We start from the raw sequence: 135153 nt of genomic DNA, 5'->3' as shown, positions 1-135153 counted from the left end.
TATAAAATTAAACATAACAAAATCCTTTAAAATTACGAAAATAAATAGTTAAAATGTGATCTACTAAATAAAGCAATATATACTGTGTATATATATCAAATTTATAAAACTATACTGTAAGCTAAAAGATATCAAGTTTAAACGGATTTCTTAAGGATGAGTTATGTGTGCAGAGATAAGATTTGACTTGGTTATTTTTTACTATTTAGAACATGTGCGAATTAGGCTAAGTTGCGTTCTAAATGAGAGAAATACTCATATATAGTTGTGCCCATAATGTATTGATATGTCGATACGTGTTGATAAATGGCTAAATGTGTGCAGTGCAAAAAATCTCAAAAAATCTCCCACTTGGTTTAGCATCAACTTAGCCTAACTCGCACACGTCCTTAATGCGAACTCATCAATCGCATGATTTGATATTCAGTTTGTATTTACCTTCTTAGGCCGTAAATGGAGGTAAAGTAAATTGAAATTTCCTAGAGATTTTTTGGCACTGCATTTATGTAAATATTTATTTAATTATTTATTGCACTTATTCATTATTTTCAGTTAAAAGTTTTTAAATTCAGTTATTTATTTATTAAACATTTTATAAAATTTTCAGAATGGTAAAACTTAATTTATCTAATTTTTATTTAATTTACCCTACTCGAAATTCTGGTAAATATCAACACATATGCTGCCATACTGACATAATTTACTATTTTCCCTAATTTACTATCAATTTACCATCAATTCACTTGAACTGGTACACGGTCTTAAGATAATTTTTTTTTTCAAAAAGCTATTAGATAACATTTTTATAAAATATTTTCTCTAAAAATTTTAATCCTTCGCCATTAAATACTATTAATATCTTTTTTATTAAGATATTTTTAGCTTTACTTTTACCTATAATTATTTACAGTATAAACAATTTATTCAAAAAGTCTTAAACATTGGAAATAATTGAAATGTATTTGCATAATCACTATTACTTTAATATTAAAATCACAATACAAATCGTATGTGTTTCACAATTATTATAGTAACAAACCATTAAACTGGTTGAGAATTATATATTTGTGAATTATTTTCCCTAGATATGTTAATATTTCAATATGTATTTCCACATTTGTAAAAAAATTTATTTCTTATCTGATGTGTTATTATATTCTTGTAGATCTTGGGTTTATAATTTCTACTTATTTGGCCATGACAATCCATCCTGGGTTTCGATCTGACGGTTTAGCTATATATGTGCATCCTTTTTTATTTCTTATCTGATGTGTTATTATATTCTTGTAGATCTTGGGTTTATAATTTTTACTTATTTGGCCATGACAATCCATCACTGGGTTTCGATCTGACGGTTCAGCTATATATGTGCATCCTTATAACTATCACTTTGTTCCCAAAAATATTCAGAGTTCGATCATCCCTCTAATGTTTTCAAAGAACAAGTGTCAACTACGGTGTAGAAGAGCATATAAACTAAGACATTATTGAAAAATCCAACAGAAAAACTATCTCTTCAATCTGTTGAAGAGCGTAAGCGATTACGAACATTTTGTTTCCAGTAAATATGTTCCAATCGTTCTTAAGGAAAAAGATGTACAAACAATTAAAATCTTGAAAATGTCGTCATCAAGATTGCCTTTTTATTTAACAAAGAACGACATTTAACTACTATTTTAGTTTTTCGAAAACATTAAAAATCTATCAAAAGTCTTTTCCAAGAAATTTTAGGAATTCAAAATTCATTACAGTACTTGCACTTTTATTTTCACTGACATCTGTAAGTTTTCACAAAAAGTTTCCTTCAGCGTTATTACTATAGACTTAATTTTAAAAACAGGAATACTTCCGCTTCATACTTTTTTTTTACTGCAGAGTCAAAAGTATTTATCGAAGATCTAAATCTACTCAAATACAAACACGGGGAATAAATCATTTATATAGATTTTCTCTTAGTCCCTGAGTAGTGCGATCTTCCACACACCAAAAGTAGTTAGGAAAATAATTTCACGCTGATAATGGGTAATGAATTTACAGATTCAACTAAAAAAAGTTGAAATTTTATTTCCGTTCCTATATACAATATATCAAATTCTTATCCCAACGATATTTTGAAGTATATCTTAATAAATTGAACTGATATAACACTAGGTCACAGATATAATGTACATTATATACATATAATATTTTTATATTTTATTATATATAAAAGAATATTATCCTATTTTTATAAACTTTAAAAATCCAATTGAATATTCTTATTATGGAAAGGTTCTCTAGATTTGAGGACTTTTTATTATTTTTTGTTATTTCCTGAAATAGCTTCACATGTTGCACTATATCTCGAGTTACAAATATTCAATTGAGAGATGCTCTTATATATATTCTGCCTATTTTCGTACGTGGATAATAACTTCCTTTTCTCTTATGTTGTCTAAGATGCAGTTACTGTTGTTGTTTTTGATGATTAAACGTTAGGTTAATCGGTTTTTGGGTGATATAGGTTATGGCAGCTGTCTTGAGATTGTTTTCGTAATAATTCTATATTATTTAGGGTAATAATAAGCAGTTACTCCATGCTTGTCCATCATATGATCCTGTCGCCCTACTAAGTTATATATAACAATCAAAATAAGCCTAATGTGATTCTTAAAGTACTGAGATATTGGTCCGATAAGTAATTCTTTATACTCTCAACTAAAAAATTTTTTTAGATTAATATACATTTTTCGAATTTTCCTTTGTCTAATTTATAGATGTTTATTGTTTTCTCTGCACATGTAATACCGATCCATTTACTGATCAAAGTCTTATAATTTTGTTGATTATTCTATCTTTCTTTATTTATATAAATGTAGCAATTACAGATATCTTCTATGTTATGTGATGTTTAGTTTCTTTTTAATTTCTATCAGTTTTCGTTGAATTTATCTACTTAAACATCACCTGCCATTATTTTTACATCTTATAAATAAGATGACCAGAAGAATCTACGACCAGAAGAGTAGACTCATAAGAGATCCATACTTTGTATCGATATACAAACTGTTTAGAAAACGCAATGGTTTTACTTTTAAAGTAATGAATCACTTACGGATTAATCTTGAAAACTATATATATAACTCTATGGTGGAGATTAGATAGAAAATGAATGAAGCATTATTTGGGCTTCAATAAACTGGCAGCTCCTGTCAAGTTTTATTTTTTCGATGCGTCTCAGCTGGAGTTTTCAGATATTCGGATTGCATATTAGTTCCCATGACGGAAAAAGCAGATGGTAATTATCAAATAGTTATTATGTGTTAGTTCAAGACTATAGATGAAATGACTACTGATAGCAAGGAAGAGTTTTTTTAATTGGAAATAATGGTCAATGTAGCTCATCTCCCCTTGGCAACTTTGGATGCATCAATATAGGCAATAAATGTCTCTGAAAAATGTTGGAATTAAAATTAAGAAACATTTTTTCAAATTAACCTGACATTAAAATTAATCTTTCAACTATACTGTCTTCTGTTTTGGATGCATAAATCCTTCGTAAATTTGGGTTGACTTTCAACAATAATGGTTTATTTATTTAATAAAATAAAAAATTGAGAGATAATATATAGTAGTAAAGTAACAAAAGGCTTCAAATTGATAATAAAACGAAAGTTATTAATTTTTTTTATTTGTATTTTTTTATAATATAAAAATTTTGAATTTTGATTTGATTTTCAATAAATTTTTTTTATATGTGTTTATATTTTGTTTCTAAATAATAATTTTCAATGTACATTATAGTTCACATAAATTTATAATAGTTTTTAAGATAGATACGTTGACTTAAATAAATAGTTTTTGTAATGTTTTTGGTAATATTTTTTATAATTAATATTTTATATAGTAGTTGTTTTATGAGTTGACTTCTATACGTGTGCATTATTTCCAACTAATTATAACTATCCAACTATTATAATTATAAAATAAATTAGTTTTTAACTGTCCTCTAAAATTTTCTGTGTAAACTTGGTATTTTCTGTGAATTCAACTAAATTAATTAATAAAATAAATACATTTTTAATTATCTTCTAAAATTTTCTGTATAAATTTGGTATTTTCTGTGAATTTTTTTGTTCCGTTTTTGGTAAAAATTATTTTTTGAATTTTGAAGTATGCAAAAAAGGGTTACGAAGAGTTTTTCCAGAAAAATTACTTCAAACCATTCAAGCAAAAACTCACTACTTCATTTAACACAAAGTGATGGATCGGAATATTCTTGAAATATGTGCAACATTCAACGAATACATTTTTAATTAAATTTGCATAGCTATTCTTTTTTTCATCTTGCAATCTAAAAAAATTTTATTAAAATTAGAAATAGTTCTGACTTGGTTAGCTTTAAATCAGGGGCTTACTCTTGGACCAATGAACAAATTGATATTTCTTGAATCTCGACCTCTGCATCTATGGATATATCTTCTTGCAAATCTTCTCTGTTCTTAAGTGATATTTCTTGCATCTCGACCTCTGCATCTATGGATGTATCTTCTTGAAAATCTTCTCTGTTCTTAAGTTCTTCTTGGATCTTAGATTAAAAGAACAAAGGAAAAAATAGTTCATAGTTGATGTAAAAATTTTTTTTTTTGAAATAAAAGAATAATATAAAAGCAGTAGACAAAATAGAACTCTTTTTATGCATTACCTCTTTTATATCTTCAATATATTTTTCGACTTCATTTTTAATTGACTTAACAGAGGTAGCCAATTTTTCTTGATTAGACACATTTATTTTTAATTTTGTTTCAAGCTGCTGGAGAGATGCATTCACATTTTGATTTATTTTTTCTCTTTCTCTTTCATGCACACACTGATTTTCATTAGTGTTGATTATATACAAAAGATGATCTAATCTAGCTTTCAAAATTTTATTTTTTTCTTTCTCCTCAGCTAAATTAGACTCAGCTACATATATGCGAGATTCATATATAGCTCTCTATGAAAAGAAATTAAAGATATACTATATTATATATACATTATGAATGAATAATATATAGATTTTTCTTTTTTTCTATAATATTTAAATAAAAGTGGTTACAGATATTGTATAATGTACGATATGTCAAATTGTATTGAAAATTTTATATTTACATAAAACTAAATCGGATATTTGTACTGTGACTATAGGGTACTACAAGTGTCAAGATAGATATTTCACTAATGTATTAGAAAAATTTTATGACATTTGAACGAATACAAATAGAGTTATTACGTTTGAAGTGACAGTATATTTGTGTAAACAAAATAGTTTAAAAATAAGCATTAAACTAATATTAAATTTTCCTTTAGAGATAAGCAACAATTAATTTAGACCGGAGTGGCAACCTTGTGCACTAAAGCCCTTATCTTACATTTATTTCGTCCAATATTTCTACAACTATCTAATAGCAACAAGTAGTTCAACTTACAATGTACATGGATGCACTGTATTTAATACAAGTGTACTAATTGAGATTACATGAATATGTTAGTTAGTTTACTTAAGCACACGGACGAGAGACCGTCCATACACTAGACATAAAGAACTAACTTACAGGTAGAAATCCTAAACATTTTGTGTTTGAACAGCGTTTCTTTGAGAAGGTGCGATTTCGTCATTAAAGTAAAAGAGAACCAACACATTTTAATTGGTCTTGATCTTGATCATCACCATCATCCATCTAAACTTTGTGTGAATCCCACAAAGATCAGCGAAAAATTTTTTTAAAGTGTACAAGATTGGAATAGAAGATCTCAAAAAAATAATTAACATATCCCATTTGAACGGAAAATTGAGGCTACAGAAAGTTGTGTATATACAGAAAGTCTCTTCATTTCCTTGTTTTGCTTCTAATTTTTGTACTTTTCGCTATCAAAAAAATCAAGTGCTGCCAAAGTTCAATAAAAAAATTTGAATTTTTGTTGTTCCCACATTTTAAGAAAACAGGTGTCTCCTAAGCAATTTAGAGTAGATGAATTCAATTCTAGGGAGAAGTGCATTTTGGAAGAAACTTATCCCCTAGGAATATTTAGAATAGGAGTGACAGACTATATCTCGCATCACTAAAGGAACTATTAGCATTGGGAATTAATTCATAGTATCGAATATATACTTTTAACATCAAATTGAGTTTATCTTACTAACATATAAAAAAACTTAGCTCGATAGTCATTACTATCTAACATCCAGTTTTTGACAAAAAATACTAGACCATTTAAATAGGTGGAAAAGGTTAATTAATAAATTTAATAATTAATATTCTAGTGATTATAAAACTCAAATACTTGGAGATCCAATATGTTAGTAAAAAACAATCGGCGTCATCACTCTGTCGGTAAGGTGCACCGGGCATAAAACATTGTTATTGCGAAAACATGCAATCTTTAATATAACACATTGCGTCGGTACTCACGAGAATACTCGTGTATACTCACGAGTAACTCATTTCAGCAAATTCTGCTCATAGCACATGGGACAAAAAAATTTTGAACGAATATTCAAGCACATGAGTGCTCACAGCTCTTCAAGCACACAATCGTAAAGAAATTGATTGCAAACAAATTAATTTCATCAGTGTTCAAAACGAGCTTAGTTACTATTTTTAAAATGATTATATTTACTCACTAATTTGTTCATATCCATCGCTATAGGTCTGTTGAATTACCCCTTAATTTGAAAAATTCTTGAAAATGCTTAATTGAATCTTAAAAGTGATTTTAACAAATCACAAAAATTACTTCCGATAATCGCAACAAAATATATTATACAACGTTGGTTAAATGTGAACAATAATAAATAAAAAAAAAATTGATGTGAATTAAATTTTTTGTACAAATTTCAAAAATATTTCAATGTCTATATGATTTCTTATATCAAATTATAAGCTGTATTGCAAACATGCTCCAAATACTAAAATCAGGGTTCGTATTTGCTCACTCATAAGCAGAATCAATTTTTATGTGAGCCCAAAATTAGCTCATAAGCGTGAGCCCAAAATTGGGTCATATTGAAGAGCTGCTCAACAGCGTAAGCCTTCAATTTGCTCATATTGAAGAGCTGCTCATGAGGTCTCACGAGCCAATTTATAACTTAACTCACGTGAGCCAATTTATAACTTAATGGCGGCTCTTGCTCACGAGCGTAAGCTCTGCAATTGGGTCGCTCGTGAGCGTGAGCCATCGCATTAAAAGAGCTTCTTGCCGGCTTATGAGCCATGATCAAAATGAGTCAAAAAGAGCTGCTCATGATTGCACAAATACGAACTCTGACTAAAACACATCACTAAAAGGAACGTGTTAAATATAATGTAACTCAATCTCAACCACTTTCTCTTGTCAGAAGATATTTTCAAACAGACGATTTTTATGAAGAAAGTGGATTTATCTACTTTATAAAAAGAACATCATAATGAAGGAACTAATGTATGAACTATAAACGCGAAAAACAAAGCTACAATGTGGACAATGATAAAACAAATTTCCTTAGCAACGAGACAAATTTATATGAATATAAATCGTGCTATGTATGTATGGACTCAAACCTTGTATGTAGAAACGGAGGCAAGAAGGAGTGTTTGACTATTATGGTTAGAGATGATTTCAATGCCTGGTCTATAACATAGGGAAGTATCAATATAAATAATAGATCTTAACTTTTATAAGGAAACCTACAAGATATACTATTCTAAGAAAAATCCATGCTACAAAGGACTATAATAATTGTAGATAAAGACAATAAAGAATATAGAAAGGTACAACGAAAAACGCCATGATGTAACGAATAGTGACAGTGTTGTTCCCCCTTCCAAATACATACCACCTGCGATAACTCTCATAGTCTTTACAATGGTATACAATGCTTGCTTGAGCGAAGGCGTTTTATAAAATCGACAACTAGTGCTTCTATTACAACCCGGATCCGAATATCCGTGAAAGATTCTTAAAAGAAATATTGTAAGCCAGCTTTATGAAACCTTCGACAAACCAAACAGCTTATTTAAGAGACAGTTTGGCTTAAAACAGAAAAAATATACAATTGACGCAAATAAAATGGTGATGGAGTTGACATGTGCAGCTACCAGCTAACGAGAATAGATATGGACTTTAAAAGGATTTATGTGGTAATCACTTAATCACTTACGGCTTGGGAAATTCCCTTAACTCAAGGAGTTTGCCAAAAATAATGGAAGTATTGAATATTACTTGAGCTGTGAAGTACCCGAAATCAATTATATGGTAGCTTATTACTTTATATATAACTAGTATGAAATTTTCCCTTAACTCAGGAAGTTTGTCAAAAATAATATAAGTGTTGGATATTACTAGAGCTGTGAAGTGCCTGAAGCCAATTATAGCTTATTACTTCAACTGCTATGAAATGTATGCAAAGGACTCTTCTTCCTTTCAAAGATTTAACAGAAATTTCCCCGTAAAAGTAACGCCCATATATTAACGCCCAAATTAAAATCCAAGTTTAGCTCAGAATAACAGACTTTCTTTTAACAATCAAGAAAAGTCCTTTTAACTGTATATTTTTTTTAAATTGTCAATTTAGTCGGTTAACTGAATTCTTCGCTTACTTGGAACTAATTAAGCGGAAACTACTAAAACTGCTAAGTCTAATATGAAAAGGTTCACTCACCATTTTATTCCATCCCTTTGGTTCCGTCGCTATTGGCTCTGATAATTTTCCCTCCATAATTTTCAAAGTGATAGGAAGAAATGTACTACGCTAAATAAAACCTTAATTTCAGTAAATAAAATTAAGTCAAAATAAAACTTCTTCCGCTTATCGTCACAAAATATATATTGTTTGTAAAGATCGGAGAACAGTAAATAAAAAAAAAATGACATGAATATTCAAACTTTTCTGTAAAATTTTAAAAATATTTCAATGCCTATATGATTCTATATGACACTGATTTTATTTTATACTAAAAAATTTTAATTGAAGTTCTTAACAATAATTCATTAAACATAATTAGATACATTTTCTTTTCGTTTCTTATTAATTTTATGCTTGAACATTCCATTTATAAATTACTTTTTAGACATTTTCAGTAACTAATCAATTTATAACTAATTATCTATTTATATATGTATTGTACTTTTGTTAAAAATCCAATGATATAAAGAAATTTGTACTTAACAGAATATTTTTCATCCTTGCTGCTAAAGTCATATAACGGGTTTAGTCTTCCAGATAATTCTCCTTCAATTACTCGCAGCACTTCCTGGTTTGCCCTTTTATACTTCTATTTGCCGTGTATTAGTATTAACAATATCGATCCATTGTATCCTAATTCTTCCATCTTCCACCCTAATGTCTAGCAACTGATATATAAAAATCGATCCTTGACGTTGATGCATCTTTATTCCTGTGATAGGTCAATATTGTGAGCTATCTTTTTATGTGTACAATTAGTGTGAAGTTATATTTTATGTAAGGCAATAAATTGGCAGACAAACTTGCAAGAGGCGCAGCCTCAAGAATGATAGACCCAGTGCCTTTATGTGGTCTAAGCAAAGGAACTCTATCTATTGTTATGAATGGTGTAGAGAAAAATGAAAGATAAGGTTACCAGGACTCTTACAATCTAAAATGCTGTTAGGGACTTACAACCAAAAACGCGTCAAAGATTGCATAGCACAATCATAAAACAACCTGAGAATTATTACGGGATTATTGACCGGCTACTGTAGATTGAATAATCGCCTATCGAAGTTAGGAATTCAATCTAACTCAGACTGCAGGTACTGTAAAGAAGAGAGAAAATCTGCATACCATGTGCTTGAGGAGTGCGCGGCACTGATCTACAAGCGGAAGAAACACCTAGGAGGGTATTTCATGGATGATAAAGATTTACACCTACGAAAGCTAGGCTCTATACTGTCTATACTGTATCGGACTTGGAGAAAAACTCTAATCCGAGTAAGGGGCACAATATTTTTTAGGTCGCAATGCACAATCCCTTCTTTTAATAATATTAATAATAATATATTTTATTTACAATATGTGCTTAGTGATTTCTACTTTATATAAACTATATTTATTCTTTTTTTAATTTTCCACTCAACATCTGTATTAAACTTTCTCGGGTGCCCATGTTATGACTGAATCATATAGGTTATATTCGATAAATTAATTATTGGATGAAAGAAACAAACATTAAAATAAGTAGTAACAGTTATTTATTTAAATAACTCGGGAGATGGAGTTAAAATTAGTTGAATTGATCACAATTTCTTAAGATACTTTTATTTTCTTTGTCTTCTCTTTTGTAATCATTACGGATTATTGTTGGATTAATTACTTAATTTTATTTAAAGTAGTTTCAATAGATTATTATTAATTTTATTAGTTAGGTCCATTAATTTTTCTGATAAATAAAGTTAGCGAGACCAAGCTTTAGTTCCCCAAAATAATCGACAAATTCCTGTAAAGAGTGCATATCCTATTGGAACCTTGCTTAGATTCTTTAAAGCAGTTTTTATTTTACTCTCGCTACTTTGCTTCTTTAATTCATCATATTCATATTTTAGATCATCTATTGCGGCTTCCAAAAGCTCTATAGAAGCACTCAATTCATCATTTTCAGTGTTTATTCTGGAATAATAAAAAAAAAAAAAGTTAATAATGAATTTCTTTTTACTAACGTAGGAATTTACTCGTCCACTGATGCCATCTGCAAGAAATGATGACTTCTGTTGCTTGCGTACTGTTCCTCTACAGAAAATATTTGTAGTTTTAAGTTTTCATTTTTCAATTTTAATTGATCAAGCTGTTTTTGTGTCTGGTAATATAAATATGAATTCAGATTTCATAGTAATAGACAAAAATTGAGTTATTTATATTGAGTTACCTTTTGTGTATGATCCTCTTTTTCCCATCTCATCATTTGATTTGATCGTTGTTGTGTAGTAAGTAACTTATCTAACTCTCGTCGCTTTTTCATGGTATTGAATATCTTCGACATAGTCTCAGTCAGCTTATCATTTAATTGTTCACATTGCTGGTCTTTTAACCACAATTGTATTTTGATGTTTTCATATTTACTTCTTGTTATTTTGGTATTTTTAATAATTTCATCAGTTGTATATTTTATCTCCCGTAAATGTAATGATACATACCCTTGTAGGGTATCGCTACGCTCCTTTTTGAAAGCGCACCATTCCGTCATAGCTTGCAAACGATCTTCGGTTTCAATTTGCTGAAATCGAGTTTTTAAAACCAGGTTATATGTTCGATATATTATACAAAGGATATTAAATTGTATTACAGTTACAATTGTATAAGTTAAAGATCTAAGATAAACATTGGAATACTGATTAAGTTGGCTTGTTGCTTCACTAATATTAGGCAATCTTCCAACATACACAGCGAATTCTAAACTGAAGCTCAAAAAGGGACGCTCTGTTTACTTTCTGTTTATAATCTATTCTTGAAAAATCTTTATAAGGAGAGTCCAGTAACTTTAATAAAATTGTAATAGCTGATGAAATTTGGCCTGTCACTAAGTACGAAACTTAAAAAACAAAAAATGATAATATCGAGCCCAGAAGATGCTCGAGTGAATTACTAGTTAAATTTAGGCAACAATATTTACAGTAAAAATTATGATGTTAATTCACTTCACCAGTGGAAAAGTTGTAGCTTTTATTTTCCTAAAGCCTGAACAAACGGAAACTTCGAAAAGGTTTAATGAAATCCGCTTAATTTTCTGTGGAAATACAGGAAAAATGGAACTGAGTTGACACTGTTTCCAAGACGAGAACAACTTCATTAAGTCCTCAGGAATTGAAGAAATTCGTTTAGAGTCATATTTCTCGAACGTAGATTTCAAAAATGAAAATAAAATTAATAGGAAGTGTCATGAGGAGATGATAAGTGCATTCAATCTCGTAGTTGCAAACCTAAAGGTATAAGACTTTGAGGACTGTTTTAGAAAGCGAATCTAGTGATTTAAAAAAAAAATAAATTTAAGAGAAAGGGTCATGAAGATATGATTAGTGCATTTAATTTCGTAGTTACAAACCTAAAGCTATAAGATTTTGATGACTATTCAGTGAATCTACTGATTCAAAAGTGTATAAAAATTAATGGAAATTTTATTTCCATGGAAGGAAGAATGAAGAGTATGAACTGAGTAATGAAGTGTAAATTGTTTTAATAAATTTATTTTATAGTGATCTTTCGTTAGTTCCCTCATACATATGGACATATTCAAAGTAAGTAGTTAACTCACTATTAATTATTACGGAGGGATTTGAAAAAAGAATTATTTATTATTAACGATTTAAACTAATTGCGTAGAATACGTAAGACTAATTGCAATAAGAATTGATGTTTGATTTAAACTAAAACTATAACTAATATTTGCATAGATCTAACTAAATCTAATTTAAATATCTACATATATAATACAACTACTCACCGTTACTTCACTACTGTTGAGTTTTTGCTTAATACTTTTGATTTCATGAATTCGTTTACGCCAAGCTTTTAACACAAGTGCGTTAAAAATTTTTGAACCAGCTATTAGGAAATCTGCTTCGGGATTTCTTCCAAATGTATCGCTCATAGATGAGTTCGAAAATCTCATCGGAGAAAAAGACATATATTTCACATTTGCTCGAGATATTGGTGTTGAAATCTGCATTTCTATTGAAAAAGAGTTAGCCACAGTATTTTTTGCAGATCTAGATGAAACTTCGGCACCACTAATATAAAAAATTTGTATATATATTATCCAAAATAACTGTAAGATTAACATTTTGTAAAGATAACAAAAATAATGTAGAAAGCCAAGTTACTTCAAGATCAGAAGAAAGTTATTTTATTTTGAATAGTACGAGTACTCTATGGTATATGCTGTTTAATTTTATAATGTTTACTTACGCATTACAGTTTTTTGCAACTTGAAGTATTCCAGAACTTTTAGACAAACACTTTAATTGATCAGCTTGAGTTTTATTATCGTTTCTAGCATGCTGCATCTTAGCCATAGAATTGTTTTTTTCGCGAATTTTCAACTCCTCTTGTTTACCAAATCGAAATTTAACTTTTGTGTCACGAATTTTTTCAATGTTTTCTTTAATAAAATTACGCCCAACAGACATATTTTCTTTACTCGATCCACTATTTGAAGATATCGCACTATTGTCTAATGTAATCAATTTATTATTAAGTTCTCTGTTAAAAAACGAATTATTTGGGAATGTATTGCCTTTAGGATCTTTTATTATATCTCTTGGCAAATCTTTTTCATCCACCGAATCATTAGGGTGAGTACATTTTAATAGTTTATCCATGACGTTATTGTCACACAAAAATTCTTGTACCAGAGATTTCTCAAAATCAAAAAGTTCTCTTATCGATTTAGCACTTTGATTTTTCATAGAAAATGAGCTATCAAGAAACTCATCAGGATTTTTACTCCGAGAGTGTACAGTCTCTTCTCTTTTATCTGAACATTCAGACACTTTATTTTCATTGTCTTTGCAGTGAACCTTAGCCTTGTTAGCTGTAATTTAGGATATCGATTAGTTGTTGCTTATATAAGAATAATATAAATATTATTTCAGAATCAGATTTTAGTTATTATACTGAATTTGTAATTATTTTAATACAATAAATACAATAGGAATTTTTAGGTGTTGTCGAAGCTGGAGTTCGGGTTTCTTCTGGTGTATTAAAAGAGCATTGTGCTATTGCATCGATGCTTCAACGGCGACATATTTCAACAAAGTGACTGAGTGCAAGTTACTATGATATAAAGTAAGTGGAATATATTAAGTATCTTCTATGTCATTGCCCAGGGATCCAGACGGATCGAAACCAATGTTTAGGAAAACGTTTCTACACCGGCGTGGTAGAATAAGTAAAAGTAGACTAATCGGATATCTATAACTGTATCTGAAAAACTGTATGCAACTACACAGTGCTGCAAACAAAGAGGCTCCGATGTATAGAAGATCATTTGTGTATAGAAGATCTGAGCTTCTATCAACAAAGGGTTAGAAAAAAAATTACAGTCTTAAGGAATTTAAGGGTTATTCCTATTAAGAGATATGAAATTCGTGTTTTGGGTAACCTGTACAGATAAAACCGTTTTTTAAGACTACCTGAAAAATGTCTTCTTTTTGATCGAAAAGAGGGGAAATTTTGGAAAGAACGTTTAAGATAAAAATATTTATCTGTGTATTCCAATCAAATTTACTGACAACACAAAATCTATTTAAATAATCATTTTTTATTAATTCTTTTAAGCCCTGGTCTTTGAAATTTAATCTTCTTACAGACCCCACTGTACAAAAGAAACAAGCGTTACAAGGGACAGCTAGAAGTGGTTCTAGTTAATGTGAATAATAACGCACCTTAATATAATAGTATTGCAATCGGATCCAACAAGTAGTGTAGCCTTTTATAGGTCACCATTCTTAATTCAATCATTGTTAATGGATGGAAACTTGATAGGTTTGTTCAATATTACCATACCTGAAAAATTTTGTGACTCAAAAGTAAATTTGAGTAAATTTTATCTAATCGCTTTTTTCTTCTCTGATAATGGTAGAATAAAAATCATCTGTTTATGGCGAAAACAGTGATGAAGATAACAGTGATTTTCTTTCAATGGCATTTTCTAGTAATTTCATTGACTTGGAATTTTTTTCTTATAATCACTTGACAAAGAACAATGAAAGACGAAGAAACTGATTTCCTTCAATTTCATGACTTACCAACACCGCGTTATCGAATCTTAGAACGGTCACACGCTCCTCGGGGAGATATGTAGATCTGAGGTCAATTATTGTTTAGTCTGATGAAGTGATAATAATCAATCAAACAATAATCCAGTCAAGGCGTAAATAGGGGTTTTGAAGATACCTTGAGTTAATAGAGAGTAAAAGTGTTCAAGTGCACTGGCTCAAATACCTTCAACATAATAATAATAAATCAAAAACTTGTTGATAAAGTATTGTTAAATACCGACCAATATTTAATGAATCGAATGCCAGTTATAGAAAAACAATTTTTAACTGATTTCAGATTTATAATTGAAGTATGATTTACCTAATATACATAAATTTATATAAAAACAACAAACAAAAAAATCTCCATACGTATATCGGTTAATAAAATCTTAATAATCTCCCAATAACTGGGGACTTCTATTAATAATCACTTTATAGAGGAACTTGAAAATAATTATGTGATGAGTATGTATAAAAAATATTTTGTTGTAATCAGTGACAAAAATTAGTTTTAATATATCAATAATTTAACACTATTTAATATTATTCAAATTTATAGATATTTCTTATCGTTTTATTTACCTTTTGCGCTGCCGTCTTTTGTTTGCTTTGGTGGTAATATGCCGTCGGCCATATTGCAATGCCGAATAACCTACGAGTGCGCTAGACACTTTTTTCAGAAATTTTTTTTTAAATAAATATTTGTTAATTATTTTATATTTTTGTTACAAAAAAAACATTTAAATATGTAAAAAAGAACACTGAAAAAGAATTAAGAACACTAAATATAATAATTAAAAATGCAAACTTTTTGCACAGCAATACAGAGCCTCAATCCGACTCTAATCACGTAAAGTTATAAACATTTTATTTTAAAAATTGTCAAATAGATTATTATTTTCACTATATCTAATTTTCAAACACAATTATTTAATTATTTTATCGTATTTAATTGTAAATTACCGAAAAAAATGTGTCTATTGCGCTCCCGAAAACTCCGCCTTCGTTATATGACACGACCAAACTCTTTGCCGAAAAGCAAGTTTATAAATTTTTATATAGAACGTAAAGCAATTGGCACAGTGTTGCCAGGTATATGTTTAAATGTATATAAAATCGAACTGCATTTTATTACCAGGTTAATATTTAAAGTATATATAATAGGTTTGTTCAATGAGCTACTCGTAGTAACTTTAAGTAACACTGTGTATACACAAGTGCATTCCACAAGCAAATTTTCGTGTATTTTCGTGTAAATTTTACTTGTATTTTACTTGAGTTTTACTACGAGTAGCTTGTGGAACAGACCTAATGTGAACTTGAAATATATTTGATTATTAACTAAAAAGCAAATTTTTTGTTTTTGAAATATACTTTTTAGTATCAACGTGTATTTCCTAGACCGTGAGGTCCGGGTAAACCGCTGAACCACTTTTATGCTTGGGATTATTTACTGAAACTTTTTAGTATGGTTCTACATATACCCTATTCTTATTATTAAGTTCTCAAAGTTAATAATTTTTATTATTTGTTTTATTTTATATTTGTTATTAAGTGGGGTCTTCATTTACTTAAAGAAATACTTAAGAGGCAATAGCATTACTTTTTTTTTTTAATCCACATCCTTAGAAATACGTTTTTAATTTTCAATTTCGTGTTCAAATCTTTCATTAGTAGACTGGAGCTCTGTCACTTTCATGAACCCATATCCACTTCAGTGGCTTAAACCCTCAGTACATTACACATCTACTTGGGGATATCAGTCTTCAAATTAGTAGGAATCCCATCCCTTCGTGCTCATGCAAACGGATCGACCGCTGTTCCACACATGAAGATAGTATTTACCATCACAACGCTAAGGTACTCTAGTGAGTTTAGGAGGTGTGTCTTTTTTTCATTTAACTTTAATTTTATAAATGAAAATATTGTTTAAAACATATGTTCTTTATATTGAATATATATAATGTAACGGATTTTTCGCTAAAAATATATCATTTTCAATATCCATTTTGTTTTTAAAACAAGCAATGTAATAATGCATTTACACTGACTCATTTAAGCACTTGCTCATTTATATTAATGAATGAACGTTCACATTAAGCGCGTATTACACATCATATTTGGTTGTACAACTTATCTGAAGGGTTAAGATTAACTGTTAATATATATGATATTTAATTTTTTAATTAAAAATAATGTTTTTATATTTAATTTATAATTTTAATTTATATATTTACATTTTTATATTATATTTAAATTTGGTAATTTACTTATTTTTGTTTGCACAAGGTTATTAATATTTCAAATCTTTTTAATGATTTTTAAACCTATTCTTTTAACAAATAAAATTAAGTTACAATTTATTCATAGTTGCAAAGGAATGAACCCTTTGGTGTTCTTTAATTACATCGATATTACTTGCGCAATTAAACGATACCCGCTTTATAATGAGCTCATTTATGCAGCTGATAGAACTTTTAAAAAATCTTGTAAATTTCACTTAAAAATATAACACATAAAAAAAATTAAATATATAATCGATAAATTAAATCATTTATAAAAATGTACATTATTAATTTAATATTATATCAATTAAGTTTTAAGTGCTTCTGTAAAAGTACTGTTGATTTCATGTTGTCCTTTTCTAACACATTTACAAATGATTAGGTCTACTATTTAATTGTTTTACTAATTTTTTATAATGAGATACTTTGCAAATCGGATAAATTATTGTTCTATAAAAATAACTACATTTTTCGTTAGAGCTGTATTTTATAAAATAAAGATACTTATAAAGTTTATATGATTTATGGAGAATATAATATTTAGGCCGTGTACGAATTCGAGTAAATTGTTGGTATATTGAGGGAAATAGTAAATTATGTCGGATGGCAGCAAATGTTGGTATTTACCAGAATTTCGAATAGGATAAATTAGATAAAAGTTAGGTAAATTAGGTGTTATCATTGTATAAATTTTATAAGATGTTTATAAATAAATAAACAAATTTGAAAACTTTTAACGAAAATTAATAAATAAGTGCAATAAATAATTAAATAAATACTTACATAAATACTTACATAAGTGCAGTGCAAAAAATCCGTAGGAAATTTCAATTTACTTTACCTCAATTTACTCGAAGTCGCACACGGCTTTAGTAATTATTTATTGACTTGATTGAACACTACAACCGCATGTCTATCTTGATCGCATAAAACAATATTCAGCGGCCTCTGCATTTTGGTCGTTGGCGGCAGTTAGAAACATCGGGCATTGATGGGTTATTTAGTATTTAATCGTTTTACTTTGAAGGTGACATCCTTTCTTCACAATTTTCTCTTAATTGTGCGGTTTCGAAAGTCCCTTAGAGGACAAAACCAAATTGAAAATGACTGTAATTATGTATTCATAACTACAAAACTATAAAACTGGTATACACAATCCAGACAAAGTTTCTCTTTGCCGAGAGCACAAGTTCTCAGCGCACACAGCCGTAGAAGAATAATTATAGTCAAAAAAACGATTACGGGATATTCCGACTACGAATAGACTATTGTCATGATGGTTCAATTGCTATTGCATGTTAAAGGAAAGATATTCGCCCAATGGAGACAAAAACGCAGAGTAAGATATCTGACAGAATTGACAATCACAATTAATGCTTTATTATAAAAAGATATATTTTGTTTTGCAATTTAAGTAGAATTATAAGTTTATATATAGTGTGCCGTTTTCCATTTTAAATTTGAAATAAAATATATAACATTTATCAACATACATATGATTTAAATATAAGTATTCAAAATATTGTAAGAAATTATTATCTTTCCAATAGATTCAAAATTTTTATTAGTTGCATATCTGTATTTTCTGCCCATTACTGAAAATACCACAAAATGTTTGCCTTGCAAGCTGTGAAGCAACCATGGGAGAAACTTGCATGGAGCCCCGAGCACGAGCAGAAAATCTATCGTGATTGGGGTCTCTTTTATATGCACAAGCAACAATTAAACATAGCTCAGTATTACTGTGACAAATCTTTGCAAATTAAGGAAGATGACGATAAGGCACTGTACTATCGCAGTATTTGCAAACGAAATGTTGCACAAACCGAACAGGCATTGAAAGACGCCAGAGTCGCTGGAGGTAAGTAAAATCCTTTAGCATTATGACTTTAACCTCATTCCCAATAAATTACTGTTCTTAGACATCAATGACTTAAGCGCGCCCATTAAAATTGAGGTTTGCAATGCTCTTTATGAGATGAACCAGTTTGAGAAATGTAAAGTCGAGGCCTATGATTATTCCTGCAAATACAAGGGCAAAAATGTTAATGCATTTAAGAATCGATTACATGTGGTAAGTTATGTGACTTAAATTATTTGTTCGGATAAGGTAAGGTACTGAGTTTGCTTTTGATAATTAATCTATTACAATATGTTTTTATATTAAAAGATCGATCAAAATTTCAAAGATTGTTTGGGTGATACGCTGGGTCCTTTTTTACTGAAAAATGAACGAAATTTTCCAAAAGTCTTAGCACAAATTGCAAAAGATAATTTTGTGGATACACGTCCGTTGTGGAAAACTTTAAGAGACGAAGGAAAATGTGATGTACTCAGCATTCTTGAACTTGAGGTAATATTATCCATTGAATTATCACAACATTAATTGATTAATGATATGTATTCTATTCCAAAATAGGAAATACTTTTACATCCCCGTGAAGTTGCCCGTCGTGCACGTGCCTTTAAAGTTTTTAATCAAATATATTTAAACAAAAGCTGGCAAGATGTTTTGTTCTTAAAGGAGTTGCGTGAGGATCAGAATTTATTGATGCCACAATTTCGGGAATCCACACCTTACTTAAGACGACTAGTACATAACACATATGATATATCAAAAAAATATTTGGTAAGTTTTTAGTTAAAAAAAATTTTTTTCTTTTTTTTTTGTTTTGTATTATGCTTCATTATAATTATTTTATTATAATAATTGTCAAATATATCTTATTGGTTGGTCTTAAGATACCAGATAGAGCCTTCATACGTGTTACTAGTTATAAATGGAACTATTGTATTGAATGGTTTTTTAGATTATAATTATAATTGCTTTATTATAATAACTGTATTGATTGTTAAGTTGTCAGACAGAGCCTTTATAAGTGGGGTACCATAAATAGTGTTAATAGGGTTAGGTATCCAATAGGTAGTGGAATTTGTTATTTGTCAATAAGAATTCAATTAATAAAAACGACACACTCTGAGAGACAACCAACATGATTGCAAAGTTCATATATAAGATAAACTCTCAAATTGTGGTATATGGTAAAGGTTGCTAGATAAGATAAAAGACAAAAAATTTTTAGACGAGTAAAATCCATATAGTGCTTTAAATAATCTAATAATGTTCTGTTTTAGGCACAATGTTCGATATGATCCCTGAAAGATAAAACAAAGACACTAGGTTTTATGAACTTCACTTATGTACGTCTATAGTTTTATGTCAGACGAACAATATAAAAAAATAAAAATATTTAAATCGAAAAAGTTTCTTAGATATATCTGACAATTGTGAATATATAATGTTATCTTCTATCATTATTGATGTGCAAACTCTCTTTCTCATCAAACTGTTTGAACGATGATGTATGATAGTTGCTTCTTGTGAACGTTCGAGTATCCAAATTCTTGTATGAGATATTTGTCTTCACAGCGAAGACAATATTCAGCAATTCGCAACGTAATAATCTAACTAATCTTATTAACATGAGAAGTTTTAGATCAAAGATATTTGATGAATTAAGTGCCAGTACTATTTTAGCTAATAATGTGTTCAACAGTGTCTATCTTCTAGATATAATCACTATTATTTAAAGTCACTACCGAAATAGGTGTAAATATAAAATATATTGATTTTGGGTGTTAGGTTTAATGGGCGGGTTATGCATATATTATAGAACAAGCTAGTTTAGACGTCTTAAAAAGAAGATAGATAATGCTAGAATATACAATTTTTATGTTATCATTCTTATTTGAGGGTGTTTTGTTCCTAACTAAGTTCTTAGTTAGGAACAAAACTAAAGAACTAGGTTTCCTAACTAAAGAACTAGGTTTCAGTATTTTTTTTCATTTATTTTATACAGTTTTTTTTTTATTAAATGTTTATATTAGTGTCGACTCTAATAATTATCTGTTTTAATTTTTGCCAGATCGTGTTTTTAAAATAATAAATAAGTAAATAATATGACAGTAGTTAACTTATGTATATAGTTATTTAACAGATATTTTCGTCTACTAACTTCAGTAGATGTAGATCGAAATATTTGTTATTTTTTATGTAAAAGTCGGAAAATTTTCGAAGTGTATATGAAGGATACTCCTCAGGATGGAGTGTTATAATAACTGATTGTGCAAGGATAGCATAATTATTATTTATACTACAGCATATGTTTGCCTATTTTAGTAAAAAATTAATAGAAGTCCTAAATCGAATTGAATCGACGCTTTTTACAAATTTTTGTTTAATATTAAAAAAATAAAAAAAAATTAAAAATAATAAATTTCATTCTTTCTATATAATAGAAAATGTTACATGCTCGCAGTCCTTTATACAATGAAAATATGCGTAGGTGTCCAAATAAAGCCGTTTGGGATAAGCATCATGAAGCTCATCTTTATAGAGTACAATATGAAACCCGTCGTCGTATGATAACTGCACAGAAGGAAATCCTTCAACTTAGAGAAAGTGGCAAAATAAGGGTAAATATAATGCTTGACAGAATGAGCTTACACATTACAGTGTTATATGTCAATACAGTATATTAGAGTTCTAATACTATATACATTTTTAACAACAAATCTTTTTCACATTATGCTTATCGCTGATATTTATTTAGCATCAAAAAACTAGTTTCACATTCACGGCTTTTAATTTTACAACTCAAAACACCCCGACGGGAAGGCTCATGGAAGAAGTTGTGTATTAGTCAAAAATACCATCGATTACTACGACGTAGAGCACATTGCGAAAAATATATGCAAGCTACTTCCGTTTGCCTATCGTCTAGAGAACAATTAAATTTTTTTTTCTATTATTTACTGCTCCCGAAGTTTAGTATTTCCTCAACTCATTTCAAAATTTTTTTTCTGTCATTGGGACCGAAGTTTCGAGCTGTTGGTGACTACAACGTTAAATACACATTCTGGGGTTCAAGACTAATCTCACTGAAATGACCACAATATTATGATGCAATCAACAATAGCTATAATATTATATCCATTCATCACATAACATATTGGCTAACTGATATATACAGAATTCCGGACCTAACAAACTTCAGAGTTTACAAAGGCCTTAACTATAACAACATTTGCGTTGTACCTTCATTTGAGCTTTCGTCAGATGACTATCCAGTCACTTTATCAATAAAACGACTATACAGTCAAGTTTGCCAAGACAGATTTAAAACATATACAAATTGGAACCGACATAGGAAACAAGTTCAAAAAAATTTATTTATTGAATCTGAAAAAGAAATTAATGAAGCTGTTTACCTGCTCAATAGCACTATTTCTGCAACAACGTCTCAGGCCATTGCAACTAAATTTATAAAAACACGAATTGTCACATTCTAATCTGATATCGATGTGCTCGTTTCAGCCAAGCGCTGTGCAAGGCGGAACTGGAAAACTCACCTATCTCCGGAGTCAAAGCAAAAATTTGCAGAAGTAACGAAAGCGCTTAAGGACGCATTATCTGTAGGCAAAAACCATTCACTGCAAAATTATACGCTGTAGAAAGCAGCTCAAAAATTCAAAATCACAGTACAAAGTAAACCCCCCTTAAGAAAACGAGACAAAACATGGGCTAGAAATGACGAATGGACGATTATCTCGTTATGGCTGAGCACCTGCAGAAAATCTTAACACAATCCGATGGAAAGTAACTTGCAGCTTTTTGTCTAGTTCTTCACAAAAGTTATTGACTCCCTCCAAGTGAGTTTCTTTGAAGTGAAGGATGCCGTCATTAACAAGACACGAGAAAAAAGGCAATAAGAGTTGACGGAATCACTGCCAAAATGCTTAAGCAACTTCTTGATGAAGTCATTTGGATCATTGCTGTCATCTTCAATGAAATTTTCTCGTTTAACGACTTTTCCAAGCAGTGGAAATTATCTCTAATCAAAATGATTCTCAAGTCCGAAAGAGGTCCCACTTAGTCTGCCTTTGCATGGCATTTGCTTAGAAATTGTTAGAATAAGACAAGAAATAGACAGGGAATCGGAGGAACACTGCGATCATAGTTGATCTTTTGTGCTGAAGAGCACAAGTTGTTGCTCTAACGCTTTTTCTCTTTCTGCCTGCCCATTCTGCGATACTGGTTAAAAAGGGATCACTTTACAAAAGCGGTTTTTAAAATTCTCTATTACTAGTACAAGTATTAATTTTCATTTATTTAATATACAGGGAGACATTCATTTTTAATGATTCTTCGCTTTTGTATATTATTTATCTTTTGTTTATGTAGTTCCTTGATATATTAATTATAATTAAACATATATGAAGTAACATTTTTTTCGAATCTTTTCAATCTTTACAATCTTTTCTTTTTATGTTTTAAATAGAAATTGGCCAGATATATTGAAGAACTTATGGGTGATTATGTTGTTCTAAAAACACATCGGGTTATGCCTTGGAAGTACGAGTTTGTTTGCGAGGTATATAACGTTTTGGCATTGGCATATGCGGATCGCTATCAAATACCAGCAAGACTGAATGGGCAACTTAAGGATCATATATTTTATCTATTGGAATTACCTGTAAATAAAGGCAAAGATCAAATACAATTTGTATTCGGTGATAAATCAACATACCAAGAACCAGATGCTATTGATCACACATTCATTGCTTACAGGTCAGTTAAAGGTCATATTATTTATAAAGAAACAGGCATTTAGAAATTATCTTCCATTTAGGAACTTTCTGTCTCGTCTTGAAAAACGAATGCGATTTGCAAAATACGCTATTGAGAAATGTTATTTGTTGCATGAAATGGCAAATGCTCACCTTCGCCAAAGACGTTTCGATATGTGCTGCTCAATGGCACGAAAAGCGATTATTGGTTAGTATATTTTTATATATAAATAAAAGTAACTTTTAATAATATATAATTAATTATGAATAACAATAGAGGCAAGAGCAAGTCATAGTCATTTGTGGTCATTCCTTAGTACAATGTTAGTGTGTAAATCGCATGCAACTTTGCATAAAACGGAGCTTGTTAGGGAAGCGCTTGATGAGGCTTTGCAACTGACTGTAATGTTAAAGAGTCCATATTTACATGCTTTTATAGAACTATGTTTGGCTGTTAATGAAGAGGAGCTTTCAGTTAAGAAACGAAGTCAATCAATTGACTTAGGTAGCAGAAGGAAGAGTAAAGCTTCGTTTAATAGCCAATCTTCGCAATTCTCTTACGGTAGTTATGAAGCATATGAAGGAATGCCTTTTGGAGAACACATTTCTGGAACAACTACTATGACAACTGCATCAGATCCAACAAAAATAGGAACAGCAACAGGAACAGGAACAGCATCAAGAACAGGAACAGGAACAGCAACGGGAACAGCAACAGGAACAGCAACAGGAACAGCAACAGGAACAGCAACAGGAACAACAACAGGAACAGCAACAGGAACTCCGCAATCATCTGCAAAATCTGTTCCATCTACGCTGACTGGAACGTCAGGAACTACTGTAACCACTGATACCTCAGCACCATCCGAAAAATCAAGTAAAAAAGGTAAAGGAAAAAAAGGAAAGGAAAAAGGAAAGAAAAAATCTGATCCATCTACGCTGACTGGAACGTCAGAAACTACTGCAACCACTGATACATCAGCGCCATCCGAAAAATCAAGTAAAAAAGGTAAAGGAAAAAAAGGAAAGAAAAAAGGAAAGAAAAAGGGAAAGAAAAAACGAAAATAATTTACTTTAATATAATAATTGTCATACATTTATACATATATAAGGATTTCGATACATATTTATGTTTATACGTACAAAATCAAGTCAAAATTATAACTCCATCAAAAATAAACTAAAAATTGTAAGTGAAATATAACAGAGATTTATTTAATTTTTAGTATCTTGTAAATTAATTTAAATTTAATTAGACCCAAAATTTGTCAGCAGTCTATATTTTTTACAAAAAATATTGAAAATTTTTCGACAAAAAATAATAGCAAAATTGATATCCATTGATCGTTATATGTTAATATCTTACATACATAAGTTTTTTTTATAAATCTCCCTAAACACTATTTGGTTCTAAGCTTCACAATCTCGTTTTGGAGACGTTTAGGTTTCAGGCTTTTATTCAGAACGCTTACAGCTAATACATTGTAATATCTATTTAAAATTCCTGATTGAAGTCGTTTGGTACATACTATGGAGCAATGATCATATTTCGAAATATTAGTGATTGTTCCTTTCTAATATTTCTACATTAAATGTACAGTGACCGAAAGTTGCATAGCGTAGGTCCAGATCGATTTAAGCATAAGATGTGCAATCGAATTTTGTTCTCCAAACTTCATTGAGAATTGAGTCCAAAACCCAGTTGTTGAGCTCAGGCTGTTATACATATAATAATAATTAGTATTTGCAGTGGAATAGTCAGTGGAATGTCGCAAGAGTTTTTATGCTCGAAATATTGTCGTATAAAAATCTATAGAAATAGGAATATCAAATTTTATATATTGGATAATTCAAATAAAATAATTTTAATTTTTTTTTTTTTTTTGATTAAAATAAAAGTCCATTTTATTATTATTTCCTTGGTGTATTTACAATTACAATATATAAAAAATATATAATACTTGAAATCAGTATTAAAGATATACGTATAAGTAAAATATTAAAATATGTTTTGAGAATTTAGGAAAAAGATTTTTTTTATTTAAAATTTTTGACGATTTTTTTTTAATTTACAAGACTAATGTTTTTTGTTAAACTATTAAAATTAATATAATGTATAATTAAATAAATACTTACATAAATACTTACATAAGTGCAGTGCAAAAAATCCGTAGGAAATTTCAATTTACTTTACCTCAATTTACTCGAAGTCGCACACGGCTTTAGTAATTATTTATTGACTTGATTGAACACTACAACCGCATGTCTATCTTGATCGCATAAAACAATATTCAGCGGCCTCTGCATTTTGGTCGTTGGCGGCAGTTAGAAACATCGGGCATTGATGGGTTATTTAGTATTTAATCGTTTTACTTTGAAGGTGACATCCTTTCTTCACAATTTTCTCTTAATTGTGCGGTTTCGAAAGTCCCTTAGAGGACAAAACCAAATTGAAAATGACTGTAATTATGTATTCATAACTACAAAACTATAAAACTGGTATACACAATCCAGGTTCTAAGCTTAACAATCTCGTTTTGGAGACGTTTAGGTTTCAGGCTTTTATTCAGAACGCTTACAGCTAATACATTGTAATATCTATTTAAAATTCCTGATTGAAGTCGTTTGGTACATACTATGGAGCAATGATCATATTTCGAAATATTAGTGATTGTTCCTTTCTAATATTTCTACATTAAATGTACAGTGACCGAAAGTTGCATAGCGTAGGTCCAGATCGATTTAAGCATAAGATGTGCAATCGAATTTTGTTCTCCAAACTTCATTGAGAATTGAGTCCAAAACCCAGTTGTTGAGCTCAGGCTGTTATACATATAATAATAATTAGTATTTGCAGTGGAATAGTCAGTGGAATGTCGCAAGAGTTTTTATGCTCGAAATATTGTCGTATAAAAATCTATAGAAATAGGAATATCAAATTTTATATATTGGATAATTCAAATAAAATAATTTTAATTTTTTTTTTTTTTTGATTAAAATAAAAGTCCATTTTATTATTATTTCCTTGGTGTATTTACAATTACAATATATAAAAAATATATAATACTTGAAATCAGTATTAAAGATATACGTATAAGTAAAATATTAAAATATGTTTTGAGAATTTAGGAAAAAGATTTTTTTTATTTAAAATTTTTGACGATTTTTTTTTAATTTACAAGACTAATGTTTTTTGTTAAACTATTAAAATTAATATAATGTTAGGTTAGGTAAGGTTAGGTTGGGAGGGCACATAATGACAGTGTATATATTTTACTCAATTGCATAATTTTCAAATTATATTCAAAATAAAATTATTTAAATGCAGACTTATTCAGAGGAGTTTGTTTATAAAAAAATCTTGAAAAGGCATATTACGTGCATTCAAATACATTTAGGACATCAAGACTTATGGACATAGCTTTATGCGCTAACTCTGCGCTATAACTTGGTGATAAACGAATAGATATTAAACTTTTATATGAGTGATATACCTTGTACTCTATATACTCTAGAAATTCTCATATATTTATATGAGCATAGAACCACACACACATCATTGACACACATCAAGCGTTGCCACTTATTCTATAATATAAGATGCGTTCTTTGTTCAGCAGTAATACGTATTTATTTAACTATTTAGAAAATTACTTTAATTTTTCATACAATTTTGATTTTTGCTTTAATTATATTATTATAAAGTTATATAAATATAATCTGTATCCAATAGAGGTACATTAAATTCTGAGTATTTATTTATGAGTCCCTTTTACACCTAAGTCATGCTAACTCATACGTGTTTTTGAGAGTACAGAACACCCAATTCTTATATTAAACTATACTAACATACTAAATATCACAGCAATGTTATATTATAAATATCATATATATAGATTATATATATATAGAAAAAAGTGTTAATTGCACCTTAAAAGTGCTTTTTAAATTTTATTTTTTATGCTATCAAATTAAAAGCACAAATAAATTATCCGTTTATCATTGGACTTATAATAGGTATATGAGGTGTAATCTTTTTATACCCCTCACACAAAACATTATATTTGTGTAAAAATGGTAAATAAGATTTGTCAAGATTTTAAAAACGTATTACAGGAAACATCTTAGACCCCATAAAGTACTTAGCTATTAAGCTTATTCGAATGAAACTTTATACATAGGTATATAGAGTATATATTTGTTGTCGATTGATAATTGTGAGCCTTGATTTATTTATTAACACAGATTTTTGAGTTCTAATCTCATGTCTTGTGTTTTAAGAGATATGTGCTAGATAACTAGTATTTTGACATTTTTGATTTAAATAACGTATTCGACTATATCGGCTGACAGTATCGACTATTGTATTTTATTATTTGTCTTTTTGTCGATTACTCATGGTTGGTTGGTTGCAGTGGCAGGCTATTAGATAACTTTATGTACCTCAATTAGTTTTTCGCCGTTTTGCTACCACATTTCTCGCAGGAACCCTAGTATAGAAGAGTAGAGACTAAATCCATCCCGCCGAATTTAGATAATTTAATAGGTCTTTCATCTTCATCGGTGAGCAGTCTGATAAACTAAATATGATAAAAGAAGTATTTTCCTAAGAACCTATATTTTCTAGACGCTAAAGCCGGGCATTCACAGAGAATATGTATTATGGTTTCTTTCTCCTGCGGATTTCCACAACTTCTGCAGTGAGAAGTTCTTAGTGGTCACACCAATGAGCAGTAAGAACAGCAGTAAATCTTGCAGTGTTCACGCGGTCCCTTATGATGAGTTTCGAGGATTTATTTTTATTATAGTTGGGTCATGTTTAACTGGAAGTTGTATATGACTTAAGTGCTTTTCATCTGTTATTGGCAAGTTGCAGAAAGTAGAGGTAGGTCTCTAGGATAATATAAACCGGTACTTACTCATACTGACAGTTGTTATTAATGGTATTTTGTCTAAAAAATCACTTGAAAGTCTTGAAGCAGAATGTTTGATTTTGATTGCTTATCAGTGAACAGTTCAGTGTACTCATGTGAATTGCTTCAGTAGTCATGTGCTTGGAACAGTAGTGTTCAAGCAAAATGAACGTAAACAAGCAATCTTACACTTCATTAGACACAACATTAGCATCGTTGAACCCAAAATGGGCGAACTAAAAATATCTAAAATAGAAAAATATCATTGTACGAATAAGTATTTCGTTTGTGGCGGATAAGTTTTACCTTTTGGCCTTTACGGCACGAAGTTGAGGTTTTACGAGTATCTACCACGGCAGAATTGTGTTGATGTGGGAAAATGCACACTTGTCGATTGTTTTAGATACATTTTCACCACGTTCTAGTACGTCTGCGCAAGCTTCCTTTGCACTTTGAATGTATCTTTTGGCGTTACATCGACAGAAGCACATTCGGTTTTCAGCTTTCAGCTTTCAACGTGCGATACTGATGTGGCGGCATTCATTGTCAGTTCGTCTATGGTGGCAAGCGGTCGGTTTGGTATCTGAATTGAAGTGGAAATTTGCTTAGAAGAATATTTACGTTGCGATTTCTGCTCATTTGGTTTTGTGCTTGGAGTGTGCCGCACACCGATTCCATTCGATTAAACGCTTCACACGGAGTTCTGAGCCTTTTCTGACAGAAAAGGCGGTAAAGGATATTTCGTTATATTTGAATTTCAATTGAAATTCAGTGCAAATCAGTGCGAATCAGTGAATTGTTAATATTAACAAACCGAGTGTTTATCTATTTTATCTAAAAATTATCCAATTGACGTGTGGTGTTAGTGGTAACATATAACATATGAAAGTATCGGAAAAGATGTCGAAACAATATTTCACTATATAAAAATATATGAATTTATTAAATCTATTAGAATATGTTAAAATAAAAACATATTTAATATATTAATATTAATAATTAATTAAATATAAATACAATTGAAACTTCTTAGTTGAATTTCAGTTTATGTGGTTAATAAATTCAATAAACTTATAACTCAAGAAATTGTTTAACAAAACACTTAATTTATTAACAATTTATTAACAATAATTGGAATATTTGTTTTCAAGAAAACAGAAATGGGTAAGTTAAAGTCATTAACAATAAATTTCAATTCTTTGTAAATAAAATAATAATTTTTTGAAAATTATAATAATATTATTAATAATATTATTAATAATATTATTAATAATATTATTAATAAAATTATTAATAAAATTATTAATAAAATTATTAATAATATTTGACAATTATGGATATTTATATGGCCAGCAAAAAATTAATTTAATTAAAAATAAAATTTTGCTCTTCATTATTATTCAAAAACTTTTCTATTAAAAAAATATTTTCTTTTGCATAATTAAACTTAAAAATCAATTTTAACATAAATGTTTTTCATTTCAAATTAAGTGATTAATTTTTTTTTAGTAAATCATCATTTTACCTATGGTTGTATTATAATTTATTGTGCAAGTCAAGTATATAAAGTGTTACGACCAAAGGATCTATTATATTTCACTGCCCTCTAGATATATAAACTATAGTAACCAAGCGGTCTATTCTACTGTACTCTAGATACATAAAGTACTGCGACTAGAAAATCGATTGTACTGTTCTAGAGGTAAATAGAGGACAGCGACAAAGAAGTCTACATAGGAAGCATGTATATAAAGCATAGCAACCATGAGAACTATTCTATTCTCTAGGGTACATGAAGTACTGCGACCAAGTGTATATTTTACTGCCTTTTAGGTATATAAAGTCTGACAACATAGATGTGTATTGTACTACCCTCTAGGGATATAAAGTATTGTGATCAAGAGATCTATTGTACTGCTCTCTAATTATATAAAGTACTGCGAAAAAGGACTTATTGTAGTACTCTTTGGATATATACAACACTATAACTAAGAGATCTATTGTACTGCTTTCAGAGCCTATAGGGTAATCTTAAACAGTTTCTTAGAACTTAGCATTACTAATTCCCTACTTAGTGTCTGTTGAGTTGTATTGTTGGATAGTTTTGGCTGCTTTTTGGTATGAACAAATCGCATTTGTTGAACATGTGCTTTGGTGACTGTTACTTAATTCTATATATTGTAATTTTAAATCTTAGTACGAGTATTCCAAAATTAATATTTTAAGCATTACTGACTTAACAATAGAGGGAACACTATTTTTAAATATCTTGTTTTTAATTTTGTTTAAATAAATTATGTATGAAAAATAAAATAAATTAAATAAATGCATTGTTAAATGTTAATAAACGTTATTATAAATAAATAAATAACAAATGTGAGCACCAATGCATTCATTAATTAATAACTAAATTTTTTATGAATTTATTCTACATTTTTATATATATTGGCAAGGGACCTAATAATAATGATTTCCAAAAAAAAAGAAAAATAGATTATTCTTAACACTAGAACAATATGTAGTAAAATATTATGTTATTACCTTATAGTAGTTACTGAAGACGGTTAGTAAATTATAATAAAAAAATTTTTACCAAATAAAAATTGTCTGCCTAGCCGAATACTCATTATCAGTGGTCTTTAGGAAAAGTATTTTGAAATAATTAATTCCTTATACAGTCTAACTCCGATAATTCGAAATCGCAAGGGAACAGCATTTTTTACGAATTAGAGGGCTTTTCGAATTATCGACGTTCCGATTTAACGAGGTTAATAAAAAAGAAAATACGAATTAACGGGCCTTTTACATTTCAGTTGATTTTTACATATTTTATATATAAATTATATTTGCTCGTTCCCAGTCCAAGAGAGCGAGTGAAGTGTTTATTACTAATATATAATTTTGATTGGCGATGTTGTTCCAACCGTTCACAAGTTTTACTTCAAATAACTTAACTACTAAACCTTAAACTTAATATCGACTTTCGAACATTTCGACAAGTTCGAAATGTTCGGGTTCCATAACTTATATATAAGTTTAATATAACTGAATTATCCAATTTACATCTTACGTACTTTTAATTTAGTAAGAAATTAATAAATCTTGATTTTTCCAAACTTAATAAACAATCAAAAACATTTTTTTGGATATCATGATTGGAAATATAATATCGAAGTTGTTGAATGGTTGATTTGGCTGTTTATTCGTTATAAGTTATTCTTCAACTGCAGTATCATCCTCTCATTATTAATAGCCGCAACTTCTTCCAAAATATTGTTATCTGTTAACAAACGAGGTATAGTCACATCATTATCAATGTTCACGTAATCATCGAAAAGGATGACATTTTGAAAGTTCTCACATACAAGGACCCATAGATAATCTATGTTGATCTATGTGTAAATCTTTATTAAGAGATTTAAACTGCAAGCCCAAAAGCAGTTTTAAATGCAAGATTGTTGACATTATTCCACGCTTTATAAGCAATTTGCCAGATTAATTAATTAGCCAGATTAATAGCTATTACCTTGTGGTGAAATAATTTAAAATTTTTTATAACAACCTGGTCAAGGTGGTGCAGTTTGGAAGTGATGTTTACTGGCAAAAAATTTATTTTTACGTGGCTAAGATTAGGGGATCCATTATGCGCTATACAATTGTCGATAAATAACAGTATCTTTCGATTTTTAGTTTTCATACCATCATTCAGCATCTGAAGCCATTCGTTAAATAGATCCATTGTCATCCACACCTTCTTATTGTGTCGGTAAAGCATTGGAAAGCTCCGTATGTTCTTGAAGTGCCTGAAATTTGCAGACAGATTTTTTTGTTGACAGTTCTTAGCGAGAAAAATATTGTAAATATTCTAAGTGATCCGTATGATAACAAATGGGTAAATATGATCGGTATACATATGTTACCGGCATTATTAAACCTCCGTTCAACAACCAAATAGCTTATAGCCATATTTGGTTTATTATTATTTTTTAAGCTGATTAACTGAAAACGAAATCTTAATTTTAATATAAAAAGTAGAATAAACTTTAGCTAATAATAATAATAATAAAAATAAAGGTCTATCAAGATGTGTGTTCAAGTGTTTTGGATAGCTTCCATGTTACCAAAATTCTTTTCCTTCATCGGAAAATGTGTCTTAGAGTTTACCGGTGAAGGATCCACTTAATCACTACAAATACTTGTTTCTGTTACAACGTTAATTCTATGGTATATTTTGTGGTAACTAGATTAAGTGTTTATTATTATTATTATGGACATTTTATGTATTCACTGCGACCTGAAAGATCTTTGGTGCAGCAATTCGCCCAACTAGTCCAATTCTAAACATTTGAAGAATTTTGTGACAACTATGGGCTGTATTTAAGTTAATATTTGTTTGAGGCTCAAAACTCCACTGCCTAGGTAGTTAAGTCTACTTCCTGCCACGGCTGAACAGGCGCTTAGAACGTGATCTGCTGTTTCCTGCTACTATTGACAGAGTCAACAGGAATTCTTGTCTGCTAGACGAATCTTTTTTAGATGGTATTGCCATCTACAGTGTTCTGCTTAAGTTTAGATCAGCTTCAGACTTTATATGTTCAGAGATAATAAGCTCTTTTTACTGCCGTATGCTTTTTTACAAAAGGTGTTTTTGCTTCCTTTTTAGTCAAAACATCTGCCCTTTCATTGTATTCGTGGCCCTTATGTTCCGGTATCTATAGCAGAGTTCCTCGTCACTAGGATGTTAAGAAGATTGAAACTGTCCCAAATCAACTTCGATTGGAATGTGAATGCTATTAGTGATTTAAGAGCAGCTTGACTGTCTGAGAGGTTGCATATGTTGGTACCGTGACTGCCCCTATGAATGCATTCTCGAACAGAAAGAGGGTGGACCTCCGCCTGAAAAATGGAAGCCACTTGGCTCATTGCTACTAGATTAAGTATTAGAATGAATCTAACCGACGTAAGTAATTGCTTCTATAAATATATTTTTATGTTGCAAATCTACATTCTTCTACATCTTTTGCATTCTGTTGTGTTTAGATTCGGGGAACTTTTTCTGAAAGACAAAACTGTGTAAAATGGTACTACATCGATATCTACGATAGCTGGCTGATTTGATTTCTATATTGAATATATCCTAATTATAACTTCTGTAGATGTTTTTAGAGCATAACATTCTTCAGTGAATTTAGTCATTGGATGTGCTCGTATACATATTGGTATTAATTCATTTTCATCTTTTCATATTTACATTAAAGATGCACTACAAACAACAAAAACACAAAGAACAAAACAAAACAAAAAAAATATATATATAATCAAACTCATCTTTTAATGAACAAAATATATAATACTTTTTAATTTTAAATCCTTCAATGTTTGCTTTGTGGGTTAATCTCGTATGTAAATCTGAAAAATTTTTGTTTATATGTGTGCTTCCGACTGAGTGAGTTTTCATTGCACAATTTTAATTAATTTTCATGTCCCCTAATCCTTTTCCTAATAAGGAAAATTCAACACAATAGGCAAGAAAGTCTTTCGGTATCTTTCAATATATTTTTCTTTTAATTTTTATTAAATTAGAAAATGCTTTGCATTAAATTAAATTGAAGTAATTATGTTTAAATATGCTTTCAAGAATTTAATTACATTAAAAATGCTTACTGGTATCCTTTAGCTAAACTCTCATCAACAGTGAGTCTCTTCTCTTCAATAAAGACAATGATGGAACCCAACTAGGAAAAGTTCATAGAGTCCTCTGAAAATTTCATAGTGTACTTAATGTGTTCCATTTATTTATACAGCTCAAGTATAATTTTTGTTTAAGGTAGAAAATTATTTCAACAGAACCTTTTAGTCGAATAATCTAACAATAGACCAGAAGCGATTTCCATAAACTACGCGTTTATTCCTTACTTGAAATGACAGCTCAATAATGCATTGTGACGGTTGCAGTTAACTTAATTATGTAATCAGTTATGCAAATTACATAAGACTCAAATATGTTTTATTGTTGCCATAACTTTTCGCAGTCAAAGGATACAAAACATATTTCATAGTATTTCACATTTCAAATTTGTCATGAAAGGAGCCACAATATTTTGTTAAACAATAGAAAGAAGTTTCCAGAAATAGCGTCAAAGTCACTCAATCCATTATTGATTTTATGTGGTGTTACGAACAAATATGCACTACATTCTATTTGTAGATATTCGTTATACTGATAATGATAATGTATGTTAATTGGTAATAAAAGAATATTAAGGCAACCAATAAATTGGGACCCGAATGAAAATGTCTAAAAAGCATTTACTTATAGTTTATTTATACTATAATTAATGGTTAAAATGTGTGACAAATATTTAGTACTTTTTATTTCTTTTATGATTTTTCGACGGATGTAGTTTAATTTGAGGCTACTGAGCTCCAATCTGCGAAGGGTTTTTTCGTGGACACATCGATTCTCTTGCATCAGTGACTTAAAGTTCAAAAATATTGTTTCCAAGTATGATTTTTCAACGGATATAGTTTAATTTGAGGTTACTGAGCTCCAATCTGCGAAGGGTTTTTTCGTGGACACATCGATTCTCTTGCATCAGTGACTTAAAGTTCAAAAATATTGTTTCCAAGTATGATTTTTCAACGGATATAGTTTAATTTGAGGTTACTGAGCTCCAATCTGCGAAGGGTTTTTTCGTAGACACATCGAGTCTCTGCATTTGTGACTTAAAGTTCAAAAATATTGTTTCCAAGTATGATTTTTCAACGGATATAGTTTAATTTGAGGTTACTGAACTCCAATCTGCAAAGGGTTTTTTCGTAGACACATCGAGTCTCTTGCATTAGTGACTTAAAGTTCAAAAATACTGTTTCCAAGTATGATTTTTCAACGAATGTAGTGTAAATTGAAATTACTGAGCTCTAATCTGCGAAGAGTTTTTCTCGTAGACACCCAAGTCATCACATCAATGGCTTAAAGTTCAAAAATACTGTTTTTAAGCACGATTTGTCAACGGATGTAGGTTAATTTAAGAGCACTGAGCTCCAATCTGCGAAGAGTTTTTCTCGTAGACACCAAATTACTATTTCTAAGTATATTTTTTTTTAACGGATGTAGTTTAATTTGAAGTTACTGAGCTCCAATCTGCAAAGGGTTTTTTTCGTAGACATCCGAGTCTTTACAACCACAAATTTAAAGATTATACGACAGTTTAAAAATTTTAGTTTATAAGGGTTAACAGAAAATTTTTATTATGAGAAATATGATTACATCTTGATTTTAGGTATTTCCCCCAAATTTCGCTCTTTCCGTCTCTACTCACCTTAATATTACACACTGCTATATTAAAACTTTTATCCTCAGATATAGAAAAATTCGTAAATTAGATTAGAATTTAAAAAATGCTTTTAGCACCAGTTCAAACCTTTTAGTTATTCTCTTTAGAATTGAAATTTGATATCACTGTTTCGATAGCATATTTTTTAACAGAACTGTCATCCAAGCAGGCCCTTAGCACGAAATTCACTTCGACTTTTACATAATTGTGAAAAATTACTACGAAAATAAGGATGAAAAATTATTATGTAAAAAGGACGATAAGCAAGGTCACTTAGAGTTTTCTTTAGTGATGAGGCTCAGTTTTTGCAAACGGAATTATAATAGTGAACGTCTATAATCACCTATCGAAAAACTATTGCATTCATAAAACGTCACAAACTGTCACATTTGGTCTAGCGCAATAGATCCCAACCTTTTTTTAGATATTTTCGTTTTTAGTAGGGACTACAAAATTTTACAATAATAAACTATGTGATTATTTAAATATGCTTAATGTATCTCTGGTATATGTATAATAAATTGCATAAGTACATCGGTAGATTATATAGACTATAAAATAGGTATATAATTTTTTTTATGCTTATTTTCTAATAAATGAGTTCTCAGTGGACAAATTACAAGATATGTATCCATAATTGTGAAACCGTGAAATTTAATTCACGGGTCATTTTTAACCATCTAGCGGACCATCGGTGAGGTATGTTTATATTTAGGCTTGTTCAAAATCATGTTAAAGTTTTTGAATATTCTTTAAAACATTCAGCGATATTTTCAATTGTCCGGTTATTGGTATTGGTATTATACAGTTATTTGCATTCTAATTCTAATTCTATAATATTACAATTTTCTTTGTTTAAGTAAATCTTATATCATGGACCTCACTTAAATCAATGGGTTAAATTTTATTGGATTGAGTGTTAGGTGGTTTATTAAGGAAGCAGTTAAACTTTATCAGATTATTAAAAAGAAAGGTGCGGTTTTTACTTTAAGCTATTGAATATTAATTAATGGCTGGACGGTCAGCTCTTTTTAGGCGAGAAGTAGTGGATAGAAGTGCGAAATTCCTTACTAAGGGGTTAGCATGTTCTGCCTGCCTTTTATTATATATTTTTTTATATTACCAAACTCAGTTTTAACTTAGCAAATTTGTAGAACTCGGTGAATACTTTCATTTCTAATATACCATGATTGTTCTCAGTATTTTTGTCTGAGCTCTTTGGATGATTTTAATATTTGAAACACTGGCCCTACCATAGAGCTGGATACCATAAGTCCATATTGGGTTTATGATGCTGTTAAACAAGTATACTTTATACTCTATGTTAGGTACAGGGAAGATCTGTTATTAATGAACCAGTGCAACTTAGAGGCTTGGAGCTTCATCTGAATTTTTTTGACTTCAATTTGTCAACGGAAAACATTCAAAGCAACAACATATTTTCTATCTCGCTCTCGGGGTAACATATTAAACACATTTTATTGAATTATAATAAGTTAATTTAAAATAAATTAATTTCGACACACTTGTCGTACACGCCTCACAGAACTCAAAGCTTCAAAGCTCAAAGCTTTTTAAAAGAAACACCCGTTTTATCCAGTTCCAGTTCAGAATATTAAATAAGACAGGCTTTGGAGTAAGATTCACAATTAGCAAAGCTTTTCGCAGGAAAAGCTTTAATTAAAAAAGAGAAGAGCGAAATTACTTCCTCGTCTATGTTTTGAGAAGTCAAGTGAAGCAATGCACCGTACAAATGCAAGTATTTGCAAGCAGCATCGAACGCTTTGCGCAAACGGTTGTTTAGTTTTATTTTAGGAGCATAAATGCGTACTTACGCTCACTGTGAGTAGTACTTTTGAGTGTGAGTTATGAGTATAAATTAATACACAAAAACTATTTTTACTCAGCTCAGCTTGAGGAGCATTGCCCATGCATATTTGCTGTTACTATTTTGAGTTGAATTCGTTCAAAATGTACGAAATGTATGTGTGTGTGTGCTGAGTATTAATACTATTTGTTATATAAACATTTATAAACAATGTTGCAGTATTCTCTGGCGCTGCTTTTATTGTTGCTTTTGTTGCTGCTTTTTTTTCATTTATACAATACTAGTTCTACCAGTTTCATTTTCAATTGTGAAATAACAAAACGATTAATAGTAACAACAAAAACTACAGCACACTTCAGGTAAACAATAATTTACCTGTATTTGTTGTTATTTGTGACAAAATAATTAATTAATTAATAATATTATATGAGATACGCATGTTCAACCATTTGAAGCGCGCGTATTTTATAGAACTTTCTAACTGAATATAAAAAATATTATTATTACTTTCATTTATTTTTATTAAAAATTATTTTACAATCAACATCACTAATTGTTATCCAATGTTATCTTATCTACAGGCTTTATAGTCTAACCGTCAAGACTTTAAACAAAAATAAAAAAGTCTTTTAGGCTTCAGCAAACCTGCAGGGCACTCTGCCATTGTATCCATGCTGCAATGGTGGCGAGCTCTAACAAGTTGATTATGCAAGAGCTGCCAAGATGAAGAGAAGGTAGGATCTATCAACCACTTCCTTTGTCTCTGTCCAGGACTGCAGACAAAACGATTTCAATGCCTTGCTGAACGCTTTTTCATTGGTTTGGAAGAGATAACGAAAGTAAACTTATCGGATCTCTTTAACTTCATCTGGAAAACCAAATGGTTTCACAAAGATAGTACACAAACATAACAAAAATTAGCAACTCGCCTCTGCCGGCAAAATTTTTAAGGGTATCACAATAACCAAACCTATTTAAAGGCTTGCAGAAAAGTTTGTTTTTTAACTATAACAATTTTTAATTTATATTTAACGATGCAATAAAGTATATCTCTATATATTTAAATAGTTCGTTACGATGTCATAACAAGAGCACTAATTTTTTCTTAGGATAGTTGTTTTAGTAATTGTGAAAGTATGTCAGGACAATATTAGAAGACTTATATTAAAGTAAGGATAATGAAATCACTCACATACATAAATTGGAATTTGTTTTACTTATAGAGGAAAAAAAATGAAATTTTTTATGAAGTGTTATAACGAAGCACATTTGAGGCTTGTCATTACGTTCTTTAAAGCAGTTTATTTGATTCAGCTCGCTAATAAAATTCGATGATACTATATTCGGACAGCGAATTTTCTTAATTTGGTATAAATGAAATTAAGTTAATTTCATAATCTCATACATTAAATCATATGTTTTTGTTTACTTAAAACTTATATACTCCAAACATCATTTGTATCTGAGATTTTTATAACTATAAAGAATGGCATTCAGTAGTTTTATTAGTTTTAGTGGATTTCAGGTATGTGACAGTTAGTAACAGTTACAGTTTTTTCTCTATATTCAAATTCAAAAATTTGCACTATTCTCAAAATATTTTCCCAGGTTAAACAAAGTCAACTGTCACAGACATTTATTTTAAAAAATGTCACTTCTTCGTTATATCAATTTAATATTTTGCTTAAAATTTATCTTAAGTTTCAGTTAGACGATAGGTAACGTAAGAAATTATTTCAAAGCGAAATGAACAACCAATCAATCCTGCGTAGGATTGGTTGGTTGTTCATTTTGCTTTGAAATAATTTCTTACATTACCTACCATCTAAGTGAGCCTTTAACCGCACTAAACATTCCCAACTCATTCGTAGAGATCTTGTCCAACTCGGGAGCTACATTAGTATTATTTTGGTGTAAGATTCCTGTTAGTCATTTAGGATTCTCTCGCATCAGCGTGTCTTGCGTCGTGGCTCTGTTAATTTTTGAAGGCGATTATCCTTTTACTTCATCTTTGTGTGATATAACTACTTGCTCCAGCTGGCTTTTGCCTAACTCTATTTTTTTCAGCCATTAGTTCTTTCCAGTAAAGATTATTATGCGATCACAGTTCACTTTGTTCTCCAGCTCTATTTGTTATATTTATTATGGCATAATAAAGATGTAATAAATGCATATAATATATTAAATGTAATATATGTATAATATAATTATAATTATAATATATTATTATTATATATAATAATGTTATAATTAAACATTATAAAGCCACGCTTTTTTATATATAATGTTATATTATATTTTATTATATTTTATTATATTATATTACTTCATATCAAAGATAGAAGGTGTATATAAATATATATACATATATATATACATATTATATATAATTTATTATATATTATTTATTACTTATTGTGCGTCACATGTTGTTATTTATATTTTATATTAAATTGTATTGTTAATAGTACAAATATTTATATAACTTCTTTTTTATGTCATAATAAAATATCTAACAAATTTTGTTATTAAACTGGAATCAGATTTCGTCTGGGTTTTGTTACGATTCAAATTTCTGCGCTTACGTCGTCAAAGTTCCAGTGATGGCCAAGCTATTATTACACCGATGATTCATGCAACGATTCGGGGAATACAGTCAAGTATTTAACTTAAGATTTGTATTCTGTCCGTCCGTCCATTCAATAACTGACTTTGTTTGTGCGTTCGTATGTGTGTGTGCGTGTGTGTGTTATTATAGATCTTATTACGTTTTGTTTTTGTTATACACACATTCCATCTGCTGTTCACATATTTTTGACATAATATTTTGTTTATTAATTAGTTTATTTTTTTGTTGTTGTGTCTATTTGAGCATTACATTTTTTTTAAGTGTTGTTTTTTTGATTTTTTTTTGAATTCTTGTTTTTGTAATATTTCGCAGTCTTGCAGTCAATTTGGTAGCAGCGCATCACTTCTGCTCATGCGTTGACAAGTGGTGGCAAGTTTGGCACATTAAACCGCTACGTCATTGATAAGGTTTTATTGCTCTTGCGCGTGTTGTTGTTTTTTTGTTAAGCGGCAGTTATCGTTTGTATATTTCTCAAAGCTTCTCTTAAGTTTTGTTTTTTGTTGTTTTCTTTTCTTTTTTAATTCGTAGTTTACATGTGTATATGTACGTAGTTTGGAGTGTGACTTTATTTGTGTTTGAATATTTTGATTGCATTTGCTCTGCATGTTTTATTAATGCTTCTGACCTTGAATAATATAGGCTTTGGCACCTTTTACTGTTTACTGCTTTACGTCAAAAGGTGTTTAGCCAAATAAATTTCATATAAAATTTTTTTAATGTTTTAAACATTTTTTAAAAGTGGAAATTACATTTTATTTTAAACACATTTTCTCATATTTTAATTTGGGAATTTTAACAATTTTATATTTATTCATTTTTTATTAATTTCAAAGGTTTTTTTGCTTTCTTTTTAATTCGTTCACATTAGAGTTTTATTCTTAATTATATTTCACTTTTGTTATGTGATGGACATGTGGGCACATAATGGTGTATGTAATATTAGACCAGCATTAGTGCTGAGTTTCTCACATGTGCCCGACTAGTGCTGGACTAATGGTTGGTTTGCTATTCCTTGGTGCACACTGACACAGAGCTGTATGTTTTTTTAAAAAATACGTGTGTACACTGGAAAAACTGTCCTGCCTTAACACTATTTTAGTCTTAAGGAAATTGCAAGAAAAATACTTTTTTTATTTCTTGAATATATATGTATAATCTTTAAGATTTGTTGTTGTGACAACAACTCTTTTAAGAATCAAAGTTAACAAAAATAATTAGTTGTTTAAATTAAATGTTAAATCTAGATTTAATCTAGATTAGCTTTCGTTCGAAATTCGATTTGTTGAATTTTGTTGCCCAATTGAATGTTTTTAGAGTAATCTAAAATTTTGGTAGTAGTGTTAGCAGAAATTTGTATTTTTTATAAATACATTTATCGAATCAAATCACAATTAATTTGTCAAGTCATATAAAATAGCTGTTAATTTCAGGGCAATCTTGCTACTCTGGCAAAATATCTAGAGTGTTATAAATCACTCTCGAGTGTTATACATTTCGTTCGAGATTTACCAATCGAAAACGAAAACTATACTAATAGTGAATCTGGATTAAAAGAGTAACCCCAGTTTAACCAATCGAAAATGGCATAAGTAAATGATTTGCAATTAACAAATATGATTAATACATCATATAAACAAAAAAAAAAAAATTAAATAAAATATAATTAGATGTTTCTTTGAATATATTATTGAAGATATATTTGTTATAAAATATACACTTATAAGTTGCTCTGTATTTTCGTAATACCTAAATATAAGTGCATAACAATTTGTTTACATTTATCTTTCACAACCTCTAGCTTAGATAAAGAGTTTATCGTTGTTAAACCTGACGCCTCTATTGAAATTCCAAGGAATTTCACATGTACCAATTGAATGTACCAATGCAACTCATTGGTAACTTTGGATTTCAAACAGAATCACCATAATACTACTATTATAAATGTCAAACTCTATTAGTCAGTACAGCCGTAGCTATGGGCTCTACCTTCCGTGAAATCAGATTTACAACTCCAGTTGGATGCCGAAAATGACACTTAAACAGTACTATTAATATTTCAAACAGCGTCGGGAGGGTATAAAATAGTAGTCGACTTATAAAATAGGCTTACCTTAGGAATCTTGTAACCTCTTTCCCTTGAAAGTGGTTACAAGATTCCGTGTTAATTTATTTTTTATGTACTAACAAATTTATAACGTAATTATAAACTATATTTAACTAAAATTTATAGAAGATATAGCTACTTGGCCTTAAGCTTTCCATGTTAGTTATTTTATAGTGTTTATAACATTTACATATAGTTTAATCATTTTAAACATTGATTTAACGAATCTATATTTAACTTCAACTTCGTTCTTTCCCATACATATGTTATTACTAATTTTTGATTTATGCATTGAGTAACATATATACATAAAGATATATATTTATAATTCTTTTAATACTATAAGCCATTAAACTGGATTCAAATTTCGTCTCGGTTTTTTTAAGATTCCAATTTCTGCTTACTTGGATGATATTTTTATCTTCGTTATTTCCCTTATACACATTCTAGTTGGAAATAATTTGATCGGTCGTAAAAGATATTTTCAAGACGTAAACACTTTTCTATAGATCGACCGTTTCAAATTTATGTCTGTTTGTGAAACAGTTTCTATGGAATATAAGAGCAAAATGTCTTTAATAATATTTTGCTTATATATCTTGAAATTTAAGCTTTTTATATGAATAGATGATAAATTAAATATCTAATATAGGTAATTCTCACTATTCCAGTGTTTTCACAGAACAGTCCGCACAGGGCCACAGTGGGTGATTATATAATTTAAAAAATTTTCTTTTTATAATAAACACTGTGATTTAAAAAAAATTTATTAAATAAATTCTAAAAACAAATTCTATGTAATTTTTAATCAAAACTCCTGTTAATACGTATGTATCTAGTGTGTATCAAGTATGTATCTTATTCGATGTCTGTCGTAAGACAGTGATTAGTGATTAAAAAAATTTGATTATGATTATATATTTTTATTATTTCTTTTATTTTTTCAATAAAAACCAAAGCCACGCTTTGGTTGTTCACATTTCGCAACATCCACATTTAATTTAAAGTTAAATAAATTATCATTGTGGAGTAGGGAATCCCCAGAACTGTAAGACAGTTAAATAGATGAGAACTTTAATAATGTTAAATATATAATTGACGTGGTCTCATGAACGCCCACAACGTGTACACGACCGATTGATGAATTTAATTAAGTTTTTTTTATTTTTTTTTTTTGTATAATTAATTTTGCTTTTAATATAGTTAATTTGCAAGTCGTGACGTATGAGTAATATTCTTAGTAAAAATTTTTATTTTATTTTGAAATATATTTCATATCGATTTATAAAATGATAAGCAATTTGGAATAAGAAACTTACAAATTTTGCAACATTTATTTGTATGAAAAAACTGGTTAGCATTATTAACCGATTTTTTATTATTAACAATAAAATTGTGGTTAATGTATTATTATAATGATTTTGATATGATGTAAATTAATAATGCTATATATACGTGGTTCAGAAATTTTTCAAAAATAGCTTTGGATAGGAGTTGAAGTGAATTTTGTTTATAAAAATGTTAATGTAAGTATTTTTAATAAGAAAATTTACATTTATAGAGACTCTATTTAACTCTCTCTTGCAGCGGGTAATCTAATCAATTACAGTTTCTGACACTTTATATAATCTTTAAATTGGTTTTATTTAGTCAACAACAAAAAGAAATTTGAAAAACAATTGAATTTAATTTGAAACTAATACTATTTAAAATTAAGAAGGGTTCGAATAGAAATGAAAGGACTACAACAAAAAATTTAATTAATTTATTAAACTTGGCTGAGCATGCAACGCTGACTAATATCCTCATCACTTCTAAATCGACAGACACAAGTTCTAAACTTGGCACTTTCAGTCCAAACAAATTATATACGGACTATAAATTAATATTAATAAAAAAATTCGAATATTACCTTAGACCACTGATGATGAGTACTTGGCAATATTCGAAATAGCGTTGTATGGTTAGCCAAACATCAATAAATTAACTAAAATTTTAGTTGTTGTCTTTTTATTTCTATTCGAATCCTTCTTGAATAATATAAATTTTTGGAATGGCAGTATTTGCCCTAAGTCAATCGGTAAACGAGTTACATCCTGCCTGTATGTGAATCTAGAGTATCATCAACTATTTATGAAGAAAGTTGATGTACTCAAATCAAAACTCTTAAATTGTATGCTGACTTCTGCTTGGAAAATGCTCAATATAGGAAAAATAAATACGTGTGCAGTTTAAACCCTTAAAGGCCGTTGAGGAGTCGATACAAATCATACAGCCAATGCTTCTAGCCATTGTTGGTTGATGTGTGTTTTGTCTGACGCTGCAAAATTTTATTGAACCATCGACTCACTCTCTTATCAAAATGTTGAAGTTCCCTTATCTTCAAAACAACTGCCAAAGTTTAATTTTTGCAGTAAATATGCACATTTACCCTGACGCCACTGTCTTCATGGTTGAAATGATGTTATTAAGAGCGACCATAGACGAATGCGGTCGATGGATATCCAAATCGTAACACCTGGTGTTCCTTGACATTTGATTTATTGTCACTATGTCTAAATTTTTGTATAAAATAGTAGTATTTTATAAATTGCTAAATAAGTAGTTAAATTAACTTACAGAAAACGGCAACAGTTGTCTTACTAGCTTTGTTTATAAAGAAAGGAGATTGCTTCATTTAGAGAACTACTGTCATTGCATTCCCAAAAACACATAGTTTAGTGTTTTTAATAGACTGGTTGTCAGGGTTGGGCCATACTTCTATATAAATTAAAAAAAAAACGAAAAATATATGTCGCCTGGAATATAGTTATGAAAAATGATTTATGTATTCATATGAATAATAAATAAAAATGCTTAGAATAGTACTCAGTTTTAAAGATACTATATTACATGTTATATTGGGAGAAGAATCAACTCCTAATAAAAGCAAGCATTTATATTCTGAAGTAGGACTATAATGCGGACTCTTAGATCATGTGATTCATCGCTGGTAGTGCAGTTTTGTGGAAGTAGTTGAAACTATGGCCTATAAGTCAACAACAAATTCAGAAGTAGAAGCAAGAAATATTGGTGTCTATAAAGATCATTTTTTTTATTGATATCATGATGTCAGAAATGGACCTATATTGTGGATTCTTACATCATGGGATTCACCGCTAGATGAGCAGTTTTATGGAAGTAGTTAAAGTTAAGTTGGTCAGACAAGTCAATAACAAATCCAGAATTTAGAGTAAAGACTGACTGTATTATTTGTAAGGAATATTGGTGTCTATTTATAAAGATAATTTTTTTTATTGATGTCATGCTACTATACATTAAATAAAAGAGTAAATGATTATTTTGTGTAAATAGTGTTTGTTTTTTTTCAATGCCTTCTAAAGAACTTTTCATATGTATCTGTAATTCTCAAAGTCTTAAGCTTATTAATATAATAATCAGTTTAGTATTAATTTATCAATAGTCCTATTAGGAGCTTTAGGATTTTAAATTTTCTGTTGCTTCTGTTAAATGTCATTGACTTTAACTCGTTAATCAATTTGTCGATATCCCTCTACAAAATATCTTAGATCGAACACATTACCAAATACCCTGACAATTTTTTGATAATGTTGTGCTTGGACTCCATTTATATGGTTTTCATCAATCCATCTATACTTATGTTTTTTTATATTTGAATTTATACTTGTCTAGTTTGTTGTTCAACACTCAAAAACTTTTTTCCAATTATTCAATAAATCGTATAGTCTTGCTTTCGCCCAATCAATCATGCAATCATCAAAAACTTCAAAACATATTTTTGAAAATTTCATTTCAGTTAAATTTTTGATTTAATGAATTAAAAAAAAAAAAAATAATGTTAATAATATTCGAAATATTTTTTGCCATTGAATTTTTTTTAAATTAACAAAATTTTACTTTCAAAATAAATTGAGTTTTCATATATAAAATTTTCGTTAATTAAAAGAAAAATTTCTATAATAAAATTTCTTCAATTAACAATAATAAAACAAAGCTATTGAATATATATTTATATATAAATTATATCAAAAAAAAATTTTTTTTTTGACTTCCTTCATAATTTCTATGGTTCGTCTTTCACAAGTATCTAAAAATAAAATCTATAGGAAATCTTTTACGTGAGTCGAATTTATTTAATTTATTTTTGGGCGCATTTCTTATCTCTACGGGGTTCCATTTTGTCTATATATTTGAGTAAAGTCGCCTATTTACAGCAACATTATGAACTACGTCATATGCCGATATACAATATCATAGTTTTCAATATATCGGGGCTTAAAGTTAAAAATTACTATTACTGTTGACTATTTATCAGTACTTATTAGTACTTAATGCCAAAATCGTTTAATATGTTATTTATTTGAAAATCTCATGTACTGATTGGTACTAGATTGGTACCTCAATATCTCGAAGACTGAACTATACTGGTAAATAGCGTGGTCGAAAAATTAGCTTAGAATAAGTAGTTTCATTTCAATACTTGGCCATTTTGGCAAGACCCTAGAAATATGAATAAAATATTACTCATATTTCCGCCTATAAAATATTACTCTAGGCATATAAGCTTATGGAGGCAATGAGATTGGTTGTATTAAAACTTTTTCTATGAGCAATTGATGCATCTACTTATTTTCATAATATGTGATTCGCTAAACATTCCGTGGCGCCTTAATGTTGTAAATAATGTCACTTTCTGAACGTCGGTCAAAAATATGACGTAAAATGAAGAGCAGTTATTATATTGTCTTTTCAATTGGGTTTAATAATAGAAAAAATGAAGGAAATATTAAAGAATATGTACTGGAACAGCGTCTATAGTTTTTATGTGCTAACGTGCCGTCAAATTTGAACTCCACTCCTTTACACACGTGTCATTATAATGCAATGATAAACGCCTCCATTGAATTTTTATAGAATTTTGCTGTCACCAATTATAGCTATACATTTGGATATAGTTTTCTCTTTAGGAGGGAGCGAGACCCATCTAACACCTCTTCTATTATTTTAGAGCACAGCACCTGATTGCAAAATACAATTACACATCGAATGAAAGAAATGAACTGGTTGGATTACATTAAGCGAGTAAAAAAAACGTTCTCCAAAGTGACCTCTATATGTCTGCGAAACTTATCGTATAGGAAACTATTATCAAAAAGAAGCATGACCTATTGAATACTAACTGAAGATTTGAGCAAATGGTAAACTTCTGAGGGCTTCAGCAACAACATTTAACGGATGAGCATAAATAATGAGGAGTAAGCTATTGCAAAGACATATTAAAAATAATTTGCTGGAATCCGATAAGACTGTTAGCTGATGGCACTATAGGTGTTATTTCTAATACTAAAATTATTTCAACAAAAGCGTATAATCGAGTATAATCGTGTTATCAATAAGTTTATACTAAAACTTGTATGCGGTGAAATAGTTCAATTCAATTTCTAATGCATAAACTATTTCACCTACCTGTGAAGCATTGTGACAAATAAGAGCGGAGCTGGTGAAGATTTTGATGTTCATATCAACAAAACGAAAACCGCCTTTGATAAACTTAACAATACATGGCAGTCCAGTGAATTCAATAGGCAGACCAAACTGCGAAGCTATAACACAAATGTGTTATCCGTCTTGCACTATGGCTGGGTACTATGGAAGAACTTCAGAGATGTAGAGAGAAAGATGCAAGTGTTTAACAATAAGTGTATATGTAGAATTCTTAAAATAAGGTGTACAGATTGCATATCAAATGAACGCCGGCTAAACCAAACGAATCAAAAAGCAGCATAAACTGATAAAAAAAACAAAAAATGGAAATGGATAAGCTATAGACTTAAATAACTGAGTAATTATATAGCGAGGCAAGCTTTGACATGGAATCCATAAGGTAGCAGAAGATCTGGTACGCCGCTGAAAACTTGAAGAAAAACGGTTGAAAGTGAGCTAATAGAAGCACAATATACATGGGGAACGACATCTATAGAGAAGCACCAAATAGAGTCAGATATAGTAGAACTATTAAGGCTCTATGCTCCATTGTGGTAGGTGGACAATAATAGTAGTGACATCTATCGTATTCATCTGATTAGGTGAATCTATATACCGAACTGAAATAGAGTATGAAAACAACTTTAAACATTTTTTGTATAGTGTTGAATCGGAAGAAGGTGAATAGGATTTTGAATAAACAAAACTGATGAACTTAAGTTTTAAAGTCAATTAAGACTTTATGACCCTCCTTTTTATGATTGGAAGAGTTTTTAAGTTGTGGAACGGTAATAAAATATAAAATTTTTATTGTTCTTATTTTTTATATAATAAACGTTTTTTATTTTTTTTTTTATTTGAGTATTGTTTCAACTGATATGGGATGGACTGATTTTGTGAAAATTTTGTAAAAATGATTTTAAATATACTTAGATTAAATTAAATAAATTTTATTTTATTTTTTAATTAAGACAATAAACTACTTAAAATCGTTTACGTGAGTGGATTTGTTCTAATTAATTGTGAGCATGTCACTTTGAGTATATAAAACCTTCTTTTTTTTTTGTATAGATACTACCTAAGTGCAAAAATAGAATTGTAAAAGTAGACAATATTTGCTCTGTAGTCTATATAAGTGCCTGTAGTGGAGATAGTTTTCAACACCCACACGAGTACCTACGAGTAAATCAGTTCGTTAACAGGTATGACTACAGTCATACAGGTCTATTGTCTGTTTAAGGTTGCACTCATTTCATATTTAATATCCTACTTAGCAGAGCATTAATAATAATAATGATAATAATAATATAATAATAGACAAATGTTAAATAAATCTTTTCTTCTTTTCGGTTCGTTTACTAAAAATACTTGGGTATTGATTTTTATTCCGCAACTTGGAGTGACTCAGTCTTAACTTGATTTATTTTGGATTCATTGTTTACTTTATTTGTTAATAAAATTGTGCGAGCAGAGTGCGTGAACCTTGGCAAGGCCGCAGAACGAAATCGAATCAAATATTTATTAGTTAATTTCTTAATTTCAGCAAAATTACATTAACTTTCTCCACAATTCGAAATAAGTTTAGAAGTAATAAAAAGAGAATTTAAGGCAATAATTCACAGATTTTCTTTGCTATGGAACGGTGTGGAAACATGTTGTGAATGCATAAATTCACACCAAAGAATAGTAAGATTTCTTACTGATTTCTTTATTGTTATTGTTGTTGTGGTTGTTGTTATTGTAGAGATTTCAAATTTACGGTATACATAGAGGTATGACCTTCAGATACCTCATTCCAATCAACTTAATGTGTATTTTCTTTTGGTAGCTGCTAAGATTGTTATGCCGCCGTACCGCACACGTTTTGCATATCAATGCAAAAATTAATAAATAAATAAAAATAAAGTAAATACAAAAAAAAAAAATAAATAAATAAATTCATGTTAGTTGCAAGTGAATAAAGCGAAATGAAAAAGTTATAACAGAAAATAGCATGTATATTGTATAGATATACATATACCTACCTATACGAGCATATCCACACAATATACACATAGTATATTGTATTTTATTATTTGCTAAGATTTATGAGAATGCTAAAATGGCGCTAGATTGATAGTGGCAAAGATAAAACTTATATCTCTCTATTAAAACTGTTCTGATTTTAAAACTTTATATGTACACGAAACTCTGGCGCCACTAAAACCAACCCATTTAACACTAAAAATGCTATTGATATACTAAAATCCAACCAACCAATCACTTAAAGCATTGAAAATACTTAAACCAACCGAGCAAACACTTAAAGTGCTTATGGCATTATTCAAAAAACTGATGCTCTAATGCACTTAATAATTGTGCAATAGTCTAGAAACCTGAAATTTTCATTTACACTGTATAAAAAGAAGGAATGTATAAAGATTCAGTAAGTTTCAGGAATGAAAGAACTAAAATAAATAAAATAGAATCTTTTTTGTAAAGACTACATTACTCTTTAGTAAAAATTCTCTTAACTACAATGCAGTTATTCTAGCGATCATATCATTATGAATCTTTGTAGTAGTTTTTAGAAGATCTACAAAACACTCTCTCACACCAGCGTTCGTTAAATCAGAATCATCATCTACGAGAATGGTTTTCAGAGGTTTGAAAGTGCCAAATTTGTTGAGTGTACTCAGTTTTTCCAACGTTCATATCATTATGAATCTTTGTAGTAGTTTTTAGAAGATCTACAAAACACTGTCTCACACCAGCTTTCGTTAAATCAGAATCATCATCTACGAGAATGGTTTTCAGAGGTTTGAAAGTGCCAAATTTGTTGAGTGTACTCAGCTTTTCCAACGTTCATATCATTATGAATCTTTGTAGTAGCTTTCTAGAAGACACTCTTTCATACCAGCTTTCGTTAAATCAGAATCATCATCCACGAAAATGGTTTTTAGAGGTATGAAAGTGCCAAATTTGTTGAGTGTACTGGTTTTGGCATAGTACCTAAAGATGATCATTGAATATTGTAGAAATATTGATATATTTTATTTAATATTATTGAAATATTGACATTTTAAGAATTTTATAATATTTTATATAATATTATAAAAGTATTAAATTTATTAAATATTTAATTGGACTCTTTTCTAAAAATTGCTTTCATGTAATCTTCAGGAAGGCACGTACAAATTCGATTTAGAATACTTAATATAGTTGTAGAAGAGTAGAAGAGTTGTAGAACTGTTTATAAAAAAAAAATTTAATGAAATACACACTAATATCTACCAAAATTATTGCTTAATTAAAATTCTAATTAAAAAATTAATTGTTTCAAACTAAAGTTCATGATACTCTTTATATTTTTGTTATAATAAAATTAATTGTAGATTGTCTCGCCCACAACAATTAAATATTTGGAAATTATTTTTTCATTTAATTAAAACAATTTATTAATATTATTACAAGACATGGAAATTAAAATTCGGGAATGGAAAAAATAAAAATCGTTCCAACTATGTGTATTATATAGTGAGTTTCAATAGCCTTTGAACCACAAAATAAGCACTGGTTAGAAGTTCGAAAAATGTATGTATGTTGATCCTTTTTTTTCGAGTCAGCGCACAACTAATGTTATAGGTCTTCCTATAGGGAGTGTAAGTTCTTGTTGAAACTATCTTTTATGTGAAGAAAGGATTATAATATAAGTTGTTTACCGCTACAATCTTCTCAAAAAATCCGCATCAAGTCCTAGTAAAGTAAATTAATGTTTATGATCAATTTAATGAAAGGTGTCATTATTAACATAGCTGTCCAACACTCAATGCCTTGTGAATCTGTCTATATATATTTCATCTTCATCGTCAGCGTTACAGCTCGGTGTGAACTTTAGCTGCATCAACCGATTTTCTTTATTTTGTTATGCATGTTGTTCTAGAACTCTGATGTCGTTAATCACGATGTCGAGTCATCTTATACATGGTCTATCTCTGCTGCGGTCGTTATACGGCGTGAAATGGAGTATTAATAGTGTTAAAAGTGCTAATAGTGCTAATATAACACTATTAACATTTTTATAATTATAATTTTCACTATATTCGATTAGAAATTTCTATAATTTTTCTATAAGCGCATAGACATATTACTGTATAATTATTCTGTTTATATAATTTTGTATTTCTTCGGATCATAGAAGTCCATTACGCAATGAGGGCTAGCTATTAATCTTTTATTTAGGTATTGTTCTCTGAGTTTTATACATTTTTGTATTAAAGTTGTATTAAATGTCAGGAATTTCTATTTGTTTGAGTTTATATAAATATTCCTTTTAAATAAAAATGAATCTAGTTTTTAACTGAACTTTTTTAAAGAATCTAGACTTCTGTATATATGAATAATAGCAAAAATAATAGCTTTAAGTTAAACCTTCTGATATTCTTAATATTATCATATGAAGTTATTGGATTGATGTTCGATCTTCACAACTTTAACAACGTCATCTCTCATAACTCAACTAAATTTAATGTATTTGTTAAGATCCTCCCGAAGAATTATAATATCAATATCATAATATCTCATTGAATGAATTTTCAAAGAATATACTACAAATATTCTTATATAATATTTTTGATTTCGATTAGTAATAAAATTCTACATAAAAATCCAAATTGATTTATCAGTTGTCTTATACGTCACTCATACGCACCACAATACCATTATATCAATTCTTCAAAAAAAAAAAAAAAAACGATGCAAAACTGGAATCAACTTAGCATAGTACGCTATCGATGTCGACAGGTTACTATGTCAGAAATGCATAGAATAAGATTTGGTTTATGCGCTAAAAAGTTCTGTCCGAATTAAGGGTCTGTGGATAAGGAGGAAACTATGATCTGTTGGATGTGTCAGTGTCTATCATTGACTACGAGAAGATTTTCTGGGTTGTTTTTTTAACTGACCTGATAGAGCCAAGTACATAGACTCGTTAAGATTGGTTTTCTTTTACTTGAATTGGTAAGTTACGTGTAATCAAAGAGACAACGTTTGTGCATTAGAAATTGGAACAAAATTACACATTTCATCGGAAAGGTACTAACGGAAAAGAAGAAAGATCTGGATGCAAACTAATCTGAAACGAAAAGGAATCTGATGACTTTCTAATAAGGAGTGTAAGCCTGGATGCAAGTTTTACGAAAAGCATAAAGCATGGATGGTCAAGTTATAGGGGATCTTCTATAAAGTACTCCCAAATCGGCTTTACGCATTGTAGAGTATTTTGATTATACTATGAGGCGATTGAAGCTAAATATACGTTTTTCTTAAAAACCAAACACAAAGAAGTATTATTTATCAATTAAGTGTATATTTTTTCTCACTAAAGACTATTTAAACACTGCGTGGAGTGCATTGTATAAATTTCTTCACATTCGTAACTGCAAAATCTTATTACTCTTTGACGATTCTGTAAGTTATATTGAATCCTTTAACGCCTATGAGGAGCATAGGGTCGCAACAAATATCTTGCACTTGGTACGATTGTTGGCTAGTAGCTTTAATTCTCTAAAGCTATTCCGTGTGACATTACCATAACAATTTGCCTTCTCCGATTCTGGAAGTTAACAATTTTTAAATTTCATAATTTAAGTTATCCTTATAAATATTATTCTTTCTAATTCTCTTATCTACATACATGTTTGCCTTACTATATTTTTGTAATTATTTTGTAAGGTTTAATTAGTTTCACTGCAAGATATTTCTTGTGAAGAGTATTCAATTAGGAGAAGTAGAAGTTTTATGTGTCTACTTCGGAGAAAAAGCAACAATAATGTATATACGAGTACGCATCCCTTAATACCATTTGTGCTTACTTTTAATTGCCGGCGTTCGTTGCACATCCAGACACCCAATATTCCAGACAAATTATTTGTCTGAATCGAAGGTTTGCGAACGGCTTACATGATTTGGCTGCTGTCATTGACCGGGACACACTTAACTTGCGTTACATAACAACTAATGTACAATAAATGTAAATGTCGAAAATTCTTCATACTGTCAACAAATTCTTATCCATAAATACTTGTACGAATAAACACAAATCGATAAAGAATCTTTGTGAATGAAATAAAACAATCAAATGAAATAATAATAATACAAGAAAAAAATTGAAAAGAACTATAAGATATTAACACTAAACATAGCTCATTTTCATAGTCAAAAGATTGTTGAATGTATAAAATCTGTTAAATTTTTCCAACTTCACTACTAACCTAGAGAATATTTTATTCCCTCCTTCATCAAACGTATGCGACTACAGAGGGTCTTCGCTGGGTTGTTGCGAATAATTTTGGTCCATTGTTTGGTCCGTTGTTTTTATCCAACTTCACTCTTTCGTATCTGGCCATGTTGCTATACAAGTGTTTGTTTTCATTGTTGAGCACAACAAAAAATATTTACATTGCAGACACTCAGCTGTATTTGTAGACAGTTTTTTATCTGTGAGATATTTGTTTTCTTCACCGTATCTTTATTTGCGTATCTATTGACGTTTTGCTTTGAATTATTTAACGATTTTTGAGACTTCGTTAGACTTTGTCAATGGCCAAATTAGTTAGTAATTGAGTAAGGTTGGAGCCGCTTAAATTTACCATTGCCAATGAAATGTGTTAATTGATTCATTCTTTGGCATAGACCCGTATATTTCGGCTTCATTTCTATGTCGTTACCAAGCGAAAATAAATTTTAGTTTTAGTTGTTTTGAATAATATTAGTTACAATTAAAACAAATTTTAAATAACAAATTCAAACACGAAATATAAATTGTGTTTGAAAATAAAAAGGATGTTTTGAAAACAGGTGTTAGTAATAAAGTCATCCATAAACAAAACAAAAATGAGTTGTTTAGGTCAGATAGGTCCATCATTTAACTGATTTCATCAGACAGAATATATTTACCGATGAAAAGAAAATATTTTATGTACATAAAATGACTGTTTTCAATATCCTTGAAGGACTTTTCAGCTTTCGGTATAAATCACTAATTCATTGTGTTCCTAAAACGCCGTATAAAGTCAATAGAGAATTATTTCAAATATAATAAACCCTTTTTATGTTAAATTTGATTTTTAACATTAGTTTTAACGAAAGTGATTATTTTTTTAAAACTAACTATTTTATTCAATAGAGAGGTTTCTTACAGCAGTGAATTGCAACAACAATATTTCATTATTTTTTATTAATTAAACTTTTGACTGACCATAAAGCTTTTTTAAGTATTGTCAAATAACCATCAACAGCGATTTTTTGGAATTATTTCTTATATATTATTATTTGTAAATAATTTTTTTGAGACTGCGAATACTAAGGGTTCAGCTCGTTCCCTGCCAAATTTGAAGTTCAGAGTCAGCACTTCTTAACCAACTGACCCAAAGGCGGTTGTTTACGAATAATTAAATACAAGAATTATTTTCAAGACCACTGATGATGGGTATTTGGCAATACTCGAAACAGCAGCTAAGTAAAATAATATAAAAAGAATTTTTGTTTATAAAATTAAAAAATTAAATTAAAAAAGCAACTTTAGACTGAATTTATTGTGGAATACTTAAATTTTTGAATATATAAGGTAGTCGTGACTTAGAGAAGTGATATAGAACAAAAATCGTTAAAAAATGATGGAATCTGAAAGATATTAGAGACATATAGCAACTTTTACAAAAAATTCAAAAAAAAAATAAGAAAAGAAACCTAGATGTCACAAAATTCAGCAATAACTATCGTAATATAGACGCAGATCTATAGCGAATATCTGTACATAGGTCTAAAAAGCGTAGCATGGTCTCAATGACTAAAAAAGTGACTCAATGATACTTCTCAAAGCGAATGTGAAAACGATTCTGTGGGAGTTAAGTTTCAACAAAGTCGGTGTGTTTTAGTCCATATTCGACATATTGGTAATTGGGTAGTTGGCATAATAATTCAGCCGTTGGTTGGTTTGACGGTACATAAAGTATTTTACTATTTTAGTACTCGATAGATCGTTTACTATTCATTTGTTATCTTAATCAATAAAATAGAAAGCCGCTTGAGGAATTACAATATTTGCAATTCCTCATTCTATGGCTGATATAAGAAGTATTAAACGCTTTTTTAAACATTTAAAAAAAAAATTGTATTTATTGGAAATTAATTTTAATACAGTTTATATATTTATAAATATATATTTATATATAAGAATATATATTGTATTATATAAAAATATATAATACGTCACTGCTGAAAAAGATAGTTTTCTGTGTTCTAAATTTTTTCAATTAAATCAATATTCGATTTTTTTCTATTCGATTTTAATTTATAATTAAATAAAATTCTCCACAGGACTACATTTCAATGTTTAATATTATTAATTTATTCAAAATTTCTACGAAAAATACTCATATAAAACATAATTTTTTATTAAAGTAAAATTCTGTTGCAGATATTTTATTTAATTTGGTTATTATTAGTAATAATAGATAAAAATCCTAATATTATCTCAATTACTAAAATGTTTCCTATAGATTTGGTATTCGCAACTGCATTAGCTCGAAATTTATGCGAAAAACTTTGACGTAAGTCGGATTCTTTGCATTTTATTTATTTTCATGTACGACGCAAATAAGTAAATTTTAATTAAAAAACTTTTATATACTTTGTACACAGTTAAGTTTCCTCCAAGACCGTGCGGCTTATAGCCACCCGCAAACTCTAAAGATACACAATAACTCCCGGAAACGATTTAAATGCCTACTTTGGACGTTGAAACACCTATGGACGTTGTTTACAAGCGTGACGAAGATGGAAGGGAAATCAAACTTCATTGCTCAATTTTGCGGCCTTTCGGGGACAATAAAAAAGTTCGAAATTAAATAAGTATTTCGTTATGAGATTCTACAAATAGATCAATATTAAATATATTTTGAAATTGTATTCTGTTTAAAGGTAAACTAAATACCTATTAAATTTCGCCATTCTAAGCCACTGGTTTTAGAGTGCTTTTTCAAACTTATTATGCTTCTGGAATCATAAATTAATTATTTGTTTTGCAATTATTAGATACATTATATGCTTTGGTCTTTACTGTGCTTTGTCTACACAGTTGAAGTTATTTTGATATATGGATGAAGTCTGATAGTAAAATAATAAAATACGCAATAGCCTTATACTCTCTCCAAAGATTGTTCCAATAAGGAATGTTAAATTTGCAACGATGTTTGTAACACAGTAAATCAAACATTGGAATCCCAGTATATATGTTATGTATATATACATATTTGTGATAAGGTCAATTAAATAATTCGGCATAGTAATATTCAGCTATCTATTTAATACCTTTAAAACCGTTTCTCAGTAGTCTAAGAGAGAAAAAATATGAACTTGATAGATTCCTTCAGTTTTATCTGGAAGACTAAATTATTTAACAAAAATAATATACAGAAATAACAACGGTCAGTATTATTTACCTTCCCAAGAAACTTTAGGAGCATCACAATGGATAATAGTTAATGCGAATCAAAAATGATTTCTTAAAATTTTGTTTATTTACAAAATGAGGCTGATTATAAGGCTATTTATTCCAACAAATTTTTTTGTTACCAGTGCATTATTTAATTACGTTGTTTTCTCATCATCATATAAAGAAGATATATATGCATGATATATATACATCTCCTTTCATAGACGTAATAATACACATGATTTTCTGATGTTCTTAGAATGAGTAGCACAGTTGTCTATCTATCTATTTATCTATTTCTAAGTAAATTACCTAGGCTATATGACGGATAAACACAAATTTACATATAAGACTTTTTAGCCATGTTGTGTAGCCATGTTGTTTAGCTATATGTGATAAATCCATATGAGCGTACCGATTTTATTACATCTAAAATTCTATAACAGTCTTAAAAAATAGATGTAAAGCTAAATAGTTTTGATATATCTGCGATATAGTTTTGTGTGCTTATCAATGTATAATATTCCTTTTAAAATTACAACTTAAGTATTTGCAATTAAATAATATTTTGATTGTGTGTAATTATTTCTTAGTTGGCGCTTTCAATTAAGGCTGTCGACTTTTTTCTAACACTTTTCATATTGTCTCCCATATTCCATTTTCTTGTGATATTTCTTATATCCAAAAATACTATGGATATGTGTCAAGAGCCCTGGTTATATTCTGTTTCGTATCCGGTACTAAATTTACTTACAAAGATCTGTCGATAACGCTCTATTAGATGTTTTAAGTATGAGGTGTATATATATATATAAATATTTATGTAAAGTACAGTACATACTAAATATACTATATTTATCTTTGTTTGATTATCTCTTCCAATTCTTAATATCATTTCAGCTTGGTAGCAAGATTATATCACTGCTAAAATTTACATCGATTGAATTTGTTGTCTTATAAATATGAGAAAACTACTTCAAAAATTCTCTGTAAGAATGTGTGTAGCGTATTTAAGCTTCGGCAAAGCCAAACCTTACTTGTTAAATTATTCATTTTGTGGTTCTGCGATTAAAAACATGTTTATCTTACTACATGAATTGTTACTTATGCAGCTCAATTACGGTAATAAGTTGAAATGTCAATGCAATTAAGTCCCAGCGAAGATTTTCTTTATATATCTCGTCTATTCTAGTCACTTTAAAAGCAGCTCTAGAAGCTTAGAACATTTTTCTGTTGAAACAGAGTGTCGTGCATATCGTATTAGTAATTCAATTAACATGAGTAGCGAGGCCTATTGTATCTCAGCATTCTTCATAATTATTATTTATAAATAAAATTTTTATAACAGACAGCTATTTGTCTTATATAATAAAATAAATAATTATTTATATATAAATCTCACGTATACACATGTACAAATGTCAGTAATTTGACAGTGTCTCAAATATTCGTTGCTCTATGATCTACGTAATAATTGCATTTGATTTTATTGACTTTAATTTTTAAAAATGGCTATCAAATAGAGATTTTAATTTTCTAACAAGCACTAAAACATCTATAATCTATAAAAACATCTATTAATCTATTTAATCTTGAAATCAAAAACCAAGATAAATAAAAGTCAATAATATGGAAATAGAATGGAAAGATAATGTGAAATACTTATATCAAAGTTTTGACAGAAGATACACTTGACAAAAAAAAATACACTTATGAAAGATACACTTGTGAAAAAATTGTCTTGTCATATAGTTCCAAAGTACAAATACAAATCTAAAATTAGAACTTAACTATATTTTATGGTAGTGTTTCTTATGGTAACGCTGATCTATTCACTATTAGAAACTAATCAAAATATTGTAGTGTGACTTATGTTAAAAGTTCCCTAATATATCAGAGCAAAAGATATATACAAAGACTTGGGAGTCGAGAGTATACATCAAACATGAAGCACAAAAATTGTTTGGTTTTGTAGATGCTCACACTAATTCAGAACTGCATTATCTTAAAATTAATGCAAAATATATTTCTTCAGCAAGATATGCTGGGCTTGAATGTATACTTTTGTAAATTCAACTAATTAACCTATTATCATGATTTAATGAACCTCTTGTGACAGTGGATTAACGAAGTGTTCACTGACACTATTGAATAAAAATACTTAAGATACTTACTCACGTGTCATTAAAGAAGAAGATGAAAGAGAAAGAAAACGAAAGAAAGGACATATTTCTTTTGAAACTAGGTCAGTAAATTAAAATGGAAAGAATGTAGAATTGTCGTCAATGTGCTGACAGGTCAGAGTCTACAAGAGACTTGCACATATTAGAGAGGAAATGGAAGTAATCAATATGATGCATTATAATTGTTTGGTGGCTTCACAATCTACAAAAGTAGAAGACGTTTCAGAAATAGAGCATCATGAACTCCATAGATTCGCATAAAACGTTTATTTCTTGAATGATGCCTACTACAAAGAAACATAAGATATAACTTTATCTAATATCATTGGGAACCTAATTTAGTCAAGTTAAGGTAACCTAACTAATGGAAATAATTAGTTTCATAATAGAACGTATACTTTAAGCTGTTAATTTACCGTTTTCCTTTAAAATCTAATGGATTTAATGGATAAACTTTTTCAAAAATTTAAAAAATAATCATATAAAAGAATTATTCTGTTTAAGTGAACGTTATTTATTACAAAGTTACTTCATTTCATATTAAATCTGAAATTTCACATATCAACTCCAACAATAAAAATATTTCAAAACAATTTTATTTTTGGCATTTAGAAAAATCGATTCTTAATTTTGAATAAATAATATATTCCCTTAAATTATAAAAGAAACGTTCACAAAATATCTTTGCTGCCTTAGAAAAATACAAATATTGGCATTTGAGGTTCACAGAAGCAGGTCATATGTTATATTGGCCTGTCAGCTTGCCTGTCCATCCATCCAAACAATTAAAAAGAAAGAATTAATATGTGTTTGTGGTCATGTGGAGCTGACCTGTACCTTGCACTTCGGCAAGGGTAAATACTGTGATTAACCTGTACCTCAGTGCCATTTTGCCAATACTCATTATTTGCTACTGACAGCAAATAAAGTGCTTTCTTTTATTCAAGTGGTCAAGTGGTCAAGTGGTCAAGTGGTCAAGTATTTGCAATTTGTACGTAGTTTTTGTATCAACTATCGTATCTACATTAAACCCAATTGGCATTAAAAATATTTTCTGGAAAGCAATTTAATGGAATACCAGTCAAATGATGGAAATACAAATGTCAATATATGGGTCAAGCGGTAACAGCAATTTAATTAAAAAAAAAATTTTCATTAGAATCCGTAGCGTATACGAGTTAACACCTGACATTTGGCCCACGGCTCAAGATTAGGATTAGGAAGGAATTAGAAAAATACTGATTTATCCCGGAATGCAATCCTAAAAGAATAAAAGAACATTTCGGGTGTATATATCTTGAAATCTTTAAAACATTTTAAACGTTCTTAATAGTTTACTTGTATACTTTGTAAATGTTAAAGTAAATGAACTTACATATGTATATAAAATTTTTGGAATAACTTTTGTTCTTGAGGCTATATTCCATTAGAAATTAATTGTTCAGAAGAATGAAATGAATTACTTTTATAGAAAGAAAACTTATGTAGAGTTATATAGAATATGAGAACTCAATAATATGCGAAAAGGGTGTATTAAGTTTATAATGAAATTGTACATGCTTCTGTTAACTAATACCTTTTAAAGGTGGGATTATAAGACACCGACATATGAAAATTTTGTGAAACTTCCGTTATAGTGGTGATATATCAATTACCGAAACACCTTAAAAAGCCTTGTTTGAAGCAGTTTCTAAACTAAAGAAATCATATTTTTTTAGAAACGAAAAAATAAGTGTCTTCGTCTTTCGGGAGCTATATGGAACTACATGCTATAGTAAATGTTTGATTTTGACAAGACACTGTCACATGCCATACTTCCAAAACAGCCGTCAATTCACTAAATTAATTTACATCCACAAAACAAAATTGTTGCACAGCCATATATATCGTATGCTCTGATGCCGCTGGATTACATTCTGATATTTATTGACCGTATTTCGTCCGGAACATAGGTTGCCTATAAAAAATTTCCAATTCTGTTTGTTTAAAGCTAATAATCGTATTTCATTCAAAGATTTACCGGTTACCGGCGCTTCCAATTAACCTTGGGTCTGCCACGTCTTCTGTTGCCCTGCGGGTTCCTTTCCAGAGTAACGTGGCATATTTTGTCATGGATTGCATTTTGATAGAGATTCTTATAGCAAAAAATTAAGAATACTTCAATTAATTTCCAAAACTTTCCTGAATTTAAGTAGTTTTTATTCTTTTACAGATACATGTGGGTAGATAGAGACTAGCGAGACAGAGTTTATCTACAGCATACATAATTTCCAAAGGTTTCATTTAATAATTATTTTGGATTATAGTAAGCTTATATATATATATATTATATATAGAAAGGAATCTAAGATAAAAACCTTTTTCTCATAAATACTCAACAGTTCTGTGCGAAATAGCTTATACATAATATATTATCACCACACACAGTTCTTTCCCATGGTCTTTTCCAAAATTTTTGAGAAAAACCAAATCAAAAAATGAAGTCAGTTTTTAACTTTTGTTACATTTCTTGAATTAATGTTCTTATACCAGCTATATAGATTTTATCTTGTTGTAGAGTAGGAACCAGTAAAGCACTTATATATATATATATATATATATATATATATATATATAAAGAAATTTTTCATTATAGTCTTAAAATAACTTTTTTATAATGAGTTTATTTACATACAATACATATTTTAAAAAAATGACGTATTTGCGTCGTATTTACCCGAAATTCCAATAACTAAATGAGTAGATATATAAAAAACACCAGAAATGATAACGGCAGTTTTAATATATTTATATGTATATATACTAATCCATAAATACATTTTAATATATAATTTTGGTGTGATTTCGATATCTCTCTTTCGCTGATTTGACAACGGACTTTAGTAGAGTCAGCTATTTTGAAAATTTTTTTTTACTTTTCTATATGCTGTAATACATTACTTCTTGAGATATCAAGTTTGAAAGTTGTAAACCTTTAACATTAATTACAGTAGCAAAAAAAAAAAAAAAACTGTATACACCATCTAGTGGCAACTACTAAATCCAAATTAATAATGACCTTCATGTAAAAATTTCCAACTTAAATATTCGGTACATCAAAAAGTGAGTTATGTATAAGAAGTAAGATATATTAATATTATTGAAAAAAGGCATGTCGAGCTTGGCTATATGGTGCCCTATAATTCAGTGTCCCGTTATATATCATAATGTCTAATTTTAGTGCCTAAGTGAGTCGATCTTAGTTATATAAGACAAGCTGTAAAAAATTCCGATCTATCTACCTATAGACATATGACCAGGTGTATGTAATTTCAAGTGGAATGTGTAAAAAAATATTTTTTTTAGGCCCATTAAATTAAAAAATCAAATACAGATTAAACTCTATAATGAAGTATTTTACCACTTCCGACTATTCCTTAATAGAAAAGTTCAGCTGCATTTGACTTTTGAAAACAAAAAAATTTTTTTTAAGAAATCTCATTTGGAATTATATGGGTTCAGTTAGGTTGTACAGGCGATATAAAGGAAATCCATTTCGGCCTATTGATCCATTGTGTTATCGTATAATAGAAATACTTAGGGTTTAAAACCAAGAAGAACATTTCGGAAGGCATAAAATGCTATTGAATAGGAGGTCTTGAAGTTGAACAAGATCCTTAAAGAAAACGGGCCTCTAAAGTATTGAGTCGCCACTGTGTATGTGCTGGGCAATGTCAAAGCAAAGTCAGAGCCACTTTCATCGTCTTCCACACAGCTGCGACAGGTATATGGTAAATGAAATGGAGATTCAATCTTTGATTGCAGTCTGTTGTGATTGCAGCTTTTCGACGTAAAGCTTTCGCTGTGCTCGTTGACGTACCTTTTTCAACGCACATAAACGTGTGCGGATTTTGGCTGCAACGAGATAATGATCTGAGTCGATGTTGGCTCCTCGGATAGTACGTACATCCAAGATACTGGAAGCATGCCTTTCGTCTATCACAACATGTAGGTAGATAAGTCCATCTGTATTTCATTTTTATCCAACTGCATCCAATTTTCCTCTGCGATGTTGATTCAGCCTTTTGTACAACATAATCATTGCGTTTTTTTTTTTGTCTGTAACATGATTAATTTTAAAATTAAAGATATTAAAAAAGCAAAACAACAAAAGATGCTGTAAACAATTTGAAAATATTTTGTAAACAATTTGTTATCTACAATTTTTTAGTAAACAAAAACAAAAACATAAACAACAAACAACAAACAAAAACATATTTGGTTGCGCTGGAAATACACTGTGCGTGCCACAACACACACACACACACACATACAAATTCGAAGCATACGAAATGCATATCAGCAATTATTGTTTTTTGGCTTCAAAAAAAACGAAAAAATTTTTGCTCATATTGGGCATATCATATGTGTGAGCAAAATAAATTTTTATTGTATTGATCGCTGTTGGGCTCCACAGCTCCACAGTTGATTTTGAGTGTTTTTGTATAGAAAAGCTCAATCTGAAATGAAGAGTGAAGAAAGAGTCGTTTATCGAAGTATTCTCTCCAATTTTTTTTTGTAGGTGATTTTTTTATTTAGTGTGCGCTTAACTGAACTGGATTGGAATTAAATTTGTATTGTAAATGATATGATTAAAGTAATGAGAGTGAGAAGATTATATTTTGTTTTTGTGCTGGAGCACACTGTATTGGAGAATAAGGCGAAGGCGAAGTAAAGCAGTTGGAGTGTGACATTTAAAGCTATCGTTTATTACATGCATAGCAAAATACGGTTGTGTGCGGCGACGGTTTTTCGCTTCATTTTGCTTTACACCAGATCGAATGATGGTGTGGTGATGGTGATGGTGTTGGTGATTTTGTCTTGAGGGGGTTACGACTTTAGTGACCGTTTAAAATTTAGTTGAAAACTAATTTTGAAAGCTGATTGACGCCGAGTCTAGTAACGTCGGAATTTTATTTTTAAATTAAGCTTGAACCGCTGAGAACGCGTATAGCTTGTTTAAATGGAATCGCGTGTTTGCTACGGAACAATAATTAATTCAATAAATTGTAAATAAAATATAGTGATATATGCATATGTAGTAATAATTTCATATAAAAAGATATTTATTGCGTGTGCATTCAATATTCATTACTTTGTAATATTTATGTATCAATATTGAATTATTTGCATATATATCTGGTATATTTTGTGTGTTCAATATTTCATGTATTTATTATATCCAATATACATATAAAATCTACATAATTACACTTACACTTGTGTGCTAAAGAATAATAACAATTTAATTAAAACCATTTTCAAAATCGATTTAAAATTGAATCTTTTTAAAAATAAATTGTGAAATATTGCAGTGAATAGAGCATTCTACATAATAAAAATTCTACATAACAAATAAAATCAGAAAAAACACATACTATATTGTATATAATTGTATATTTATATAATTGAAAAAATAAAAACAAAAATCAATTTTGAAAAAAAAAAACAAAACCAACCAAAAATAAACTGTTAAATAATATACAATAATTTGTTGCATTTTACGGCCGCCACATTGACTCAACGGCTGTGGTAATGTCTGCATTGACTTGCAGAATTTGTAAACAAAATTATTAGCTTAGACGCAATTTTTTTTTTACATGCACAAATATGCGCAGCATTACATCAAACCAGCGCTGGCCGCTGTAAAGCGAAGCTTGTGTGGTGTTTTAAACGGTGTGGTAAGACGGTGTGGTGAATTGGAGAACCAATGTCCCAAGTGAATTGTACATAAAATTTGAAATTGATTTTAAGGAAATATTTATAGCAATTGATTTACGATATGCAATACGAAAATCAGGTTTTAAATATTGCACTCTTGTAATTTGGTCAAATTTTACATTATATACTGCTTCAAGATAAAGTTTTTCAAACTTTTAATTACTAGACATTTTCAAATTAAGCTAGACTTGCAGTAAAATTTGACTCTCATTGAGACCAATAATCGCCTAGAACTGAAAATAAGATATATTGTTAAGTTAGATTTAATGCAAAATTTAACTCTCAGTGAACCGAATTATGTCTTAAAACCAAAACCAAGATGTATTGTTAGGTGTACAATATAATTTTCAATATAAGTCAGGCTTAAAGTAAAATTGGACTCTCATTGAACCGAATGAGGTCGTTAAGCTCAAATCAAGATATGTTGTTAAATGTACCAATAGCCTCTATTAGTCCGGGTTAGTTTAAGATACTCTCTTCAGGGTAAATATAATATTTCTCATAAATTGCAGTGAACCATTTTTAATAATAAATAAATACAGTAATAATTTAGATATCGACATATTTGAAACTTTTATATTATAAGTTAAGACGCAAGTTAGTGGCCAAAGCACTTTTACTCAGTAATATTTCTGGTCATTAAGACGATTGACTGTAACAAGCCTTGCATTCAAATTTGATAATACATATGTTATATATGAATATATTAAATGATTTAGGTAATTTTATAGAACTATAGTTTAAAGCTTAGTATATAATAGTGTTATATAAATTGTATTTCTTTTTAAGAGAGTGCAATTCTGAGTTAGTGCGAGTATCTGAATGGTACGCACTCTATTCTCAAGTCTTTGTGATATTTCTGATATATTATGTATCATATATTACATTAGTATTATTATTAATAGAATTTCGCATCGCATTTAGTGTAAAAACGTGTAAGTGGTGTTTTATAATACCAATTTTCTACTGTTAAATCTTGGTGATTTACCTTACATACAGAATTGTGGTTGTTCAGGTATTTCCTTAAGATAATGTGATCCAATGTTTCTGAGATTAAATTGCATTGTTGATACTACTCGTTCTTTAAGAGTGTATTTGCGATAATTATAGTAGATAGTAATTAGTAGAGATCATGCTATTCTGTATCGCGCATACAAAACCTTTACTTACAGCAAAGAGATTCCCAACATAGTGCCATATGTAAGACTTATTCAAATCAATTAATAGCGTTAGACTTTAATTTATAGATTTTTTGCTGGTCAGAAACCATTGAATCCAAAGGATAGAATAATTTTTCTTCCGGTCAGAAAGGATTAATTTACTATCTACAGCAGATACCGCTCTGTGCATATTATTATAAGTATTAGAAGGGATTATGATATACTGCGATCTATAAGATATATATTATGTTCTCTCTGGAAAGTCTCTCAAGTTAACGTGGACGTATTAAGGCCTACTAATATTTTTAGATCTTATATCATATTTGATTCAATGAATATCGAATGTAGATACTGAACTTGTTTCCTGACATATGCAAGGCATATATGGAAGGGATAAGATTATAACTCACAGCATATGCAGGCTTCAGCTTTCTTTTGTTCCATCTTTTAGAGGTTCTTGTAGTTAACAGTAACATGTCCAGTTAAGAAGCCAGTAAATAATAAAAAAATATACATGTATACATATTTACTATATTACTTTCCATTTTATATATGTTAAAACGTAATTAACGAAATACAAGGTTCGTGAATGTTCTAATACGAAAAATCTGTTGAATGTTAGTTTTTACTAACAACTAACAAGAATTTCATTATAACAATTATTTATAATTTACAATATAATTAATATGAAGTAATTAAAATACTTCTATTTAATTAAATTTTTTTACTAATCCGGTAATTTTCGATTTTAGAACAAATAGCCAACAGAAAAAATACGAATAACATTCCTTTAATCTTAAAACAAAATATAATGTTTAAGAAGTTGATAACATTAGAACGGAGTTTCTTAAACATTGGCACTACCGATCTGAAAACACTCTACTTTCGTCATTAACATTACTATTTTTTGGTGAGCTATTGTTACCGGTCTTTGGTAAGCCCATTGAATATTTTCGAATACATATTGGGTTAAGAGACATTCTAATAGGGCAGTTATTTCAATTAAAATAATAACGACATTGGTATTGACATTGGTATAGTTTTTTATATGGTAAATTATCCTCGTTAGCGGTCTTAATGAGCAAAACTGCCTAAACCAGACAAGTGGAAACATGGTATTAGTCGTTCCTAACAAAAGTTTTTATTTCAACGCATTAAACGAGTTGAACGTTTGAGATCCATATATTCACCAGTTTAATATATAATAACTCGTCTGAACATACCTTTCTCTTCAAGAACCAGAATTTTAGGTTCTAAAATAGCTCGTCTTAAAGTTGATTAAGACAGGGTTACCAAAATTAATATAATTTTTTTAAGCTATTTCTTATAGATTGCTCTCATCTTAAAATGCCAAATATATTAGCTGTTTTTCTACAGATAAATTCCACATTATAAATTTATAATAGAACATATATATGCAGAATTATGATTAGTTTTTAATTTCTAATCTTAAATATATTAACTCATGACAATGACTATAAAGGTTTTCATGATATACACAGACAATTTTTAATTTGAATTCGCTAATGTGTATGTGAATTAATTATACAAATCTAATTTAGATGTATTAACCTAAATGTTTACAATTTATTATAATAGGCAAATGATTTGACAATAATTCTGAAACTAAATTAGAGAGCTGACGTCAAACTCAAACTTGTAAGATATTGACAGAATAAGCTATATAACTATTACACGAATGCACATGATTAAAGATGTATACACAGATGTAAGTCTAGCATTTCACTCTCTGTTATGATTGAGAAATAAATGTACCTTATACCCATAACGTAGGGCGTAGTTTTAAGTCAAGGGATTTTACCTAGTAGTCGTCGTGTCAGGTTTTACTATGACCTTAAAATGTTTACCGGTAGCGATTTGTATATGTTTTCGTCTTCATTTCACATATTTTTTCTTTCCGGATCTTTTTTGATATTACCAAATAAGAACATAAATGCTGGTTTTTAGTTCTAGTAGTATTAACTCCGATTTCTATTATTTCACACAAGTAATTTTTGGCGTATCGAAAACATAGAATCCAAAATATATAGTACTTTTTAAAAACCTATATTTATTGTAAGGCCATGTATAAGCAACATGTAACACTGGTTCTACAATATTCTCAATATAAGTAGGAATCCTTTTTACCGACATATGTTCTGACCAATAGATGACATCCCTACAAATACCTATTTTAAAAACAATAACTTTTTACTTTATGAATACAATACTTTCCGAGTTATAAAATGAATACACAGACTAATTATTAATAATTCTTCGGTAAATTTACTACTATAAACTTATAGATAGTCTTTTAGCAAGTATATTTTGGTTTCGATATATATTTATTTGTTATTTTTTGTTTATGGTAAGAACGTTTGTTTTAATAGTTATTTAGCTAGTTAAAAATATAGTATTAGCGTGTAGGGTCTTTACAACAAGATTGAAATATAGTTGTTTTTTTTTGCAAGAGCAATATAAGAATTATAGCTGTTGTAGAAATATAAATGAAGGTTTCTTTTTCGAGCCTAGAGCGTAATTCAGGTAGAAAGATATATATAAGCCGTGAAATGTTTACCCTATTTAAATTAAGCTTCGTACTGTATTTTATTAAAAACCCACGGATATTATTATATTGTTTATATTTATCCTCGCTTATATCTTCTTCGTCTTCAAACTGTCTTATTTGCATCGATCAAAAGTAACATGATTACAATTTTTGTTTTGTCTGTCAGTTTTGCAAAAAACCGATATCGTACTTTTATTAAACCATACTAATAGCTTCTTAAGCCACAATATCTTTCGTCTGTCAGGGTCGCATCTTCCTTCAATTTTATCTTCAATAATCAAATCAACTATACCATCTTTTTTCTGGGTGCCTTATGATATGACCCAAGTATTTCAGAAATCGAAATTTACTTAGAGTTAAATCACGGTATTTATATTTGAAGCCACAAAACTTGCTAAAGAAGATTTGTTAGTGTAGACGCCCAGTTGGAGACTAAAGAGATATTGTGGGTTCAAGGCACACAATGAGTAGTTAAACCAAATGAGGATGATGGTGCAATCTCGTTGTTTTCTTTACTTTAGTTAATGTGGTTTATTAATAAATATTTATAATTTTATGTATGCATGAAACCGTTTTAGCATCGATACGCACTTGCGGCAAAATAACGCACGTTCATGCTATGTAAAATATATTAGTTTATATTATATTAGGGATATTCAATCTGTCTTGCAAACTCATTGCAAGGTGCGCGAAATGCATACATTTTAAGAGCTTGAAAACTTCTTTGTAATTGCTTGCAATCTTGCTATACCTAAACCCATAGGAATATTCACTCTGCCTTGCAAACTCATTGCAAAGTGAACGAAATGCACAGATTGTGCACAAACTTTCTTGCAACTACTTGCAGTCTTGCTATATCTATATATAGATGTTGTTTTGACATCTGTTGCTTCTCATGTTAATGTTGTTGATTTTGCAATTCTGCAAAAGAAGTGTTGTCACACTTTTGCAATTTTAGTATTTTTTTTTAGAGAAAGTGGAGTACTTTATGCATCGTCAAAAGGACCATCGTCAGAATGGTGTGCCCGACTCCCTAACATTAATATGTAATATACGAATTAAAACACACCCCCTCTTTAGCGAGACTAATTCCCCCTCGGAACCGCTTTCGCATTACTTCGAGGATAGTCTCTTATGTTGGTATTTTAAGCCACGCTTTTGTGATTTTCGATCCGCGTCCAGACCATCACTTCCCACTGCATTATCTTGGTGTCGACTCTTTTTAGTATTGCATTCTTGTATTTAATGCAACTTGGAAGGACTTTGCAAGACAGAGTGAATATCTCTATTGAGAAGTCCACACTAGCTTGCAACTAGCACGTATGTTTTTTACCGTAAGTGCGTACCGGGCCGTAGTTTCATATTTCAAACGATTAGTAGAGCTCTATTTATAAACTAGAAATGTTTGATACATTGATGTTTCAGCAGAAATAACGATACCATTAATAAGTACAGTTTATAGTTTAATTTTGCTATCACACACCATCTTCTCTTTTCATTACTATTTTAATCAGTTCAATATATGTACTACGTATGTATATTTTTTTTTCGCTCCATCGTAGATGAGGTAATCAATTTGTATTGTTACAAATATTATTATTTTAAAGTAGAGCCAATCAATTATTCTTGCATATTTGAAGCCAAAACTCCATTGCCTTAGGCACCTTTCCCTTTGTTCCAGAACTTTTATTTCGCTTTTGAGATATAACATACACTACTATATCGTTCTGGCGCTAGAAGTGTCAGAGTCTATGACAGCAATAAAAACATAACAATTTAAACAGCATTTACAATACCAACAACAACAACAACAATACCAGCAACAACAACAACAACATAGCAACAGCGTCGTGCAAAAATTATTGTTCCCAGATCGCAACAACAATCGACTCTCGACTATACGCGGAAATCAATCTTTTTTCTACTATTTTAATATATGTCTGTCTGTTTGTATGTGACAGAAGCGTATGTCTAAATATATTATTTTGAACTTGTATTGTTGTTGTTGTTGTAGTTGTTGTTCTGCTATTGTATTTTGTTGGAGATACAAGCCAGTTTTAGATACTAAATTACTTTGTTGTTTTGTTGTTTTGCAGTTTTGTTGTTTTTTCTGTTGAAGATACGAGTCAACGTATAAGCACACGTGAAACTGGCTGCTTTATGAGCTTGTTTATTATTTAGTTATATTTTTTTTAATTCTTGTTTTTTGTTTTTGTTTTTGTTTTTGTTTTTTTTTTGCTGTTTTGTTCTTAAATAATATTATTATTTTTTGTTTTGCTAATCGTCGTTTTAAACGCGATTATTTGAGATTGTTTCATTCCGATAGATATTCGAACAAATCCAACAACAAAACAAAGCAAAGCAAATACCGCGCAATTCTCTTTATAACAATTTTTATGTTAAAAAGTTTGAAAAATTATTTTTATTCTAATAGAAAATTGCAAACAAAAAAAAAATTATAGAAATGTATAATTATTGTGTGAACAAATATATTTACACATATATAAATACATATACATATATATATAAATATATACATCTATACAATTATTTATTAATTTATATATATGTATCTATATTTTTTATGTATTTTTAGCATTTTAATATAATGACTTTAAGTAAGGTTTCAATATATGATAATATATTTTATTCTTAAGTCTGAATTTACACGTATATACATATATATATAAATATGTTTATATGTGGGTAGAGTTACATTCCTAATCTTGTTTTCTGATAATCCTATATGCATGCAGTTGCCGTTGTTTTATTAAAATTATCATTAACTATAACTACATAGACATTTAATTTCATATGCGACTGTTTTTACTCGACAATGTAGTGATTATATATATGTATATCTCAAGCATTCCAATCCACACGCGAAGAGCGGTCTAATTGAATTGCATTTGTTTGGAACGATGCATTTTTTATTTTAAATTATTTTAAATTTTTTTGAATACATTTCGAATTTTTTTCAAATTTATTTCGAATTTTTTATAAACGTTTTTACCTCGAACTATGAGACTGAGTCGGTCTAAAACAACAAGCCACACAATGTATGTTAGGTGTTTTGAAACGACATTCATTTACAAAGAAAATGACCGTCTGGCATGTCCTGTATCTAGAGGACCAGAGACTCTACATGTACTGATCGTTGCCAAAATAGTAATATTGTTTTTCAGCCATGTTGTTGGAATCCTTTTTTTTGAAGTGGAATTTTATTAAACTTATTTAAAAAAAAATTGTTTGGAAAGTGAACGAATTTACCGAATTTATTTTAAATTTATTTCAAATTTACTTTAAATTTATTTCAATTTTATTTCAAATTTTTCTTCAATTTATTTCAAATTTATTTCGAGTTTTTGATATAATCATGTTCAGTGCTAACTGTAAGTTTAAGTTGGTCGAGTAACGAGTAATATGATGTGCGTTAGCGAACTTGTAGAATGAGCATTCATTCACAAAGAAGGGGTATCTCTAACAAATCAATAATCTGGTATGTTCTGTAAAAAATTCTTCATCTACTGTATATAGCGTGGTTGTGAAACGGTGCAGAATCTTGTTGAAAGCTCCCCTAACTCTCATCGAAATATTTAGTTGTCTCTTAAATTTTATTTGAAAAGTCCACTAACCTTCACCAATATATGTGACGATCTATGTTTTTAGAGAACCTTTCTAAATTCCTTATGGTATTTATTCGTGATTTTAGCGTTGTTATCTAGAAGCATTAATAGAATGCTTAAAAAAGCGCAATTGATACTAATAGCAAAATTTCTTTTAGTTATTCGAATGACTTAAATTTCATATGACTTCACTGTTAAGTTTTTAAATAATCACTATCATTTTTTTTGATTATGACTCACTCATTAAAAAGACACATATTTTCAGAGAATCTCAATTTTCTTATCACCTATTACGATAATCGATAATTGATGGTCTTCGTTCAAGTGTAATAGCTTCTTTGCTCTATTAAATCTGGGGTTGGTTTTTTTTAATACAATAAAATTTTATATATTTTTTTAAAATTTTTGAATTTGAAAAGATTCACTTTAATCACATTTCTGAATGTGCTACTCGTATTCATATGTGACTATTTGAATAATTCATTTTTGAGATATTGAGAGTCTTATAAATATTGAGAGTCTCGATTAATATATCTTTATTAATAAGTTTTTCTAGTAAATTACTCATTGATACTCTACATCTTGAGTAATATATCTTCCTCAATATTATAATTACTTCATGAAACAAATAATCAGATCACATCTTGTATTTGCTATACATTAAGACCGAAAAGTTTTCGGAAATTCTCATTTAAAATTCGCGCGCTGTATATTTTTCGATATTTTAAGTTTATGTAGTTTGGCAGCAATTAAGGACAATTACTATGCCAAAAATGAGCGCGATCTGTCAGACAGTTCGTTTACGGAAGCTGTTGAAACCAGTTCACCTCAGTAGTGCGTTGCGAAAAAAACAATGGAAAAAAATATTGGACAAAGAGTTTGCATCAAATTTTGTGTTTCGAACGAAATTTCGTGTGCAGAATCGTTGCGAATGCTACAAAAGGCTTATGGGGAATCAGTTTTATCGAAAACTCAAGTTTATGAGTGGTACAAAGCCTTTCAGGACGGTCGTACGACCGTCGAAGACATTTCGCAACGCACTACTGAGGGGAACTGGTTTCAACAGCTGCCGTAAACGAACTGTCTGACAGATCGCGCTCATTTTTGGCATAGTAATTAAGGACAGTGCTGCCAAACTACATAAACTTAAAATATCGAAAAATATACAGCGCGCGAATTTTAAATGAGAATTTCCGAAAACTTTTCAGTCTTAATGTATATAGATATAGCAAATACTCCATGTATTTTCACAGTTTACCAAATTAATTATAATAATATTTATTGAAAGCTGTTATATACAATGTATATAATCTCCACTTCTGGAGATGGCATTGTAATACAGCTAAAACTTTCTGCAATGGATTTTTAATATAAAATATAATCTATTAAACTAACACTTTTCCCTATACTATATACCCTTTTCCCTATATATATATATATACCCTATACTTTTCCCTACACTACATTGTGACCGAAAAGCTTTCGGAAATTCTCATTTAAAATTCGCGCGCTGTATATTTTTCGATATTTTAAGTTTATGTAGTTTGGCAGCACTGTCCTTAATTACTATGCCAAAAATGAGCGCGATCTGTCAGCCAGTTCGTTTACGGCAGCTGTTGAAACCAGTTCACCTCAGTAGTGCGTTGCGAAAAAAACAATGGAAAAAAATATTGAACAAAGAGTTTGCATCAAATTTTGTTTTTCGAACGAAATTTCGTGTGCAGAATCGTTGCGAATGCTACAAAAGGCTTATGGGGAATCAGTTTTATCGAAAACTCAAGTTTATGAGTGGTACAAAGCCTTTCAGGACTGTCGTACGACCGTCGAAGACATGCCGCGTTCTGGACGACCTTCGACCTCTACCACCGACGAAAACATTGAAAAGGCAAAGGAAATCGTGTTCAAAAATCCTCATGTGAGTGTTAGAGAGATAGCACGAGAGCTAGGCATCGGTCGTGAGATGGCTCGTTTGATTTTGGTGGACAATTTGTGTATGCGACGTGTCAACGCCCGGCTTGTTCCGATTCACCTCAATTTGTTCAACATTATCAACGATTTTAAGGCCAAACATTCAATAAATACCATCGAACAGCCACCGTATTCACCTGATCTTGCACCGTGTGACTTTTTCCTGTTTCCCAACCTCAAATTACCACTCAGAGGAACGCGTTTTGAATCCATAGAAGACGTAAAACAGAATTCGCAGAGGGAACTCAAAGCCATACCGGAAAGCGCCTATAAAATGTTTTGATGATTGGAAAGCGTTTGCATTTGTGTATCGCTTCTAATGGAGCATATTTTGAAGGAGATAAAATAAATATTGATGAAGATTAAGAATTTTGCGTTTTATTTAAAATTTTCCGGAAACTTTTCGGTCACAATGTATATAAAATTGTTAGTTCCATTGGTGTTCAATGTACTATATATATAAATATTATTGTTAATACCTCTTTGTGTTCTTAAAAATGAACTACCATCTGTGTTTTTCAATATTTAAAATTATCTTGATCAAGTAATTTATTTAGGCTTTTCCGAAATTTCAATTTTTTCTATACCTTATGGAACTTAATAAGATTATTTGCTTATATTGTAAATAAATAAATTCATTTTCATTTCAAGTTTTCCGTCATAATCACGCCATCACCGTTGGCATTTATAATCCTGATATTGATTTATTATTCAAATTATTATTATTTTTCAATATGTTTGTTTATTTATATTTAGCTTTACTTTACCTTACGCAGCTGAATTATAAATGCAATTATAAATTTTGATGTAGTAAATAACAGAAATACCAGTTCATTAATGAATTATATACAGGTTTATAGGTATGCCTACGATTAAACCAATATCTAATCTAAACACATTTTTGAAAATTGTGATAAATCCAGTTGTTAAATCGGTTAGAAGCGTAACATGTATAATATATGTATGATCTTGAGATCGAATTAACACACGCCATATGTATTTTTATGAATGGGTATTTTTGACTAGAATTCTATTAAAGAATTCTTTGAGATTAAGATTAACTATCTATTAAATTTCTATGAATAAATATTTTTAGTTAGATTTTAGAAATTTAGCACTTATTGCATAAAAAATTGCAAGGAAATGGAAACATACATATATAAAACTACTTATTGTTATATTGACCTTATACATAAGGTCAATATGCTTCCATCTGGGTTTAGAGTAGCGTTAATAAAAAATAGATATAGAACCTACTTTACAGAATTTATTTACCTCTTTCGTAAGAATATGTGTGCCCAGGAGTCTATTCCGTTTGCATATTAGCGTGGGGCATCCAACAGCTCATGTGTGGTCGACTTCTCATTCTCTTCTGCGTATGTATACGCAGTCTCGTAAGATGGTAGTTTAGTTTATAGTGCCCTGTTAGGATTCCTGTAGTAATTATAAGTTTTTCTTTTGATAGGTTTATATCGTATAATCCTAATATCTCTTATTGTTACAGGTACCAATAAGTGATTTGGATTTTATTAATCCTGGTATATTATCCCAATAAATGCTATAATTAATATTTAAGTAAAGTGTCTGCATTTGGAACTTGTTTGAAAAATGAACCAACTACATTTCTGAAACTAGTTTTACTTTAAATTCAATTTAATATTGCGCTCTATGCTCTGACTAGAACCGCTAATGAATAAAGTGCTTTAATGGTGCTTGTTATTTAAGTGGTAAACAGATCTCCCTACAGTTCTTTTATATATATATATATATATATATATATATATATAGAGAGAGAGAGAGAGAGAGAGACCAACTATGTATACATCAAATGGAGATAGCTGGGTTAAGTATGTGTGTGTAGCTCTATTAATGTACCTTCCAAATTTTTCTTTCAACTACTTTAATTTTTTTCTTCAACTTTACTTTTAAAATATACACCAGTAATTTTAGTAACAGATATCTAAAAGGTAGAAACAAAAAAACAAGGAGTTTCAAAAAAAAACCAATATGGGTCGATCCCCTAAACCTCACCCTTGAATATATAGTATGCTATGCTCACATGAAAAATTAAATTTCGTAATAGTAACTACTAGGGTTCAACTAGTAATGAATAGAAGGTAGTCTGCAAAGCATTACTTCTTGGGTAAATAGTTCTCTGAAATTTCTTACTCATTTTCATTTAAATTCTCTTTGGCTTACGTTAGATAAGAAAATTGATTCTAAGTATCCGCTTAGATACATTAGCTCAATCTGTTACTCAAACATTTTTTAAGGCGTTTAAACTTGAAACGCCTTAAATAATTAGTAGCCTTTAATAATACCTAAGATACTATTTAAGGAGAGGTACTGCAGTTGATTAAGATTCTATGAAATGTGAGCCTCTAGCATATTATATTAATTATTTCTTTATTAATTAATTATAGTTTAAAAAGAATAAATTAACTTTGTTTTCATAGTTGTAAAATAAATTGAGTGATATATGATTTATGTTCGCAATATATTGTACTTGTAAAAACACATATATATATATATATGTATATAGATATATTCTCTGACATTGTTAACTTTTAAATAAAATACTATCAGAGATATTGTATTCGTGGAAATAAGTTTCCTTCAATTTTAATTTTGAATTGCATTTATTTTATGAATTTGTTATTTGTCTGTATAATCTATAATTATTGTTGTTAAATTTTTCCGTATAAAACCGTCTCTGCTATTGAACACCACGTAACAAAAACTCAGCAGCATATAATCTAACAGCTTGACCATTCACCCCGTCTAACCGACCGACCGACCGACCAACCAACCAACCGATTAACCACACAAAGATTCTCACTCGCTAGTAACAATTTCAGTTGATTTTAAATTATTTGATTCCATGGGTGTAGCCAAAGGGGCAATACGAGATGTTGACCATTAAAAATTATATAAGTATTATTTCAGAATCAAAGGGAATAAGAGGTAAAAAACTCGACTACTCGCTTACTAAGCGAGTAAGCATCTTATACGGCTATTGAAAGCATAAACTTGGTTTGATTGACTTTTGGATTTAGTGACTGATATTAAATCGACATAGAGTGGAGCTCTATTATTACTTTTATTTGAAGAAACGGAAATGACAGAAATTTTATATCAGTCATCATTTATTTTTGTAAAATACCAAAAAATTTTCCTTAGCGACTGTTCCCCTTGGTCACATTTCCATTCCATCGACCAGATGCGCGTTTGGATTGAGTTTTTCTTACAGTAACTGTGATATATTGATCGGCATAAATTGGAGCTCTATTGATAATTTTATTAGAAGAAACATTTCAATTTATGTCTTTTTATCAGTTTTGTAAGAGAAAATTACAAAAGTGGTTTCTTGGAGACTGTCCGGCTTGGCCACATTTCAACCCAAACAACCAAATGTTCGATTGGATTAAACTTTGTTTTTGATAACTGATATATTAATGAACATAAAGTCGGGGTCCATTGATAATATGTTTTGAAGAAGCATTTTATTTTCTGTAGATCATTTTTCTGTAAACGGAAATTACAAATATGGTTATTTGTAGACTGTCCCTCTAGGCCACATATCTTCGCTACACCCATGTCTGATTCTGTATAATTTTTTTTACTTGTTTTTTTTTTTTTCATAAGTCGTTTTTGCAGATATATGTAGCTATGTGTATATGGATATTTTTGTTTGTAATTAGCAAGTAAATGCATATACTTATATGAGATCGGCGACGCTCCGTGCACAACCCGTATACGGCTTTCGACGTTTTGCATTCTCATTATATAGACTCTGTTTTTTGTATATTGTAAATTAGTATTTACTTAAATTTATTATTATTTTTGTTTTAGTTTTAGTGTTTTTATGTAGTGATTTTAAATATAATAAATATTTTGCTAAATTTTGATATTCGCCCGCAATTTTAAATAGATTTCAAACTTCCTGCTAAGCTAATATTTTGTTTCTCTCGTTTTTGTTCTGGTTTTTTGCAGATAAGAAACAATGATTTTGGTGTTTATAAACAAAAAAATTAACAAAATAAAAATTGCAAATTATTTTTAAATTAAAATTATATTAAAAATTCGCTATAGCTGTGAATGTGTTCTCGAATGCATTAGTGAACTGATTCGGGCATTTTTATATTTTTTGCTAATAAAAAGAAAAGATTAATTAATAAAATTAAATAAGTTAATTAGAATCAAACAAATCTCTGTGGTCCGTTCTTTGGCATTGCACAAACCAAAGAGGCGAAATGGAGCCAACCGAAGCTAATATTGGTAAGTCTTTCATTGATATACCATAAGAATATATAATAATTTCTATATGCCATAAATCTGTACGATATAAGTATATATGTATGTATGTAGATAATCTCTGTCCTTAAATATTATATTACCGTATATGCAAGATTTCTGCAGTAGCGTTTTGTTGTATTTTTTTTTTTTTTTGTCGTATGCATTTCATTTGTTGTACTTCACTCTCGGTCAATTTCTGCTGTTTCCATGGAAGAAGATACACTCTTGCATAACAAAACTAACTGAAATGGAGAGTTGGACCTTGAAGTACATAACTTATTTATACATGCATAACGTATCCAGTAATATATACGTCCATGTGTGTATGATTTGTATCGCACATTGAACTGCTTTAATGGACGGTCTACGTTATGAAGTTGTACGACAAGTTTACGTTCAAAAGTAAAAGTAAATTTTTTTCTTTTGTCATTCACTATTGCTGGAAGGTTTAAAGTTTTTAAGATTAAATAGATACACAAAAAGATAAGAAGATACATTGACATGAAGTGTAACGATAATTTTGATATAATTATATTAATTAGTTGCATGCTCACTTATTATATTTCACATAAATTTATACCCGGACTTGATGTATATATTGTTTAAAGTCATTAGTCAAATATTAAAATAATTTCTATTTCATATATATATATATGAAAAGTAGTGTTTCAAAATGCTGGATCATTATGATCTTCAAGTAGGTATATACGAATAGATTCTCAAACGATTACTTCATCCGCGTCTTGTTAATGAGCATTATTCTTATGAAAGTTAAGCCCTCTTTTCTATATATCCACTATATGTATCCACTATTTTATATTATATTATATTATGTATATAGCTATATATTCACTATTATGCACTCGTCAACAATGTAAGATTTTTATGCGATTGTGAATGGGACATTCAAAGTTTTTCATGAACATCTTTTAAGTGGCGATTAGTCATCAAACTGTCTATTCTGTAATAGCACACCATCTATAGATCATATACTTAACGATTGTCCTTCTTTTAATTCTATTCGTAGTAATATCTTTCCTAATATCTTACCTACTAGCTTATTAAAAACAATTACTGTTGAAAATATACTTTTAATGTATAAATATATTAAAGCCTGTAACCTAGTAAATAAAGTATAATTTATAATATCCGAGCTGAAGGCCCTAGCAGCTAGCGCTCGTTTTTCTTTTCTTAATTATAAGATTTTATATTTTGTAATTAATTATAATAAATAAAATAAATAATATATACACATTCTTATTTCTAACAAGTATTAAATTTGATTTTCAAGTCAGTTATGACGAAGGACATTATTTCTTTTATAAATTAATAGTATTTTTTTTTAATTAAGACGTTTTTCGAACAGTATTGAATTGCAATGTGGTCATATGCCCCACTAAAGGAAGTAAACACTAAGAAGAAAGTGAAGATTGAATTGCAATAACAAAATTTTATTTTTTTAATTAAATGAGTTCTTGGCTGATCATACAGCTGTTTAAAATAATGTCAAATACCCATTATTAGGGTATTTTAATATTTTTGAAAATATTTTTAATATTTAATTTTTATCAATTTAACAATTTTTTTGAGACTGCAAGACGATGTACTGAATTTGTGCCCTGTCAAATTTGTGTTCTATCAAGTATGATACAGTGCAACTCTATTACATTATATGACTACGTTGCAGTGTTAACAGTATTCTAACGTGATACTCGATTATATGACAGCATAGAACTAGGCTTGTCCGTTCTTATCAAAATTTCTTGTAGTGCATGTTTACCGGCGCTCGAGTAGGAGACACCGGAACACCTGCCGTGTTTATGTTCAGATTTGTCCAGAACCCGTTTTAGTTTTAGCTTAAATTTTTGGGCATCTTTTTCTGTAGTACATTCGGCGATATAACCAACATAAATTTTGGCCAATCATATTTGCATACGGCTGCATTCTCATTGGTTCAACTTTCTATTTACAATTATAACGATTGTAGAAACAAATCGGCTTTCTTAATTAAAAAATAATTTGATCCTTCTTTCACTTTACCTACCTACTTACTTACCTAATTAAAGGTAAATACAATATGCTTCATATACCTATATACTAGGTGGATTGATAGTTACCTCACTGCACAATAGGTGACAATGCCTGGTCACCTACGGTCTGGTAGTTTCTACGTGATTTTTTACTTCTACTAACGCAGAACTATAGCCAAGGACATTATATATATAATGATGTCCTCTGTCTATTTGTATAAATCGATTAATTATTCTTTTAGAAACTACAAAGTATAATATTTATGATATATAAGGCTATGCCCCTTAAAGTGTTTGATAAATAGCAATGTATTGACATATGTATGTATATATTATGTATGTATTCAATGGAAATTCGTTTACTACTTTATTGTACCAATTTTTTTTTCTCATTACTTTGTAAAAGGAATTTTCAAAGTACCACAATTGTTCCTCTGGCTCTCTTTGCCCCTCATAAAGGCTATACCAACGTATATACATTTAGGTTAGCTACAGTAAAAATTCACTAAAATAAAATATTAAATAAAATAACATTTTGTTTAATTTTCTTATGCAAAGCTGGAGATTAAAAGAGATTTAAAGAGATTATTGATTCAAGTACCTGGTTGTACCTAATTCTGTTTTAGGATTAGGATTGTATTTGCGACTATCTAAGCTCTAAGCTAAACTATAATGTACTGTACTAATATGGAATTCTTTTTTCATATCAAGAACCGAACTCTAATAAGCTGTTTAAAAGTTAATAAATCTTGATTGATTATAATTTTTAATTATAAAAAAAAGCTACTCAGTTTTAGACAGACATTGACCTTATAGTCGGCTTTAAATATTTTTTTTACATATGTGTGCCATATCTATGTGATTTGAAATTTATTTCATTTAATTTTTAATAAATTTTCTTAACATTTAAAGGCACTAGTCAATAAAATAAAAGAAAATATAGCTTTGGTAGAGATTTTTCACAATTTTTTTTAAAAAAACTACCTGTCGAGGTACGTGCTCTCTAACAGTTTTAACAGTTTAGTCGTTAAAAAAGTACCTGAAAAAATTCTGATTGAAAAATCACATTTTTTTTATAATTGGTTTTATGATTTGGAATTAATTAAATTAAAAAAAAATATTTATTTGAATAAAATTAATTTCCATATATTTAAGAATAATAAAAGTATTTAATTATTTGTTAATTAAAACTTGTTTTTAATATTCATTCGTTAATGCCAGTTTCTAAACTAAATAAATTGAGAATACTTATATTTTTTTTTAAATTATATTCTCTACATTTTGTATATAATCCAAAATATTATTAGTTAACAATTTTAATTGTACAAATATTTTAAGTTAATAGAATATTACCTATTCTAATTGGCATTCGTTAAATGGAATTAATTTCATCAAGTATCGACACGTGAAAATAGGTATGAACTAATCATACGCCCACCGACAACTGAGATGAGTTGTCTATGCTATGACGTAGGTTCTCCATGTAAACTATATGTACAACGAAATCTATATGTTATGCAGTCCTATTAATATATGTATAATAACTATTAATATTATTAATTTCCTTCTCATTTGCTTCAATTTATTTAAATTTTAAAAGCATTTAGGTACTTTTTCAATGAAATAATGATGAATTTGTTAACAATGAACCGCAATTATTCGTGGGAGTGCAGTTAATATATATAAACACAATCATATAAAATATTGTTTTTTATGCTCATAAGTCGATCACTAATAGAGATCATTAATCAAGACGTCATCCTGAAAATATATTAACGTAGCAGTTTTTACGTAGCGCGCTACTAGTTACTCAGTTAATAATTAGTAATTGATATGTAATATGAACTAAACATTTTAAATAAACTAAAGGTTTCGCATTATAAATCTTTGGCAGTATATTTATATGTGTACTCCATTATTTTTTTTTTCAAATGTAACGAGTTGGAACTTCACCACCTTCGATTTAGTTGAAATTTTTTTCATAAGCTTCTCTAATAAAATAAAAAGATCCACATCTCGGGAAAAAGTTTTAAATTAATAAATAAAATATACATTTTCGATATGTTATTTAAAAAATAGTAGTTTTTTTAAAATAAGCGTATAACCATATCGGTTTATATAATATCTAATCAAATATCCAGCCAAAGGCCCTGGCAGTTAGCGCTCGTTTTTTCTATCTTAGTTATACGATTTTATATATTGCAATTATTTATATATAATTATGTATTAATTATATTATATAATAAAATAATAAATATTATATATATATAATATATATATATATTTTATAAGAATATAAATATTATAATAAAAAAAAATAATGAAGGGTCTTTAAAACTAGTTAATGTACGTGAAAAATTTGGCAGTGCAAAATTAATAGATGTGTTATTTAATAAAAAGTCATGCAATATCATTATTTCTGGTTATGAGTATTAATAAAAATTTTTTACTACATATCTATGTGTAGCTAAATAATGTCTTTTCATATAAAACGTGTTAAAAACTCGAAGACTCACACACAAACAATACTTTCATACAATTTAAGTGAAAAACACTATTAAACAATTATAAAGCAGAAACAATTTTCATTATCCGTGAAATATAACTAAGTTACGGGCAAAGGACTATAGGGAATAATATTATATTAAAGTCAATCAAACAAACATATTCTAACAGTGTACTTAAATAGAAAGTCTGACACAAACATAATGAGAATTATAAATAGCTTATTACGTCAGTTATTTTTTTGTTTTTGCTAAACAAATAAAATGAGAATTATAAATACACATTTTATAGAAAATATGAACTGTAAAGTACCAATTGTAATATATATAGGATAGGAAGAAATTTTTTAGTTTTTAAAAATTTTTTTTTACATCTATTAACATAAAGCAAAGACAATAAAGTCTACGAAGATTATTATTAGATTCAATATTATATTATATATAACTTTTGGAAACCCAAGAGTTTGTCAAGAGCATATCTTTGCTGCATTTATAAATTTGTAAATAAACTTATAAATTTATAATTTATAAATTTTTTAAAATAAATAGTTAATATAAGTAACTAACTTTATGTCACAATCTATACATACCATATTCCATACGTGTTACACATTATGTATATTCTCATGTTTGTTGTATTATTCACAATCATGATCATAGTATAAACAATCATTATTATAAACTAGTTTTATTAATTTAAACATTTCAGTAAAAGTTTTCTCAAATTTAAAAAAAAAATTAATTAATCATAAGTCTACTTTCAATTATTATATGAATTTCTAGAAGTGGTGCTGTTAACTGGCGTCCTCGTTCGTGCGATTTAATGCCTCTCGATTATTTTTTTTTTGTATATGGGACTATATTAATCATTGGTTTATGCTAACAACCGACAAACTAGCAAATCTTGAAGAATTGGGAGCCCTGAAGTCAGTTTTGTTGTTTTTAATTTTTTCAAGTATATTAACTTTTATTTCGAGCGTAAATTTTTTGTGTATTTCGCTTTCGCCTTCATCAGGAGAATTCCTAATATTCCAAAGTTACTTCTAATGTTCATGACGACTATTGACGCCATACGGCTGCACTTATTGAAAAAAAGTCAAAAATTGTACTGATCGAATGGACTATGTAACTCGTAGCCGCGGCGGACATAAGCCGGAAATTATATTCAAAAAATAAATGCCATGAAATTATCAACCAGATTATAATAAAAAAAAAACCATTCCAATATGTATACACTATATATATATATATATATATATATATGTATATATATATGCTGTATATAGTGGTATATGTATGTATGGTGTATATATGTATATATATATATATATATATATATACTGTATTTAGAAAATTTTCATTTCAATACTAGTTTGTATAATATTAAATTTTGATTGATTAATTTTAATTCTGCTACACTGTGCAATATATGTTATTGCCAGTAGTTGGTTTCATAACAAATATCTATTTTTTGTCTAATAAGCCCTGTTTATTTTGGACTCTAGGTTATAGTTTATATGATTTCAACTATAATTTTCATTTGTGCTTATTTATATTTAAAATCAATAGTAATATTTATAGGTCAATTAATTGTTCTACAAAAACAGTTCAGAAAATTCTACATATACCTGCCTCATGACTCAGAAGTCGTATATTGTTCTTACCTCCCTTGGACGTTCGAAATAGAAATAAATCAAGTAATAAAAACAGCAACTTCTTCGGTTTGCTTCCATAATAAAATTCTTCAGTTTCTACGTTAAAATGCGTGAGATGTTTTTAAACTAATAAATTAACAAGCAAACTTTGGCATTCTTTGGATATGTAAAGTGTGCATAGATACATACATAGAGACGTACGTAGGTATATATTTTATACCTATTTTAATAAATAAATAAATGAATATTTTAATCATGTATAAATTGCAAGAATTTTGCCTCGCATAAATCGTCTCTAAAGATACACAGGAACGGCGGTTCGTAGACATGAGTTCTAAACTGTGAATTCAAGAGATTTAATAAAATTATTAAAAGTTATGAAGCCATGAAATTAAAAATATTTTAAAATAAATAAGCAATATATCAGTATTAAATAAAATATTATTTCAAAACTTATTTATACACATATTTAATTATTAATTTTGTTTTTCAAATAAAAGAATCTGTTTTGCTTTGTTCGGTTTGTTGATTTTATTTACATGTATAAAATTTGTTGTTTAATCTGGCCAAATTTATTGTAATAAATATATGAGATTTGTTTATACAAAAAAAAAAATTCAAAAAAAAAATTATACACAAAAATCAAAAAAAAGAAATAATAAAAATTACTGAAATCAAATAAAAAAAGTATCTACAAGATTTTTTTGCTAAAACAGTGAGTTTTTTTTTTATTATTTTTTTAATTCTTAATTTTTAATTTTATTGCCAGTTTTCAAAATACAAAAGATTAATTTTTGCTGTTTGAGAAATGATAAAGTTTAATTAATTTTATTTTTTTTTTTACTTATATACTCAGATGTGTGCATGTTTCTTTTGTTTATAATTACAAATTGCTTTTTAAAACAAATCTTATACAATACATATAAAAATCCTTAGAAAAAAAATTGAATAAATTACTGATGTGATAATAGAGAATAGATAAGCTAAAATTTTTTAAGGCCAGTTGAATACACAACCAGAAGTTAGTAAAAATTTTTTAACGACAATTACAACTAATACCAACATACAAAATTATAAGTCTGGGTTAAGTAAACCTAACTAGCAATGAGCCCATCACCCCCTAATGATACTATATTATACGTAAATTTGCTGTAGTCATCATGTGCAACTTTCGAAATTGTGAAACCCCAAGCATATTAGGCATGTTTGAGTCCTCAAGAACCATGCAGATACTTTAATGATTCCATATCACCTCATCATATCCTAACGTATTGTATTGTTTAATAAAAAGTGATAGAATTTTTATCTTCTGCGCTAGCTCAATTCCACCTCTTTATATCCCAGATTCCTATCACATCTTTTCAACAAAGTGATTTCTAAGCAAATACGCCGTAATTGCTTAAAGGTAGTTATTATATCTACGTATTTACCAATATATTTATTTAATTCAATTATTTTTTCAATTTTAATACCAACTCAAATTCAAATTCAATTGACATTATAAGAAATGTCATGTGTCATTCTTATTTACAGGGCTGCAAACAGTAGTACATTAGAATACCTCTTTATAGTCTCAGTAGTCTCATCTCTCACCTCTTTATATGCTAGATTCCTGTAGCATTCTTTACAATCAAAATCAACGTTTATTTGAGATTAATATTCTCTCGTATCGTCTGGCTTGGCAAATATCCAATCTATTTATCTAATCAAATATCTAGCATTTCAAACATTTCTTCTTCAGTATCTCTAATATCAATCTATCCTCAATTTATCTATACCATAGCTTGTCACACCAGCAATAATTTTAATTATTTTGCAATGTTAACATTAATATTCTTTTTTATATTAAATTTGATTTGAATGTCAGTTATGACGGCAGTAACTTTTAATTTTTACGTCTATTAAACTTTTGTGTTTAATAGAGGTGGTTTCGAACAGTAGTAAATTGCAACCACAAACTTTTTTACTTATTTTTAAAACGAAATCAAAAACCAGCTGCAGAATAAATGAATTAATTATTAATTATTAAATACAATTTATTAATTAATATAATTAATTATAATTTTGTAGAAGCAATATTTATTCCATGATTTTATGATTTTGCTTTAATATAATACAGCAAGTGAATTTGTTAATGAATTTTAATAGCAAAATAACAAAATTCTAAAGCAGAACATACAAGTCAGATACGACCTTGGGTCAATTTACTAATGAACACTGACTTTTAGCTTCAAATTTGGCAGGGCTCGAGTTCAACTCTTGGTACCTGTAGTCTCATAAAAACTTTTTAACAATAATTAAATATTAAAAATAATTCCAAGAACACTTTTAATGGGTATTTGACAACAGCTGCATAGTTAGCCAAAAATTAAATTAATTAAAAATAAATAAAAAATTTGGTTGTTGCAATTCACTACTGTTCGAAACCTCTCTAATAAACACATAGTATATAAATAATTAGACAAACGTGTTTTAAAGTAAATCACCTATCAGCCCTTTGTGTTTTCCTTAAACTATTGTTTTGGAATGTGTTCTGTGTTAGTGATTTTTTTTTCTAGAATATTTTTTATTGTATGTGTATTTCAAATCTATAAACTATATACAACTTCTTAACCAATTTATTTTCTTTTGAAATTTCGAGAAGCTTTCGTTATCAGGTTCTTTTCATCCTTTTAACAAAGGTCAGAAAGAGCGATCATAAGAGATTTTATAATTGCTGTTTTCGATACTGTTCGCATTTATTAATTTTAAAGTTTTAGATGGATTTATGGATCACCAAGTTTCTTTAGTCTTAGCACAAATTGTCTAACACTTCTACCTCAGTCAGAATTTTAACATAAACATATAGAATTCTCTTCTTCCTGGTTTCTAGTATTCAATGCATATATCACTATCGATCTTCTTATATGCTCTTGCTAGTAGTAGTAAACCGTTTGTTTGGAGAAAAGAGAACAAGTGTTCACTTTTTTCGGATCCAGAAACAATATTCTGGATGTATTTTGCTTAAACGGTACAGATTTTCAATTGGAGCTTTTTTGTATTTGTGTATTTGTTTACAAAGTGTTATTTTTTTTGTTTTGTTTACTTCTCCATGTTTTCGTTTATTGCTTGTTCTTAATAATTTACTGCATTGTACCAGCCATATTTTTTATTAATCACATTCCACTTTTATTTTGCAAATAAATTTCATATTAAACCAGAAAGTAAACAAGTTCAATGTCTGGTTCACCAATTTGTTATTATTTTGTGGGTTGATTGATTAGATCATTGTTTGCTGAAACGCCACATGATGGTCTTTAAGTATAGCTTAAAAAATACTACAATAGTCTAGAATTCTAAAGTTTAAGGACATTTAACTTTAAAGATAAAGACATCAAAGTTTAGTGAAAGTAGTGGTGAGTTTTGTGGCCAAAACTAGCTGTAGCTAGTTCCATAGTTTGTCTAAAAGCGGATAATATATTTAACAGGAATATATACATACTCTCAGACACTCAAACTGCTGTAAAGTTCTTGAGTTCAGTCCAATTTACATCTAGGACGGTTTTTGACTATTACACATCTCTAAATGAGATATGGATGCAGCATAATTTTTCTCTGATCTGAGTTTCCGGTCATAGGGATATTTTTGGCAATTGTATAGCAGATGAGTTAGTCAAAAGGCGTACCTAAACACTCTGAGTATATCGTTACTATCATACAAACTATAACTGAGTTCTTTCTTTACTGAACTTTTAAATTAATTATATATTTCTTCCCTCGTAGAGATATCAGTCTTGGGGTAGCTTTACTTACAGTTCATTGTAGATTAGGTAACAATACTTGAAGTTTGAATCTATCATTCAATTATACTTGTAGGAGCTATGTGAAAGACGATAAAAGTCGCTTTGACTTTGATTTATCATTGTCCAGCATATACACGGTGGTGACTCAATACTTTAAGTGCCCGTCTTCTTTAAAAATCTTGATCAACTTCAAGACCTCTGACTAGCATTTGAAGCTTCGCCAATGGTTTCAGTTGGTGTTAAAACCTATGTTAAGACCATTATACGCTAACACAATGCTCCTTTCCACTAAGGTACTAGAGGTAAGGCAAGGTGTCAAATCCTTCATTGGCATTCTTAACAACATCTGGATATTCAGCCACATATCAATTAGAATCAAACATATTTTATTTGTCAATTTGAGTCTAATGTAATATTGATACTTTCTGACGGGTGGGGGGCCTGGTAAGACTCGAAAAGCATCGATACAAATATACAAATCTTTATAAATAAATGCTTGCGGTGAATATTTAAGATCTCGACGTACGGTAGCTTCAACGCAAACCTGGCGCAAAACCCATTGACGGTACGTTTAACGCCGTAAAGTATTCCTGGCATGAAATTCGTCATGATGCTCACAATAGAGTAAGATTAAGATTTGTTATAGTGGCACTATGCTCCACAAAAAGAAAATGACTATAGTAAAAAGGGTACCAGAAAATGATATAACCAATCTATTCAGATAAAATAATTAACAGCCATCCTTATATATATATATATATTAATATACAATATGTTTGGCAATTGTTACTATGGTTTCTATTGAAAATAATATTATCATTAGATTATGTTAGCAGTGTTACCACATGCTTTTAGTATAATTCATTCTTCTATTTGTTTGTATGTTTCATTGAGTAATAAATTATAACAAGCATTTGGCTTGTTAATAATTCAAAGTTTTATTTACCCGCCATTCGAGAGTCATATAAATTCGTTAATTAAATGTGTATTACTAATACATGAAGAAAAAATTTCTACGCTTGGGCGCATATAAAATTACTACTGAAACTTAATATGCCTTCTGTAGCGCTAAAACCAAAACAAATTCACCTTTTCGCGGTGTTATGGTAAGATTTTTATGACGACCTTTTGGCAGCAACGCACACACACTCACGCATATTTGTTTACTTGTCGATTCTTTCAAGACGTGTTTGACAATTTGCATATGCAAATTTTGTTTACGTTTTATTTGTTGACGCAACGGCGCTACTCCTCCCTCCTGCATTTTGCCACAGACACAGTCACAGCCATAGACACGGATACGACACTACAGGTACAACTACAGTTTCGCATCTACACAGCAGCAACAGTCAGTGTTACTATTGGAGCCTACATTGTTGTTGTTGTTCTTGATATTATATTTGTTGTTGTTGTTGTGGTTGTGGTTGTTGTTGTAAAGTTTGTTCCATAAATTGAATGTTTGTTTACAGCATTTATTCCGTTTATTTAAAATTTTATTATTTTTATAAACTCAATTCACGGGCATTTGGCCTGGCCGCTTGCCTTAAATACATCACAAGAGCATCTGTACGATATCTGTTCTTGAATGCATATAACATACCATACCATACGATACGATATGATGTGTACATTGCTTACCTATCTATAGACAAATGGATGGATGAATATATGGGCACATAGATACTTGTATTTTATTGAATACATATCGATCGATCGTTTCCTTTAAATGTGACCAATTTAATTTCTTAAAATAATATAATATCAATTTTTATAGCGATTGTTGCAATAAATTTGCAAATGTTGTTTACATTTAAAATGAGCTAATGTATTTCAGCAATAAAATTGCATAAAGCCTAATGGAATTGTATATGAGCTATTTGGAAAAATTGTAGGAATGAAATGAGCTTCAGACTCATTCAGACTCGTATATGCAAAAAAAAAGTAAATAAAATAAAAATGATATTATAAGTATGAGAACTGCGTTAAATAAATGAAAAATTGAATGCAAACAATTCTCAAAAGTATAAATATGACTATAAAAATAAAAAATAAAATATAAAATCTTGTACTACACATATAAGGTATTCTTTATATGAGTTGAGTTTTTATTTAAAAATTCTTTGTAAATTTATTTAAGTTATCAAATGACGATTATTACGAGTATTCACTGTAAATAGACTACCCCGAGAAACTTTTTTATTTTTATTAAAAAATTATTAAAATTTTAAAGAATCACTAATATGGAAAAGGATAAAGCGTAGTTCAGACAATTATAGAATATTGTTTTAATGGCAGGGGTATCAAATACCATATGAATAAAATTTTATATATTCTCTAAGGGCCATGTTATGTAGAGCGTCTCGGACACGGCGAAATTGGCTCTTTCCGGCTATGCCAATTTAGTATTTTTACAATGTTTTACAATGTCTTTGGTTGTGCCTAAATTTAAAAGGAAATGTACTAATATAATCAATTTCAATTTGCCACCAAAAATAACCAGCAAGAAAAAAAAAAACTCATAGAGGCTGTAATACTGTTAATTTAATATTATATTATCTTATAATAATTGTTAACAATACTTACAAAATTCGATGCCTTTCCTTAAAATCGGAAAGTGTGATAATTAGATCAGGGCTATCCATATCAGATGCAATCGCGGGCCAATACAAATGACTATACAAATTTAAGGGCCGCAGAAACAAATACAAATGCTCATAGTTATTTTCGACAAAAATAAAAATACGGGTGTAATGTTAAATTTAGTTTTATTAATTTATCAATTTAAATTTATTTGTTTCATAAATTACATACAATTGCAAAAATATTCTTTAACTTGAAGTCTTCATAAGTCGAACCTTTTCTTTACAAAAGGGTACTTCGAGTTATGGAAGTTTGCCTGTAATTAAACTTAAACTACTTTAAGATTGTGTTAAAAGTCCAAATTTATTTATACTCCCATTAAAGGGATCAATTACTGTTGGTCAGGTCAGCAGAGTTGTGGACTCTGACTTCCGTGGTAACACTTTAGGGTACTACAAATAAAACTCACTATTATTTATACTCCGATAAGTATCAATAGGTGCCTACTGGATTTTTGTCAAATCTTATAACTGGCATGCCTTGCCTCGGAAATATAACACCAATTTTAAAGAAGAAGTAAGAAGTTAGCTACATTAAAGTACGAGCAGATGTACTTACATTTGAAATTTTTAAAATTTTGAACCTTGTGTGGCTAGACTAGACTCCTTTAGAATAATTTTAGATAAATAGCTTGATCTGACGGATGTTTGTCAAAATGTTTGAAAGTGTCCAGAGTTGAAGAATTGCTCGCATAAACCTCACAAACACCGTTCAAACCAAGATCGTTTGATCTTGGTAACCAATTCACAAATTCTATATGTAAAATCACACATTCATACATTTCTTACGGAATAAAACTAGAATATTTTTTGATTTATGGTTCAAGACAATCATCTTGTTGAAGCCATATATCTTCAACATCCATATTTTTAACTTGACACTAGAAAAACTGACGTTGTTAGTCTAAATGAAACAAAATTGACAGTCACATATATGTCATCTCCAAAAAAGTAGGTGTGGACTCTGACAGACTCTAGATCACATGCCACAGTTTTTGTAGATGCAATTTTTAATTCAAATTTTAAAATGAAATAAGTCTCATCAAATTCGATGGGAAAGTGGTTTTTCAAAACATATATCTTTGTTGACAGTTTTGTGTTACCTATGCCACAAAAACAGCGTTACTAAATCAAGGTCATAAAAAACCTATATAGAGTAAGTTATAGCTGAAAACTCTGAAAGCATTTACCCCTAAATCTACCCCTGAAATTTACCCCTGAATTAATAATAGCAGTTACAGACGTAAATCCTTTTTAAAACGCTGCAAAAGATTAATTCCATTGGGTAACAGTGATCGTGTTCGAGAAGGTTACCGGTTTTGTCAACAGTTTAATATTACATGCCGTACCTCTCTGGTAAAATATTCGGAATAATAATAGTAGAATAATAATAATAATATTATATTAATAATAATAGAATAACAATAATAGAATAATAAAAATAAAATATTAATAATAGAATAATAATAAAATAATAGAAATTGAATATGTAATATGTATTGTTAATGTGTCAAAAACTGATGTAAAATATGTTTTTTACATATGATTTGTTTTTAGGACATTAAGATGATTAAATTTTATTAAAAATTAAAAGTTTTCTTTGGGGATTTTAATACCAAAACATGTCTTTTTTTTCCATAAATCGTTTATTATTTCAGTATTTAAGGAATAATATGGAGTCGATATCGAATCGACTCGAAATACTTGTCGATATTATTAGTTTTATAAGTATTTCATCTATTTACTAAAGAAAAAGGTTACATACATACATACACACATACCGTCTGTCCGTATTAATGGCTGGTTCGATATTTATTAAGACATATCAATCCTTAGTACAGATTTTATATATATTTTATTTCTAACTTTGATTTTAGAACTCTCATATTTACTTAACACCTTTTAGATGTAAGATTAATTATTAAATTAGTAAAAATAAAATAAAATAAATAAATAGAGTCCTTAAACTTCCAACAATAATAAAAAATAAGGAAATCGAATTGAGACGATTTAGGCCAAACAGAAGCGAATAGAATTGAACTGCTTTCAACTGAATCGCAAAAAAAAAAATAAATTCGAATTAAATCCAATAAAACCGAATAGAAGCGAATAGCATCAAATAAAATCAAATGAAATCGAACTCAATCGAAAATTGAATTAAATTAAATAATATAGAATATATTGAAAACTTGCTCAGATGTTTATTTTTTTTGGGTGCACTTATGTTTGACACGTCCATTTTTTATGGGACGTCTCTTTACTCAGAAAACCCTTTCCCAAACTTATAGCATGTTTGCATGAAATACACTGTAAAAAAAAATAAAAATATGGTGCGTTTTCTTTAAGCGGTCAGTGAAAATTTTAAAATAAAGCGAATCTTATATAATTTATCAAGCAAAACTTATTTTCTGACTTCCAAAGTAGGACCCATCGAGTGCTTCGAATTATATAATAAATAATATGTAATGGAACCGTTCTATTAATAAAATTTGAATTTCGTGATTAATTTCAAAAATATAGTTTTATTAGTTTTAAAACCAAAATCATAAATTTTTTTCATATAATTAGATGTCGAAATCCAATAAAATCAGATACCTCTTCAAATCCAGAATCTTTACCTTAACAAACGAGTTACTGTTATATTGTTATATACTGTTATATTGCACCACTGAACTTACCAGAGCTGAACTTAACGAAAGTTATATAAATACAAACATTGTAAGCAGATCCCTCCTTTTCTCATTGTGTTGTCAGGATTTTTTATCGGACAGAGTCTTTATACAAATAATACATTCAACATTTATAGTAAAAATATGAAACAAAAAACTTATATTAACTATATTAATATAATTTAACAAAAATACTTACCCATTTAAGTACAACTTGTGAACAAGTTGTATACTAACATCGTTAAACCATAGGCCATCACACCATAAAACCATTAAAACATCATCAAAAAAACATCATCATTTCATCAAGAAAATGATATTTGTTGCTGTCAAACAAGAGAATATTTTTTTATTCAAAAAAAAAAAATTATCAATATATCAATTCAATATATATAGTCATGTCTCACCATCGACGGGTTATGGACCTCAACGCTTCTTTCCACGTTTTTTCGGGCGTTTTTTTGCACGGTTCTTTTTTTGTCCACGACGGTCTAGTTTCTTTTTCTTAGCGCGACGCCTGTTTACCGCTCCCTTCCTTTTAGCGGCTTTCCGTTTTTTGCCAATTTTCGTTAGATTTTTTTCAACGGGAAAGAAAACATCTAACGAATCATCACTAATATTAATCTCAGGCTTACATGGAGAGAATTTTTCTTTCTCGATATCCTTTAGATTAACCCACATCTCTCCTCCACTTTTAATAAGTTCAAGTGGAGTTAGTTTTGGATTGTTTTTTTTGAAAAATTTCAAGAAATTAGCAAAACGATTTTGACTCATTTTACAGATAATTTTGACGAATTTTTTAAATCTGAAGTTACCAATAGAAAATATATTTTAATAATAAAAATTTTTGAATTTAGTCTACTCTACTCTAATTCTATTAATAAAAATTTCAATGCAACTGTGATTTAAATAAAAATAGAATATGTGAGAAATGTAAGTAAGCCATTTCTTACATATTTCGGTCTTTTCATAGACCGAAACGTCTGGAACCCTTTGAGAAATCAACTTGGTAATAAGCATCTTTTATGATTTAGAGTTTTTGTATTTATATTTATATTATTTGAGATGATATCTATACATCTATGTTGCAAATATTAGTTAATTTATTAATAATTATGTCGGAAGTCCTGTGACAAATCAAATACGATGCTTTGTTTAATAATTTAAGAAAAAGTATGGGTCGTTGCCAGGTAGATTCTGAATAGATGACAGAATCTGTGCTTTTTTTTTCTACCTGCGCTATTATCCATTTTAATGCTCCGAAAGTAAATAAAATAAACTTGTGAATAAGGTTTTAATTCAATAAAACCTAAAACCGTATTTTACACTTTTGTAAAGCTCGTATGATTCCTGCTTAATTGCATGTTGTTGCATATTTCAACAGATATTTTTAAATAAATTATTTTTACTGAAAGCAGCAATTGTATCTGTGTAATCTTCTCCATTAGTATATCTGATGCGTCTATGTTCTTCAATAAGTTTGAGCATTTCATCAGACATCCAATGTTTTTTTGGTGTTTTCTTAATAATTCTTTCCACACGCTTTGTTGTTTCTGCTATCCAGTTTGTAATGCTCACCCACGATATAATCTGTATATATAAGTGAAATAATTTAAAATACAGACATTCATTATCTTTTCATATACCACAGCATAACAGTTTAGAGGATGAGAACGAAGCTTTCTTCCAAGAAGCGTAGGAATATAATTTCTGGTGTATTTCTTTCACCTTCCATTTACTCTTAGTGAGTATGGTTCAGTTATCATAATTATTGATTAATGTTGTTAAGTGACAGGTAATTAGGATGTCTAATTAAATAAAAAATTTTAGATTGCATTTATACTAGTCTGTAGAAATAAATTCTTCCCAAAATGTAACAATAAATAAGAAAGAAGAAAGTCACTTATAAGACAATATGACATCCATTAGATATTCTTGTTACAAGTATTTATTGATATTTATATATGTGTAGACTCATCTACGCCATGACGTACAATAAATATTTTCTGCAGAAATATAAATTGATTTAAAAACTCAAATACTTTAGACATATCCATATAAATTCATACAATAAACAGCTCACTTTGAAAAAGGAAATGGATAATGCAGCAAAAGAAATGCTATATCAATGTTATTAACGACTTATGCGATATGAAAAGTATACTTAAATAGACTCTTTGACGTAAACATAATAAGAATTTTAAACAAGTGTATTACGTGTGCGATAAAATTACAACAAATGAAATGAGAATTATAAATACATTTTTTACAAAAAATATGAACTGCAAAGTACCGTATTTTTTAATATATTTTCTTCCATTTTCGAAAATAAAAGAAAAACATTTAAGTAGAAGAAAATTATTAATGTGTCCAATATCATAGGATATATAACTTCTGTAAAGCAATAGTTTGACAAAAACGATTTTTGCCACTAAAACTAAGATCCGCATTTATGAAAATATATTTAATATATATTACTGAATATTTTTTGAAAATTATTTGTCTGAAAAATTTTAAATTTCCAAATTAAATTGCAAATAAACAATTTATTTGAAAAAAATGATTAATTTATTAAAAATTTCATATTTAAGTAGCACTTAACGTTCATTTTACTTGACTTGTGACATATAGTCGAGTATTATAGTGCAACAATAGCACTTTATATTGTTTGTTGACTATCAATGGTAGTTGATAACGTTCAACAGTAACAGTTTCCTTAGGTATTAGTAGCTCATAGTACACGACTCCTTTCTAATCCCATCAAATGCATAATATAACCTTACTTCTAATTTACTCTTAATATGGATGGTTCTCCTGAAGCTATGATTTTTTGTGTTCACGGTTATCGTATCAGGTGTATGTATAAGTCCATTTTTGGTACACCATGTGAATTTTAAGGGAATTACTTTTTAGATCATCGACTTCTAAACATTACGCGCATCTTTCAGGTAATTTATAAATATTATGAAATGTTGCATTCATGCAATGAGATGATAGTCAGACGCTATCTGGTCGGGAAACTACGGCGAGTGTGAAAGAATATTCCATCTAAGCGATTTTAAATGGTTTTGCCGTGTTCTCACACACCGGCTTCGTCAGGTAAGAAAAAGAATATTTTCTGCTTTGGGTTTTAAAAAAAATTTGATTTTTTCGTCACCCATCACAATTCCATACATAAAATATTTTTTTGCATCCTCGAAGGAGCCTTTCACAAGCGACTCAGCGATTTTCCATTTGCGTTAATTTAAATCGTTTGGTAATTATTCATCCAGTTTATTGATGTTCTCTATTGCCCGTAAACATCTGCTCATTATTTTTGGTGACACATTTAATACTTCTGCAAATTGTAGTTGAGTTTGAGTTGGATTATCATAAAGAGATTTCGAAAAGTAATGAACTACAACAACAAAAATTCTTTTTATTATTTCTTTAATTCATAAAATTTTTGGCTGATCATACAGCTGTTTCGAGTATTGTCAAATACCCATCATCAGTGGTCTTGGAGTTATTTATATATATAAACATATATTATATTTAATGATTTGTAATTAATTGTTTGAAACTGCAAGTTGGATTATAATCGAATAACTTGTAAGATATCACATAGTCTTCGCACTTTTGGAGTCTACCATAGCGCTCACTCTCTATCACATAAAATCACAACTGATAAAGCATGGTTGAATCCATGCCTTACCAGTTCTAAACGTTAAAACGTGTTCGACTTATGATGATTTTTAACTACCTTTTTCTTCTATTAAGTAAGAAAAGCAAAGCATCTAGCAAATGTTCTTTTTCTGGAACAAAATTCAACATTTAAACACTAAACAATTCAACAAAGATGTTACTTTTCGACCTACTCAACTTAAGTGTGTTTTTAGTTGAATTTTCCGATGAACAATATATGACGTATGTGCTAAAATAATATGTTGTGTACTGTTCGCTTGCGCCATCTCTTAATTAAACCGGTAAGAACTTATGCATGATGTGCTAAATAAATTTGATAGAAAATATTTAATTTGATTTAATATTTGATAAAAAAAAAATAAAATAAAAATCTAATTAAAATCTATTATTAACAAGTTCCAAAAGAAATTTTAATTGGTGTGGCGAACCTTATCCCAGAAAGATAGCAAGGACTTGCATATATACTGAAACCAATTTCTTTCGTTAACTACTCAAACTCTTCGGTTTCCAAGAATGCCTTAAGCTTACAATTGAACTGTTATCATTATAATCACATCATAAGTGACTTAATATTTTGTGAAACTCGCAAACTTTAGTTATATATTAGTTAATTTAATAAACTTTAGAGTAGTTATGAGTTCACTTTTTTAAAAATTGCTATTTCTTAAGAAGAAAATGAAAAAATAATAAATTATTATTTATGTTTGTTTTTATTTTTATTTTAAAACAAAAATATAAAAAGAACCCAATTTTTTATTTTATTTACATATAATAATATGTGGGTACCGGAACATGAAAGGCATGATGGCAATGAAATAGCAGACTTTCTAGCTAAGAAGGGTACATGTACTTCTTTCATTTATCCAACGCCCTTCTGCGGGGGTAATAAATAGCTTCACAAATAACTTATTATGTGAACGGATGCAACAAAATCTACTAGAACACTGGAGAGCTCAAACAAGCATGCGAAAGTCAAGAAGATTCTAATTCTGTATGCATTAACGTTGACACAGTCCTTAACCTTAGCAGAAACGATATCTAAGTTTACACTAAACTTCTTGCTGGACACTGTAGACTTAGTTACTATATGAAGATTATATTTGCGGTAGAAAGTGATTCCTGTCGACTCTGTCATAAGGAGAAGAAAACATCAGAATATATCCTATGCAATTGCTCAGCGGTGGCAAGACGTAGACCCGACTATCTTGGAAGCGGGATCTTAGTCCCAAATGAAATAGGTAAAATTAAGCCCACAGCAATTACAAGATTTATAAATACTCTAGAATTGTTTTAGTTGGGTCTCTAGATGCACAATGGATCTTTTAGGTCGGGGTGCATTCATAGCCTATTAATTAGTAATAATAATAATTTATACAATTTTTTTCTTAAACAAGAAAAAAATTATTTGCTACGATTTTAATTGCATTATTTTTTTAAACAAAAAATAAATAAATTGGTTACTAGAGGGTTAATGTGTTGTAATTAAAACCTCAACCTGCATATTTCCTATGCTAATTCAAATAATGAAAGAATACCTAAACAGAATTCAGTTATTATTTAAAATTAAAACTATGGATATTTATTAGCATATAAATTCGTGTTGAATGGATGAATATACCACAGTGTATCTCCATATCCTGTCATCACTATATTATATGTTAAATTATATAAAATTACATGCATCGATGAATAACTAAAAAAATTTTGGTGTAAAAATGCTTCACCGGATTTATTTTACATTTTCCTATTTTTTTTCTATTTGACAACGGGCGAACAAAAATACGTAAATCAATGCAAAATCCAAACCGCGAACAGAACAGCAGTCATCCAATCCATGGAATGTTGTCGACGGTTTGTGACAAACTGCAGAAGATATTCAAGCTGGGATTATTGTTTAAATGAAATTGAAAATTTATTTCATGTTCTTGTATAATCAAATTTATTTGCATAACATAAAATTTATTACAAGTCTGTTTACACACCCATACACATGTACACTCCCGCCAACATATTTGCATAAGCGTATATGTGTACTTTGCATACTTAAAAACAAATTTAAAGGTGCCATAAATGAGTTTAATATTTTTCACAGATCGACCATTTCCGCATCCGTCTAGCCCACATTGTTGATACTTGAAAATGTCAAATTTATGGCTTAATAATGCATATGTGTGTTTGTGCGTATGTGATTATAAACACAAGTGGCGTTTGTGTGCATATGTATAGACGTATTCTGTTAACCTATACAGAAAATGTTATGTGTTAACATACAGACACACACACACACACACGCGCACATAAAGTAATTTGCATATGGGAAAAAGTTATGCACGCATGTAAATAATTTATGTATATCGCATATTAGGAATATTGTATTTTTATTAAATTTTAAAAATATTATTTAGATAACAACACAGAGAAATGTGGTGTGGTATGGATGTGGCAATTTCTGGAAATATTTGTACAGATAGAATTCTGAAAATAGCACAAGGTTTTTGGGTGACGACTCGCTCGCTTGTTCGTTCGTTCCATTTTGAAAAAGTGTCAAATAAATGTACTGAGGGTCAATGTTAGTTATTATTTTCCTTTTGTATGTTTTTTGGAAATGTCACAAGACATTTGTATAAGTGCTTGTATGCATACTGGTGTGTGTGTGTGTATGTGTGTGTAAGTGTGTGCCTATTGCATTAGTAGAAATAATTTTAAATGTTTTATATGTAATAAACGTTGCATTGCTTTGTTTTGTCACGTACTTTGTGAAAAGGATATGTACAAAAGGATATTCTAATGGGCTCACAATGACCACAATGGGCAAAGTGATATTCCAACAAAAACTTGAACACCGATAACAAAAACAAAAACAAAAACAAAAACATTATGAAGATTTTATTTGTATACCTTTAGATAAACTTTCATTCACAAAAAACAAAAAAAGAAAAAAAAAAGAAAATAAAGAAAAAAGAATTTGGAGTCACGTGCTCAATCGATTGGAAAATCGCGTCCATGCACCAAAAATACACACATAAATACCTATTTAAACTGAAAAGCCATACACAAACACATACACATACACACATGGAAGCAGGACCTCTCTAGAAATTCTGTTAATCACAAGTGTGCACACACATATATCGATATTCATATACCTATCTACAAAAACAATACAAAAAAGAAAAACAAAGAGAAAAACCAAAATATTTTAGTACAAATATGTTAAATGAGCACATAACACATATTCCTTTTGTATTGAACACAGTAGTATACTAAAGGTGGTAAAGGTAAGGAAAGGATTCTAAACCGCCAGCTGAAATACAAACACAAGCACAAACACAGTTATGAGCATAAGCATAAGCATAAGCTTGTGTAATAGTAACATTAACAGTAACCGAACCGAATTACTTACAGTGTTAATCGTGACAGTTCTTCACACAGGTTATCATCCGCACATACAAAGCCAGAGAAGTATGCTTAGTTGGTTGTTGCTGCCACTGGTGCTTTATTTTACCGCGTTGTCTGTGGTTAATAAATTAGAAGCGCAACAGTAACAACCAAACTCTGTTGTTTTTTGTTTCAGTGCAATAACAGCAATAACAGCAGCAACAGCAACAGCAGCAGCAGTAGTAATAGCAGTAATAGTAATAACATCAACAATAGTAACAACAGTAAGACCAGTACGAGCAGTAAGAGCGGTAAGAGCGGCGGTAACAGTACGAGTAACTTCAACAGCGGTGACAGCAGTAGTCGTTAATAAATTACTCTTTCAAGCGCACGCAAACATATACTGACACTGGCATACATAACCACATCACACAGCAACTGATTCATACACACACCCATACACACGTCAAATTTTAAACAACATATATATATATATATATATATATGTATTTATGTATATACATAGGTACATATACTTACAATAAATTAAAAGAACATTTTGTAGACAAGCATGAAAAATAAAATAAAATATTAAATTGAGTTTAGAAAAACAAAAACAAAAACAAGAACAAAAACAAAAAACAACAAACACTCTTAAGCAATAAATATGAATAACAACACCAACAACAACAACTCGAGCTTGAAATGCTTAAAATCCGTTGTTGGCCATAAGAAAATCAATAGAACATAATTTTAGGGTTACGAATAATTCATATTTTTGGACATTTACGAGTATTTAAGTTTTTTTTCTTATTGTTTTTGTTTTTGTTTTTGTTTTATTTTTTGTATCTATTTTTGTTACCATTTTAATTGGCAATGAAATTAGGGAATATTTGGAACGCGGCAGCGGTACGTGCGTCCTATGTATCCTTTCAATTTGATTGATGGATTTAGGTAAATTACCAATTTTGTCGGTGAGCAAATAATATAAAAAAAGAAAAAACATTTTTTTAAACTTTTCAATATAATTAAAAACTAAACTTTTATGGAAATTGCCGAATTATGAGCCTAATGTGCCAATCATCCTATGATCAATTTTTTGGAATAAAGACTTGTCCTCGACTAAAGATTATTACGAAAATAAGAGCGACACAATTTAATACAATTTAATTACTATAAACTGTGGTGAAAAGGTAAAATTTGTGCCTTTTTTAAGATTATTGAAACAGATTAGTGTTCCAATATAAATAACCTAGCATATGTTTTTCAAATTCAGTTGTAATATTGTTCCTTCCTGAGGGAAAAAGTCAAATAAATTTCAAAATGTCAAAACTCAATCTTTTCTAAAATAGTAGAGCTATTGCAACTGATTAGAATAGCCGTATTATTATTATAGTATTGTATAAGTATTAGTATTATTGTATAATCATTTATACTTCAAACATTACAAATGTTGTCGGCTGCTATCTAACATACTGTATTTCAGTCACCTCTTAATAGGCATACCTTACCTCGGGTATATTTTAACTTCATTCATGCGATGGTTCCGTTGGATCTCAAAAATGGATTAAAAATATTGTAAACACCGGGATTCGATGGTAGCATATAGGAATGTCTTACCTCTGAAGAATGCTATTTCTTGTACCGAAAATAGAAAAAGTATATAATATCAGTGTAGTAAAAAAAGTTGCTCACCACACTGAAATTTAATTAAATCCCTTGTCAAATCGCCGTGTCTCGAAATCGGAATACGATCTCGATTTAAAAAAATTCATACGGACGTAAAGCTCCGAATTGTTTGAATTTATTTATTTTTTTATTTTATTTTATTCATATTTAGTGCATTAGTGCATAATTTATGAATTTAATTCATATATCAGATTTAAGCTTGGGTAAGTTAATTCGTATTGGACAGAACAGAAGATAATTAAAGTTGATAATAGTAATGTATACCTCGAGTTAGCTATCGAATATTTCAAAGAGAATATTAAAGATTATTACCATATATGTCATTTAGAACTCATTTCCATTTCGATTTAAAAATGTTATTATTTATTGAAATTTAAATTTTTCATATCTTCAACTTTGGCATATAAAAAAACTAATTCATTTCAGTCGGAAAGTAAATAATTTGAAAATTTATTGCAAATGAAAGATGAAAGATGACGTATCTTGACCTTTGGCATTCCGACTGGAAATGCTAAGAGTGCGAGAAAAACAAAATAAAAATAAATTTATATTTCAAAATATCCGCATGACTATAACTGAATAGTCACAGAGTCTTGCGATTATGTTTCTGTGGACGCATCGCTACTATAATAAATTTCGACTTGCACGTGGAGTACTCAGCGTTCTTCAGGTCTTTGAAATGCTTGGTTTTATTTATTTATTTTTGTACTGGTTTTCTATTAACAGTAAATAGTTTTATTATCATGTCATTTGTATAGGACTTCTACAATATTCGTATATTCGTATATTCAAGGTTTTTCACTTTTACATTATCAAACATTGAACATTAAAATAATATTAAAATGTTCAAGTACGAGTACGAGTACGAGTAAATACTCACATTTTTACCGCCCACAGAACTCATAAACTTGGAAGAATTCTTCTATACGAATTTGTGGGTGTAAATAGAGTGTGTGACTCTATTTACGTGCTGGTGTTCAAACGAACACTTGCACCTGCAATAAACAAATATCACCCAAAAGCGATGAAATTGTACGAAAAATAAACACATGATGCCTCCATTACTAGTGCTAAGCATCGGCGTATCGCGTATTGTGTATCGTGTATCGTCATTGTGGCAGTGTACCGTCATATGTTGCTTACTCTGTGAAAATTAATTGCCTTTAACCAACAGTTTTAGTTGCGGTAGCACCGGCAGCCATTTCATCACACTTTCATTTCGGAAATGAATAGTTTTAAACCAAACCACTAAAATTAAATGTGCCCGATATGAGGATGGCTGATTTTAATAGTCTTCATGTGTTTCAAAAATATTTTAATATTAAAGTATTTTCCTGAAGCTAGAAATTTTAGAACAAACCCTGCTGACACACTTTGAAATAATCTCAAATATTATTGAAATAGAAATGCGAAATGATGTTGCATTAGACTATTTGTTTTCCAATACATAATGCAATATTATATGAAAATGGAAATACTTAGCTGAAAATTACATATATTCCCAATTAGAAATTAGTCAGAGTCCATACTATCTTATAGACGTACACAATCGTTACACAAAGCGACACTTTTATTCGCCAATTATTTTATTCAACGTCGTTCTTTGTTGTTTTGTTTAATATTTTATATTTTGCATGAAACATAAAGAGTGATGGGTTAAATAGTTTATTCGCTTTCTTAACTAATTAGTGGATACCCTTACATCTCACATAGTTTCCAGCATCAAGCTCATATAGTTTAATAGATATTTTGCTTCTAAAGTTGAACAACCTGATAGACAGTAAAGAAAGAACACCCATTAAAATCCGTTCCTTCTGCTACACAAAATGGGTCTCTAGTGTCTAGTGTAAGCTCTAGTGTCTAAGACTCTTATAAATAAAATTCCATAAAGTTATTTCGCATGATATTCTGAAAATTTTGATTCTGACAATTCTGAAAATTATACGATCAGTGATCTTTGCTTTTCTCATTAAACATTATATGTATGACATGTTGTGTCATCTTATGACAGACCCGTAGCAAGATACTTTCTTGTAAAGAAATACATAAAAGACCCGTATTATAGAATAGAAATAAAATCCTGTACGTGATTATGGTGTTTTGTGAAATATCTTCGATCATCTTGTGGATCATCAAAGTATTAATATATTTATGAGTGTTTCGATTGTTTAGATTTCAAGACGCATTGGGTATTAAATTGTCATAAAATTAAAAATCCGTGTGAAATTATTTTTTTTTTTTGTAAATAATAATAACGATTGTTATTTTCATATTATATTTTTAGTATGTCCTATTATCTTAAGGACACTTTTTGCGAAAAAACATCTTCATCTATCACACACCGTTTTCTTACATTTGATCTCTAAAGGTATCTATCTATGCCTTTTCCGAAACGGAATTTGTGGGTGTGATTTGTAGGTAGATTATTTTGTATCCCGATTATAAAAAGCGGGTGCGTTTTATATTGTAATTTTCTTTACAAAAAAATGCTTACAACGTAATAAGAAGATAGTTTTATGTATACCTATATATATATAAAACAAGCAAACAAATTCCCAAAGATATTTGGACTAAATAAATTTTTCCAAAAAATAATCAAAAATTTTCCAAACAAATGCCAACACATATTAAATATTAAAATGAAGGATATTTTATGACCTGTGATTGACACGTTGCTTCAACTTAATAGATAAACCGCTTTTGAGATGCTAAGGAAACCCCTATTTATGACTGGGTTTTTTTCCATATAAAATTTCTTGAATATTATTTATATCGATTAAATTTAAGAGTATAGTTTTATTTTTATTATAGTGTTCATAATTTTACAAACCTATGAAAATATTTTAGTATGTTAGTAATATAATTATTACTAGTGTTATAATTATTATTGAATATTTTTGTCGTGTTTATATATGGTATACATTTTCTGAAATTTCATTTTATTTCTTACATATTTGTATTATTAATTTTCTATCTTAAAAAACTTAGAACATCCCTTTGGTGTTTCATAAATTGTATGTCTCCGTTAAGAGGGCATAGTGGATCTCTCGGTCGTAATGCCAAATCCTCAAAACTATTCGAAGTCTATGAGGTGGGCACACTAGATCTCTCGATGAGATTATCGTGTGAACTAATTGGAAGATTTATTTGAATCTTTATTTGTTTCCTACACAAAAGTAATATAATATTATAGTTAGCAGATGGGATGAAAGCATGGTTAGGGATTGAGTGGCTGATTTTGTTTTTTTTAACTTTTTTTGGAGAAGGTGGGAGGGGAGATGGGGAGGAGTGGATTAAAGACAAAATTAAGGTATATATTTTTATAGTTGATAGTATAAACAACTGATTGAAGATACCCATCAGCAGAATATTAGTTTTTGAGAGTTTTTTTGAGAACTAATAGGTTAATCGGGTTTTTGTTTCCGAATATTATGTTTCTGTGTCAGTTGATTAGAATGTGTTATATTGAGTATGGAATGCTGCAGAACGGACAAGAGGGTGACGGTGATCTATTAAATAAGTATGAGTGGGTTAAATTAATAAGTCCTAGTCTTATCAGATATATTTTTTGTTTCGCTTACATAGTACGGTATTTTAAACGAACAGTTTTCTTAATCGGATAAATAGATTGGTGTGTCCATCTACATCCACATAAGAGAGCTTTCACTGTACTAATACAATTGACTGTATATTCAGTTGTTCAGCAACTAATACACTACAGTGAATAGTCGAAAACATTTGTCTTCCTTCCTTGTAATGTATGAGTATGGAAATTGTGCTATTCGGCAACTGTTCAACACGCACGCCCACATTACATCGCCTCCTCACCCATTTTGTCTATGTTCCCATTAAAATTTAATTAAAAACAATTAAAATCACATTTGCACATTCCTAACATTTTGTGCCCAGGATGAAAACGTGCAGTTCAATGGGAACGGCGTTGATCAAAGGTGCGAACAAATTGTTTAGATTTCGTAAAGTGAGTTTTTGTTTCGAATATTTTTTAATTTATAAAGAAAAAGTCTATCTTTTTAACTACAAAAAGAATTTTTTTTTATTTCTGTGTTGTTGCTTTGATTTGTATTTAAACTTAAACAGCGAAAAAAAAACCATTTTGTTTGAGTAAATAAAATTTTGTTTGCCTTGCCTTGCCACCTTTTCAGAATGATATTCAGGAAGTTTGCTGGCAGAAAATGAAAAACTAAAAATATTTTCCTCGTCTATCTATTTTTTCTATTACATACTCGTATATTGCGTTAAGTAACAATAGCACCAACAATAATAATTACAACAATTAGAATAACAAAAAAGGTTAAGGTGTAGAATTTATTAATGGATTTTTGATTACAAATGAAATAATCGAAATGAAACAGATGCAAAAATTCGTAATAGACTTTTTTTCGTCTATTTTTTTGTCTATTTTTTCCATATAACTTATCTTCTTCGCCAAATTTATAAACTCAATTTGAAAGAATTTCTTGTAATAATATTTACAATTTCTTAACACAAATATTTGTGTAGTATGTTTTTTTTAATTTATATTATTTTTATATTGAAAGAAAGAAGAAAACGAAAAGAAAATAATTCAATAGAATTACGATTATATTTAACTTTAACTTTCAGTACAAGTGCTAGAGCAATTCATATACGAGTATTTTCTAGAAAGAAATATTATAGGGCGAATGCTCATTAGATAGATATATTATCTCTTAGGGTTTATAATAATAAATAATGATTATTTATATTTCATATATATAATATATTTACTTCAATTAAATTATTGTAATTGGGCAACGAAGAAGCTATATTAATGTACTTACAGGATCTATAATAATAAAATTAAAAATACATTTATTATTAGCTTTCCGTTTTCAGCATATAAATTTAAATATCTTCATCTTCAGCTTAATAAATAACATATACTTATATAGTCACAGTTGCAATAAAATGTGTGCGTATAAAGTTCAAAGTCAAAAAATATTTTTATATAGAACATCTGAATACACCACCTAGCTTAATAACTCCCCAATTTCACGATTGCTGATAACACAACTATTCTTATCGCATACAAAACCTATTTTATAGCAATTAACCAGTGAACTAACCATCTCACTAAACATCTCAACCTCAATCAGAAATCTAAATTCGATTATTAGCACTCATTTTGCATAACCTTATGTCCTTTAACCATCTTAAATATTGCCATCAATCCACCAGCGATGCATTATAAATTTAATTTAATAATATAAACATATGTATTATATTTAGCAGAAAAACATTTATCCAGGTGATTCCAAACTGTTAATAGTGAAATCTCTTTTTATTGACCTCGTAAAGTTAAAATTTTACTGATTCTAATTATCAAAAATCAACTTCCACATTTCCATGAATATGCGACTTAATATGTAAAAGCAGCATCGAAAAATCCCTGGGGAATTTTATTTAGTGCGGTCAATTTAGTTCAACTCGCACACAGGCAAAATGCTCGCATAAGACGAGTGTGCGGAAAACCCTGATTACGGTTGCGTTAACCTTTCTAAATTCTACGAAAGTGTAGCAGATAACCTTCCTTGTTCAATATTGATACCACATGTCCACTAATATGAGACTTTAGTTTTATCCCAAATTATGAAAATTTCATTAACTCTCTTTTAAGAAGTTTTGTGTCTTAGTATGTTATTCGAATAGTATAAATAGAGTGAATAGAAGGAATTTGTATCAATATCTCAAAAACAGTCAAAGAGTGTGTATCAAGTTAATATATTGTTAACACTTCCACATAGAGTAACAAACGTTCATTAAATTAAACAAACTAATTATTAACAACAAAAGTTGTTTCTGAAATAAAATCCCAAAATCTGTTACTAAAAATTGTTTAATCAATTACTTTCAAAAATAAAACAGAATTCAAAAATTGAAAACATTAACAGAATGTCAACAAAAACAAGTTGTGATAACAGAAAGAAAGCAAATGTAGAAGATAATAGTTCTAATGAGGTAGCTTCTGATGTCACTCAACAACAACAAAATCAAAGGAAAGGATCAATAAAACCCACAGGTTTAGAGGAAAAAGAAGCCTCTTGCAAAAAGATGAGAAAGTTACAAATTGCCAATGCTGAAGTATCAGAATCGGGTGATTCTGGTTTTATCTCTGGACAAATACTGACAACAATTGACGAGAGTGAAGGAGCTGTTGGTAACAGTAGTGACGATGTTCTGGAGCAATATGACCAAAAACAAGATTATCATCCAACTGAAGACAAAGAATTGGAAAAAGTTGTGGTCGACTCAGGCTGTATTGTCGGAGATGATAATGAAGTCTCGATTAATCAAGATCACCATGAATTAAGTGAACAGCAAGAAGAAATTCAGCGCGAACACTCAAACCCTACAGTTGCTGTTACAATATCCTCTGCATCCAACGTTGACAACAAGAGCCTCACAACAACAGCAGCTGGTCAAATAATCCCTAAACAGAATATTAATGATGAAATGTCGAAAATGTTGAATAATCTCAATCTGGATACAAAAACAACAACACATCCACAACAACAACAGCAACAGCCACAACCAAAAAAACTGATATTTGAAAATGTGAAAAATTTGAATGCGATCCAGAGTAGACTAGCGGCCGCTTTTAAACGGTCAACACCGACAACTACAACTGGCAATAACAATCAAAACTCAACCACTAATGACCAACAGCAAGAAGTGATTGGAGAAACTGGTTCTGTTATAACATCCCCAACATCCGGTTTACTACCTTCAGATGCATGGGAACAATTCTATCAACAAGACAATAATGGCGACACAATATTGCATTTGGCATGCCGTTATGGTTATGTCAAAGTTGTGGCTACTCTCATACGTATGGCGCCACATCCGTGCCTATTTAATATACAAAATGATGCTGCACTGACACCATTACATTGTGCTGCCATCGCAGAAGAGACAAAAATTTTACGCCTGTTGCTGATAGCAGGAGCTGAGCCAACTCTACGTGATAAGCGTGGTAATACAGCATTGCATATCGCTTGCATTATTGGCGAGGAGCAATGTGTTCGTGCACTGACTGTACCAATAAGCACATCCGAAATAGATCAAGCACATTATTTATTTGATCGCAGCTCCGATGAGGAAACTGTCTCTTCTTTCAACTATGTTCGTTTGCCATCTGATCTGGAAATTAGTAACTATGACGGTAAGAGATGTGTCCATTTAGCAGCACTAGCTGAACATATTGATATATTAAGGATCTTGGTTTGTTATGGTGCTGATATCAATGCCAGAGAAAGAAAAGCAGGATACACTCCACTCCATATGGCTACTGAATCTCGCAATAAAGCATTAGCCAATTTTCTATTTGATGAGTGCCAAAAGCTCAACATAGAAACACCCACTTATGCAGGTTTAACAGCATATCAATTGGCTGGTGTACTACAGTACTCTCAATGGCAAAACATCTTAGTAAAACGTGGTGCTCAACCTATACCGCCACCTGACAGAGATTAAAACCACAATAAAATAATATGAAGAGCTTGAAATTCTAATATGGAATGATAAATATGGAATGATTAAAACAACAATAAATATGCTATATGTCTGAATATAAGTGCAGATATCTATTATGACTTAAAATGCAAATATCGAAGTGTTAAAATATCTTTAAATTTACATCAATATATAAATGCTTTTAAAAATTATAAGAGTTTTTCACATTTAAAAAAAAAACTAAATAAATACTTTTAATTGAATTTCAGGACTTTCTGTTTTTATCCATAATACTTTCAATTATAATACTTAATGCTTTGAAAAGAAAAGCATTTTATTTTTATTAAAATATTATTAAAGAACTACAACATATACCATCTTTGGTATCATCATGATCCTGAGATCATGACGATTTTATTCACTTTTTAGATCAAATAATCTTTTCCGTATTTTTCCGCTGAATGATCGAAAACATTTTGAATAAAATTAAAAACATATTTATTTGTTTTTTATTTAACAATGATAATTAAATAATTTTTACTTAATTTCCCCTACTCTTCATTCCTATACTTGTATAATCGAATTAGATTAAATGAAGAAGCGTGTGTGGGTGTGTGTGTGTGTGTGTGTGTGCAAGGATAGCTACTCCAAGTTACTACAATATATTTGAATTGCACAAATATTGTCCTGACCTCCTATAGTGAACTGCATGTCTGTTATCCTCATTACATCCAATTTACATTTTATATTATTTCTTATTACGGAAAGCTCCCTGCCCTTCTATGTTCATTATCTGTGCAGCACAACGTCGTTGCGATTTCATAAGGAAAAGGACAATGTCGAGTGTGAGTAACAGGATGTGATTCGAACAATCCTTGTACATGAACTTACCTGCTTTTACCTACGTAAAACGTATAAACCAGTTGCATTTTTCAAATTTTTTACAATTTACTTAATTGCCTTATGCGGAAATATAATTAAAATATTACAAAGTTTTTAAAGCAATAAAAACATTCGTTATTTATTTTATTAAATCCACGTAGGTTAGCACTAAGAGCACTAATAGTTATTCTTTTAAACTCTTAAATATTTTTATTTATATAATGGTTAGAAAAAATGGATTAATATTTAAATCCATGGCACCGCAACGATCTATCATTTTAGCGTTAGAGTGATTCGGTGTAAAGGCGTCACTTCAACAAAGAAATTACAGATTTCAAAGAATATTGTTAGAAAAAGTGTATTCCAAAAACAGAGGGGAACTTATAGGTCAAAAATGTCTATTTATTCATTTATAGTAAGTATGCCGAAGACATATAAGTGATTTTTCTTAAAAAAAGACAATTTTCCTTTAAACGTTTAACTACAAATTCAGATATTTAGGAAGGAAATAGGTTTTATATTTGATCGCAGTTAGCTCAAATTATCCTAAAATCGTTGAAAAATGAAGAAAAGTGGAGAAAGACTTCTTTCTTGGTGTCAGCGTGCATTTTAATCAAAGCAATCGTTTTTTTATTATTAGTTATAAATGCAAAGAAAAACTGTGTTCTGGGCATTAAAAAACTGAATTCATTAAAAAAAATTTCGATTTCTTTAAAATAAAAATATTTTCTGTATCAAAACCGCAAATATAAAGTCATCTTTCTATAGAAAATCCACCGCAAAATCATACAGTCAATAAAATACCGATAACAACTTTTTAAATAATAAATTGCAGTAATTATAAGCTCTTCAATATACAAAAAAGCATTAATACTTATTTCTTTCACTTCTTATTCACTTTTCAATATAAAAATCAGAAGCAGAGAAAATTAAATAAAAATCATTAAAATCTATTTTCACAAAATTGCAAAAGTTTTTGTATCTGTTAGATACATTTCTTCCTTTTTCTTTTTTCTTTTTTCGTTTATTTTTATTTTTTTTTTTGATATTTATTTATTTATTTATTAAAGTTCCTCAAGATCTGAAAATTATTTGGTGTGCGTTTTTTTTTCTTTTATTTGAACTGAAATCTAAGTACATATAAGTTGTACTGAAGAAGCGGAAGCTAGACGCACAAAGGAAAAGATTAAATAGCAGCACTTTCATTGAAGGTTAAGTAATCTTCCCGAATGTCTTAATGCGTGAATCATTGGGAATCACTCATTCATAAAATTATTTTGAATACTTCAGTGTTTAGTGTTTACCAGAGATAATAAACAACAATTAGAAATAAGCCAAAAAGATATATTTTCCGAAATTCAGTTGTTTGGAAAATTAAGTGCACTAATATTTACTAAGAAAATAGTTGAAATTAAATATTAAACAATTTTTAAACCATTTTTCTTTAGATATTAAAAACAAAAATCATAAAATGGAAAGCCACATAAATTAAAGATAAAGAAGTCTTACTTTTTTAGATTTGCTTTGAAAAATTCGAAAGCAATTAAAATAATTTGTTAAAACCATAAAGCCAGCAGCCAATGAAAAAGTTACTCATACCACCTGTTGTACAATATTTAATTATGTTCCTATATAACGCGTACTCTTAAGATAAAATACATGAAATGTTATTTGTAAACTAAAAAACACCATTTTTGTTCTTTCATAAAATAATAATAAAATATGATATATAAAAAATACCAAAGAGAGAGCATTGAGCACAATAAAATGATGTAAAATGATGTTTATCTTAAAAATGTTTAAAAATAAACACAGGATGTTGGTATAAAATAACGAGATTATATTAATTAATAATTATTACATTTAATTTATATCGCCGCCAATGGAAACCCCTGCTTTGTCAATACAACGCCCCATGCGTTTGTTTCATTGTCCAAAACGTTGTTGGAAGTCTTCTTCAGGACACTTTCGGGGAACCTAAGAAGAAATCCTAAATTAGATTTTATTTAAAATTAAATATGAGAGAAGAAACTATTTTTAAAATAGAATAATACGAACAGCACGTTAGATCAGATTAATTTGGCAGTCGGTCTGGTTAACTAACTCACTTAGACCGTACAGGGTTATTGTGTTACCACAATTTAATATGTATCCTCCATTTTAAAGCGCTTATAAAGGAAGCGCAGTATATTCCTAACCAACGTTGGATATCTCTGTGAGAAAAACTTAAACATAGAACTATTTCAAGTGTTATCAAATATCCATGAGTAGTGGCCTTGTGGAAGTAATTCTTCTTAATTTTTAAGTCCATATGTACTTTCTTTTTATTGGCCAGTATTACTTCATTACATATTACAACATGTTATTATTACATATTACTTATTTTTTTTTATTGGTTCAAAGAAATTCATACATTACTTACAAAATAATAGAATTTTATTTAAAATCTAAAATGGGTGAACAATATATAATATTAGTATTATATATAATATCCAGATCAGTGAAAGCGACTTGCCATGTGTCTATGTAATCATTATGTAGTACATGATTAGTATTATATATTGCTAATTTTTTTTGAAATTAACTTATAAAAAAAATAATAATAATTTGATATTAATAATAATAATATGATAATAATAATAATATGGTAAAAAATATTTTTTTAAAAGGCCATTAATATTAATTTATTTATTTTCTTAAATCCTGTAAAATTAACAAAAAGCCATTTGTTAACGTATACCATATCTCCATACCGATAATTTGTTAACGTATACCATATCTCCGTACCAATAGGGTATTCATCATCTATCCAGACTCGTTGGTTCAGATCCAAAGAACTCTTGTTTGCAAAAATCCAATGAAGTGTATATTTGACTTGGGAATTTAGCTCTAAACTTCGACCATGTTCGTCCATGACATGATCATGATTTTCACTTTTTATGATGACTTCATATAAAAGTAATTTATTTTCCAGCGATAATTGAGAATATAAGCTTTTATTTCGAGCTTTAACTTTGAGTGTATTTCTATACGTATTTCGGCAAATTCGCTATTTTTTTAAATTTTTGTGTCTATGTATGATAATATTGTAAAATATTATCAGAAACTAACTTTTATCTTTAATGGTAGATCCATTTCATCTTGGATTCTACAGAAAAGCCAGTCATCGATAAATTTTGATACGTATGTCATACCGCCCACAAAAAGTTGAATTCAAATTATTGAAGCAGCCTAATAATGCAACTCACAATAATATATATTATATATTTATATATATATTTATATATGGTATTTGATAAATACATTTAATAACTAAACCACAAAACGTCTGTTGCACTTTAAACGCTCGAATTTTCTTCGAATTTTGCTAAAATTCTGTTAAATTTATATATTTCTACAAAATTTTTTAATATTTATTTATTAGTTGTTATTGTAGTTGCACACATAACATTTTATATATATATTATTTATTATTTAAATTTTTACAATTTATAGAAAATTATTTGCAACTCAATTCCTAGAACTTATGTATTATTAAAAATGCAAAAATTGCATTCAACAGAAAATAATCAAAATTAATTGCATATGCGATAGTCGTCGCCGATTTATATTAGATTTTTTATTGAATTTGCACTGATCAGATTAGCAGTTCAATACAATAGTCTATAGTCTATAGTGTAGTATAGTCTATGTAGTGGTAAGATTTATGTTCTCACTAAACTCAGTTAAGTGCTGTTAATTAATAGCGTTTTTATAAATTCTATTTATTTAATAATTGTTTTTTATGTGTTTTTTTTTCTTCTCTATTTTACAGATAACATTTCGCGCATGGAAAGTGACGACGACAATGTTGGATTAAGTGATATTAGTAAGTATTATTCTGTACAATATTCTGTACTGTAAATAAGTGACTTAATCACACTAACCAAACCAACTTCACTTTATTATTGATTCAAAATAATATTTTATTAACAATTGTAATTAACAATTGAAATTGTTGTTAAAAAGGTAGGAGAGAAGAAAGTTCAATTCATGCTAAAGTATTTCATAATCTATAGTTGAGATTATCGCTTATCAAAATTAGACAAAAGAATACGAACTTTGATAGCTAATGTTTAAACTACAAGATATCTTACAGGTTAAAACGAAATACTTATCAAAAAATTTTTGATTTATTTATGTATGTATTATAAATGTTAAAATTTGTTTATGTTGAAGCACTTTTACTAATAATAAACTAATAATCAGGGGCGCATTTAACGTAAGACTGGCGTGGCAGATCGTCACGGGGGGCGTGAGCCGTTCCTTTACAAATCTATGAAGAAGAAAAAAATTAAAAAAATTTTTTTTGTTTTTAAAAGATTTTATTCTAACCGATATTTCGAATATAATCTATAGTCATCATCAAGGTACTATAAAATTTTAATACCATATAACAATATTTTAGTCAAATATTCTGATGATGACTATAGTTTATAGTCGAAATACCGTTTAAAATAAAATCTTTTAAAAACAAATAAAAATTTTTCAAAAAATTTTATTTGGTCATTAAAATAATAAATTATTAAAAAAAACTTACATAAAACCAGGGACCGTAACAATTGTCATTAAAAATATTAAAATTCACCGTATAACTATTAACCTACGCATTTTAAAATAAAACTCAAAAAATTATAATTAAATTTGCTTTAAATTTAATCCTTAAATACAGTTTTGTATGAAATTACAAAAACAACTACCTTGTATGAAAAATTCATTTTATATTCTCGGTTTTAAAAATATTCGGCAGGCGAGTGTGACTTACATTTTATTTTCAAAAATAAGAGTTATTTTTTATTTTTATATTTATAAGGCAAAAATAATAGTTATTTGTGCATTTTAAAATAAAAAATAAAATAAGCATGTAAGAGTTATTTTTGATGAATATAATATAAAGCGTTAAACTTGGCCTATTTTGTGGTATCTCCGGTAATACGTGTTTACAAGCTCTCGAAGAAAGGACACTAGAACACCTGATGTGTCTATTTCCAGGTTTGGCCAGATCTCTTGTATTAGCATTGACCAGATTCTTGTCTTTATAAATGTCTCTGGCTGGTTCTAGCTCAACCTTCTCTCTACTACACACTATTACGAGGTTTATATAAACGAGTATAAAAAGTTTTTCAAGTTACGTTTTTAACATTTTTTTGATGTTAAGAGCTAGATGAAGGGTCATATCTCTTTGCAACACTTAAAATATTGCAATATTCTGTTCCAATGCTACCACGAAGCATGCCTGAGCTCTTGAAAGACAAAGCGTTAGTATGATTAACCGACGGAATTGGACAACTTAATTATAACTAAAACTCTTTTTTCTTCAACTACGTAAAATTGTAATATATAAATAAATAAAATACAAAATAAAAATAAAATTTTAATTAACATTAAAATATTCTATACAGAGGTTTTCGAACAGTAGTGAACTACAACAACAAAAATTCATTTTATACTATTTTAATTAATTCAATTTTTGACTGACCATACAGCTGTTTCGAGTATTACTAAATACCCATTATCAGTGGTCTTGGAAAAAATTCTTGTATTTAATTATTCGTAAATAATTTTTGGAGACAACAAGTACCAGGGTTTGAACTCGTGCCCTGCCAAATTTGATACTTAGAGTCAGCGTTCATTAAGCAACTGACCTAAAGTCGTATTTGACTTTATTAGGTCATTATGTTCGCACATAATTCTTGTAAATACCCATGGACAACTGTGAGCTATCTCAGCTATCAATGACCGTGACAAGTGATTTGTTTAAAGAATTTTATTAATTTGCTAATATTTGGCAATCTCAAAATATCTTAATGAATACTGATATTCAACGCTGATAATATCCTGATTAATCATTGTATCTAGCAGCAAATAATATATAGTTTGCAAGGTAACAGTGAATATTATTCGCTGCTATTTGAAAAGGCTTAGGGCAGTTTCTTTTCATTCTAGCTATTGCATGCATTCATGTCGATCTCTGGTGTAGGGGCATAGCTAATATCGACTACAAACCAAACCTTCCAAAAATCTTCCTCACTTGCCGAATACAGACCGAATATAAATTTTATATGAGCTCGAGCATAATTTTGATGACCAGTAAACCCTAATTATAAAGCACTTCAGCTTTTTTTGTGTTTAATTAAATATTTTGTTTAAATAAATATTTAAATATTTGCTCAGTTAATAACAGCACACTTTACATTAAACTATGATATTGTCGCAAAAGACAAAAACAAAACGATTCCCCTGGTATCCCATGAAAAAAAACAACATCAGGTTTGTTTTGGTGAAAATCGGCTTCCGAAATCGTTTCACCAGATTGATATTTTACATTTAGCATTATTACTGATAATTTTAGAAATAGATCATTATATTCACGTTTCACAAATAAATGACTAACTTCTATGCTCCCAAGTAAATTATGTTTTCTAAGAACGTGTTAAATCTATATCGAGTTTTAAATTAAACCAAGGTATTTCAAGGAATTACATTAGAAGTCGGCTATGTAAAAAGAGAATATTGGTAAAGTTGACTTCAGCAATAAACTGATAAGTCGATTAATTGGATTGTTTTTCTCGGAAAAAAAATTAAACTAATATAAAAATACAGTAAATAAAAAACCCAATATCCTTCCATAAAACTAATTCTTAAGATAAATAATACTGATATAACATATTATAATTATTTTTAAAAATATGAATTTAAACATCTTATAACTTCTTATAATAAGAAATAACGTTCCGCCATTGTCATTATCTTTAATATGTATATGTCTATAATTTCTAGATTTTTTAAGAAAAAAATTGCAAATTTAAAAGAAATTATTTTTGTATTTATTATTTTCAAATTTATCATTTTAAAAATTAAGATTTGATTTGTTAAAAAATGTATATAAAAACTTGTAATGATCACTCATAAATTTGTGTAAATAAAAAATAAAAATATCAAACATTACTTTTCTTATTGTTAATTTGAGAAGCACAGCATTTCTAATTCCAATCCCTAATTAAATGATTCAATGCGAACATTAATTTTATGATAATTATTGCATATTATTAACTCTGAGAACAAATATCAAAACTTGAAACGCTTGGCTGGGAGAAATTGTAGAAAAAAACCCACTAATTTTTAAGATCTGGAATTCCCCACAACCCACTACGTCACATACATTGCCCCGAGCCCTGCCCCCAACGCTCTCATCCATTTAGAATTTTAATTTGCTGCTGGACTGGACAACTTTGATTCATTCAACTAATCTGGGTTTTTCCATTTTTGATTTTTTTCACACTCAAACCCGAGAAAAAAATTAACATTCGTAGTAAAGTAGCAGAAAGTAGCAGCTGCTCAGGCAGAAATTTATATATAAAATATAGATAACCGCAACTTATTACTTTACGTCTGATGAAAAAAAAAATTAAAAAAAATTAAAAAAAATTTGAAAATTAATAAAAAAAGTATGTAATACAACACAATTATTTATAATTTCAAACAACTGTTAAACGTGTTTTACTACTTGCAGTTCTAATGATGTGAGGGCTACAACTCAGAGAGTTTTTGAATATAAGAAAGTGCCACAGAAGTTAAATACTGTTAAATCACTTCAGTCCTAAAGTCGCTGTTATCGCTTGAACTCAACATTAGATAGGTCCAGAAATGATGCTTGGCAATATGAAACATTAATTCGCGTTATCATTTTAAATGAAAATAAAAAATATATATTTTGACAATAATAATAAATATTTAAATTAAAGCAAACATATATGTATATAATATATATGGTAGGCAACATAAATTGAGCTTGCTTAGAGGCTTCAGCGTTAGTTAGTGTCGAAGAGCAAACAAGAAGAATGAACTCAAGAAATTTTCATATTAATTTCGCACTTAATTTCCGACTGAAATTTTGAAATTAATTAAAAATTGTGAACCTAAAAATAATATAAACAAAGACACTTGGGAAAGTGCCCATGCAATATCGGATTACTATAGCTCAGTTCGAAACAAAATATATTAAAAACGTGAAAATAAACATTGTTGGGAAGATATTTTTATGGAATTGTCTGATATAAATATGACTAAGTGCCTTCAATAAAAATAAAATTAATAAAAATATATCAAAAATGCTAACAACTATAAAAAATAATAATATACTAAACTAACAATAATTAAACATACTTCAAAGTATTAAAAAGTCAGCCAATTAAATAGACAATCACTTGAAAGCATCGAAATTTAATATCTCATAATACACAAGTATTAAATAATAATATATTTATATGTGGACCTAACACTCGCCAATAAATCGGAATTTACAGTGCATGTCAAGTGTTTAGTGGTATAAAGTTTTTAACTGAACAAAGCTTAACGTTAGCGACTTTAAGACTTAAAATATTCAAAAATTCTTTCAGTATTGTTTAATATAAAATTTAAACATATAAGAAACATAATTATTAATTGAATTTAAATTATTAATGCTTTAATAGTGAAGACATAATGGTAAAAAAACGTTCTGTACACATTAACCATATAGTGGAGATCCCGAGGGATCCTTATTATATACCAAATTACAGCTTAGGTAAGAAGTTCTTCAAAAAAAAAAAAAACTTATTTAATAAATTAATAATAAATAAAATAATATATGAGAAAAAAATACGTAGAAGTTCTATATATAAAATCTAGATCTTCTAAACATCAAAAGATTTTTGAACATTTTCTTTTCTCCACAATTTTCTAACTGATCTATATAAAAAGTTTGTTTTCATTTTTTACTAAATAATAATATGATATATTTTATTGTTTACTATTATATTATTGTATTGTATATAAGCAGTTAAGATACTTTTTAAAACAAATTGGATCACATAAAAAAGTGACTTAAGAATACGTCTGACATAAAATGTTAAAATGTTTAACAGAAGTAAATTTAATAAACTTTTCTCATTTTCAATTATTTAAATTGAATTAATTAAAAATCAAACAACAAAAAAAAACGAAAACGATTAAGAAAATTGTAATTATAAATTAATTTATTGCAAAAATATTTAAAAAAATTTCAATAAGTCTTATCAGCAATATCTCTCTCTCATTGCCTTTCATACAAAATCTTTCATTTAAACAAATCGAAGGTCCAAGAAAAAAATTTAATTATTTAAGCAATTAAGCAATTAACAATAAAACCAACAATAAAAGAAAGCAAAGCAAATTATAATAAAAAAATTGGTGCTATAAGTCAATCATTCGCCGGGTTAATTACGGCCCTAAAAATAAAATTCGAACATTTTCTGTCCATTTACCAACCCACAAAAGAGAACACTAAATCCAAAAGTCTTAGCCACAATGAAGGCAAAAAAATTAATGAAAATAGTTTTACGTAAATTTCGTTATAAACAATCGACATACGAGTAAGTTAAAATGTATTTTAAACAAAAATAATTTCAAAATTATTTTAAAATAATTTTAAAATAATTTCCTAAAATAAATATTAAATGAAGAAAAACTGAAAAACTGAAAAACTGAATTCTGATGACGTCGGACTTCGCATCTGGCACCGGAGAAACCGCAATTTTTGAAAACGAAATTCCTTTCAATTACAAAAGTTGAACAATTGAATCCGAAATGGTCGCAATTAGCTCAGTTACCAGCCGATAAATACACTTGGATCGTATAAACATCTTAAGTACTTCTTGCTTTAGCTGTTCGAGGTTTGCTGCGCATATACTTACTCTATCAGTGACAGACCAGTGACAGACGCTCTTAGAACACTTATAAAGTATGTCATTTCTGTTATACTGTGAATGAAAAATATTCCTACAAAGTCAATATTCCTAAACATAGGTGTAAGACTAGTTTCTCTGATTCTAGTTATAATCGGGGGAACTAGTCAATTTAATTATATAATATAATGAATTTAATACACTTTTCACTCAGATTAGACAATCTTTAGGAAAGTTGTAAATTTGATTAAACTAATAAAAGCATAAATTTTATCTTCGTTATTCCTCCCAAATATCTAAACAATCGATTTTGCAATAGTTTTCCTTATAAAAAAACTATCGAAAAACTATTAAAATCTTGAGAACCAGAACGGGAAAACTATCATTTTCGAGTTTCCTTATAAATATTTCAAATATATGATAGGTTCCCTTATAAAAAAACTATAGTAATGCGTTAGTCACACTACAATTTTATATAATACTCGTAGGATAGAAAGTTTTTCAATCGGTCTCCCACAAAAATGTTATGATCTTTGTTAGAAAAACTGTCGCCAAATTGGGGCCAATAATCAAAAGGCAAAATTGGGGCCAATAATCAAAAGGCAATTATAAGTTCGAAGTTGTGAAAGACTTTGTTTATTTAGGAACCAGCTTAAACACCAAAAATGACGTCAGCCTAGAGATTCAACGAAGAATTACTCTTGCCAACAAATGTTACTTCGGGCTAAGTAAGCAATTGAGAAATAAAGCCCTCTCTCGACAAACAAAAATCACGCTCTACAAATCCCTTATCATGCCTGTCCTGCTGTATGGTGCAGAAGCTTGGACAATTACCAACAGTGATGAGAAGGCGTTAGGAGCATTCGAGAGAAAAATTCTTCGGAAGATCTATGGTCCCTTACGCGTTGGCGACGAGTATCGAATTAGATGGAACGATGAGCTGTATGAGCTATACCGCGACATTGACATAGTTAAGCGCATAAAAATTCAGCGGCTACGCTGGCTTGGTCATGTCGTGCGAATGGAAGAAAGTGCTCCGGCTAGAAAGGTATTTGATTCGGTACCCGCAGGTGGAAAACGCGGTAGAGGACGTCCGCATCTTCGGTGGAAGGACCAGGTGACCAACGATTTGGGGGCGCTCGGTACTACCAACTGGCGTCAGAAGGCAACTAATCGGGCTGACTGGCGGAGGCTACTCGACGCGGCCAAGGACGACACACGTCTGTAATGGCCAACTAAGTAAGTAAGTAAGTAATCAAAAGGCATTGTTGTGGAACTGCCTTCTAGTCTCAAAGATGATACAACATAAAAATTCAACTAATATATATAAAAACAGATATAATTAATAAGCGTAATTAATCTATTTTTACTACTATCTGCGTTTAGCTATACACATTACTATTTGTTAAGATTATCTTTTAAAATAGAATCAGACTCGCATGTCAGACATATTCTCAGCTTAGTGTACTTCACACTGATTGAATGGATAATAGCAAATGTGTTAAATGTTTATACTTAGCTCTATGTTTAAGTTTAAGGCCGAGTGACGTACTCCACATAGGCTATGTATATATCTCTGCCACTGCCTTATGGCTGTTGTTTTTATATATGTTTCTAAGATACGTGTATACTGTCTTGATTAAAAAAGTATCTGTTATTTATTTTCACTTAGAATGTTTGAGGCTTTCAATATCAGGCCTTTTCAGTTCTTCTAAGTTCTCGAAAAAGTATATATAAGAATTATACAGCAGCTTTCGTTAAGATTATATCCGTACAATAGGTGGGAGCTTGATAAATCTTTCTCTTTCTGTTAGGCAAACTTAGTTATTAGAAAGGATATAAAGGTTATAAAGGATATAATCTTGTGAATGTATTATAGAAGAGTGCAGTGTTAATTTCTGGCATTAATGGCTCGTTATGTCACCTAATTTGTGTTTTTCTGATGAAAGAGCCCTATATTCAGATAACAGGTTCTGCAATGCAGTATATTATAGAATGTGGAGATTAATGCTGCTTGGATATGTGTGAAGCATCTAATATCTTATGTGTGAAATACCTAATATAATAATGTTCTAGTAAATGAACTATAGTAGTATTACAAAGAATTTACTCTGTTAATGATTTACTCTCTTACTTCTCTTAATGACGGCTCCTTAATGGTAAAGAGTGTCATTTGAAGTTGATATTAGGAAAAATAAAAGATTTTCGAATACAAAGATTATAAATTAAATTTCAAAAATTGTACTTGCTTTTTAATCAAACATTTATTACTTTTATATAATCTAATTTTAATTTTAACATATTTTCTCTTTCTATTTCACAGTTGATATTTTAAACACTCTTGATAACCAAAGCATAGATATTAATGGAGCATCCACAGCACAAACAGAACCACAAATGAACGCAGTGTTAACATCTTTAATGAACGCATCATCTCCAAGTTCCCCAACCAATATGCAGTCGCCGGTGTTTACACAAGGATCACAACAAAATCTACAAAACAAATCCGCACCAAAACCATTCATTAATATTGTGGAACAACCAGCTACAAAGGCACTCAGATTTCGTTATAAATGTGAGGGACGTTCGGCCGGTTCTATACCTGGCCTGAATTCTACACCCGAAAATAAAACGTATCCCACTATTGAAATAGTGGGATATAAAGGTGATGTTGTCATAGTTGTATCATGTGTTACAAAGGATCCGCCATATAGACAACATCCACATTATTTGGTGGGCAAAGATGGTTGCAAAGATGGTATATGTACCCTTGTCTTAAGCGGCGAACCTCTGCGAGCAGTTTTCTCTAATTTAGGTATACAATGTGTGAAGAAAAATGACATCAAAGCTGCATTGGAAGTACGTGAGCGTCTACAAGTGGATCCATTTAAAAGTGAGTAATTTTAAAGAATTATAAGCTATCTATGGTATATTAACGTCTCACATTCTTTAGCGAAATTCGGACACAAAGATCAACCGGCGAGCATAGATTTAAATGTGGTACGTTTGTGTTTTCAGGCTTTTTTAAAAACTGAGTCAGGTGTGAAACCATTACAACCTGTTGTATCGGAACCAGTTTTTGATAAAAAAGCTATGTCAGACCTCGTCATTTGTAGACTTTGTTGCTGTTCAGCAAAAGTAGGTGGCGGTGATGAAATTATTTTGCTATGCGAGAAGATTGCCAAAGACGATATTAAGATTATTAAAATAAGGTTTTATGAGCTCAGCAACGATAATCAACTTGTATGGGAAGATTTTGCTGAATTTCTACCTACAGATATACATAAACAGACAGCTATCGCATTTAAAACTCCACGTTATCACAATCAAGACGTATTAGAGAAAGCAAAGGTAACTGAATACGTTAATATTATGTACTCTTTGCATTAACTATATATTTTATGTTTAGGTTTTTATTCAATTGGTGCGGCCGTCTGATGGAGTTCAAAGTGAATCTATACCATTCGAGTACCACCCAGATCCAGGTATGCGTACTTTTACGCGTCTGCGCCGTAAACTTAAACGTAAAGAAGATTTAGAGATTTTTCAGCAAATACTTTCAATGGATAGTGAAACAACAGCTACCAAATACTCTTGTCCACCAACGGATCCAGATGCTGACAATGAATTTAACGATACTGTATCTACTGATAGTAGTGCCAGCAAGCCAAATAGTTCAGACACATTGAACGAATACGATGAAGCCGTAAAACGTCATACTGAAAGCGAAACTGATGGTGGCAATGAAAGTGAGAAAATTCGTGGCATGGAAATAGAGCTAGAGGTACCTCAAATCAGTTATCCAGCTGCTGATGAGAGCACGCAAACATCCACACCAATGGAAGACATATTGAAAAGTCAACAACTGGATACACCAAGGCAGTTGTCTACAGTAGATAAGATAACCAATTGGATGCGTTCTAGCGAATTTGAACGTACAGATAGTTTAACTGTGGAAAATGGGGATACTATATCGCTAAGTCCAGTAACAGTTTATACCAATGTTACCACCTTTTCAGCTAACAATCATACAACAATCTCAACTGCAACAGATGAAGATAAAACATTTAATGAACTTATGGAACAAGTTGCCGAGTATGATGATATGTTTGCTGATTCCATTTCAAGACGTGGCACTTTAGATAATCCCATCATTAAAGAATTGCCAATTGGTGGCGTAGCAGTTAACGAAGACGAAATACCCACCGTTATTGAAGGTTTTGCTGGTACAGCCAGCGCACAAGCTTCAATTGAACTTGACGAAAATTTTGATGAGACCGCTACTTACACTAGTCTACAAATTGCTTTTAAGAATCCTGTGGAAATACCCATTGCTACTAAGAAAGAATATGCAACTGTACCTAACACAGGAGCAATCGTTAATGAAGATGATGGCTTAGTTGTGCTTACCAATCCCCCAGCACCCAGAATTAAAGTAAATTCTGCGCAAACTCCACCATCTCCACTTTCTCCGCCATTGCCACCACGCACTCCTTCTCCTGTACCAGACCAAAAACTTCCACCTTTACCACCGAAGCGAAAAACATCTCAAGAGCTTAGTGGCACAGAAAGACCACCACCAAATGATGCCAACATGAGGACACGCAATGGAAGCATTACTTCACGACCACTTTCACAAATCATTATAATGCGAACACCTGATCAGAGTCCAACAAAACGCCAAACGACACCCACAGCCTCTCCAAAAAAGAAGCAAGGATTTTTTTCACGTTTGTTCTCACGACGTAAGAGTAAAAACGAAACATCAAGCATAGATGAGACCAATTCAAAGTCTGGAGGCTCTAAGGCGACAAGTCCCTCAGGTAGCCGTGAACCAAGTATTGGACATTTCTCACTCAACGATCCTAATCGCACTTCCATACGTTCTGGCATATCAATACCAAACAATTCTCCTGGACTTAGTCCACAGAATAGTACAAACGCCAATAAAGGTAGCAAGCCGGTGGGACGAAGTGTGAGCAGCGTATCTGGGAAACGACCGGCACATCTTAATGCTGATGTCATACATATACCACTCAAAGGCGATAGCGCAAGTAGCTTGCCACAGCAGGAAGCCTACTCTAATGCTAGTACCATAACGTTTGGTCATCAACTTGATCGTAAAACAATAAGTGCACTACAATTGGCAGACATACCAATTAATGATGGAAACATTGAATTGGTGGCCATTGCTGATCGCCAGAGCATTAAGAATCTGTGCGAGGGCGCTTATGGGGTTGTCCTTGATCCTGATGTTGATTTGTCAGAGGCAGAACATTTCGCATTATATACAAGCGTGCCGCCCGTTCCCTCAAATGCAAGTGATTGTATCGATCATTTAAACTATCAAGAACAAATCGAAAGTGGTCAACTGTTGTCGGTCAATGAGATAGCGCGACGGTTGGCGGAAGCTAATGGTCTGCAGTGAAGAGTTAATCGACATATAAGAAATACATATAGAAAAATCATTAATAATAGCTACAGGCAATAATAACTACGACTCTTTCCTGCTTTTAAAAACTGTTAAACTGTCATTAAACAAGCGAACGAAATTCTGAAAAATTCCCCTTTTATAGATTTATTTTATATTAAATTATGTTTATATATCTTTTTTTACCTTCATATATTTTCAATATTCTTATTTATGTTATTTGATATAGCAATTGTTTTTTATTTTAAATTTTGCGAATTTTTATTTTATGCTTCTTTAACATTTTTAGATCAGATCAAGCGTAAACGTCTTAAGACTGGCGGAAACCCAATGAATATTCTTAGAAGAGAATTACAAAAATATGAGAAACAGCAAAATGCTCAATTTCAAAATGATATTAAAGATATTTGTAAGTTTTTCCCTTTTTATTTTTCTTTCATTTACCTTTGTACCCTACATCCTACCAAACAAGTAGATCATTTGAATTTCATTTAATTCACATTCACTCTATGAATTATAAACATTTTAATGATGGGAACTGCATTTTACACTTCACTACTATCCATGGGAACATAGAATATATAATACAATACAGTTACGTACACATAAAACCATATACAGTTTTATACAAGCTCCCATATACAAGGATCTGGGTTCTCATTTATTTGCAAGATCGTTAACACAAACACAAATTATATCCACACAAGTGATTTTTCTATAGGTATATCCAATATAAATAATTATCGGTACGGAAATCGATATCAATTTTGTACGAGTAAAATAATAATTGTTATGTTTTTGAATATATATCTTTTTATGTACCGCATATATTTTATTAAAATTATTTATAAAATTTATTATGTCTAGCATACATATCGGATTCTAGTCATTGTCTAGTCATCGTATAGTTTCCCCAACCATAAATACCATATTATGCGAGTATATAAATAAGATAGCGATTTCACAAAAATAAATGACTTTAAATTAATTTATTTAAACATGATTTGATTTAATTATATTAATTTTAAATTTGTTTTAATAAAAATTAATTTAATTTGATTTAATAGAATTTAATTAAGATTTGACCATTTTTTTTTTTATTTAAAATAATTCTAAATTTATATGTAAATTGTGGAAACGGTTTTAATTATTATAAAATTATTATTAACGAGATTATAATAATAACTAATATTATTATAATAATAATTTTTATTTATTTATTTTCATCATAATATTTTTGTTGTCATAATATACAATAAATAGAATCGTCGATAAAGAATATAAAAGAAAATTAACAATTATTTAATTAGTTCAAAAAAATTTATATATATTTATTTTTAATATTTATGTTTAGTATTATTATTGTATTATTTATATTTATGTAATTTATTTTAATTATATATTTTTTATTATTTTATTAATGTATTTATCATTACATTTTAATAATTTTTAATTACGATTTTCCTGTTTTATTTTTTTTTTTTTTGGTAACTTTATGTTCCTATAAGTACAAATTAATATTTAGTTTATTTCTTTTAAATAATAATTTTGTATTCAGTTAAAAAATTTTTAAAATTCTTATTTTTCTTAAATGGTAAATTATTGAAATTTTTTATCATGGGATAGACGTTTGAATATATATAAAAATGTTTATAATTTTTCTGATTAATATTTGTAGTTTTTTCAGATAATAGTTAAATAGTTAATAGTTATAATAGTTAGATAAAAATTATTTATTATATTTTTCTTTAACATTTACATTTTTTTTATACAAATCTTGTATAAATTTTATAATTACTGTTATTGAAGTCATCCACATTTTATATTTGCGATAAAAGTATATTATTTTCAAATTGTTATTAACTTATTGAAAATTATTATTAACTATTTGTACTTTTTATTAAATGTCTTTGTATCATTTTTATGACTTTTTTTCATTTATTTATTATTTCGTTAATATTTTTTTACTGAAGTTACTTTGTTACAAAATGATTAACTGTATGATTGTTAATACAAATATAATTATATTAATATATTAATATATTTTAATTAAGTCTTTGCAATTTTTTTTTTAAAAATGTATATCTTTTGTTTTTATTTTATTATATTCATTTCTTTCTTACATTTACTAATAAAATATATAAATCTATACATTTATGCATATAATATTATTAATAATATTATTAATATTGTTATTTTATTAAATTATATTTTTCTGACCCATAATTTCAATATACGGTTTCGAATATATTTTTTTTAAAAGTCAAGAATATATATGACCCGGTTTATTTAGAAACTTCAGTTTCCTAAATTTTATATTACAAATGTATACCTAAAATAGACTTAAGAAGTAATATTTTTTGAAAGATTGCGGTACCCAAATAAAACTATTTATTAAAACTATACAAAAATATAAATAAATTAATTATACATAAAAAATTTTAAAAGGAATTTAAATAATAAAATGTTGGACCAAATTTATTATACAAAAATGAAATTTATTAAATATTATATTATAAATTTAAAAATCATATAGTTATAAATTTTAATGATATATGTTATTCTTAAAATGAGGTTAAGCAAAATATGTGTTTCAAATAAAATTAAAAATAAAAACTATGCATAATCCATTTAGTGAATAAAGGCTATAATGAGTAAAATGTTGTTAAAAAATTTCCAATTAATACAAATTGGCATTTTATGAAAAATAAAATAAAAAATGTACTTATATATAATTTAAAAAATAACTTAATAATTTGAACTTAATAGAGTTAATAATTATTACAAAAAAAAAAGTTTCAAACAAATTAATTTTTTATTAAGTTGAAATAAAAAAATTAAAATAATAGATAAATTTTATTTAATTAAAATTAAATAAAATATAATAAAAAAATTTTAATATATTATAAAATAATAGAATTATTTTATTGTAATTTTATTTTATTGTAGTTACTCGTTAAAAAATTTAATAAGTAATGTAATTTGCACATGAGATTTTAATTATGTTATTTAATTTATTTAATTATATGAAAATAAATATATGAAGTTATTTATTCAATATATATCCTCTTTTAATTTAAAGAATTATTAGTATAATTATTTTTATATAAATAATTGAATCTATCTATAGTAGATAGATTTATTTTAATTTTTTAATGAACTCCCAAGTAATACTATTTTTTTTTTTTTGAATTTTGTTAATTAAAAACAAAGAATATATAAAGAAAATGAAGAAATAATTAGCTCAAGCAGTTTTAAACAACGATACATAATAATATATTGAAGATAAAATTATTTAAATTAAAATTATATAAAATAAATAATAAAAATTATCAACCTTGCTATTATATTTGATTACCAAATATTTGTAAATGGTTAAGAATGATTATTTTCTTTACTACGCAATAATAATTATTTTAAAGTCATTTTATAAATGCAACAAAGAATTTTTTATTTTTATTTATATATATTGCTTTTTGAATAAAATAAATTTATACTACTATTAATATTTGTCAAAGACGTTAAAATCATCTCTGAAAATTTTGGTTTGATTTTAGATACAAAAAAAATAAAAAAATTTTGAATTCGTCATAATTATTTTAAATAATTATTTATATATATTCACTATATATATATACTGTGAATATATTCTTTCAATAATTGAGTTTAGAAAAATTACCAAAAAACTAATCAATATACGGTTCTGTGAAGAACTTTTCTTAGACCCTTTTTTAACCATTAGAAAATTGGAGATGTAGTTTCTTCTCACTTCTCTTCCTGATTCCTGAAGCATAGGTTTTTAAAATCATAATTAAAATTTTTAAGGTGTTCCATTTTAGTGCTTTGATCATTTAATAAATGTATGTAATTGTGCTTTCTTCAAAAACGTTAATAATTAAATTAGTATTATAATTTCCTATCTAAACTAAAGAAAGGTTAACTATAATATTTCTGTTAACTGGAAATATAGATATTTTATATTACAAATGTCAGTGTTTTTCGCAGAATTTAAATATTTACAAAATTAATTTATATAATATTTTAATAGCCAATTGATTATATATTGGCATTGCGACATGAAACCTCATTCTAGTAACCATGCCTTGATTTTTTAAACCACAAAAAATTTAAAATAATAATGTTATAAAAATGATTAAAAGGTTGATCTTTGCTGAATAAAAACTAATATATGAGTGTATAATGATTTATCAACAAAACTTATTAACAAATGACGTGTTTAAATAAAAATATACATAAATAAAGCATATAAAGTGCTATCTCTTTATTATAGAGGAAAATATTAAAAAAGTAAATATTGAAAAAAAAATATTTTAAGTCTGAAGATAGTATTTTGTTTGAAACATTTCAAAAAAATAAAAATATATTTGTAACACAATTTCAAAAAAATACAAATAATATACAAATGCATATATTCATATATAGAAGCAAAAAACAAAGAAAATAAAATAGTATTTATTAATATGACATAAATATGTATAGTATATATATATAAAAGAAAACAAAAAAAAAATATATATATATATAAATATAAATATATATATGTATATTAATATATATATTAATATATCTTATAATGTATATATAATATATATTTTAATATTTATATATAATTATATATTATATTATAATTATATATTAATAATGTATATGTCTGATATGTTTAAAATTAGTTTTGCGAATTACATTAATTTATATGTAACGTATATATATATATATCATATATTACGCTATTACGCATATAAAAAATATTGAATATATTTACAAAATGTATAGCAGTAACAATATATTGTTGTAATCAATTAAATAATATACAAATATTTTTTTTTGCATATGGACTATATATTATCTGTACCTATATCATCTGTCAACTGCATATGGAGTTATAAATATTGTTAATAATTAAATGCACAAAACATGAATTGTAAATTATTTCGAATTAAAATAAAATTGTATAAAAAAAATGTGTTAATATTTAATATTAATATTTATTATAAAAAGTGTATTCATTTAATTCAATTTCAATTTTAAGTAAGTTTTTACAATAATTATTACTGTAAAATAAATTGTTGTTGTTGTGTATATATTAATGTGCATATTTGTTGTATTCAATCTCATATATAAAATTTTTTATTTATTTATTTATAATTTTAAAAATTTTAGTATTCATCTGAATTATTTACAAATGTTTTTGTTTTAATATTTAAATTATTTAAATATTAAAATAAAAATGACCTGAACCCCTGAATATTGTATGATTTATTTCTTTCATTTATATAATTTCAACTATTTATTAATAATATATTTAAGTTTTGTTATGTTATATATAATATTATTGATGTATCAATTTTATGTTGTTTGTAGTGTTATTAAAAGTTTTTTTTTAATTATTTTTATAGCTGGTTTTAAACAAAAAGAGCTTTCATTGAGAGATTTAATTTCATTTTTAAATTTTTAAAGTAGTCAACAAATTGATATCCTTAATGTATCAAAATAGTGATTTTTAACAAAACAAGAAAAACCGAACATTTTTATAAACAAAAATAATAATTTTATTTTTTATTTACTAAAAATTTTTTTAGACATTTTTCATATATCGTATATCATATAGTTTTAGAGCATTTGGTTATTTTGACTTTTAGCTAAATGAAAAATAAAAAACAAATTAAAATAATGAAAATTTACAGAAATTTTTTAACTTCAATGTTAATTATATAAAAACTGTTTAAAAAATATATAAAAAATTACATTGGAAACGCTGTTCTAAGTAATAATATAATCTCTTCAATAAAAACTCTTTTAATTTATACATTATATATTAAAACTGAATATAGTCCAAACATTTTTAGCATGCTGTCATTGTCATCATCCATTTAAGGTCTAGAACTAACTAAAATATATTAGTTCATAAAAGAACTATAAAATATTAATGTGTAGCTTATATCTATTCGATGTACTAATATTTACAGCTTCACAGTTCCATTTTCACAGTTTACAAGGATCCGTAATGTCAAAGACAAATCTATCAATAAAAAAAAAATCTCCACCCCAATATAATTTAAATAGCTTACCTATTTATCTATTGTAGCTTATCTTATCTATAGGGATACTGACATCTCTAATATATCAGTTTTCGGATTAATATATAATCGTCTATGCGAGTTATTTTAGTAGGTTTAAAACGTTAATGGTCAACAATTCTCTTTTCTATAAAATAATTTTTAAGTATATTTATATCACTTACGAATGTGCTTCATTTTAGTTTAAAAAGGAAAACCCTAATATAACACGTCGCATATATAATATATATATATACTATATAAACCGTTTGTAATTATTTATAATGCATGAATGTTTTTGTAGTTATTGGTATTGTTGTTGTAATGTAGAATAACTTGAAAAGGTAGCACAAGTAGTTGATAGGAATGAAAGACTCTACAACAAAATAAGATAAGGACGAATGAGATGTTTGGTAAGAGCGACAAAGTCGATTTTAAACTAAGTTCAAACAAATAAATCTTGCTGTCTCAATGGCGCTGAATTATAAATCAATAGTTTGTATGATTATACACATCGAGTCAGGAACCCAATTAGGTGACAAGTAGAGCTGCATTTGAGCACACATTGGTGTTAGACGTATATATTCATGCATGCTAGTTCCGTATTACTCATAAATAAAACTCATGCAAAAATGTGTTACTTGCTTCACATTATTCTCATTCGTGCTTAATTAATAACAAATGTTCACAATTTTATTAAATGTGTAATATAATAATCTATATTTTCAGCAAATATTAACAATAATAATTTCTGCAATACACCAATGATGCCTGACATCAAAGCCGAACCAGGTAATTATATTTAATTATATTATTATTAAATAATAATAATTCCATCCTTATAACTGATTCATATACCTTAGTTTACAGAACTAATTAATTGTTTAATAATTAATTTGCTATTTTATTTTCATATTTATTTCTCATATTTTATTTATGAAACAAAAGTTATTAAATTTTTAAAATTAATGTATTCATTATTTCTACAGTTACGTTCGCACAACATTTTGGGTCATATCGTAGTCCTTATCAAATGTCACCATCCCCGCAACCAGTTTCTCCGATGAATCGGAACTCAACCCCTTCACCAGGTCTTATGAAAACATTTAGTGGCAATAGTCAAACACAAATGAGTGATATTTTTAACATGGGAACTATGAGAGAACAAACAAGTCCTACCGGATATGTGCAACAACAACAACTAGCCGCACAGCAACAACAACAACTAGCCACACAACAACAGCAACTCTACCTCAATGACAATTCACTTAATTCTCTTAAAATGAATGGCGATACCTGTGATATGAATAAATTTACAACTCTGGGAACGAGTACACAAAACTTTATGAATAACACCAATGGCAATGGAAGTATTACTGCCAATAGAAATCTTACCACTAATGGAAATGGTGATTCCCAAATTATAAATAGCTTTATAAATCATTTAGCCAATGCTCCAACCACCTGTGGCGGTAGTATTACACCACTTTGGTCAGTCGATGATAATGCCAATATGCATAATGTGCCACTCTTCCAGAATTTGGTGATGCCAGTAATGCAACAACAGCAACCACAGCAACAACAAAATCAGCAATTACATCAATCACCAGTTCATGAACAAAATCAACAACACCAACACCAACATCAACACCAACACCAACATCAACCATCACAAAGTACAATGAACTTTTTACCAAATGTCTCAGGAGAGGAGGGCACCACTCTTAGTGGATTATTAGCCTTTGTAGATGGTGAAAATTTCGTGAATTTCACTTCAGACGATTTGCCACTATCCAATTTATCGATAACAACATAATATATGAATGTTATAATATATAAATGTTGTTATCAATGTGGAATTGTTTTATAACATTTTTTACTTTAATACTTTTTATATTTCAAAACTAGAATCTCAGTTGCATCAAAAATGTTTACAATATCGTTAATTATTATTTAAGCACAAATAATTTTATTAGAATTTAAGGACACAAAAAAAAAAAACAGCAAAAAATCTTTTGTATGTACAATAATACATAGAGAATCATTATTTTATAAGTTAAACTCTTGGCAAAATAAAATTGGACAAATTGAAGTATCAACTTTTATTTAATTTCAAGTAAGGTTTGAGATAGGTGACAAGTCCTAAGAGATTAGCAAATATTATTAAAAGCCCGTTCTTTCACAAGCGAGTGCGCGCAAAAACATCAACTCGATTGTTATACTCGCATCTGGTAATTTAGCCGAAGATACAACAATATCCATCGATAGCCACCGATAATTCCGAATATCGATAATCCGGTGAAACCTTAAAATATATTTGTTCGGTTTACCAAAACATACAGTGTCCTGAAATACCATAGTAGATTTGATTTGTAACTGATAAGTACGCATGATGATATTATATTGTGTACTTATTATCTAAATTCAATACAGATTTGCTATTTACATTAAAGAATATT

General features: G+C 28.9%; 5 protein-coding genes and 1 long non-coding RNA gene across 10 annotated transcripts; 3 read left to right on the top strand and 3 right to left on the bottom strand.

The window, feature by feature from the left end:
- Positions 1 to 4101: 4101 nt before the first annotated feature.
- LOC119690282 lies at positions 4102 to 8827 on the bottom strand. Of its 2 annotated transcripts, none has more exons than XM_038105308.1 (4): positions 8660 to 8827; positions 4685 to 4975; positions 4398 to 4567; positions 4102 to 4333 (listed from the first exon to the last, which is right to left on the bottom strand). In XM_038105308.1, exons 1-4 carry the CDS (start codon positions 8714 to 8716, stop codon positions 4192 to 4194), a joined length of 660 nt encoding a protein of 219 aa, XP_037961236.1. In that variant the 5' UTR covers positions 8717 to 8827; the 3' UTR covers positions 4102 to 4191. The 2 variants fall into 2 exon arrangements, with proteins under 2 accessions (XP_037961236.1, XP_037961237.1); XM_038105309.1 differs by lacking the exon at positions 8660 to 8827 and adding an exon at positions 6644 to 6788.
- Positions 8828 to 10209: 1382 nt separating this feature from the next.
- Positions 10210 to 15810, bottom strand: LOC119661819. 2 transcript variants are annotated; one of them, XM_038071318.1, is made up of 8 exons: positions 15736 to 15810; positions 15355 to 15442; positions 13245 to 13541; positions 12917 to 13181; positions 12453 to 12738; positions 10881 to 11228; positions 10687 to 10811; positions 10210 to 10624 (listed from the first exon to the last, which is right to left on the bottom strand). In XM_038071318.1, exons 2-8 carry the CDS (start codon positions 15404 to 15406, stop codon positions 10411 to 10413), a joined length of 1587 nt encoding a protein of 528 aa, XP_037927246.1. In that variant the 5' UTR covers positions 15407 to 15442; positions 15736 to 15810; the 3' UTR covers positions 10210 to 10410. The 2 variants fall into 2 exon arrangements, with proteins under 2 accessions (XP_037927246.1, XP_037927245.1); XM_038071317.1 differs by having other exon boundaries at positions 12917 to 13541.
- Positions 15811 to 18578: 2768 nt separating this feature from the next.
- LOC119690228 lies at positions 18579 to 24880 on the top strand. The gene is made up of 8 exons (XM_038105246.1): positions 18579 to 18918; positions 18980 to 19131; positions 19228 to 19410; positions 19477 to 19686; positions 21357 to 21533; positions 23399 to 23688; positions 23750 to 23895; positions 23965 to 24880. The coding sequence occupies exons 1-8, from the start codon at positions 18669 to 18671 to the stop codon at positions 24753 to 24755; spliced, it is 2199 nt and encodes a 732-aa protein (XP_037961174.1). The 5' UTR covers positions 18579 to 18668; the 3' UTR covers positions 24756 to 24880.
- A 39528-nt stretch (positions 24881 to 64408) lies between these two features.
- Positions 64409 to 134673, top strand: LOC119687308 (embryonic polarity protein dorsal). 3 transcript variants are annotated; one of them, XM_038101585.1, is made up of 9 exons: positions 64427 to 64709; positions 78738 to 79022; positions 115258 to 115311; positions 123510 to 124079; positions 124140 to 124537; positions 124596 to 124671; positions 126907 to 127026; positions 133424 to 133486; positions 133684 to 134673. In XM_038101585.1, the coding sequence occupies exons 2-9, from the start codon at positions 78998 to 79000 to the stop codon at positions 134508 to 134510; spliced, it is 2133 nt and encodes a 710-aa protein (XP_037957513.1). In that variant the 5' UTR covers positions 64427 to 64709; positions 78738 to 78997; the 3' UTR covers positions 134511 to 134673. The 3 variants fall into 3 exon arrangements, with proteins under 3 accessions (XP_037957511.1, XP_037957513.1, XP_037957512.1); XM_038101583.1 differs by lacking the exons at positions 126907 to 127026; positions 133424 to 133486; positions 133684 to 134673 and having other exon boundaries at positions 64409 to 64709; positions 124596 to 126773; XM_038101584.1 differs by lacking the exons at positions 64427 to 64709; positions 78738 to 79022; positions 115258 to 115311; ... (1 more) ...; positions 133424 to 133486; positions 133684 to 134673 and adding an exon at positions 119971 to 120048 and having other exon boundaries at positions 124596 to 126773.
- Positions 94166 to 95129, bottom strand: LOC119687309. The gene is made up of 4 exons (XR_005253145.1): positions 94727 to 95129; positions 94519 to 94645; positions 94329 to 94424; positions 94166 to 94268 (listed from the first exon to the last, which is right to left on the bottom strand). It is a non-coding gene; the product is annotated as an uncharacterized LOC119687309 (long non-coding RNA).
- On the top strand, positions 109002 to 110582 carry LOC119689834 (NF-kappa-B inhibitor cactus-like). The gene has a single exon (XM_038104751.1). It carries the CDS (start codon positions 109002 to 109004, stop codon positions 110580 to 110582), a length of 1581 nt encoding a protein of 526 aa, XP_037960679.1.
- Positions 134674 to 135153: the final 480 nt, after the last annotated feature.

The sequence above is a fragment of the Teleopsis dalmanni genome, chromosome X (assembly GCF_002237135.1).
Source record: "Teleopsis dalmanni isolate 2A chromosome X, ASM223713v2, whole genome shotgun sequence".
Lineage (NCBI taxonomy): Eukaryota > Metazoa > Arthropoda > Insecta > Diptera > Diopsidae > Teleopsis > Teleopsis dalmanni.
Note: the sequence above shows the minus strand (reverse complement) of the source record. Positions and strands in the feature narration are given on the sequence as shown.

Excerpts from the sequence above, each read along its gene's own strand:
- LOC119687308 (XM_038101583.1), top strand. The coding sequence starts at position 78,998 with ATGGAGCCAACCGAAGCTAATATTG. Across the intron at positions 79,023-115,257 it reads GCCAACCGAAGCTAATATTG|ATAACATTTCGCGCATGGAA; the intron begins GTAAGTCTTTCA and ends TCTATTTTACAG. Across the intron at positions 124,538-124,595 it reads ACGTATTAGAGAAAGCAAAG|GTTTTTATTCAATTGGTGCG; the intron begins GTAACTGAATAC and ends TTTTATGTTTAG.
- LOC119690282 (XM_038105308.1), bottom strand. The coding sequence starts at position 8,716 with ATGGAGGGAAAATTATCAGAGCCAATAGCGACGGAACCAAAGGGATGG. Across the intron at positions 4,976-8,659 it reads CAAAGGGATGGAATAAAATG|AGAGCTATATATGAATCTCG; the intron begins GTGAGTGAACCT and ends TTCTTTTCATAG. Across the intron at positions 4,334-4,397 it reads ATTTGTTCATTGGTCCAAGA|ATTGCAAGATGAAAAAAAGA; the intron begins GTAAGCCCCTGA and ends AAATTTTTTTAG.
- LOC119661819 (XM_038071317.1), bottom strand. The coding sequence starts at position 15,406 with ATGGCCGACGGCATATTACCACCAAAGCAAACAAAAGACGGCAGCGCA. Across the intron at positions 12,739-12,916 it reads GTTGCAAAAAACTGTAATGC|TGGTGCCGAAGTTTCATCTA; the intron begins GTAAGTAAACAT and ends TTTTTATATTAG. Across the intron at positions 10,625-10,686 it reads CAGATGGCATCAGTGGACGA|AATAAACACTGAAAATGATG; the intron begins GTAAATTCCTAC and ends TTATTATTCCAG.
- LOC119689834 (XM_038104751.1), top strand. The coding sequence starts at position 109,002 with ATGTCAACAAAAACAAGTTGTGATAACAGAAAGAAAGCAAATGTAGAA.
- LOC119690228 (XM_038105246.1), top strand. The coding sequence starts at position 18,669 with ATGTTTGCCTTGCAAGCTGTGAAGCAACCATGGGAGAAACTTGCATGG. Across the intron at positions 19,411-19,476 it reads TCAGCATTCTTGAACTTGAG|GAAATACTTTTACATCCCCG; the intron begins GTAATATTATCC and ends ATTCCAAAATAG. Across the intron at positions 19,687-21,356 it reads ATATATCAAAAAAATATTTG|AAAATGTTACATGCTCGCAG; the intron begins GTAAGTTTTTAG and ends TCTATATAATAG.